A 124,639-nucleotide genomic window follows, 5' to 3' on the forward strand; every position below is an offset into this window, starting at 1 on the left:
GGAGCTATCTCAGTAACGGAAAACCGCTGGACCAGTCTAGAGAGGGATCACGACAAATAGAAGTTACGTCAGGAGCTGCACAAGGGTCCATTTTAGACCCAGACCTGTTAAACATTAGTTACAAGTATGACGGAATATTTAAACTAGAAATGCCGGACGAATCATATTTAATCGGCTACGCGGACGACATAGCAGCAGTAACTGCCTTTTTCGAGCCCGACTTGGAGGATATCGATGTGGTCGAACTGTGCTTACAACAAAGCAGCACTACATCCCATAATCAATTTAATGAAGAAAGCTGTTAGAGAGCGTATTATCTCGCGCTCTAGAGCTATGACATGGCCTCCAAGATTTATGATTTAACACCACTTAACTCTTTTTTGAGGGTTCATGTAAAGTGGCTTGTCTGCGCAGATTAACTCGATCCGATTGACGCATTGGAAGAGAATATTCAACATGTTATTGCTGACATATAGACCCGACTTTTGCAAAAAGTGGTCGAAAATTAAGACTCTTGGCTGGAATGTAGCCAACCGCGGCGGTTACTTGCCCGAAATCATTTTCAAAACACAATGGCAAATCCTTATCTTTATAATATAGCAAAATTCTTGGCCATAGCAATAAGCGTTGCCACTTGGGCATAAATTGAAATAAACAAAAACAATTTTTCAAATTCGCAATAAGCTAAGAGCACCTGCTGCATTAAAGAGCGTCTTCCAAAGAGTAAGAAAAGACAAAACTAAACACTCACAAACACAAGCAGAAAAACACAGATCTTCAAGCGTGCAGTCGACCAACAGTCGAAGGCAGCAAATCGAAATTGAAATCAAAATCGAACTGTTGAAAAATCACTTTTGCTTTCAGTATGTCGTCTCCGTCCTTATTGTTGTTGTTGTAGTCTTTTTTCAATGTTAGTATTACGTGCGCTTGGCTTTGCTATTGTTTATTTGCAGAGATTGCTTTTTTATTGTTGTTATCGCATTGTTATGCGATTGGCTTGCGGGCGAAACGAGAGCGCGCTGGTGGCGAGCGTGCCGCTACGTGAACGTGTGAGTGTCGCGCGCGCGCTTATGGAAATCGCTTTTCAGCTGAGCTGGAGCTTTGCTTGGACGCCAAAGTTGAGAGTATTAAGCGCCTTATTATTCAGCTCAGTTAAATATTTTCCTCCTCACTGTTAAGTGTTGCGTGTATATATATTTCTTACAAGTATTCTTGTTCGCTTCATTACAGTTTTCTTGCAATGCCAATTGCTGTCGCTCGTCTGCGCCTTGAAGTTTTAACGGGTTAACGCAGTGGTGTCAGTCGCTTGCGATTACTCGCCGTGAACGGTCGGTCATTCGCTCGGTGCTAAACATAAGCAGTCGCTTCCACACAAACGATTCGGCATTGATTGATTTGCGTGCAGCTTGAAAAATAAATTAACGAAAAATAAATTTCAAAACAACAAAAACACAACAGATTCAAACACAATTTTTATTTCGCTGGAGCGCGTTTGCTTGTGCATATTTTTCCGTACTTAGCATAGCTTTGCTGTTCGAGGGCGCGCGAATTTTCGAATTTTGAGCGAGCGTGTGTGTGCTTAGCATTTATGTTATGTCGCGAATTGATTGTTTGTTAAAATAATTAGAATTTCTGTGTTCATGTGCGAATTGCCGAGAATACTGACTGCTTAGTCAATTTAATTGCGTATGTGAGAGAATGCAATAAAAAAGCAAATGATCGAAGTGAGTGGTGTATAAATGGAAATTGATGCTAAGATTTGCAAAAACAATAAAAACAAATAATAATAATTAGTAAATGGAGGTATATATAATTTAATGCAAGAATGTCAACTACAAAAAAGAACGACCTTTAGAATGAAAATATAATTGATATAAAGTTGAAAGACATGTCAAACGAATTGTCAAAAAAAAAAATCAACTAATAAACCAGATAACACAATTTAATGCAAATACATACTATATAATAAACAAATAAACAAATTTTAAAATTTATTTAAATTAATTAAAAAATATAATTCAAAAGTATTTAAAATACATATTATATAAATATTATAATTTAAAAAATATTTGGAGTATATATATTTAAAAATATATCTTTTAATTATATTTTTAGTATTAACTTTCTTTGTTACTAAAACTGAATAAAATATAGTATGAAAAATTGTATTTGTTTTAATATTAACTTGCTTATTTACCTAAAATTTTTTCGGGTTTTATATTCAGAAACTAAAAAAAAAGTTATTATTAGGAAAAATAATTAAAAAATATTTGAAACGTATGTAATAATAATATTATAATATAAAAAAATATATTTTTTATATATTTTTTTAATAATATATTTAAAAAAAAAATATATATGTTTTTAATAATTTTTTTTAATTGCATTTTTTTTGCTAAAGAAAACAATATAAAACTTAATACGCTTTAATACAAACTTGTATATCTAAAACTCTTTTAGAAATTTACTTTCAATAAATAAAAAAATATTATTATTTATGAATTTTTTTTATACAAACTACACGCGCGAATTCTTATTTTTAAAAGTAAAAAAATTATATAATTATAATATAAAAAATGTTAATATTATAATTTAAAATATTTAAAAGTGCATTTTTAAAAAATATATTTTTTAATTGATATTTTTTATTTTTTAATTTAATTTTTGCTACCAAAACTGAATAAAAAGACTATAAATAAAATATGTAAAATTTGAATACTGCTTAATGTAAAATTTAATTTGTTCTAATATAAAATTGCATATCTAAAACTTTTATTGGGTTTTATTTTGAATAAATAAAAAAAATATTAATTATTTATAAAAAAATTGTTTTTTATGAAAACTATGCAAACTACAGCGCGTAGGTTGTAAAAGAAAAAAAATATGTAAAAAATAATAATTATATATAAGCATAAAAGTAAAAAAAAATTAAAATTAAAAATAAAAAGAAATATTTTTTATAAAATATAATTTTGGTATATACAAAACTACGTATCAAAGAAAATCGAAATTGAGTTTTTTATTGTTTACAATTTATTAGATCATATTACATAAATGTATAACAAAATTTTAGATTTTTCTGTCAAATATAACAACTATATAACCATTTTTTAACCAAAACTCAAATCTTTTTTTTATATAAGTGGATTCTATTAGATCTGCTTTCCTTCAATTTTGGAATTTTCTTTTGCAATTTAGGTTATGATATGTATATAGATACATTTTCCTAATTTGCCAATGTGTTTCGGCTTAAGGTACACTGTATTTCGAGTTTCTAAAAAAATATAAATGCATTTCCGTCGAAAAATTTTTTATGAGAAATTAGAAGCCTTCAATTTTTTAGTGGAAGTCTTTGAAATAAATATGAAACTGATAGTTTTTAATTTAGAAATTAAAAAATAAATATTTAATACTATAATAGAAAATATATAATAAATTAAAAGCTAAATGAATAATTCCAAGGAAGTTTATTTTCTATTTTTTATTATTCTGAAGGTTTTAGTGTGAATATTAGGGTGCTTAAGAAAATGTTTGAATTTTTTTCAACTCTTACCCCTTTAAATGTTAGTGATTGACAAACAAAAAATCCTCCCTCAAGCCAGGCGCTGTAGCTTAACTCTAAGGGGTCGCTATTTTTTTTTAGGTTCCCATACATTTTACATAGGAATTTTCGTTTTTTCATTCAAACTAAAATTTCACCAACTAATTTTCGTTTCTCAGAATTAACCATATATAGTTTATTTATTAAACATTAAAGCTAGCTTCAGAGATAAGTAAATGAAGGTTCGTTGCTTAAGTCTTTTGTACTATGGAATATTTAAAAACAAAATATTCCAATTGTTTGAACAGTTTGCATGGTGGCTTAATGCCATAATGACACGATGTGAACATTTTTTCGCACATGGCACCATATCCACACCTCAGGCAATAATGCCAAAATTCGTGAAGTTTGCTCGTTAAATAACAAAGATTTTCATATAAGCATTTTATTATACAGTTTATATGACAGCTATGTGCTATAGTGACCCGATATCGATGGCTCCGACAAATGAAAAGCTTCTTTATGAGGAAACGACATGTGAAAATTTTCAAGTCGATATCTCAAAAATTAAGGTACTAGTTAGCAAACTATTTGTTATATGTATGTATATACAGACGGACGAACAGACAGATATACCGACGGACATAACTAAATGGACTCGGCACATCATTTTGATCATTTATATTAATTTATTTTGTAGGGTCTCCCTTCCCTGTTCAGGCTATAGCAAAAGAGATAGGTAAATGCAAGTTCGTTGCTTAAGTCTTTTGTACAAGGAAAAATCATTAATGCAAGGAAATGAAAAAAAAAATGCTTTTATTTGTAAATAAATTAATTTATATTTTAACTGTAGCAAATGGTAAAAAACTAAAAATATTTTCTAATAAAATTAATTTGTGATTGTCAGTAAAATTTATTATGTATGTCTTTATTCTCATCTAAAATTAGAAACTTAAATAAATAAAATATTTTTAATACGAAAATTTATGTTTTTAAATACTTTCAAATATAAAAATTTATTTTATTAAAATATTTTTAGATATGAAAATTTTGTTCACCGAAATTTATTTCAATAAAGCAAAAATTTTTCGAAAATTTTAAGATAAGGAATGCAAGAAACTTATTGTAACAATTAACTAACATAAAAAAAAAATATTAAAATTATATAAAATAGTAAAGTGATATATACATATACCGTATTTGAATAGAATTATCATTATCGGCGATTTTAGCTAATGAAAAGCGAAAAAAATACAAATTTAAAAAAATAAAGAAATACAAAAATTTTTGCATTGGAGTAAATTAATAATTAAATGCAAATAAATAAATAAATAATTCGAAATTTAAAAAGTTTTTAATATTAAAAAAATAAATTATTTACATTATATGCATATAAAATTATAAATACATATATGTACACACATCACATTGCTTCGAAATAAAAAAAAAATAATTTTTTTTTAACATATTAGTATAATATTTTATTGTAGCAAATTAAATACTTACTATACATATTTTTTTATAAAAATATAATTTTTTTTTTTTGAAGAACAAAGAGAACTAAAACTAACAATTAAAAGTAAAGAATTACCTCAAAGTAATTCCTAAAAAATAAACCATATTTAAATTAAAAATAAAAAAGTACTTTTTAAAATTGAATTGAAAATTCAAAAATTGCTGGTTTTGCTTAAACAAAAACTGAAAAAACAAAAAAAAAATAAAAAAAATTAATAAAAAAATACAAATGAAATTCAAAATTATGAAAAATGTGTGAACATAATTAAAAAGTCCGATTGAATAAGAAATAAAAATTATTTTTATATAAAATTATAAAAAGAAAATTGAAACATATTTTTTTCATTAAAAATATAATTTTTAAAGAATGAAAATTTAGGAAATGAAGAAATTTTTTAATTCAAAGTTATTATTAAAAAAAATTATATTAATAAACACATAATTAAAAAATTGTTATCACCAACAATTCAAAAGAATAACAAAATTACAATGAAATAAAGAAAAGTCAAACGAAATTAAAATTAAAATCTGGCAAATATAGAAATAAGAAATAAAAAAAATTTTACGACTACAATTTTTTTCAGGTAATATAAAAAAAGTGAAGAAGCTAAGTGAACAAAACTAAAAATCGCAAACTAAATACCAACGCTACCAAATCCATAGCAAAGTTCGTTGCTTAAGTCTTTTATGGTAGTGAAAACCAATAATTACTAAACAAATACAGTAAAAGTGCACAAAAACGTGAATTAAATTGAAAATAATATTGATTTTGTGTGAAAATGCGCCGCCACCAGCGCTGCTGACAAAGTCGACAAAACGAAAGCGCGAAAAAATCCGAGTGACTAACAAAAGATAAAAATAAATGGCGTTAACAAATTTCTCGCTGCCCTTTGGCGCACTGACGCCACAAGTGACCACGTGGGGTGCCACCCTACCACCACTGCACCCCGCCCACCAGCTAGCTGCCAACACCAACAATTTACTATACTCGCCGGCCGATCATCAGCAGCAGCAGGGCGACGACGCCGCACCGCCGCCGGAATCAGACTTCTACAAAAACAATCCGTATGCGCCACCACAGCTGCATCAGCAGCAGCAACAACAACAGCAGCAGCCGATACGTCAATCGTATCAATACAATAGCAACAACAACAATCACAATATACAAAATAATAATCGGCTGAAAAGCGGCAACACCTACTTGCCGCCCATACCGCCGCCCGGTGCGCGCAACACACAATTCAACAACCAAAAACAACAGCCGCAACAACAACAACAACAGCAGCCACAAAAGCCGCAACAACAGCATTATAGTCATTTCAGCATAAATCAGCAACAACAACAGCAACAGCATCATCAATTGCAACAACAAATCAAGGGCAACAATGTCGCCTTCAAGGCAGCCACTTCCGTGTCCACCGTTGCTGCGGCAGGCTCTGCTGCCGCCACTTCTACCCGAACCTACGGCGAAGGTTCTTATAATAATTTTGGCGCTGCGGCAACGCAACAGCTTCGCCCTCAGCCGCAACAACAACAGCAACAAAAGCAATTTTATAATTCCTATAGTCATAGCACTTCCTCATTTGTTGCACAATCACAGCAGAAGACTCAAACACAAACAAGCCAACAAAGCTACGGCACTGCACCGGTGACTGAAGCACCGCAACCGGCAGCGGTTTATGGTGCCGCACCAGTACCAACGCTGCGCACCGTAGATGAGTTGAATGGTGGTGGCAATGATAGCGTTGGTGATATTGGTGGTGGTGATAGCGGTGCCGGTGATGAATCGTATCCACATCGCCCACCGGGTTTTACGCGTGTTCAAGCTGGCCAGGGCACACGCACACAGGTGCATGCAGTGCTCGATTACGATGTGGAGGAGGGCGAAGAGGAGGAATACTATGATGAGGGTGATAAAGGTGAGTGCTACTTAACATTACATATATATGCATATACCGTCTTAGAATTATCATTACACTACATATCTTTTCTGGACTCTTTTTTTGTCACTCTTAAATGCAATTCTTTCTTTCGTTTCAGAAATTTTTGCTATAACACAAGGTGTTAAGTGGGCTTCTGCTCTAAGGACAAGTCATTAAACTTCTCTGTAAAACATAATTATAGCCCTAAGTTCTGATAGGTTTTAGTTCGGACTAGACTCTCCAATTTGATGCCTTTTCCTTTAGCTTCTCACATGACATATATTTCCTTTAGTTCTTAGCTCATTAAATACGTGATACCAATCAAAACTTATTTTTATCTGCAGTCTAAGGAACTGAACTAAAAACTTGAACATTTTATATCACAACGCGCTAGTGATATATTCAAAAGATTCTTGTCTTATAAAATTTCGCCGTACTCTACCATACATCCCTTCAGACAGCAGTGTTTCACAAGTTCACATAAGAAATATTGGCAAGGGTGAAATCAGTACATACTCTGCCCTGAAGAATAAATATTTGCTGTCAATAAGGTTGATTTTAATGGAGATATTTTGATAAACAATACAATTTTTAAAAGAACCTATTGCACCTACTTAGACCTATAGATTGACATGTACAATATTTTTACCCTGAACAGGTTATCGCAAGTTTTTCATGAAGTTTGTTGAAATGATCAGGGTGATCAACTGAGTCGATTCCGCCATGAACGACTATCTGTGAATGTTAAGAATCGACTGCAGGCAATTGTAGGCAAAGACCACGCATTTTTCAAAGTGATTGGGGTCTCGGACGACATCCAGTTCGCACCATATATTGTGGTTTATTGATGGTCTGTGCCACTTATGGACCCGCAATATGGTGGAAAGCAACGATGATGGTCTCGGATCGCTGTAAACTCCTCTCTATGCCATATTGCATGATGATGCGATGCAAGTTTTATTACGTGCACCATCTCTTGACCTGATTCAGGATAAGAAGGGATTTGAGTGTGTCATTGCTGCAAATTTACTGGATTTGATGAAGATGTAGGGAGGAAAGGACATCTAGGGAGAAAGAGGTTTTAGATGATAAGATTAGGAGTAAGTGACAACACTGTTCAGACAATAGCATCAACTCTCGGGATTTGCCAGTCCTACGACCGAATGGATGTTAGCGGTGTGATCTCTACTAGTTGGAATGCAGAACAGTTAGGATCGTTTAGTACGTGGTGTTTAACTAAGAATTAGGGTTAGCTTCTGTGTGAATAGTGTATGCATATAATGAGATTTTGAAGTCCTAACCATCAATCCAGAGCAGTATGGTAAGTCAATGATAGAACTTTTGGCTGCGTAGTCTATCCAAAGACTTCATTCTGGTAGAACGGCAGCAGGAGCCCTTGAGGTTCAATTCAACCTGTTCATACGGCACGGCTTTTCGGGGAGAACTGGAAGAACTGATCTTTTATCGTTTTAATATGCAGTTCCATTGCAAAGTACGACAGAGTTTTTAAATGGATCTCGAACTCTATAAAGATTAACTATCTTCTGAATCCATTCCACATTAACAATTGGTAATGAAAAATGCCTGACATGATTTGATCCGATGTGCTTTTTAGCGTCCTGGGGCTAGGCTGTCTCAGCACGTACTCACCTTACACACACCGAACGTTGTCCGTCTGTTTGTAGTATATACGTGAACTAGTCCTACAGTTGAGATATCGACATAAAATTGGGCGCTTGTCTTTTTCTTTCCTAGAAACTCCGCCCTTGTTCTAACTACCGATATCGGATTACTATGCCACTATACCCACCGCTCAAACTCAAGTTCTTGTATGGAAACATTTCTGATTTAACGAGATACGAATGAAACGAACGAGATCACGATCAAAACTAAAGTTCTTATAATGTTATTTTTTTCATTTGTGAAGCATATTCTAGCTTTGGTGAATCCGAAGATACCGTATTTTCCTTTTTTTCTGAAAATACAAAATATCTAAATATTTGCCAAGGGTTTAATACAAGCAAATGTCCTGTATTTAATCGAACTCAACTATTTTCTAAACCTTTTGTTAAGAGTTATTGAACTACATAACCTCAAAACTTGTCACAAAAATCTTAGTAATTGATTCAAATCTTAAAACTCAATATATATAGAATTTTGATGTTATTTCTGGCTTCTGTTATACATTTTATTATATTTTATAATACCTGCTGAAAAATCTTAGTATTTATTCTTACGCGCTAAATGCCAATGAAGGTCAACGTTCCTTGGCTATTCAAAATCAAAGCAAAACAATATCACATTATCCATTTTTAGTATAAAGCTTGCAGATGAATCTCATATCAAATACAAATTGAAGGCGCGCGGCACATGGGAAGGCGTGATTCACGCCACAATACAAATTCACACAGCCATACATATATTAAAATAAATTAAATAAATTTGCCTAAAAACTCGGAAGTAAAGTTGTTTGACATCTAAACGAGTCGAACTTTGCATTCGCGACAAGAAAAAATATCCAACTTTTTAATGCTAAAATACTGCACAACCGATCGCAGACATCGGAATATTTATTGGCTTTGATGTTTGTTTCCTTTTTTCTGCTTTTTATTAATACTACTAAAAAAAAGGCTACAAAAATAAAGACAAATATTTGTTGAAATGCGTGCTTTTGTTGGTTTTTGTTCAATATTTACTCAGAGGCGAGTGTTGAAGTTTGCTGAGCGTATTGAGTTACGCCGCTTTTGTTGTTGTGTTTGTTATTATTATTATTATTTTTGTTTTTAATTCAATTTTGTTTTTGTTTTTACTTGTAGTGCTTTAACTTTTATTTCTTTGCTATTGCCTATGCTAATGTTATTGTTCGGCTATATACTTTAATACTTTGCCAATCGTGCGCTCTTTGTGATAAATGACAACGCGTAAACAGCTTTTGTTGTTATTTACTTGTCGAACTTAAGCGAGTTAGATGAACAGCGCTGCATGAGCTAGTGGAAGTGATACCCGTTCTACAAAAAAAAAAAAACAGAAAAAAAAAATAAAAGTGGTTTATGCTAAAGGTGGGAAAAAATATAACCCAGTAGGCAATTTGGGAAGGTAATAACGAATTATATGTGCTTATAACCATGCTCCATGCACTACCGCGAGAAAAAACAGGAGTTTTATAAAAATGTCAGACTTCAGAAAAGTGCTTCTCATAAGATACATATGCTGTTTGGAGTCGGATAACAAGTACACCACAGATGCTCGGACAAGCACCAAAGCAAAGACACAAACCGTACGTTACATAGCTATAGCGAATACAAATTAAGAAAAGTTAACTTCGCTAGTAGCTATGAAATCTTTCACAGATAGAAAAAAGTTTCCTTACAAGAAAAAGATTTTGACCGATCAGTTTTATGGCAGCGAAGGCAGCTGTGTTAACCGATGCCATTTATATGGAGAGATGAAGTTTTTTTTCGACAAATAGGAACGTGTTTTGTGTAACACTACCCCCAACCGTTATTCTCCAGATAGTCTTTGTAGATCACAGCTAAATTCATCACCAATATTTTATATAATATATGGTCAACGAGATCTTTTGAGGTGTGTACTATCTCAGCTATCTCCCGCTACTTCATTCGGCCGTCTACCAATGCGAAGGCATGAACTTCTGCTACTTTATTCTCCGTGGTAGTTGTTTTCGGATCACTTGAGAGTGGCTCATCAAAAACTGAGGTCTTCGATACACGATAGTTAATTTTTTTTTTGTGAATGCAGCGCCATTGGACAGTGCGGATAAGTGGTTATCGGAACGACATTACCCGATAGCAGACGAACAAAGTAGCGGAGACCGATAAATTACCGGCCGAGATATTCAAATACGACGGCGAAGAACTGATCAGCAATGTATCAGCTTCCTTGCGAAATAAACGCTGTTGAAAGCATGCCCGATTATTGGAACCAAAGTGTGCTCTGCTCAATCCAAAAAAGGGGGATCCCACAATCTGCGCGATTATCGTGGGGTAAGCCTCCTTAGTATCGCATATAAGGTCATACCGATCGTAGTGTGTGAAAGACTGAAGCCCATCGTCTACAATCTACCAGATTTTCACCAAGCACAAATCTTGGAAAAGGCAAGTGAAAGGAAGATCAACACACACTATCTCTTTATATTGATATCTTTGACCTCAATAACCACGTCATTATACGTAGTTGTGCTTTCCACAGACTGGATAAGGAAGCGATCAAATGGGTCTGGTTGTGAACGAGGGCAAGAGGAAATATATCCTGTTAACGACAAACAGTCGTCGCATTCGCGACTTGGCTCATCCGTCACTGTTGACAGTCATAATTTTTAATTCGTAGATAATTTCGCCTAATTTGGAACCAATATTAACACCAACAACAACCTCATCCTCGAAATCCAACGTAGAATAACTCTTGCTAACAGGTGCTACTTTGAACTGAGTAGGCAAACAAAAAGTAAACTCCACTCTCGACGAACAAAGACTAAACTCTACTAGTCCCTGATCATTTCCGTCCTGCTATATAGTGCATATGCATGGACAATGACATCATCTGATGTTTCGGCCTAAAGAGTGTTCGAGAGAATGGTTTTGCGGTAGATTTTTGGTCAATTCAAAAATTCGAAATTGTTGACGGATGGAAATATATGAAACAATTAGAAATAGTTTCTTATCTTGAAATCTAGCTAGGAAGCTTTTGTTTTATCTTTTATAGTGTTTAAAACTTATGAATGGTTCGATTAAAATCTATTGTTTAGTGTTTCCTTGGCACATTGACTTTGTTGAAAGTTATTGCCATAATGGTCTGAGTAATGAACCCTTTTATGGAGTCAATAAGCTAAAATCACATATGATTTGCTGAGTACTTTCTTATATTGACCGAATCTTTCAATGAAATTATTACAATAACAAGTTATTTTTAAATATTAGAGCTATCAATAGTATTATATACTTCTTATTTACTAATTGACACACAAACCTCCAAGACTTTTGGTTTCGTCATTTTGTCAATGAGCCGCAAGTTTCCGCAAAGGGGATATCTTAATAAATATACTACATATACTAAGCATACTCGTATGTATATATACATATATACACTTCTGTCATACAACCATTAACGGCTGAAACTGTCAAGCGACTTTATTCTTGCAGTCTCCGCAGTGCTGGAGCATCACACTTTTGGTATTTATATAATATATTATAAATATCTTCTATACATATGTATGCCGCTCACTCATACACGTGCACACATACATACATATCTACATACACACATATGTGGCTTGTTATTTAGTTTACCGCAAACGACCTTGCCATTTACTTTTATAGGCCTTTAACCTTGCACAGCTGTGTGGAAGATATCATCAACCTTTTGATTGGGAATGTTGATGTTATTGTTGTTATTGTGATCTTCTTCAGTTGCTTTTGTGAGCGATGCCGTTGGGATTTTTGTTGATGTTATTATTGTTATTGGTATCGAATTGCTTACTGCATTCTTCTGCCGTTTCGGCAGCTACGTTGGTAGCTATTGTTGTTGTTGTTTTATTACTGTCAGCCAGCTGCTTCTGACGTAATTAAATCTTCCTCCATTTATGCTATTTACACACACGCGCTTACTTTTTTTCAAGCCATTTCAGTAGTCGCTTTGACTATGAGATTTTTTGCGCTTGTTGCTGGGTTGATTAGTTGACTTTACCCCCTTTTTCGAGGTGAATTAAACAATTGGCGATATTGATTTTTTTGAGCTGTTTATATTTTCAATAATTGTTTATGTATTTTTATTGTTTTTTATTTCTTCATTTTTTACTAATTATTAATTTTTATTTTTATTATACTTTTTCTTCATTTTATGAAATTTCTTTAAGAATTTTTAAAAATTCTCTTCAAGGAAGAACCTTGTCCCTTAATTTTCGAGATATCGTTCTGAAACTTTGCACACATCTTTCCCATCCCAAGAAGCTACTTATTTGCCAGAATCGGCGTTATCGGACCACTATAGCATATTGCTGTCACACAAACTGACCGATCTATGACCTATGAAGAATATTATATCTTGGATGCCACCGAAGTTAGAAGCTACGTTTTTTTCTATTTCTTTTATAATATTTTTTAATTTTTTCTTTCAATTGTATTATATTTTTCAATATCTTGATTTTTTAAATTAATTTCTAGTTCTTTTTTTCTGCTAAACGCGCTCTACTTGTTCAACTCGTGTTATTTATTATAGTCTCTTGCAGATTTATATATTTCAGATACGTGTATATATTATATAAATATATGCCATATATAAATTATAAACATATCTACAAATATATATGTGCATAAATATATATATTCCAACTACATGTGTTTCTATTCATTATGCTCACATGCATTGCATTAACTTTTGCTTTTAACATGTTTTAATTAAACCTGTGTGACGGCGGCGGCAAGTAGCAGCTCATGGCTACAAAGCGTAGTCTATATAATCACAGAATCTGTGAACTATTTTGAATTGGTTGCTATTTAAGTTTTCATAGATTTAAAACCGGTTTTTATGCTTCCCTATATTTCTAGGTGGGGTACCACTTATAAACAAACTAAATGTTATTGTATAAAAACACCTAACATTAGTAAAAGAAGCAGCATTTGCAGTTGTGTTTGTAGTATTACTGATCAATTTAGTATTTATTAGTAGTCGCAGCTATGTATGTATGTACATTAGCATCTTATACTACTTGTGTACGCAGAAGACAGATATGTCGATTAAGGAAACATGCCAGATTAGTTGAACTTTAAAAGCGAGATAGCAAAGCGTGAATAAAAGATATAACAATACCGCTTATAACACGCTAGCGCGAGTAGTGTATGTGATATATGTATGGTTTGTTTTATAATAGTACCGAAATTTCGGGATCGGTACCGAAAATAAATATTTTAAAACACCGAAACTATAATAGAAGAACGTTTTTAATAGTGGAGCTATTTATTTAAATTTTTTAATAATGATACCGAAATTTCGATTTTGGTCCCGAAAATAAATGTTTTAATTTTACCCAAATTTAATAAAGAAACAGTTCTTAATCAGAGGAGGGGAATTCAATTTTTTTAAAATGATATTGAAATTTTCTTTAAAATTTAGCAAAAATAAAATGAGTAAAAAGTGTTTAGCATATTTAGTTTTTATAAGTGATACCGATATTTCGGGACTAAGCTCGAAATAACTCAAAAATTTACTGAAAATTAAAGAAGTTAAAATTTTTTAACATTATAAAGTTATTAAAAATGATACCGAAATTTCGGGATTGATCCCGAAAAGCTAATTTTTTTCAAATTCACCGTAATTGAGCATTTCAAAGTTATTAGATTTAAAGGGTTTTAAATAAGATACCGAAAAACAAAATTTTTATGAAATTTGAAGAAGTGAACAATTTTTGGTAAAGTTTTGTAAATTTATACCGGAAATTCGAGATTGATGCCGAAAAACTTAAATAATTTTGTTTTTAGTTAGATTTAATGGGAATTAAATAATTAAAAAGATTTTTACATTTTTAGTGTTTTATAAATGTTACCGGGATTTCGGGATTAAGCCCAACATAATTTAAAAAATCACTGAAAACTGAAAAAGTGAAAAATTTTAAGAAATTTAAAGTTTTTAAAAATGATACCGAAATTTCGGGACTGATCCCGAAAATCAGAATTGTTTAAATTAATTCTTGTACTTAAAGTTGTTTTTTTAATTGATACCAAAATTTGGGTATGGTCCCGAAAAACAAGATATGCGGATACTTCGGGATTGGAAGAAATTCAAATTTTAACTAAATGTATTGAGCTCGAAAATTTGTTTTTGGTCAATACAAGAATAGATTCCAAAATTTCATTCTTCAGAATTTGACAATAAAAGTCATTGAAAAATTTATCTAAAAAATTAGTTTAATGAATATATTTTATTTACAATCTACATACATATATTAGAAAATAATAAATAAGAATTTGCTTTGGGCAAGCAAAACAATATCGGCATTACTATACCTAACAGAAACCATTAACTGTAATACAATAAATTTGCAATTTTTCACTTAACCTTTAGATGCATTTGCTCAGCCCTCGGTGTCACCTTACATTTATTGCTTTTTTAATAAAATAAATTCCAATTAGTGAAACATACTTATAGAACTGGTAAGTTTACTGTATACGTACACCATTTTATGTTCAAATATGGCGCATTATTTTCGATTTTGAAAAATAAGCAACTTGAGTGGTTTTTACATACCAATGTGCATCTCAATTCGTTCGAAATCCAAATGAATTTTATGCAAATTTGAATTAAAATGGTATTTCGTGAGTTACTACTTTGTTATTTGTTGCTTGCCATGAAATAAAATGGACTGTTTCAAATTTAAATTACTTGAATTAGATAAAAAACACTTTAAACTTTAATGTTCAGTTCTAAATAAACCGTTGAACTTAAGATTATTTGATAAACTATTTGTGTTCAAAACGCTTAATCACCACTTAGCAATAAGAATATCAAGAGAACAAAATTGACAAAGCAAAGCTGTTCCCTTACGGCGTAAGGCTTACGCTGTCGGATATCTTTCAACGAAACCATGAAGTCATGGTAGGAGCCTCTGCCTTAAATTTCAACTTCAGAATCTTTATAAGACCGCTTGATATGTGATCTCTTCCGCGCTTTCCAATGTCCCAATTTGAAAGAGCTTAGATTGCTTGATGGAAAAAGACTAGAATATTTGAAAGAGTTTAGATTACTGGTTAGAATAAGCCTAGAATATTCATCAAATACAATAAATGGTGCTTAGCTGGGTCTCACTTGGAAGCATAATGAACCTAATGATAGTTTCGGTTTGCTTGGGGTCAGGCGATGGAAAAACTGCTTACAACCAAACAATGTGTCATTCCTTAGAAGAAACGTATGCAAAATGATCTTTATATTGCTCTTTGTATAAAAACATATGTAACAAACCAGTTGAAATGTAAGTAAGAAATTAATGACTTCTCTACCCGAAAATTGTATTTCTTTTGATGAATCGCTACGCCTAGAGACTTTAAAAGTCTTAACAGATTTCATTATATATCTTCTGACACTCCGGAACAAGTCCATGGCTAAACTTCCCACATAATAATATTCGATCGAGTTTAGAGAAATTTTTTCGATTTCAGAATATTTTAGGCACTTCTTTCTCTTAATTTCAGTCCATTTTCGACTTCATGGATAGTACTAGTAATAATGCAGTCAATGAATATTGGATCGAGCGTTCAGCTCCATTTATAAAAAATGTTCAACTATTTATATTCCTCAACAGATCCGCAAAACTTCAGCTGGCGCCGCTTAAGCTCCGCTTTTACTTACAACAAATTTAATGCGACTCTTCTACAATAAATTAATGACATGTGCGCCGCATAGCTTTGACTTCACGTCTTAGCCGGTTGTAACTATGTACAACAAAAACAAAGCAGTAATCACTCATATCGAAAGCGTTTGAAAGAAATACACCAAAAATAATGAATAAAGCAAAAACAAAAAGCCATCAACTATTTGTACGCATATATGTATGTATGTGGATTGGAAATAGACTCGTAAATCGCCGATTTGGCAATAAGTGTTAAAAAATGGTGAAGTGTAAAAAGGTTACAAATTTCATAATTACAAACCGAAAACACTTGTCGGCACGTTTCTCGGAAATACGCAGACATGATGTATTTATGGGTCCATGCGTCGATATGTATGTATATGTTTGCCTTTGTAGAAAATGGTTTATGAGGTTAATTGCTTTGAAGAGCGTAAGCGCTCCAGACCCCTTGCAACAGCTTGTACACGTTTAACACACATATACATATGTAGATGTGTACGTACTTATAAATACCGCAAACCGACGTCAAAGGAACAATCAATTTCGAGTTAAACAAAGATGAGGCTGCAACAATAACAATAGCAAAGGCGTTTGTTAAATTTTGTTGGCATTTGTTTATGGTTAGAGAGTTATGGACACGTGTGCGTAGCATTAGCTGTTACATAACTGTTATTTAAGGACTTGGCCATAGCATAAAGTTTGCAGTTGCTTACTATATATGTACATATATCTTCGGTAAATACTCAAAAAACTGTAGTTTTCCTATTTTTTGTTGTTTTTACTTATCTTTAAATACTTTTTACTCGAACGCTTGCAAACTTAGTCGCTTGTCATTAATATAAATCAGTTTTAATAGATACAAAAAATTTGAAGTTATTCAAGTATTTGGGGGAAATCCCAGCCAGCTTGACCGAAAGGCATTTGCGTGGGCGTTGACTAATGCGAATTGGAGTAATTAATTTGGCCCTCTTCAAATGCGATTTCCGCATTTCGTTTAAGTTGAAATGAAGTCAGTATTTTATGTTGCACTTATTTAGATATTTATCTAGATTGAAATATATTGCTTTAGCGATGCCAATGTCGAGCTTGGTTTTTTTTTCAAGTTTATCACAGGAAGTATTGCATAGCTTAATTTATTGCAGACTTGCTTGATAGGCTTTAAGTGGCATGATATTTCGCGCCTTATTAGATCAAGAGATATATTATTTCGACTCGCATCCATTACAAACCTGTCCCCTAAAGCCATTAAAACATTAGTTAAAAAGAACGCATACCAGACTGGTCTTTTTAAACTGCATGTCTAAGATCAATAAGCTTTTCTAAGAGTTCCAATTAGAATACACCGAATATTTAGCTCAGTTTATTTTTTATCTAGCCCTTATTTATTGAGATATTGATCTAAAATTATGCACACATCATTTTCTACACAAGAATCTATTCATAAGGTTGAGAGTTACCTTTTATATCTGAGAAAAATTAGAAAAAAAAACATTATTAATCTTTCACAAATTATTTTTCCTTAAGGTCTATAAACATTTGCAAGAGTTTGAACCAATTCTTAAAGCACTTCTGCCACTCTGTTTGAGGTATCTCCAAACAATGCGTTCTAAACGCATTAACCGCCTCTTCAGGTGTGGAAAAATACAGACTTCTTCGCTGCCAAATCAAGACTAAACGGTAGATGACTGATTACATCAATATTTTGAAAGTTCAAAAATGCAGTTGTTTCAGATGGTATAGGGATTCGCATTGTCGTGATGAAGAGAGATCCGTCTTCGGCGGTTCGTTTTCCTGATTTATTGCAAGGCAACTGGCCAAAAAATGGTTTTATACCTTTTAACATTTTTCGTTGTACCAGTGGTATGGTTGCGAAATGTTCATGTTTTCCAAAAAACACACACAACCATTGGTCTGGAAGTGTTTCGTAGTTGAACAGCTTTTGTTACATTCGGCTCATTTTGAAGCAACCATTTTTACAATAAAATTGCAATATTGAATGTATGCTTAACCCTCTAACGCCCACAGTTATCTCAATCTGACGATAGGTCACATGATGACCTTGAAATATCAATTTGCGCACAGCAAATTTTGAATGATCTTCCCGAAATTGTTCTAGTAGTGATCTACCACCTCGACTGAAAGGTACAAATATACCACATAAAAACCTACTTTATATCTTTAGACCTTTTTGCTTTGTTAACGGTAAATTCTGTAGCCACTCAATTGCATATTTAATCGATAACATATCTGCTTTGAACTTTACTTTCAAGTTGTTGCTGTTTTCAATTTGTCTAGCATTTTGTGTTATTTGCCTAGGCTTCTTAGAATAACTGTTTCCGTGGTGTAGTGGTTATCACATCCGCCTAACACGCGGAAGGCCCCCGGTTCGATCCCGGGCGGAAACAGATATTGATTTTTTGATGATAAAAATAAAAAAAGTTAGCTGAAAGAATTAAATACTAATAAAGAGTTAAAAAATATTCACTAAGAATCATTATTTGAAGGAAAAGACGAATAGTGCAGACAATCGTTAGATTGGCTCAATCTTCCATACAGCTTAACTCTTAACTGTAGGACTACGCAAAAGTTTCTTTGAGAGCGGTGAAATAGAATTGAATGCATATGCTTTATACTGAGACATAACTCTTAATAAATATAAGCAATAACGAAATGGAAACTAATACCATATTTCGACCGACACTTAATCAAGAGATTTAGGCAGTTGGTATATTATTACAAGACTTCGCCATACAAACATCACACTTGTTAATCTTGTTACTGAGGAGATTTGCGACTAATCTATTTGAAATCTCCCTGCGTGACTCTGATGTAGCGCCATCTCTTTGTCAGTAGAAAAGTTTATCATATTATCACAGCTGATTTAGACACTCTTGTCTCCTCTTACATACTTTATATTCATGTTTTATGTATATATGTATAATACACATTGTATATATAGTATATTTAGCTATTCATATGAATAATTAAGTGACAGACACGCCATTTGTCGCACGTTTTCCACAAACGATTCGTTGACTTTGTTGATAGTCGTTTTTAATTTTTTCATTACTACACACATGCTTTTGTTGTGACATTTATGCCCACAAGTCATTTGTTTTCTTTCTTGTTCGCGGTGTGCGCCTTGAAAAGTAAACAAACATAATTTCCCACAAATGTTTACAAAGTGTTAACAAAAGCGATTTGAACAAAAGGCAATGCCTTTTTTTAAGAAAATATAATTTATGTCTAAGAAACCCAAGGAATCTGCGTGTGTCAATTATGTTATATTAATGAAAAGTAAAAAAATCGTTTGCTTTTAAAATTTTTGTGGTTTCACATGGTTTAGAGGCATATTCAGCAAGTATATTTGCAAAACAATCGATTGAACTATATATATATAAATTATAAGTAAGTCAATATATAGTACATATACTAATTTAATTAAGAATTTTAAAGTACTTTAGTATGATCTCAAATGGTTTAGCTCACACCACTTCACCTAGTAAGCGGCCAGGTAGCCAAACACATATTGCTTCAAATGACAGCAGAAGGGTGTGGCAAAGGTAAGGTAATCTCATCCCAGCGGATGAAAGTGGTGTAATATCACTGGCTCTTCTCAAAAGGGACAGCATTACCAAAAGATTAAACTTGACCAAGAAGTTGAAGGTTACCCTTAGCAGCAAGGCTGATTGGAATGATTCCACTCTCGAGCTACAGCTTAGGGATAGTACTATCAAGTTTTACACAGACGACTTGAAAACGTTGGAGAGAGTTGGAGCAGGAGTCGCAGGACCACGCACCAAATTCTCCATACCTTTGAAAAGTCGAGCATTTTTCAGGCAGAAGTCTTTGTCATAAGTCGGTGTGTAGAGATAAACCTCCAACGCAACTATCGCAACGAACGTGAAACCATACTCAGCGACAATCAAGCGGCACTTAAAGCAATCTCTTGTCTATGAGATCAAATCGCTACTGGAGTGTAGATACCAGTTGAATAGTCTAGTGGAACGTTACGAAGTACACCTTATCTAGGTGCTCGGTCACAAAAATATAGCCGGGAATGGACTGGCTGATGAGCTTGCCAGCTTCGCAGCATTCACTAACATGGTAGGACCTAAAACCTTAATCATACCATTAAGGCGCTGCTTCGAAAGGAAGAAGGAGTAGGCAGATGGAGGTATTGGCCATAACTCTCAGGCAATGGCCATGCCAAGTTGCTAAAGAGGGGTTATAACCACAGCAGGTTTGTCCTTAGGGACAAATTAAGGTTACTTTTCGCATTCTACACAGGCCACTGTAGCTGAAAAGGCACTTATATAACATGGGTCTAGCTTCTTGCGCAAATTGACGGTTCTGCGTCAGGGGGCCTGAAACTCCAGAAGACCTGCTAATTGACTGCATAGCAGTCTGCAGACACAGGATAAAGGCCCTGGGATCCATGTTTCGAATTAGGGATCACATCGCCTCACTAGCACCTACCAGTTTATTGAACTTTATCAATGTGCTGGAGCTAGATCTTTGTGATTTAGGAGAGGGCACAATAGATCTTAAATCGCGGTGCAATCCTCGTCTATTTATTTTATCTTATCTTATGACTTCCAAAATGTAACTAAGAAGATTTTTCTGAAGGCTTTAGACGAATTTATGGGCAAACTAGGCATTTAGCATATTGCTCTCTCATTCACTTCTAAACTCAGTGATTCTATCTCGAGCTAAAGCAATATAAGCTGCAGAGTCTTAGCCCATCAAAAAAACTGGATTCGATTGAATTAAAAGAATTTTGTAATAGTGGCTCTTTGTTCAGGAGCTTCAAAGATCGATAACTAGTCAGCTGTCTCAAACCGACTTTTTTATGACACTGGTATGGTATGGCCTAACAGAATAAATACCCAAAAACAATATAAACTTCAAATATATCAAAAAATTTCGACAAGATAAAGTACGAATATTATTTACAAATACAATATAACTATATATAGATCACACGGTCTAAACAATTTGGTGAATTCCCAAATGAAATCATTATTCCTGACGGAACTCTTTTATGCTACTTTTTAACAAAAATTAAATAATATAAAAAGTCATCCACCCGCAACACCATGTTACTACTCGTTAGTATTGTATATATGAGCCACTATTTTTGCCTTTACACAAATCCCACGATGCTTAAAGAAATACCGGGAAATCCCCACTGAGTCATGCTGGGTCTTTTAGCACTGCTGTTGAGCAAATTAAAGCAAGAAAGAAGTAATTTTCTCATTTCTATTTTAAAAGCATTTCATTTGCACCTCAAAGCGTGCGAGTTTGAGGGGTATAAATGATGGGAAGAGGTGCGCAGCTGTCAAGAAAGAAAAAATTGCTAAGAATATTGCGAGCACGCTCAGACAGACGCTGTCAATAGTTCAATGATACAATGGACAGTTGGACGTTTGAGTGATTCGCCAGTTAATCGCTTGCGAGTGCGGGCGGTTGGGGTTGCGTGGCGTTAAAAAACTGGACGCTGACAGATGTGGCGTCGTAACACGTTGAGTGGTGCGAAGTGCTAAGTGGCGGCGCTCGCGAATGAGTTTTTGATTTTTATTTTTTACTTTTTTTTTTATTTATTTTTTTTATTTCTATTAGTATGGTCAAAAACTAGAATATACGCAGCAAAGCGGGCGCGTACTTGACGCCGTCGCTCGACGGTTTAAGTTCTAAATAAACAAGCTCATTACATATGCAGAAGAAGTGTAATTCTGACGAGTGAATTTTATATAGAAACTTGCCTGAAAGGTCTATGATTGTCTATCGGTTCGCCGGTCTGACACTTGATTCAATTGCTGGCGCTGTATTCGCAAATGTCGATTAGTGAAATAATTGAATTTCAATTGATCTGAGTTGTATAAACACAACTACAACTACACAGCATACAAGTATATTTTTGACTTTTTTTTATCCAAAATTAACATTTCGATGTTTCTAGCATTACTAATGAATCTTTTCACTTATTCCCATCTTCATTGCTTGAATTAATCATTTTTTGCAATGTTGTTGCTTTTTTGGTTTTCTTAATTTTTTGTAAAAACGTGATCTTGCGGTTGTGTTTAGTCAGCGCTGGAGAAAATTATTGATGGTTGACAGAAATGTTGGCATTAAACGAATTGGAATTGGTTACTTATTAATGATTGATATAATTTGTTTTTTTTTTTTAATTAATTAACATAATTTTTGCTTAAATTGCCGAAATAAAGTTATGTATTAAATTATAAAATTTTTTAGTAAAGTTTTCATAAAATTTTAAAGCACCATTAAATATAATTTCGGCACACTAACCTTAATTCCATTACAAACTGACAAAGTTTAAAAGTATTTCGAATATTCACACTAAGATGGAACTCCCACTATTGGCATAATGCCGCTGTTGCTATCCACATACATTAATAAATCCTCACCTTTCTATAAATGCCTGACAAACGAGGGCTACCTTTTAAACTTCGAAATTAGATAACAATCCTCAATATTAATCCAGCCAAATCAACTGCCTCTTCAGGTGCCGAAATATGATGACTTTTTAACTTATTTTTTATCCTGTCTTTTTTTGTCCTATTTTTACACATTTCTCTCGACCAATCGCCACGATGCTTTTTGCTCGACCAATTGACAAATTGTGTGGAATCCAATATGAAAGAATTTTTCTACAATCAAATATTAATTCAATATTGAATGTACGATATATTGGTCCAACTAAGGCTCATTCTCAGAATAGGTCACATGGCGATCTTGCAATACGAGTATATATTTGCGCAGAGCATCAATAGCTTCGAAACACCAACGGATTTTGACGACCTTCTTGAAATTCCTCTTAGAGTGGTCTATGACCTCGATTGAAGTCACCTTGACGGAGCTTCATTGCCAAAAATGGAATGAAGTTCGTCGATGCACTGTTGCTGAATTAATTCAAGTCGCAAGTTATAAAAAAGAGTCGCGCGAAGAGATTTAATACCATTTTTTTGGTCGAGATGAATATTTTAGGTTACAGTAAACAACACAAATAGCACTAGCATGTTAAAATATTTTGGAAATAAGCAAAATCGATTGACAACCACTTCTTATATTTAATAAACTTTAAATAATGTCCTCAAGATATTTAATCGTACGCCCAAAAATAATCGAGATCGGACTATAACTTTTTGCAAACCCAAACACCAAATCTTTGGAGACCTTTATAGCCGAACTTAGACCTTTTTTACTATTGCAGTATAGTAACTATCAGATATCTGCACATTAATGGCCTCAACCAAAAACCATTCAGCAAGAGGACGATCCTCGTAGCGTTGAACTTACTACTTGCTTTTGCAACTACACTACTTGAGAACATCGAAATGCTCCTTCTAGAGTTGAAGTGGTGGACTATGAACTACCTGAGTGGTAAAAGATCTAATTTGAGAAGAACTAAACTGGGGATTCCGAAGGACGGTGTCCTCTCCGTATTGCTATTAAACTTCTACATCTATAAACCCCCTCAACCATGAGCATTTCCCTATTTCTCGCTGAGAGGAACCTAACACTCTTTCCCCCTATATTCACAGTGGCCATATTCACTAACTGGACGAAGGAGAGTTGATCTCAATATTGCAGTCGATGGCGGTAAAATTCCGACTGTCATTAACCCATAAGATTTATGGTGTGGCATTCGAGAGCTTGGGCTCCTTTACTCCTCACGACTATGATTATTGTCAACGTACAAAGCCGCAACAAAATTCTTCAAGTCGCCAGCCAGCAGCATATGGGAAAAGACAAAAAAAACGTTGATGGCAACATACAAGGCAATCAGCCGGCCGGTCTTTAACCACGCCGCACCAATACAAGTTTGATGTCCTGGATGTAAAGAAACTCAGACAAGGAAGCTACAGACATGTTAGAACACTGTACTCCGGACTACAACAGTGAGGCCCGCATGCTTTCAGTTAAGAGCATAATGAACTCCTCTCTAAGCAGTTTCTGCTGGAGTGCTTTCATAGAAATCGTCCCCGCCTGGCACTAACCATCTCTTTGCATGCCCAGCTAACCCTACACATCTGACACCCCTCTTTGAAACCATGCCTTTCTGGACCTATCTTTGGTTGACTTCAATGATAACTTATCTGAATCTTACAATTCAAACAGGGACTAGATAACCGTTACAACAAAAACAGCAACAACAACAACTCATAACCGTTGAATATTACAGTAATAAATATTAATGGAATTGTCATTGAAGGTGCTAAAAAATATTGTAAATGCCTACTACCATTTCACGAAACGTTTTATGGCGACAGTAGTGACGAAATTTACGATCAAAAGTAATTTTATTGAATGAAAAAAAAAATGGAAACATTTAACGATTTTCACGTGCGACCCACTGCCTTTTCGGCGCCAAGCTGAAAATGGTAGTAGTTGACAATAAAAACTCGCTAAAATGTCAATGCTGGCGCGACAGCTGGCCCGACTGGACGGGCGAGAAATTTGTGTTTCCGCTGTGATTGCGGTGCACAAATGCGGGAGCCGGAGCGACTTTTTAGGGCATAACAAGTGTTGTGGGGGCGGTAAGAACCGTCAAAGCGCGAGGACCAGTGATTGTGACGACGAGAACAATTAAAATAATAATTAAAAAAAAAAATAAGATACAACTAAAAAAATTAAAAAAAAAAATGATAAATAAAACATTAACAACTACAACAACATTAATTAACACCACACCGTAGCTTATTGCGTCAGCAACAACAACCCAGCGCTGAGCCAAGCAACACTGAAGCGCGTCTGAAAACTTTTGAGCGCATTTCGACGAAACTAGACAAGCAAAGACAACAAAAACAGCAAAACGCCTACGTTGCGTGCGCGTTCGTGCTTAGTACGCCTGCCGCTGATGGCTCACTTGTACTGCGCATGCTCCGACTCTTCAACGCAGCCAAGAAGCTTCAACACTTCTAATGCCCACGGCTGCTTCTCCTGGTGGTTGTATAAGCTGGTACAAGCTTGATTGCGCTTTTGCGCGACGCGATTGATTCTGTTTGCTCACTCGTTGTCATTATTTTCGTATTTTGTACTTAATTATGCTGAGCTTCAAACCAGTATTGGCGCATACCATTTCATTTAAGTATTCTTGCTATTATTATTATTGTTTTAATTTAAGCGTTGAGTGTTTGCCGATATGCGAGTCTATTGAGCGCTTTGACAGTTTTCATTCATCAGTTGTGTGAGGCGCTCTTCAAATGTAGTCGGCGTTTAGTGGAAACGAGCGTGTGAATTTTGTTGCGAAAAACCGCGTGGCGATTTCTCGATTAAGTGATAGAGTGGACGTGTGTGGAAAGTGAGAGTGAAAAGTTGATTAATGTTAAAAAAAATAATTAATTTAATTAATTAATTTTAATTAAAAATTTTTATTAATTTTTACTTAAATTTAGTTTTAAAAAAATTTAATTAATTTTTTTTTAATTATTTTAATAAAATTATTATAATTAAATAATTAATTTTAATTAAAAACTTTAATTAAGTTTTTTAAATTTTAAATTAAAATAAAATTTAATTAATTTTTTTTGATTTCATTTAATAAAATTTTTAACAAAATATGAAAAATTGAAAAATATAAAAAGTTAAAAAATACAAAAAGTTAACCAAAAATATATAAGCTTTATTTAATCACTTAAATTTCTGCAAAAAACAAAAAATAATACTAATAAGAAAAATCTCATGTTTTCAAAAATTTAAAAAATACTCAAAAATTTAATGCATTTATTTATGCAAATATAACTCAAAGTGATTGCTGGCAATTTTTCAATGCTCCAACCAATGATTTGACGCAGATTTATCCAACAATTTTCATTGCAAAGTCTGTGTAAGTTCATTAATTCACCACTCAACTGCTAATTATTCAATTATCTAGCGCTTACATTAATTGTTTAATTGACAAACTAGCAGCGCAAACGCTTTGTCTTCAACTCAACACATATTTATTAAATGCTTGTGCTAATTTTTTTGCCTGTAAAGTGCTTGTAAAATCATTGAGAGCGATTTTATTTATCGTACAATTAAACGCCCATCGCCGATTGATTCGATATAGTTTTTAAAATATGTGCTTTTCAACAAAACTATATTGCTTAGTGAGTGAATGCTTACGCATATAAGCGCATTAGGGTGGCTCAACATTGTATTTGAGATGAATTGGTTGCATGCAGCGGACAAATTTTCACTTGTTTGGTTACTTATAAGGAAAAAAGATATTGTGAAGTCTACTTGTCTACTTCCTTATTTTGATTGCATCTCGATAATACATATAATATTGCTTTAGGTAATAGTACATATATTACAAATTAAGTTAAAAAGTTAAAAAAATTTTCCATATAAGAATTTGACCGTCGGATATGGCTATATACTACCATGAGCAAAGTATAGTTGTAAGACTAAGCTCATAATTTTAAAATTTTTAAATCATTCTTCAAACTTTAGGACATCCCTCTCAAAATAGTCCCTCTTGGTCCAAACACAGTTGTGCCAAGGTTTTTCCCAGTCTTCGAAATAGTTTTAAAGTCAACTTCCGGAGTAGCCTTCAATCACCGTAGCGATTTACGTTTAATGGCTTCAATTGACTAAAAAGGTCTCCCTGGTGCGCTCGCTTGAGTTTACTAAATAGCCAAGAGTCACAAGGAGCTTAAACAGGCGAATGCAGTGGTTGCGGCACGGTATTATTTGAAAATTTGGCGAAAAACATACGAAGAATCAATGTAGTATGCGACGGTGCATTATCATGGTGCAAAAACCAAGAGTTGTCGGCCCATGATTCCCACTCTTTTTACATATAACTTCGCGCAACGACGTATTACACTCAAATAATATTCCTTGTTGACAGTTTGGCCAGTCGGAAGGAATTCGGAATGCACTGCCCCTCGATAATCGATGAAAACTGTCAACATACTCTTAATTTGTGACCTGCTCAGACGTCTGACTTCGGCTCACCTTTGCCATGATATTCGGCCTATTGACCGTCTGTTTCGGGTCACAAAGATAGATCCAAGACTCATCACCAGTAATAATAGGTTTCAAAACATTTTGGTAGTCGGTTGATTGATTTTTGAAACAATGGTGCCTTCACGTTTCTTAGGCGCAAATTATCTTTGAAAATAGTTTTCACCAATCCTTTCGATATTCCAACGATGCCAGTAAGATCTCTGACTGTTTATCGTCGATTCTCAAGCTCCAAATCCTTTATATTATTGACGTATTGGTTATGATGTTGCAAGCCGTCCTGGACGTGGTTTATCGTCATCGAGTTCTCGACCGTCTTTGAATAATTTGTACCAATCAAAATCACTTGGTCGCGACAAAGAATTATCACTGAAGTCCTTTTCCAATATTCTGAACTTTTTGGCACCAGAAATTTGATTCCTCACACAAAATTTAATATTTCGAATTACCTCATCACGCTGATCGATTTCATCTTTTTAAAGGGTTCTGGGTACATACAATATAAATATTTGAGAATAATTTTGTTAATAGAATATTTTTGGAAAATTTAAAGTTTATCTGCCCATAAGAATTGTAAGAATTTTTAAATTTTTTGACTTTTGTAATTGGCTCCCAAAACTTTAACTTTTTCACGCAATACTATTTTCAGAGTCGGTGACTGAGATCGATATGACCATTTTAGAAACAAATGTCAGGTAATGATCTAAGGCATAAAGCTTTCGATAAATTTTTTTATTTTTTTAAACCTCTCTGAAGTAATAATTGAACAAGTAAGAAAGGGTTAACTTCGGGAGAATTCGAACATTTTATACTCTTGAAACTTGCAGCAATCAAAACCAGGGAAATACCTTGAGGTGTAGAATATCACCCAACTGTTTGCAATCGATAGAAATTAGCAGTTTCATTTCCCATCAATATATACATAATTACAATATTAACTTTCTATTGTCACACCCTGTATGCAAAAATTTACTGTTAATGAGAAAGAAGTGTGCTATTTGCACTTAACAAAAAAGGTGCATGCAATTACACAACAAGCAACACGCAATGAATTAAAATATAAAAATAAATAATAAATTAGCAAATAATACTAACTAACGACAATTATACAAATTAAATTGGCATAAAGTAAAACAACATCTTGTACTCACACTCCGCAACTACAAGTGCCCGCATTACTGAAGCCTTCATACATTGTAGACTCTCTCATTTACATATGCAAATACAAGAAAATTTATGACTGCAGATTTTGTACATATGTTTGCAAGTGCCAATGGCATTACTTCAAAGCAACAACACTGGAGTTTAAAGCAACAACAACAATGTGGGTAAGCAGATCGCGAGCCATATCGACACGGTGTCAAATGTCGGTGCTCTTCGCTGTCGCATGGAAACAGCAGGAGATTTATGATCGTGGTATTTAATAATACTGTTAGATATTTGTGGGAAAGTGCACTTCTACCAAGAAATATAATAGAAATATATATATACTTATATATAGTAAGGGTTCCGTACTGTCTAATGGTCAGTATGAAAATGTTATGCAAATTATTTGCCCATAAAACATTGAAGAAATTGTGTGGTCTTGTTTTTAATTGGTTCTTAGTCGCCTATATGGTTGATAGTCGAGTTCACATCAAGTGTGCTCTATACGAATACTGATTTTTAATTTTCTTGAATGGATTAAAATGCAATTAGATACCAATAAAGCTGCATAAATCAATTTGTGATTAAAAATTATCAACTTGTCGTTCTCAGGCTTTAGCGATAAACCATATTTATACCGTTATTAGTGGAGTAGAATGAACGTTAAGTATTTCGTTTCTCACTAGCTTACCACCAGACCCATTCTTCTTGCTTCTTTATCTGTTCTTGAGAAAGCGGATATAAAAGTTTGAAAAAAAATAAACCGAATTGTGTCTGCAGTTATATTATTGCTAAATATCGTTTCAAAAAGTTATTTGCGATCTCTTTAGCGGCATCACAGGGATTACAGGGATTATAAAAATTATAGACTATCTCCAGTTTTGAATATAATAAATAATGCTAAGCTACTACTGAAGTGTAGCAACGTATGCAGATTAAATTGTTAATAAATCCAATCAGACCCGTAACTGCAATTGCTAAATTTGAAGCAACGCGGCTTGATAGAGAACTTGAAATAGATACTGTATTCAGCTCTGTGTTATGTTCGATTGATACATTCTACGCGATGTATTCTCCAAGTTTACCAACATAGAAAAATTAGTAACTGGAAAAATAAGGAATCTGCGGGAAAAATAATGACACTCATCGCAGCCGTGTGCAAATTTCAATTTATAATTGGGATTTTTTGCCTATGTGATATTCTATCTCTAACTCATTCACTGAGCGTGATGAAATATGATAGATATGCTTCTTGTAGCGTTCCGAAATCGAAGACAAAAAGCTGAAGACAAACAAAACGCGAAAATTTTTGCGTGAGAACTTGCGAAGAATACTACAGGGTCTCAGTGTACATTCCTCTGTTGGATACAATCGCCGAACATTTGAAGACGCGCTTTTCTAGAGAAGTATTGGATGGATGGAAAAAGTATGTGCTTTGAAAACCAAAGAAATGGAAAATCTTATTGACTTCTTGATAAATAGATTAAAAGTCTTTTTGAATAATGACAACGTCGTGCGACGTTTGAAGCTCAAAGGTAAACTTGATCACAGGCTGTGCCATTGAGGGGAAATGAAAAAGTGAAAAGACAACAAGTCACCGACTACTGCATTGGAAACGTTGAAAAACTGCGATGTAGACCTATACCCTATAGTTTAGTTTTCTTCACATATTCTACATACTTCCTGTGACGAATAGTGCTCTTTTTGGACACTTTTCCACATGTAAACGTGGCTGAAGACGAACATGCATCAACCTAAATTGATAGGCCTGGCGTTAAAATCACTGCTGAAATGATTTGATTTTCGATTTGATGCACTTGGATGGACAATGGTAACAAGAGCGTCCAACTGACGTGACCTCGTGCAGAATAGAGGCAGCTGGCGAAATTTTTCGTTCTCGGCCCAGGCCGATTGATGGTTGTAGTACCATACAAGAAGAAGAAAAAGTCAACCAGAAAACTCCATTAATCACTTCACTAGATGGTTGGAGAGTTTCGATGTCATATTCATAAAACCTCATATCTTCATCAATAAGATACATTGGATGAATGTAGGGTACTCAACATCTCTTTTGCGACCTCTACTCTACATAACTTTGGCAATATATTCAGGTCTTTTGGTGCGAGTCTAGCATTGGCATACTACTTATATACCATTGGTAACCTCACAAATGTATTAACCCGTTGAATAATAGATGTTGAGATCCTCTGCTATCTCTCTGAAGCCAAGTCGTGAACTTTCATTCGTTGTTTCTTAAACTTTGTTTTGGTGTTATTGGCACAAACAGAGGTGGACGAACAAGAAACATGTTATCTATGACTTTACGACCTTCACTAAAGGCTTTGTGCTAATCAAATCATTGTGTTCGCGGTAAAGGAGACTTTCGAAAACGCTTGTACAAAATGTTTATCACAGATATTAATCAAACTTCACAAAAGTATAAAAAAGTTGTACCGATCTAGGAAATCTTTCATGGATTCCATTGAAAAATTTTGTCAGATGGTAAATTGGTCGTCTTCGATTTGCCATTTCCCTACTCGCATACTCTGCTCTCTTCCACGTGTGAATTGATTTCAGATCAAGAGAGTTTGTGGTTACCTCATTAAAGTGGTCTAACAAATAATATCTTCAATGCTACCAAATTCTTTATACAGATTTGGACAAGTTTTTTTATTAGAGCAAAGCAGACAATTTTTAAAAAACCAAAAAAATCTTAAACCAATTTGAAAGTGTATTGTTGGTATGGATTTGTAATTAATTTGAGCATTTATAGACATGTTTATGCGTGCATGTATGTATTTGTAAGACTGACTTACCCTTTGCCATGTTGGTTTTCCGATCATAATGAAGTCTTGACATTCGCCATTCACACTGCGCTCCAACAGAAATATGATATTCAAACGCGCCCAAACTTGAATTGAAATTAGCACAACACTTTATTAACAAACACTAAAGAAATTAACCAATTTTAATACAACGCACACTAGCTAAGGACTTGAAATTTCACAAAAATATCCACTAACACTTAGAAACAATTGACACAAACTTATTTTTCACCATAGAAAAATGAGCACTAATTTGCTCGTAGAAATATTTGCTCACTTCATTTGGTTGCACGTAAACTAAAGAGCTTATCCCTCACAGATGGTATTGATGCTTATTTGCGTTATTCGAGAGCGCTTATCCTGCTCACTAGCGCTTAATTATAACTAGCATTTCATGAAATAATTAAGTTGTGCTATTGTTTCTGATAAGTTATGAGTGGATAGGCGCTCGTGATATAATGTACTCGCATGCGATATTTCAGTTCATATTTCAACAAAATCGCATGTCATAAGCGCATAATCATAACTGAGGCAGGCAAAACTGTCAAGTTGGCTTTTCTTGCGACCCAATATTTAGAACCTAAAAGGATAAAAATCAATTATATTAAGTTTTTAGATAGAATTGAGTGGTTGATACTGATTAGAGTAAATTACTCTTAAGGCATATGTGTGAATACTTCTTTTGACCATTTTTCGCATGCTATATAGAGAAATCTATCATATTCTTATGCGCAATAATTTTCGAAAAATAATGTTGGATTATTATGGAAAACGTAATATGTACGTAATGTGAATTGTCTGGCGATCTTTTATATTTGAAGCCTCTCAATGCTGGACTCGTATCAAAAGATCTGGATCTTACGAATTCGTATACAGGTAAAAAAAGAGATGCTTCCCAACTTATCTGAGGACCCTACATTTATAAAACGCATCATTAACCGTGCCCGGACGTGAGCTTATGAATATGACGAAGAAACTAGCCAACAATATAGCGATTGAAGCTCCAAAAATTAGAAGAAATGGAAACACCAATATTAAGACTTATGGATAAGTGGACGAAAAGTTGGATTAAGCGCTAAGATTGAATCAAAAAGAGTATAGTTTCCAACTTTACTCCATTAAAGAAGTTCTGCAATGACCGAAACAAATGGTAGTCCGATGATGCAAGGTCAGGTCAGGCCTATATGGTGGATGCATAAAAACTTCCTAGACAAGTTCTTCCCTTTTTTGTCGAGTCATCAAAGATGTCTTTCTGTTGATCAGTTCTGGCCATTTTTTTCTATAGCTTGCTTCAATCTCATCACTTCAGTCGACCATCCTAGATCAGCTCTAGTGGATGATTACTTTTCAATCCCACCAAACACCCAGCATAACCTTTCGAGGCGTCAATCCTGGCTTTGCGCCCATTTGTTAAGCTTCACCACGCTTGGACTATGATTTTTCCGCACATTATTTTCGCATTTGATCCACTTTTCGTCTCCTTTTACCATTTGTTTCAGAAATGGTTCGATTTCATTTCGTTTAAACAAAGAATCACAGATGTTATTATAATTCGGTCCATTCAATTTATCACAGAGAATTCATGTGGTACTCGAACATTGAGCTTCTTTTGTAGCCAGCCTTTTCAAAATGGTTCAAAATCGTTTGATGATGGATGATAAGTTCCTTAGCGCTGCTATGGCTGCTTATGTGTCGATCCTGGTTAATCCTTTCCATAATTTCATCGACTTTTTCAACGATAGTTCGACCAGAGCGAGGTGCATCTTGTTGTGCTACACTTAATATGTTCGATTCGCTACTCTCTAACGAAAACCTTATATATTCAAGTGAATTCCAATTTAGTAAATATTTGAATATACTATATATGTACAGTTATTTAATCAGGCACACTCTCGCGAGTAATTGCTCTGCATATTTTTTATGGATCAGACATATTTTCGAATTTTAATCGTCTGGCAATAAATGTCACTGCAATTTGTTGAACGCCGTTGGCTTGGTATTAAATCAAAATAAAAAATTTCGAAAATAGCATAGCACCGTTATATGTATACATATATAACAACTTACAGCCACAGCATGAAAAGCACGAGTACGTGCGCCTGCGTAGCCATCATCATTTGGAAAATTTCAAATTGCTAACTCGGGCGGCTAACTCTGTGTCAAAACTGTTTGCAATGAACAACCAGCATTTGATGGTGTCAAAAGCACGCAAACAATTTGTGTGTATGTGTGTAGACATATGAAAATGATCAGCTGCAGTTAGCGATATGTATGAACCTATAGTTTATATATCTTACCTATAATATATATAAACGAGTGCTGAAAAGCCATTCAAATTGCAATTAACAACAAATGAGAACTGCAGCGAATGCGTTGCTCATAAAAATATATGTGCACATATACATATACACATATATACTTTTATATATAGTATAAATGTGCCTTTGTACCGCCTGCCCGCTGCAACAATGTCTGTCTGCGCTTTGTTGCGAGACCGTTATTGACCACCATTGCTGCTGGCGCTTTGTTACATTATTTTTCCATTTACTTACAACAACAACAACAAGGGTTCGTTTACTGCACCATAGTTGCACATGACTGCTGCTGGTGACTAAAGCTATTGATTGGTCCATTGGCAGCCGCATTAAACAGCGCCGGGCGATTTACTTGTTCTGATTGTTGCGGTTAGCTTATGGCAGCACTTTACTGCAGCGCACCACATTTCAAGGCAAGCGAGACATTTTGTATTTTTATAATTCTTATTTACTATTATTGTTGTTGTTATAGTGATTTGCCTTCATTTTAGAAAATCTATGCTTGTGGTTTTTCTTCATTAAAAGTGCATAAATTTATATTATATTTGTAGATATATTACATACTCAAGCGTTGATTGTCTTAGCCACATTTTTATGCTACTAATTTAGTGTGTTGTTATTGTAGTTTGAAAAATATTTTCCTATTATATTTTTTAAACTATTTTGTGCTCAATGCAAGTTCATTTTGCAAATTATAAGTACAAACAAATTTTATATTGCTTAAAATCTCACTTTTCCAACACTATATGGTATGACACAATGTGATTGGTAGCACTGGAGATATGCTTGTACGACTGCAATGACATCTATTGATAAAAACAACACTTTTTCGACTACTCAATATATTTTAAGGCATAAAGCGAGCAATAAAAATAATTCTGAAAATGTGTCTTAACAATATTGTGTTGCTTTAAAATGGTATATGGTATAAAAAGGGGTCCCTTTGTTGAATAAAGAGAGTTCCATTAACAAAGGGTTTTTCTTTGCTTCAATTTGCTAGATTATCAATTATAATGGGAGATTTACAAAATGTCTTTGAGTAGCCAAAAGACCCAAACTTCATCACAAAGCTCAGTATCGGTTTCAGGGAAATGAATCTCTTTACTTTTATTTTAAACTAGATACTTCAACTACTGAGCAATAAACTTCAAACACTTGCTACATACGAATGCCTCTTGAATCAATTTTTGCAAACAAATATGGTCCAGAAGCTCGTCATGTCAAATAGTTCCATTGATGGAGCCACTTTTGCTATATGATAGTGTTACCCGCCATGTTTTTCTTGAACCACTATTGAATGTTTCGACCTATAACTAATTTTATTGCAGGTGTTTTTCTCTCTGTTTGTGCTATCTTCTGACAAAGAGCTGTATTTGAAATAAAGTGTTCTGATATTTTTAGAAGTTTTGCCATACAAGATTGGAGGTACAGATCTGAGGAAAAATTCTGAAGAGGTTAGACCAGTGTGAACAACTGATAATTTTTTCTGAAAATTGATATAAGCTCATCGATGTCCTGTTGCTGAGTTAGTCCACGTCGGTGCATGGTAGCGATTTCACTCCACTTTTTAACGGAAATGAATATTTGAAGTTACTGTAAACAGCACAAATAAGATAATTGAGAATTTTTTTTTTTGAAAATTGAATTAAGTTCAATGAGTTAGTCCATGTCGATGGATAGTACCGACTTCATTAAATTTTTTAGCGGAAGTGAATATTTTAAGGTACTGTAAACAGCTAATTGTAAACAGATAATTGAGAATTTTTTTTTGAAAATTGTTTAGAGCTAATCGATGCCCTGTAGCTAAGTTAGTGTTGTAAAAAATAATCGCATGAAAATGGTTCCGATTTGATTCCACTTTTTGAACGATATGAATATTTTAAGTTACTGTATACAGCAAAAATAGCGAGTGCGTGTCCAAATGTTCTGAGTAGGTATAACATCAAAAATGTCAAACTTTACGGCAAATATGAGAGTTGCCATACTGCAACATCAAGGATTGCCGAATTCCGAAATATAAAAAGCAACCCACGTATGAACAAATTTTATTTTCATACAAAATAGTGGCTAAATTTTGGTATCAACGATTTTGAGAGGGTCTCGATGGGTGACGGTGAAAAACGAGATATTAATTTATATATTATAAGATGTACTAGATTGTAGCAGCCTGACAGACTTATAAAATAGTTAAATTTTTGACAGAAAAATTCTTTAAAAAATTTCAATAATAACAAAAAAATTTAAACAGCTGTAAGTAAGACTTCAAATTAAAATTTAAAGTTTAAAGTGTTATGGTTACGATATGAAAAATGCGTTTAAAATTTTAAGAGCTGCAGCTGAATGATCTGAACTCTTCAATATTAGAGCGGATTGGACAGGGATAATTTTTTTCTCACTTTTCCACCAACTGAATAATTTTTAGGGACCCTGCAGTGCACTTTAAGCCAAAAACACAATTAGTCGATTTTTCGAAATTCTTACATTTACTGACCTAAGACCTTAAAAACTTGCCTATGCTTTTGAGATAACGTTGATTAAGGTTTTAAAAAACTGAAAACTGTTTTAAGACGTATATAGTCTGCGTCATATTTATTAATACACCTCCTTCACATACTAATTTGTTAACAGAAACCGAATGTTTTTGTTGTCTATTTTAGCTAATCTCGCAATATTATAATTCATTATATTATTTTCGTCTTTCTAATTTTCAGAAATTTTAAATTAATAATAAATAATATTTTTACTTTATGCTCCCGTCTTTAAGTGTTTTCTAAGGTCAAAATAAAATTTGAAATATATGACAAAAATTACATATAAGATTTCTGCATCAAAAATTAATAATTATAATTTTTTCATATATTAATGTTTTGGAGATTATACAACTAAAATACATACTTCAGTAATATCTTCGAAGTATATTCTTAAAAAATTTCATATTTATATATGATTTCCATTTCATTAAACTTTAACTACCAAAAAAACAACTAAACAGTAGTCTCATTAGTCAATATTCTAGGCAGCAAGTTCGTTGCTTAAGTCTTTTGTTTACATACAAGCTACGCTAACCAATTGCACAAACAAATTTCTGTATTTCAACAGTAGGCTGTCGGCTAAACAAGTAGACGCGTTTGTTATTGTATACAAAGTAACAAAATACAAATTTCTCACGCTAATAAATAAAAGTCAAGCCAGAGCAAATAAACAAGAGTTTGACTGCCGCCGCCCGCCTTGCAGCATAAACCACCTCTTCGCTGCCTTCACGGCTGTTACAAGCGCACATTCATAATCAATGCTCTACATCTCGCTGCTCTCGAGGCACACTTGAACTGTTGTCGCATGTGTATGTATGTATGTACATATGTGTGTAAGTGCAGCAGCCTACCTGTTGGGGCTTTTGTGGCAAAATTAGTATGCAAGTTGATATGTATGTATGTTTGTGTGGTATTTGGAGCGTGTTTGTGTAAAAACTTTACACGCATTGCATATTTCCGACATTATGCAAGTTTTCATGATCAAGTCATGTTGTAAAGGAACCATGTTTTTGGGAGCACATGCAGACATTAGCATATATAGTTTGTAGTGGTGGGCCTGAGGTGGTGACTACCGCGTCTTTGTCTACTTCAGAATAATAACAAATGTGCTTTTTGAAATTAATATATATGTAAAATAGTAATGTTACAACAACAATAACAATGCTTTGTCGTGTTGAGATTTTTTCACTGGGCTTTGGATGGTCTGAATGGTTTATTAGGAAAAACAGAGGTTTCAAGAGAAGAAAAATTAAATAGGTAATAAAATAAAAAAAAAAATTGTACGAAAAAAAAATTAAAAAAAAAACTAAAAACAAAGTTATTAATAAAATAAAAAAACGTACGAAAAAAACAAAAATAATTAACACGTAAATTATTTTTAATTATTTTATTTTATTTTTTTAAGAGTAAAAAAATAAAGAAAATATTAATAAAATAAAAAAAATTGTACAAAAAATTAAAAAGAAAAATTTAATTATTTTTTTTTAATTATTTTATAATTATTTTTTTAAATTTTTTTAAAAAGACATTTGCGAGATTTCAAGATTAAAAAAACGAAATTATTAATAAATTAAATACATAATTGTGGGAAAAAAATTAAGAGGTTTCTAGATTAAAAAAAAACTAAATTATTAATAAAATAAAAATAAATTTGTACAAAAAAATTAAAAACAAAAATTAATAAAATTAAATTTTTTATATTTTTTTTCTTTCAAGAAAGCAGCACAATTATAATAATAAAAATAAAAGAAATTTAATTTTTTTTAATTATTTTTTTCTTTCTTAATTTTTTTAAATATTTTTTTTTTTTAATATTTGTTTATTTTTTTTAAATTTTTTTTTACCCAAAATACTACAATATTTTTTTTGCTTCCATAATGAAAACCCTCTTGCTCCACTTTTGAGTGTTGCCACACTTTATGCAGCATGAATTTGAAATTTGCTGGCGATTTCGTAACAGTTGCAATTAAAAAATAAAAACAATAAAAACAACAACATTTGCTGTCTGCACTCAAGCGCCGTTCGTGTTGGTTGAAGAAGCACTTGGATTAAAATGCAACCGAAATTCAAGTGCATTTTTGAAGTCACTGATAGGCTTAAGCAAGAAAAAAAGGCAAAAAAATATTTAAAATAAAACCAAATCCACAACGGGTCTCATAAATATACATAAGAGCGAGCGCATGAAAATGTTAAAAGTGCACGCCACTTGAAGAGAAAGTCGTTTTGAAAGTCCATCTTGACATGTAATGCACGAAATTGCAACCAAAAACTGCACCAGGCTGCATTTCAATTCATTTAACCCAATATCAGCGACAAGAACAACAACAACAAGAGGGCAAATCAGAGCAACAACGCTATTGAGTAATCTATATTTGCCAGCAGCGCTGTCCGCGGTCGCGATAACTCACTTGTCGGTCGGCTGATTTCTGCACGAATTATGACCGGATTTTCTGCTTCACATGCTAGTTGTTGTTTTACGTACCGTAGGGATTTTTGAAACTAAAGGAAATTAAAGAGTAAAAATAAAATTCGTGGACATTTGCTGCATTCGCGTAGCTTTAATTGACCCACAAAACGTTGCACCGTCCTTAAAACATTATTGTGCACATCACAGATATTCATACATATGTATGTACTACACATGTATTAACACGCCGACGAGGCATACAATTACAGGTATGTATGTATATATTTGCAATCAGCGATTACACTTGTGCAGGCAAGTCGCATTCGTGCACTTTTACCGAGTGACACAATTAACGAAATGCAGATAAATATCGTGGCATTGCGAAATGGTGCAAAAATTAAGGCAGAAAATTAAAAATAAAATAATACAAAGAAATAAAATGAAATGAAAAGAAATAAAGTAAATAAAATAAAATAATAAATGGAAAACGAAATAAAGTTAAATGGAACAAATATAGTAAAACCAAAAAATGTAAATTAAATAATACAAACTAAAATTAAATAAAAAAAATAGAATAAAATTAATTAACTTAAGTTAAATTAAACTAAATTAAATAAAATAAAACAAAATTAAATAAATTAAGTTAAATTAAATAGAGTAATATAAAATAAAATAAAATTAAAATCTTTTTAAAATAAATCAAAATTAAAATAAATTAAACTAAATTAAATTAACTTAAATTAACTAATTATATTAAAATAAAATAAAATTAAAAAAATTAAATGAAAAAAACATAAATTAAAAAAATTAAATGAAAAAAAAACATAAATTAAAATTAATTAAATTAAGCTAAATTAAATTAAATAAATTAATTAAATTGAGTTAAGTTAAATAGAGTAGTATGAAATTAAAATTAATTAAATTAAATTAAAAAATAAAACACTAAAAATTAAAATTAATTTAAACTGAAATAAATTAAATTAAAATTAAATAAATTACGTAATAGAAGATTAAAAAAATTAAATTATTTAATTAAAAAAATAAAATGACTTAAATAAATATTTAAAACAACGTTAACTTCAGTTCCACAGAAACTACAATATCCTCTACAAATACGAAAGATTCCTTACAAGAACTTAATTCCCATTTTTGATTTGTAGGGCAGCCATATGCTATAGTGACCCGATCTGAACAATTTCTACGTCAAATTAAAAAATGTATACAAGCACTTGACCCCGATCGTTCACTTTATGAATGTAATTTTTTTTATCTACAGACGGATGAAAGAACAGACAGATGGACATGGCTAAATCAAATCATTCCAGGTTGTCAAATATCTCTCTTCCGCTTTTTTGCTCTTTATTCAATAAGTTATAAAAAGTGTTACAATGATCGGAGTTGGTTCACATATGTGTATCGTTTCGTTCGATAAACTGTTTCCATCTAGACGGCAACTTCAGAATACCCCCCTCGTAGAAGCCCCAATACTTATTTGCGAAGATCTGGGACAGCCACTTTTCACAAGCCTCTTTTGTGTCCAACTTTACACCAACAAGAGCGTTCGCCATGGACAGAAACAGGTGGTAATCACTTGGCGCTATGTCCGGTCTATATGGTGGATGCGATAGAACCTCCCACCCGAGTTCCCGTAGTTTCTAACGAGTCATCAACGAAGTGTGTGGTCTGGCGTTCTCCTGGTGGAACACTGCACCTTTCTTGTTGGCCAATTCTGGACGCTTTTGGTCGATCGCCTGACACAAGCGGTCCAGTTATTCACAGTAGATGGTAGAATTAAGCGTCTGGCCATATGGGCACAGCTCATAGCGAATGATTCCCTTCCAATCCCACCAAACACACAGCAAAACCTTCCTGGCCATCAATCCCGGCTTAGCCACTGTTTGAAACGATTCACCGGCCTTCGATCTTGACTGTTTTCGCTTGATATTGTCGTATGTGATCCATTTTTCGTCGCCAGTCACCATCCGCTTCAAAAATGGGTCGAGTTCGTTCAGTTTCAGTAGCATCAGCAGCAGGCGTTGATTCGGTACAGAAGGTTTTTTTTGCGTCAAATCTTGTGGCACCCAAACATCAAGCTTTTTTTGTGTATCTCGCCTTCTGCAGATGGTTTAAAATGGTTTGGTCACTTACTCCCATCTTCTGGGCGATGTCACTAGGTGCCACATGCCGGTCTAACACATTTTTTTTCATGATTTGATCGGTATTCGTCGTCACAGGTCCTCCTCCGGCTGTCTTATCCATGGTGTCGTTTTCACCCACTCTGAATCGTTGAAACCATTCCTCCGCAGTTCAAAGTGATAGAGTACCATCCCCCCAAACACCATTAATCTCACGGAACGTTTCTCTAGCGAATTTGCCTTAAACGAAGGAAAACTTTAAAATAGCGCGAATTTCGGCATTAGTGAACTCCATATTTACACGTCTATAACTGTTGGACGCTATATCCTAACTAATCATGCATAGTGTCGTTTTATAGGTTATGTCAAGACCTTTCAAAGATGTATAGCATTGCCAGCTACGAGCTCTGTAGCGATTTATACATAGCCGCAAAATTCAAAAGACAAAATGCGAAGGGAGATATTTTCCAACCAATATTATAACTGTTTTTTTAACAATCAAAACCACAAGCTACACAAAGCAAACTCACTAATAAATAACAAAAAAGCAAAGATGTTTATTTACATATTATTATTACGTCCTGCAGTTTAATATATTTGCAGATTGTAGAAACACTTCCACTAGTTTTGTGAAACCGCATTCCGCTGTTACATTCTCACAGTTTGATTTTGTGGCGAAATTACGAGCATTTAACGGTGAACGCTTTTCGCAAATAATTTGCATTTGTTTTGCACAATTATTATCGTTCATTACAAAGATATCATTATGTAGCACGACTTGTACACAATCTTCCGCATCGCCCGCATTGTTGGGTTCGTTGTGCATCCAGAATGTATAAAGCATTGAACGTCCACTATTCAGCGACATATATGTGCCTTCCACCGACAAATCGTTGCTACTTGTCCAAACATGCAAATCACTAAACATCGACTTTAAGTACGAAAATAAAGCATTCTTTTCGGCCAACGATTCAATCGTTAGCAAATCACTGTCGTAAGAACGACAAAAATGAGCAGCTCCGAACCAATCCAGCTACAATTGGAAGACAATGTGTTTTATGCAAATAGAATTGTTTATGTTTGACTACCTTTAAACCCTGAGTCACTAAATAATACTTGCTGCCAACTTTAATGAAGGGCTGTAAATCCACATCTTCAACTGTGTATTAAAAAAAAATTAATATGAGAATAAATTAATTAATAATATTTGTATTACCTTCTTGAATCGATGTGCTACTAGCAGCAAATAATGAAGCGTTAATAAAAAGTAAAATAAACGGAATATATTGCACGTCTGCCATAATTCAAGTATATTTTTTAAGCTCAAGCCTCTGTGCGTCCAATTTGCGATGTTGCGAAACATCAAATGAATTTTTTGCAAGTTTTATAGATCATGATTTTAATAACAACAAGCTTTAAATATTATATGTATACGTATAAGAGTGTTTACCAAGCAGTGAATTCAACCAAGAATTGCTTTACTCTCACTCACAAATCATATGAACCGTAAGCGCACAAGTCGTATTTTGCTCTCGAGCGATAAGAATTTTGAAAGGCGGTGTCAATTTCGTAATTTATATGTACATAAATATTTCATACTGACTCAAAATAGTCAAAATAATTTGGTTCAAACCACACATATTTTTTTTAAGTTTTTCCTAAAGTTCTAAAATTGGGTATAAAAGCTAATTGAGTTATAATCTAAAGTGAAAACAATGTTCTTGTTTTGAGTGCATTTAAAAAAAAATTCTCGTTGCCAACTAGTATTTTACTAACCAGTGTGATTTTACTCAAAGATATCATACTATGGACTAGTGTTTTGGCTCACTCACATAATGCTTCACTGAGTACTTGTGCTATACTCGTATTCTGGTAAGCCACACTGATAAGAGTTCATCGCTTATCGCAGTTCGTGTCAGGATGAAACAAAAAATTAATTTAATGTAAATTATGGTTTTTAAATTATCATTATTTATATAAATACATACACTTATAGTGTATGTTCGCAATGCTCTACAATATATGGTACATAGGGTTTTCCCACTGTTTATAAGCTATCGCTTCATACTTATTAACGTACATATGTTTTTTTTTATACTCTCGCAACAAAGTTGCTAAGGAGAGTATTATAGTTTTGTTCACATAACGTTTGTTTGTAAGTCCTAAAACTAAAAGAGTCAGATATAGGGTTATATATACCAAAGTGATCAGGGTGACGAGTAGAGTTGAAATCCGGATGTCTGTCTGTCCGTCCGTCCGTCCGTGCAAGCTGTAACTTGAGTAAAAATTGAGATATCATGATGAAACTTGGTACACGTATTTCTTGGCTCCATAAGAAGGTTAAGTTCGAAGATGGGCAAAATCGGCCCACTGCCACGCCCACAAAATGGCGGAAACCGAAAACCTATAAAGTGTCATAACTAAGCCATAAATAAAGATATTAAAGTGAAATTTGGCACAAAGGATCGCATTAGGGAGGGGCATATTTGGACGTAATTTTTTTGGAAAAGTGGGCGTGGCCCCGCCCCCTACTAAGTTTTTTGTACATATCTCGGAAACTACTATAGCTATGTCAACCAAACTCTATAGAGTCGTTTCCTTCAGGCATTTCCATATACAGTTCAAAAATGGAAGAAATCGGATAATAACCACGCCCACCTCCCATACAAAGGTTATGTTGAAAATCACTAAAAGTGCGTTAACCGACTAACAAAAAACGTCAGAAACACTAAATTTTACGGAAGAAATGGCAGAAGGAAGCTGCACCCAGGCTTTTTTTAAAAATTGAAAATGGGCGTGGCGTCGCCCACTTATGGAGCAAAAACCATATCGCAGGAACTACTAATCTAATTAATTTTACAGCAAAATAAAAAAATATGTAAATGACGGATAATGAAATCTCGATTATCACTTTATCATGCGAGAGTATAAAATGTTCGGTGACACCCGAACTTAGCCCTTCCTTACTTGTTTTTAATTTGTGTATATATTATAATACGATTTATTTAAGAAAAGTAGTAGACATGCTTATACGAGTAGAATGTTATTATATTATGTTGTCAAATATCCCCCTTCGCCTTTTTGTCTTTTGAACTTCGCGGCTATATATGTACATATAAAGCGCTACAGAGCTCGTATCTGGCAATACTATACATCTTTGAAAGGTCTTGACATAACCTACAAAACGACACTATGGATGATTAGTTTGGATATTGCGTTCAACAGTTATAAACATGGAGTTCACTAACGCCGAAATTCGTGCTATTTTAAATTTTTCCTTCATTAAAGGCAAATCCGTCGAACTGCGGAGATATGGTTTAACCTGTTCAGAGTGGGTGAAAACGACACCATGGATAAGCCAGCCGGCGGAAGACCTGTGACGACGAATACCGATCAAATCATGGAAAACATCGAGTTAGATCGGCATGTGGCATCTCGTGACATCGCCCAGAAGATGAGAGTTAGTCACCAAACCATTTTAAGCCATACGCAGAATGCTGGATACACAAAAAAGCTTGATGTTTGGGTGCCGCATGATTTGACGCAAACAAACCTGCTGGACCGAATCAACGCTTGCGATGTGCTGCTGAAACGAAACGAACTCGACCCATTTTTGAAACGGATGGTGACTGGCGACGAAAAATGGATCACAAACGACAATATCAAGCGAAAACGGTCGTAATCGATGCCGGGATTGACGGTCAAGAAGGTGTTGTTGTGTATTTGGTGGGATTGGAAGGGAATCATCGACTATGAGCTGCTCCCATATGACCAGACGCTTAGTTCTACCATCTACTGCGAACAACTCGACCGCTTGTAGTAGGCGATCGACCAGAAGCGTCCAGAATTGGCCAATAGGAAGGGTGCAGTGTTCCACCAGGACAACGCCAGACCACACACTTCTTTGATGACTCGTCAGAAGCTACGAGAGCTCGGATGGGAGGTTTTATTGCGTCCACCATATAGCCCGTACATAGCGCAAAGAGATTACCACCTGTTCCTGTCCATGGCGAACGCCCTTGTTGGTGTAAAGTTGAACTCAAAAGAGGCTTGTGAAAAGTGGCTGTCCGAGTTCTTCGCAAATAAGGAGGGGGGCTTCTACGAGGGGGGTATTATGAAGTTGCCGTCTAGATGGAAACAGATTATCGAACGAAACGACGCATATTTGAACTAAATCCGATCACTGTAACACTTTTTACAGGTATAAATTGAATAAAGAGCAAAAAAGTGGAAGGGAGATATTTGACAATTTAATATATCCTTCAACAGTTCGTAACAATTTCGTAATTTTACTGCAAAAACCCCCAAAAGGTCTTACGACATTGCAATTCACTTGATTAACATACCCCAAAAACTACACAGATAAACACATACATACATATGTCATTATGAAATTTTCAAAAAACATATATATATGTCTTTATATACATGTATATATATATATATATATATATACATGTATATATGTATATAAATAAATGCAAAACGCTATAAAAGCAATGTCAAATTAAAATTGCAATTGCACTTCTCGCTGCACTCGTTCTGCGTTTTTGATGAGAAAAACACCATTTCTGTGCGCTTGCAACACACTGCGGCAACTATTGTACTGAGCTGTGCTCTGCATAATTTAACTGTGGCGAAGCGCAAAAATGCAGTAAATCGTATGACTCGATGATGAGGGAAATATGTCAGTGGCGGGCAAGCCCGAGAAGCGTCAAAATGAAATGCAATGAGCCAATCAACAGGCGACTCATAAGGCGCCGATTGACAGTTTGAGAAATCAAACGAACGGTGCAACAGCAATGTGCAACGCAATAAAAATGACAATAATAATAAAAGCAGTAGCTAGCAAAGCTGTCAATTAAGCTGCGACAATGTTGCTTTTTTGTATGGCATTCATAATTATTGTTGTTGTTATTGTTGCACTTATTATTATTGCTGTTGTTGATGACTCCGATTGCTGTGATTGCCACTGTGCGTGGAATGTTTGCCAAGTAGCCACAAAGCGGCAATTAAAACATTGCAAAAACAGAAAACAAACAACACAGACTAAGAACAGCAACAACAATAACTGCCGGCGGCAACAATACGCAGCGTCACGTATGCAAAACAACTTCCAGGCAGATTATGGCCGCTGATGATGTTGTTCAGATTGATGATGTTTGACTGATCGTAGGTGAGTTTGCGCCAAACAGGTTGCTGGTTGCTGTTGGCTGCCAGCTGTCTATTGTTGTTGTAAATATTGTTGTTGTTGCTGACGCGCTGTCAGCGTTAGCCGAATGTGGGCGTGCTGTGTCAGCGTGGCAACACACTTGATTCAAGATAACAAAAAACAAAATAACCACAAACAAAGCGAAAAAAGAAATAATAAAAAGTCACTAAAAATATTAAAGAGCCATAAACACCTAGCAATTGTGGTGATTTAAAAATATTATTATAATATTTATTGCTACTTGCAAATATCACGACTTCCAAGCAGAGAGGAAGTATGGCGTCTTCGCATTTTTAACTCACAATTGAAGTATTTTTATATTTACTTATATAACTATGTCTTCCTCAAACGGGGAGCAGACATTGGTAGCTGAGATATATTAGTACAGAGATTCCAAACAAGAACTAACGGTTGGTTAGTGAAAGCAAATTTTTGAAAATTTTTACTTTTTAAAAAGTTATGTTTTCCCACACATCGAAGTGTTTTTTGCTGAAACTGGGCAACGAATCGGACCAAAAACTCGGCGTATTACAGCCCTGTAACTATATGATGTCCAATTAGTCTATCATCACCTCCTGTCATCAAACAAATAGTCGCCGCACCCTCAACTTGACTCATCAGTGTTGGCAGTCATAACTACGAAGTCGTAGATAATTTCGTCCATCTTGGAACCAGAATAGCTCTTGCCAACTGGTGCTACTTTGGACTGAGTAGACAATTGAAAAGTAAAGTCCTCTCTCAACGAACAAAGATAAAACTCTACAAGTCCATCATCATTCACTTCCTGCTATACGGTACGAAGGCATGGACAATGTCTATCTGATAAGTCCACTTTATAGGTTTTCGAGAGAAAGGTTCTGCGGAAGATTTATGATCCTTTGCACATTGGCAACGGCGAATATCGCAGTCGATGAAATGATGAGATGACGACATTGACATAGTTCAGCGAAACAAGGGACAGCGGCTACGCAGGTTCGCTGATGAAGTTCACTATTTCGATTTTTTCTGGGTCTAAGATGTCTACCTCGGAGGTCCGTGTTTAATTGACGATAACAAAGCTAAAAAGAAACTTTTTCACATTGCGTTCAAACACTCTTCAAAAAAATTATCTGCATCAGCTATGTCGTAAGCGAAGTGAGGGAATCTGTTTTATTAGTCTTTGTAATAAGGCGATTCTAAGAAGCGTAGTAAGTTCACGTTTCAACCCAATACCAGGGATTTTGGAAATCGTATACTGCCCTTCCTTCTACAGTTCAGTAGGAAAGGTATGAGGTAGATAGGGATCCAGAGATAGATATCTATACGAATGGCTCTAGGCTAAATTATCGAGTTGGAGGTGTTGTCTTTTTAGCAAAATTATATTCCAAAATCGCGCTCTGACTACTAGAGCACTGCAGTGTTTTCCAAGCGGAGATCAAAGCAATTAAAGAAAGCATTTTTATTCGGACAAAGAGTGTGTTCAAAACATGAAATATTTCTATATATACAGCTAGTCAAACGACTTTGAGATCACTAAATTCTCTTAGAGCTTCATCCAAGATGGTGAAAGTATGTCACGATCTCTTAGTGCATCTAACATCCTATCTCACGACAAACCTGCAATGGTTTTCAGGAAATAGTGATATCCCAGGTAACAGTGTCGCAAATGAACAAGACAGAGCAGGCCCCACCCTTCAACTCGAATCCGAAAAAGTGAGAATTTATATGCCTCTGGCTGCTTGTAGATATTTAATCGACGAACGTGTTATAGTTATAGCCTTGGTGGAGTCAATCCCATATCCACTGAACAAGCACGCAAACGTGACATAAATGGTATACTAACTATTAAAAATGCAAAGAAATTATATACGAACTCTAGTAAGTGTGCTTACACGTCACTATCTAATAGCGATTGTAGAAGCTGTCAAAAGGCTTCGAATAGGAAACGAATCCCAACTATTTGCAAGGGTTTCTAGCAGATATGACGCAGGTTGTACAAATAAAACTTTTTCTACAGATGAACCTAAGCCCAAACAAGGGGTGGTTCAGAGATGGCATAATGGAATGATTCGAAACAGAGGAAGGGGAAGACCTCGACTCCGTTGGAAAGACCAGATGGAAAAGAACGACAGGCACGCTGTTGTAAACTCTGCTATAACCGCGTAAGCGTGGTCTACGCCAATAAAGAAGAAGAAGTTTCATAATAGGTCTCCTAAAGACTTGTATTCGAAATCAGACATCCACTCTACCTACCCTACCAAATAACTCGTGGGTTCATCTAATACGAGATCATGAACTATTGTCACGTTAACTACGTGACCGTTCTATTATGTATACAGGTTATACCGAAAGCTATGTATAATATAATAATATAAGTTTATTCTGAATGGGCGCTTGAGAAATACTACGCATATTTTGTATACAGTCAAGTAACTGCAGCCAACTTCATTGAAACTTCTAAAATCACACTCATTTACAAGACATAATGCCTAATGATATCTGACTAAGATCTTCAACTGTATCTAGATATATTTTTTTGAATTTAAAAGTACCACTTTCACAGCCGTTATGTTATTATTCGGCTTAGATATCTTGGAGCTTCGGTGTTCAATGGACTGGATGGAATTAGTTATCAAGTCTCTATTAAACTCCTCCAGAAGAGTTGACGTTCTATGGACATAACTTAAACTTCAGCTTGTATTAAACTGAACCTGCATCTGCCTTTACAATGGATCTGCGAGTCATAACAGCCAGCCATTATACTAACCTATAACATAACCTGTAATCTAACCTATAAACTAACCAAATATTTTGAATTTTATACCTACAATTTTAAAATATTTTATATTTCCAACAAACAACTTACGATTTTTCTTTATCAATTTCCAGATGCCAATAAAAAATCACCAATGCCCACAGTGACGCCAATACAGGGGCCAATATTCCTGAAAAATGGCACGGCGCCAGTGGTGCCGTTGTTTTCTTATCCCACACTCAACAACGGATCTTTCGTACAAATACCGGTAAGTGAAGAAATTTTATAGAAGATAGATTATATAATGTATGTAGGTTTAAAAACCTTAGTTGTGAAGTAAAGAAATTTCACAAAAATATATAAATGTTAAATAAATGCATAACTGTCTAAATAACTACAAATTAAATTGAAAATAAATTTTGATGATATGAAAATACCTTCTTCACAAAACGCACGAGCGTAAGCACTCGTTTTCAACATAACGAGACTCGTTTGTCCGGTACATGTGTATGCATGTATGTATATATGTGTGTCTTTTTTTAATAAATGATATTTAAAAGGCGTTAGAGCAGTTCAATAGTCGCTATTCCGCATAATTTGCATAGATGATAAATGTGCAGATAATTGTCATTAGTTAATGGACAATGAGGTGATCTATTTATACATATATGGTTCATAAAATACACTAGTCAACAAAAATTTGCAGTATGTACTTGAAAATACATTGATAAGACATTGCGAGAAAATTTTTGATTATCATTATAATATTTTTAAATTTATTTTAGAAAATAAAAAAAAATAAAAATTATCGATTTCTTCAACAATAAATATAAATATAGTAAAGCGCAAATATTGAACTTATCGTCGGATTTAATTTTGTATATTTTTTAAATTTTTAAAATGTTTCTATGATCTCGAAGACTTATTCAAAAAAATAATGCTTTGCCATTATTTAATTTTTTATTTTATTATAGCAGCACTTATATTGGCGGACTTATATCAATAGTTATACATATTCAGCAAAGTGTCGTAAATAATCTAGTTTGACAGTTTTGAAGGCCGAAAATATTTACGTCTCTTCTCCAAATTAGTTTCGCTTGCATTTTAAATTATTTGGATTTATTATTATTGATCAATATGCAGAATAACTTTTTATAACGTGTTAGAAAAACAATATATCTGAATTATATTATTTAAATGTTGATAAAATGGAATTTTTGTAGCAAAAGAAAAAATCTTTGATTATAGCTAAGTATTTCAGATATTTCGCAAAAATATTTTTAGGCAAAAAAAATTTTTATTTTTTTATTTCGACAAATTTTAATAATACTCAACAATTACCCTCCTCCCTAACCGACGAGAGGGGCGCAATCCGCAAATGAGCGGAATTAGCCAAGTCTTCAAAGGTAAGAGAGTTTTTAAGCTGCTCTATTCTAGAAATAAAATTGCTTTGTTTTAAGTTCAGTGCGATTCAATTGATTAAAAATTGAAACATGTCTCTTTGCAACAAAGAACTCTCGAATATCTTTCATTTGATACCAATATTGCAATATTGAATTTATTTGGACTAATTTGTTTCAAACAGGTGGCAACATTTTGCGATAATAGTTTGATAAAAACTAACTCAGCGCTATATAGTATGTTAGGCTTATTGCAATAACTTTAAATTCATTTTTAAAATTTTCATTCAAGTGGCAACCCTTCTTAAAAATATTTTTCACGTAAGCCTGTATTAATGTCGTTAGCTTAATACATATATTTTAATATATGTATATAATCAATTATTTTGTTAACTGAATTGAATAAAAAGTTTAACCAGGTGGCAATACGCCAAAAAAACTTTCCTTGTTTTGAACTTTCCCGAACTACTACATTTTAATATACACATATTTGACTTTTTTTCAACTTTTATCAATGTTTTTATTTCTAAAACAGGTGGCAACCTTGTAAAATGCAATTGATTTTAAACCGGCTGCAAATTAAAACAAAAAATCGAAATTAAACTTTTCAAATCTTTTTTTTTCAACTTTAACAATTTTTTATTTTTAAAACAGGTGGCTACCTCGTAACTTTGATTTGATTTTAAACCGCCTGATAATTAAACCAAACAATCGAAATTAAATTTTTTAAATTTTTATATTAAATTTATAAAAAAATTTTAATTTTAAAAAAGGTGGTAACCTTGTAATTTTAATTTTATTAAGCATTCTGAAAACTAAGCCAAACAATCGAAACTAAAGTATTCAAACTTTTAACAAATCAATAAGAACCTTAAAGAAGCAAAATTAGCTTTCCTTGATATTACTCGGTAAGCGCCGATAAAACGGACATGGTACTCTTCACAATCAGGTATTCTGTACGGACGTCACGGAAATCCCAGACGCTCAACGGGGTAGAGCAAACAACCAAGGACTTACCAAGTGGGGGTAATTTTCTACAACAAAGTATCGTAGAAACTCAAGGTGGAAGAGAGAGTAAAAAAGACCAGAGGTGCTTAACCTACCACTAAACGAGATTGTAATGGAAAACTTGGAAAGCCGAATCAGTAGCAAGATTGGCAGAATTAGGTGAATTTTCCAATAACCTTAGCGCATAGCGATCACACATGCTCACGTTTTATCTGAGACAGAATGTTTCAAGCTACCTTAAAAGAGGATAGCTGACGCAAGGCCTCACGAACCACCATCGGAACTTTGAACCTCTACACGGACGGATCAACAATGGCTGATGGGGTGGGCTCCGGGATGTATTGCCCCGAGCTAAATCTCAGGCGACCCTTCAAGAGAATGAAATATAGCATTATCTTCTAGGATTTTTTGTATTCAGTAAAGCTGAGATGTACCTCATAAAGCAAGAAAATACATAAAGAATATCAATATATTCAATATTTTCATATTGCCACAGTCCTTATAAGCAGGAAGGTGGTAGATATAGTAGCTGCCGGAAAGCGGCTGTGTTGCTTGTGTTCCAGGCCAATGATGAGATTGCCAAATGGGAAGTAGGCATGAGAGATACGCTATAATACCTACTCTGCTTTTGTCCATCCTTATCTAGTGGTCGTCTTAAATATCTAGGAGCTTCGAAGTTCAATGGACTGGTTTAAATTAGTTATCAAGTCTCTAATAAACTAATAAACTGAATTTAAGTTTAAATAATTTGGTTTGTCCCACTCCTTTTTCTGAAAAGTGGAGTTCATTGTGAGACCATAGCCTCTCAGTCGTTCCAGCTAGTGTGCGAGGAAAGGAGTTGCTAGAGAAATGTATAATGAGCCCTCCGCAGGATTGTGGGCTTGGTTTGGGACCGCCACGTAAAAAACGCTCTCAATGAATAGTCAAAAACAACCATGGATGAGAGACCCTCTTTGTGATGACGACCATGGAAACATTTGAAAAAGTTAAGAAGTTTGTACATCTCAGAAGCAGCAAGAATTCCACAAAGCGCAGAAATATTCTTGCTAGCAGATAATACTTTGAGAATGAGATTTAGATCCATCTCTCGACGGACAAAAATTATCTAAAAAACCTTCATTGTTCCCATTCTACATATTACACGGCGCAGAAGCATGGAAGATGAATGAGCTGAGAGCTTACTAGAGAACTGATAAAATCTAGAGAAGAAGATAAAATCATGAACTCTACGGCGAAATGAATCGATGTAGAAGATAAGCTCTAGCAAAAAGTTCTTTCGATTTTAGACTAATGGTTGGATAAGGAAAGCAAAGTCGCCATCGCATCGAATGCAAGGATAGAATGGACTCCTGTCTCTATCTGGGTTCTACAACTAACGTGACTCCGCAAAGGATAGCGGTAACGGGCGAAGTGTTGTGTTCTCGTCACAAACCGGCAAATGTTTGTAGTGCCAAAGAAGAAGAGAAATAAGCGAAGGTTAAAATCTATATATATATATCGATGGAAGTTTATAATGAGTATGATGACAAAATAGGAATGACATTGACTAACCACACAGATCTTTCTTTGACGTAAACTAAATCAAACATTTTTTTCTTCAAAGTTATTGAAGACTTTTTATCAATATGAAAGATTACTCACACTGTAACATATAGTATAAGCAAATAGTGTTTTTTGACTCGCTTTGCGACTGACTTCTTTGGACTTGAATCATGATGTGCTGAACACAATACGACGACAGACGACAAACGACAGTACGAAAGTGAAATGAAAACTTCGTTGTGCATCCTACTCCATGCACGGCATGTAAACAAAACAACACAGCTGTCCATTTTGCATGTACACAATTTCGTTGTGGCCATACTAATACCTTGCACTTCAATGAAATTTTAATATTTTGTTCAAAGTGAAATTTTTTATGCAAAAAATAAGTAAATAGGTATATATTTTTGTTTTAAATTATCAATTGTTATTACAAATGATATAATAGAGCTATTTTATGCTTTTATTTGTAAAATAACGTCAAGTTTGTAAGAGCTGTGAATAATTTTACATTTTACATATTAGCGGCATCACCACTCTTCCTCATCTCTCTATCTTCCATTCCACTGTTGTCCTACTGTCGTTGGCAAATAGGAGAATTTCTAAGTTAGCGAGAACGACAACTGTCGGCCTACAGTCGTGTATTCGTGTCGTCGTCAAAATAAGTGTCCATAAGAACGTGTGTAATATTTGACAGATGTCGTTTGTCGTCTGTCGTCGTATTGTGTTCAGCACATGATATAATGAGTCTTTACATAAACAAAAATCTGCACACGTGCAGCAATTGATGTATTGCTTTGCAATTAAAACAAAACAGCCAAAAGGAGGAGAAACAATAATTTGTTTATAAATATTTTAACAGAGAAACCAAAGACTGTCGCTTGGTCAACGACCACGCTTACGATGGCAGACATGTCTGGGGCAGAATAAGATGCAAACAGAATGCGAAAAGTGTGTGTATTTTTAACCCAGAAAGTGTGAAAGCAAAAGTGGAAGATAAGAGGAAAGTAATTAAAAAAAAACAAGAAACATTTTTACTTGAAGAGATTTATGGGATTACAAAAATAAATATAATTTATGACAAAATTATTTCAAAAATTAATTTATGTGCAAAAAAAAAAATTTTTTTTGTAAACGAAAAAACAACAACAATAAATATTTTCGAATATCTTTGCTGGCATATGGCGCATAAATCAAACGATGGAGCGTCAACAGGTGTTGAGCGGTAATCAATTCAAAAAGGGTATAAAACAATAAATCAAGGGAAGTTGCGAAAATAAGTAATTCGTCATGAGAAGGATTAATTTACGCATGCTGCCTTTCAACGCCACGCGCACAACAACAAAACTAACAAGCTTGTAGTGCTGCGCATGCGCACGTCACACTGCTGAAAAGAGAGCATAAACGTATATATGTACATATATCAATAAACACGCCAAGCAGCCACAATAAAAGCGCGTTTTGTGACGAAATTCGTTTCAAGAATTTTAAAATGAATACCAAAAGCATTGCACGAAGGTCAATAGCCAAATCACAATGCGAATATTCTTAAACTCAAATCGAGCGCTAAGTAGCAACACCACTTTTGCATTGTTGTTCTTGCTGTTTTTGTTATTTTTACGACGCCGACGCTTTTAAATTGCTCTCATTTTCATTTTAAATTTCTAACAAATTTTATTGTTTTTTAATGAATTCTTCTGCGCCGCGCTTGTGACACTGCTCTAACGCGCCATGCTCCTCTTAACGCACTTCTTATCTATTTTATTAATTTTTAAATTTTTTTGTTGCGAATTTCAACAAACACGCTTCTTCAGCACATTGCTGCGTCTATGGACGACCTTCATTTATCAAAAAGGCGAAATCATTTCCGCAAACGTTGAAATGTGTTCGACAAAAACAGTGGCTTGTTGTGTTGAGTGAGGAAGAGAAGGAATGTGTTGGCAGTAGGGGAAGCCCCATTCGATATTAACTTCAGCTTTTGCAAAACATGCGTGTTTTTGATAAAAAACGTGCGTGTTGAAAGTTGAAGTAGGCTGATTTTAATAATGTTTAAATGGCATTCGAATGGTTTTATAAATATGCGTGAAGACTGGCAGATGATATTGAGAAAAACCAAAACAAGATTAAGCAAAAACGTTTGGTGTATTGAAACTATAATACCCTTCACAGGTGTATTTATGTCATAAAAGGGTATAAAAAGTTCTATTATCTTGTCTTTGGTGGGCCAGTTTGTATGAAGGCTATATACAATAGAGATACGATCTCAACAATTTCTTCAGAGATTCCACCGTTGCATTGGACATGCCAAATTTCTTGAAGATATATTGACATATAAAAGAACTTTCCATACAAGAACTTTATTTAGATCGGTCATTTTGTATTGCAGCTATATGCTATAGTGGTCCGATCTCATCCGTTTTTTCAAAGATTGCACCATTGCTTTAGATAATAGACCAATCCAAATATCGGCAAGATATCTCGTCAATTAAACAAATTTTCCATACAAGGATTTGACATTGAAGGTTCAGTTTGTATGACAGCTATTTCCTAAAGTTATCCGATATCGGTGATTTTAATTAAGAAGTAGCTCCTTGAATAGAAAAGAACGTATTCAAAATTTCGGATCGATATCTCAAAAACGGATGGACTAAATCGACTTGTTACGTACATACATATGTACATATATACTTTATAGGATCCCCAACGTTTCTTTCTGGGTATTACAAAATTTTTATCAAACCATTTTAAGGGTAATAAGCTTACTTAAATGAGAGCTTAAGATACCAGTCGAAAGGTAGGTTAGGTTGGGTTACAATGGCCGGTTGTCACGCCAGACATAGACCTCCTGGTTTTTTATTAATTAACTAGTCCCTTGAAGCGAAGCTTCTAGATATGTGATACGGGTTCTAGATAATGCTGAGCAGAAGCCTTGAAGGTGTTCCAGCGTTTCTCGTATGCCTACTTTCCAGAACTTTCTGTATGTATCGTCGTTACTTAAGTCTACCCATCCGGCACCGTCCTTATAGAAGTAACCAGTTATTATTATCAACAGTTTAAGTTTTATAAATAAGATGCTCAGAGAAAATGATGATTCTCTAGTACAAGGACCTAATGAACGGGAGACTTTACTAAAGAGAAGATTGAGTAGCTGTAGCTCATCTGAAACGTAACATAAAGACAATTCGACTTGCCCAAATGTAGGTAAAGACATTTAAAAGCTATTCTAGCATATTTAATATTTATTTCTGGTAACTCCAATGAAAAGCGCACCAAAACTTCTAAATAACAATTTCTAAGACATTTCATCCATAACTTTAGAATTAGTTCATTACAAATTGGATTTTTATCGAAATAAAATTGTAAGCGTCCGGATTCAAAATGTAAAATATTATTACAATGGTAACTCGACAAGACTTTAAAAGCTAGAATAATCCATTACAAAGAAGGGTTCCTCAAAGAACACATGTCTGAACACTCGGAAATCCTCAAACACTTTGACTTCATACTGAATCATAGGTCAAAGCTTGGCGCAAGGGTTGGTGGAAGGGTTTACTGTCAGGAGTTCTTTATCAACTCCAGCTTCAGACTTCCTGACTATACAGTGTTTTCCACCCCGAGATTGCAGCCATTAAGGTAGCAGAAGATTTGCTGTTCCGGAGTGTAGCCGCTTTTAGAGAAGTGACCATCCACTCAGACAGAAAAGCGGCGAATTTGAAGCCTTGAACTGATTTACAGTGCGTTTAGGAGTGCCTAGCTTCGCTATCAATATCATCGGGTGGCTTTGTGATAAGGCTAGTATGGGTACCAGGCCACAGCAGCATCGCAGAAAATTGTATAGCCAGGTGAGCTAGCAAGAAAAGACACCCTAGAACCGTTTTCGATAGAATGAAAGCGGATCGGTTTTCCCGTATCCTCTTGTGTTGTACTACTGAAAAGCTGGTCCTCGCGGAAGATTGGTCAACGCTGGGCCACCATTGGTACATGCGCTGTCGCAAAAGCTTTTGGCCCAAGATCGAGATCTAGGGATCTTTTTGTCCTCAATAAGACACCATCTGCTGAAGCTGTATGGAAGAATATGAGGTGAAAACAACTCAACACTTCCTCCTCTGTTGTCCCGCGTTTGAGAGGTCAAGACTTAAACACTTGGGAGCGAGTATTTTCAGACATGCCACCGAACGCGTGAATGGAAACTAAACGCTTGTACTAATTTGTATTGGCTACTAAGTTTTTTTTTCTAATTTATAAGTTAGAACACAGAAGTTCTTCTTCAAAGGAGCACATATAGAAGTTCATGTGCGATCTTTGAACAGCCATTCAATTTAACCTAACTTATTATAATGACAATTTAATTCTAAAATATCATAATATTGTTTTCAGGGTGCTCCCCGCTTAACTCAAAGTTCATATACCTTTTTCATATAATTATTTTGAAGTCAAGGGTTTTTTTTGCAACTTTTCCACTCAATGCCTTGGCTTTTAGCAACTAAATACTAATTAAATTAGTTTAAGCAATTTGTTATAGACTTTCGAGACAACAAAAGAAAAAAACACTGGCACATGCAACAACTAGTTGTCTCGGCCGACTTAACTACATAACAGTATTAAACAAAGCAAAGAAGTAAAACTATTGATTTGTTTTACTTTGTTAACATCGTAAATTAATTTGACTTCATCACAGCTAAATAACTAAAAACAAAGAGTGCTTTTAGTTCACTAATTCAAGGTCCTTAACTAGTAACTATGGAAAGTGCTACGCTTTGTGGGGTTTACTTGTTTTATTTTATAGTATATATATTGTATGTATATATACATGGATATATATTTATATATCTATGAGTATATTATATTTTTTTGCTGCTTTGAGTCATATGACAATATTAGTAAAAATGAGTTAACTGCTGGTTAATTAGTAAATTCCTGCAAAATTAGGTGAAGTGATTAGGTGGTCTTGCAAAAAGTTGACTAGGTGTGGTTGAAATATGGAAAGTTTGATCACTTCGTTTAATTGACTAATGGAGGGAGCAGTAATTTTAGTTTTTATAAAAAATCCACATTTAAATATAATTGGATTGTGGCTTTAAAGTGTATCGTTTTGTTGTTTAATGGTCAATTAAAATTTTATACACAATTTAACTGGTTCAACTTTTAACTAAACTACCTGCTTAACTACTTCGGACGTACTTGTGATTGGAGGGATTTCGTTTTTTGTTTAATTGGTAAAATTACCAAATTATTTTCCATTTAAAACAATAATATTTGTTAATAACAGGTAATCAAATTTATAAAAAAAAATACTCCCTCTGAGTAAATGCGCTTTTCAAACCATTTTTCGGGTGGAAAACTGTAATAAAAAATATTTTATTATTTAAAAATATTGATAAACATAAAAAACGAAAAAAGTTTTTTGTTTTTTTTTTTTTTTTCTTTAAGAGGTTTTCTATTTTATGAAAAAGTTAAAAAAAAAAGTTATAGCAAGGCTGAAAACTGCGCAGCAAAATTGGCGTGACGACTGCTGAGTGGGTAATGCTGGTTCAGCTTGGCAAATATCGACTATACGATCCCACTTTTCAACTGGGAAAGAAGACTCAGAGTAAACATAGAAAAAGATGGTTGGCGTTAAGACATGTAAGCTAAGCGCAACACTGTAAACATTTATACTTATGACTCGAAAATGAACAATGGAGTTGGTGCGGGAATATACCCTCCAGAGTTAGGCGAAAGGCAGCCTTTTACGTTACGGGTCGACTGCAGTATATTTCAAGCTGAGGCCTTTGCTATTGCGAAGGCCGTGGAGCTGCCCTTTAATGCACCTGCAGGCAATTCCAGAGCCAACATCTTCGTAGACAGCCAAGCAGCAATCAAGGCCACAAAGGCAACGAGCTCACAGAAATAGTGGACGAGATTGCTGAGAATGGTGCACGGCTAACATCCAGCAACGTGATCAACATTGGGAAATCCATCCGACGATCTGGACAGAAGCATGGTAAAAAAAATCGAAACCCGATGGAACAAGCTACCTGGGTGCAAAGCTGCAAAAGTCATTTGAATCATTATACATGGTTTGTGCGGAAAGTAATACGACTGATTTTCTTCCGACTCGACTGTACTTCGGTAAAGGACATTCCTACCTAACTAACAAGCGGCTGGTCAGTTGTCTCCGAGTACGGGACAGGACAAACATCTTCGCGCGACGTGTTTCTGTGAGTGGTGCAAGCTGAAAGCAAGTCGTTTAAGCAGAGGTTGCAGTGAGTGGAAGTGTGCCAAGAAAATTTGAACATGTGTGAAAGTGATCCCGAATTTTTAAATAACGCAATTACAGGTGAAGAGTCATGGATCTTTGAATATGATCCCAAGACAAAAAGGCAATATTCCGAGTGGCGCCTCCTCGCCCAAAAAAGAGAGGAATGAGCAAATACAAAGTGAAAACGTCATTTTATGACATCAAAGGCATCGTCCATCATGAATTTGTTCCTCCTGGACAAACCGTCAAGTTTTACGTGGAAGTCCTCAAGAGACTCAAACTAAAGGTCAATCGGGTGCGACAAGACATTGCAGCCGATTGAAAGTTGCACCACAATAACGCCTTGGCTCACACCACCTTTCTTCTGAACAACTACCTAACCAAGGCCAGCATCCCAACGCTTCCACAGCCGCCCTACAGCCCTCCCGAACTTTCTTTTCTTTCTTGCCTGAAAAGGCCGATGAAAGGCAAGAATTTTGAGACGACTAAGGGAATCCAAACAGCTTGCACCTCGGCTCTAAAGGCTTTTACAGAGAATGCATTCAGTAACGCCTTCGATGCAAGGAAATGGTGCTGGCAGTGCTGCATCGACACAGAAGGAGTTTTTTTTTGAATTTTTTTAAAGAATTATAACGATTGGTTCAATAAATTTTTTTAAATCAACCGGACAAACCCTGTCATCTCATGGCGATTCTTGAGGTGTCATCAATGGAGAAGACCGCACATAATGCAGGATTGGGTATAGCTCAAAAGATATTTAATTGTTTTCTTCAAAAAATATGGTCTAAATTGTCTCTATAACGGCGCACAGTGGGGCCGCTTCATACAAGCCGCGGCAAAAAATAGAAGGAATCGAGGTAGGGCTTTGAAATTTGGCACACATCTCTCATATTGCCAAATTAGATGAAAAAAAAATTGTGTTAAAATCCGCCCACAACCACGCCCACCTCCCATATAACACAAAAATCAAAAATCATCCTACAGTGACAAAATTTTCCACAGTGTAATATTTTGTAAATATAAGATTGTCCAGAAAAAATAAAGCATATCCGCTCACAATTACGCCCATCTCCCATATAATATAATCACAAAAGTTGCAATATTTTCGCTGTTATCACAGCTAGACTGTTAAAAATTGTCAAACGGATTTGAATCAATAAAAATTATTATTTCTCTAAAACTGAAACAAGTCCGTCCACAACTACGCCCACCTCCCATATAACATAACCAATAAATATTCAAAAATGATCATATATTATTAATTATTTATTCAACAAGTAATTTTTTAACATCATCATCCAATTCTAAAGTTTCTTGTTTTCTTCTTTAAGTGGCTTGGTTTCCTCATTAGTAGACCACCTTTTAAAAGTTAAATTATACCCAATATGTAAAATAAATTCCATTGTTTTAAGGGAGAAATTTCCAACTTAACTGCTTCCTGATTGCATGATTTTTTGACAACGGATTCTAGGTTGTTCATTTCTTTAGGGCTTGCATTACATATGTAACAGACAGATGATGCTTTACAACCAGTTGCTGCTTGAGCTATTTTTGTGTCCATCATGGTAAATAAAAGATAGTGACGTATTTCAATAATCTTGTCCTTTATAGTCACAAATGTTGGCAATATGTTGATTATGGTTTCCTGTATCCTTTCGACAATTTCTTTAGTATGGTTTGCGGTTTCCTTGGCATATTCAAATTGAATCGGCCGACAAAATTTGTGGAAGAAGGCCTAGAGTTCTTTGATTTGACGAACCGTCACAACCCCATTTCGATGTTAGAGTCATTATTTCTGGAACATGAGCTAGATTTGTGAAGTTCTCGGCGGCCAAAATAATTCTTTTAGCTGTGTGATCAAGTAAACTTTGCAAATCAACTTGTGTAGATATTGGTGTAATAGTAATATTTTCAGGGTAACAATGCCTTTTTTCCTCCCGAACTCTATAATACGGTGGCAACACATCACATCCGAAGTCTTTAAGCACATTTCGAACAACTTCATACTGATGCTTTGATAACTGTGCATCAATTAACATCGCCAACGCTTTTTGAGAATCTAAGTATGTCTTCTTAATAGCAGCTGATCCAGCTGCGGCCTTTAATTCTTGTTCAGAGTACTTATCTCGAAGTTGTTGGACCTTGTAACGTTTAGCCCGTTGACTACATTCTTCAAATTTCTTTACCGGTCGTCCAGCAATTAAACTACGTTTATTTGAAGTCCCGGGTAATAATTTATCAACCATCTCTACAGTAAAATTCTTATCCAGGCATACAGAATGATTTTTAAATAGTATGTTTTTTTCCTGTGGCACTGGTTTCATTTTAAATTGAGTGAACTTATGTACCTTTTTTTAATTTGTTCTAAAATTAACTTCACCTTATCTTCACTTAATGAAGGGAATTTATCCCTCAAAAACTGCGTCAACATATCACTTTTTTGGCCGCACCGAATAAATTCTTCAGTAAGCTGTCGATTACTTATGGAAACGGATGACATTTTGCAAATATTATTTGCAATATATATTTATACAATCACACCTGTTAAGAACTGTTAGGTTTTTATTACACAACGAATTTCGAAATTACACAAACGCTACTTTAAATTATCAATATGTGAACAACACAACAACCGTTCATAGCTATCTTTGATCCTTATCCGCACGTATCCGCAGTTCATTTTTTCGTTATCATATTCCTTAAAGTGTACATAAAATATTAGGACTAACTAGACAATGTAGGTACACGTAGCTAATAGTCAAAACTATAATTTTTATGTAAAAGTGTTTAAAAATGATTTTATTTTAAAACTTTGTCAAAATTGACATGAATTAGGCCTATGAAATGATAATAATTTTTTTATAATATATTATAATATATATTAGGATGGACTTTGAAGTCACTTCTTATTGCATAAAACGTCGAAACCCCATAAGTCTGTTCTCATATGTTTCTCAATATTTTTCACAATTTTCAAGAGTTCTATTTTTATTTGACTTTAAAAATACATTGTTATGTCAGTGAAATGGCAATTTGCAAATACGTGATAAATTAAACTATATTCATTGTCTAGAAACACTACTGGAATGAAATTTTGTTAAAATTAGATAGTTAAAAATTACATATTTTTGCCGCCTATTACCCACTGTGCGGCGTGAACATTTGCGAAGGTCTCTAGTCCCGTTCTCATGACGGAGGAAAACTTTGTATGTGTTTCGATATTTGAAAAATATTATATAGGGTATTGCTAATATAGTGTTAGTATACTTATTTAATTCGATAAGGAATAATTGGACCATATTTTCTCAGACAACGGCATTTAAAAAAGGCAAGAAATGCAAATTTCGAAAATCATTTTTGGAATAAATACTGAATGATGCCTAAAACAAATCCCTAAAAATATATAACTAAATACATTTCATATAAATAATAACGCAAAAATATGCCTACAGAAATTTGCAATAATTTCGAACTATTCCTAATCCTCAACCAAGTTGGATTGACCGTATTTAACCTCTGTGAACAAGTGCTTACCGGATGCCATCCAACCAACTGCAAATGTTGGCAAGAAATCGTGCCGGAGCATTTACTTATGTAAGAACATTAAAGCGCATCACATGTTATGCTTTAGTTACATTAAAAATTATTGCAAATTGTTAGCGTTCTAATTCAGAAATCGTGCAGCAGATAAACAAATTATACAAAATAAAACAAACGAAGCGCTAAAGACTTCATATTGCATATAAGCTTTGCGTTTTGGCTAAGAAATTGCCGGGAAGCTAAGAAGACGTCTTCAAATTAAAATGTTAGATGGCATTGCAAGGTCTTAGCGACATAGCGGTAAACTGTAAGCCACATGGTGAATAAGTAATATATGCTTATGGTTGTATACCCCACATGAAATAATAAAGTAAAGATCTTTGTGTTGTTGTTATAGTTCATTATCCTGACAACCAATTATTCCGTTTCGGAAAAGCTGTACAGTCGGGTTCGACGATTTTCATTTCTTTATCGATATTTTCGTCGATTGGTTCTTCAGAGGCCGAATTGACCGATTGTGTTTGGTGGGATAGGCATAGAATTCTGTACTATGAGATACTCCTATTTGGTTAAACTATCAAATTGGACCTATACTGTCAATAATTGGATCGTCTGAAGGAAGTAATCGCGCAGAAATGGCCAGCTTTGGCCAGTAAGAGAGAAGTTGTGTCACGACAGCTTTAGGCCACACTTATCGATATTAACTCGACAAAAGTTTCGGAAGCTTGGTTGGGAGATTCTTATGTATCAATCTTATAGTCCTTGCATCAAGTGAATGCTATCTGATACGGTCTATGGCGAATGAATGAACAATTCAAAGACTTTCAAAAGCTTGCTCTTACCTTGGCATCACTATATGTATACCTAGCATTAATCATATAAAATAAAATAAAGATATAAGATAAATATCATAGACGGTATAAAACCATCCAAAACAATTTTCAAAACAAACCCACAAAACGAAAAATCCATAGACAAATTCTTTATGACACCGCTTTTTATCACCGTCAAATCGTATTAGCACGATTTTAGCAATTAAACGGCATACACCCCGCCAACAGCTTGTGCTGCTTCTTCCTTCTACTTCATCAACTGTCAAAGGTTGTGCTGCGACAGTGCAAAATTTTGGAATTCGGCACTTTGAAATTATGTTTTTGTTGTTTTTTTTTGTATTTTTTTTTTTCTAATTTTTTTTTTTTTGGTTTCATTCAAACTCTATGAATGCTTACAGCAGGTGCATTCAACTTTTTTGGCATATCGGTTGCCTGCTGTTTAATGGTCGGCAGTTGTTAGTTGACTTCTTCTTGTTGTTGCCTTTCTAAAAATCCAACAAAAGCATGTTTGCCGCAATCGTTTGCCGACACGGTTTTTTGACAGCCACGCAATGAGGTCGAGCAATTGTACGACTGACAGTTTTGATGCGACATTAAAAACTGTGGCAACCGCAAACACCAAATGTAGCAACAACACACAAGAGGAATAATAAGGAAAACATAGCAATGGAATTTAGGTGCATCCTCCACAATATCATTATTGGGTCATTAAGAGATAGTTATCTTTATTTATATTGATAAAATGAAATGTCAACGAATTGTTAAAGGCGAATACCAAAAATAAAGAGGTAGGGTGGCCTCTTAAATATAGGCATAATAATACTTATAGAAAGGCAAACCAGAAAAAATGTTGACTTTAGATGCACCGAAGCTAAAATATTCGTCACTGGTGCATTCCCTATAGCAATATATAGGAAAACGGCATAAAAAAATATTTGTCTTGATTTTTATCGGACAATTTGTACTATAGTTGTTCCATCTTAAAATTTTTTTCGAAGATTGTTGCCTTGAACAACAATTAATGCCAAAATTTGTGAAGATATCTTGCCAAATAAAAAAGTTTTCTATACAAGACATATTTTGACTCATCAGTTTGTAATATATGTCAACTACATATATCCTATAATGGCATCCGCTTGTCACTATATACAACTTGTATATACAAGTCATCAACTATAGTGGTTCTTTATCGGCTCTTTCGACAGCAGCTTATTGTGGAGAAAAGAACAAAGAAAAAAGAAAAAATTTATGTAGAATGGATATCTCAAAACAGCTGAGACTAGTTCGCGTATATATACAGACGGACAGATGAGCAGAGAGACATTGCTACATCGACTCAGCTCATTACGGTTCTTTCTGGATGTTTCAAATTTCATGGTAAACTTAATATATGTATATACCTTCTTCAGGGTATAAAGGTAAATCGAAGGTGTTCATGAAATTATGTTATAGTGGGTATAGGGGTAGTAATTATGCTGAAAAATTCCTCATCCATAGATTCCGAACTCAACAAAAGACCCTCCATCACCCAACAGCTTGAAGCAGTACTCGCCAATGAAAGCATTATCCCTTTCCAAGCGAACGATATGATATGGTGAGAACAAAAAACTCATCTTGTCTCTCCTTTGTCAGTATAAGAGGTTCACCCTCTTAACAATAAACTTATCTGTCGAATATTACGTTATTTATGTATTCACAATATGTATACAGTGCGAAAATTCTACCATTATAATCAATAGCAGTTGAAGGCGAGTATGGAACGTCACTGGCTACAAGTGCCTGGGCTTTGACAGCAAGACTGTTAGGGGTTTAAGAAACTAATAAAAACAGATTGGTTGGATTTTATGTAGGCCTACTGTAGGCTACCGAGCCAAATACACAGATTAGTGACTCTTCTGTTCCACCGATCTCTGACTCTTCTGTTACAAAAGAGGAGAGATATCAAAGGACTTACTTCTGGTTTGTCCCACATCGGTAAGTGGGAATCACTCAATCGTGCAATTAAATACATTAATAATGTGTTCTACAGCCATTAACACACGGTCTTTACTAAGCCTCTTTGATTTGATTGAGTCAAACAAAGTATTGTGATATCAGGATAATGGACCACAGGTCAAGGTGCATTTCTCAAATTTCAATCAATCTATCTATCTATTACGTCACTTTAGTAGTTGAAAACTTTATCTATTTATCAGCTCGTTCGCCTGAATAGTTAAAGGTGCTTTAACCTTACTGTCACAGAGGAAAGACATTTCATAGGTAGGTAGGTAGAGTCTGACGAAGCACTTAGGCATTTAGGAGGACCTTTGTGATATCAACGGAACTAATATTACCACACTCCATTGTCTTCTCTCTGAACCACCCCGTTCTTCTGATGAAATTCATCAGTACATGTAATTTTATATTTATATACTTTTTTTTCTACCTTCGCCAACGTTACAACTTCTTCCATAGTCGTTGTATGGTGCAACTGGTCTGTTGGCATACGAGTATCTGCCAATTAGATAGTGTTCTGTTCGCAAGACTACTGATTATTCCTCAACCCTTATCTTATCCGGTTAAAACCAACAACTCGAATGGGGATAAGCTAACTCTGTTGATAAAGAGAATTCACAGATCTTTTTTGCTGTACCATAGTCTAGAGGTACCTTTAGATCAGCGTTGTCCACGGCCTATGCGCACAATAGCGCACGGACAGTGCCAGACACCTCACACCAACATGTCGCGACAAGTGTCTGTGAAAGCACGATTGTGCTTCTGTATTCAACTTCGTAGGCAATCAAAGCAGAATTTTGCGATCAGTTGACGCTAGAATAACCAACACAAGCATAACGTGCACACAGTCACGTTGGACAACACTGCTTTAGATCGATCAAATACGAACACTTGACCAATTCTCATCAAGCTCACTCGAGACCCCTTTGTCCAATAGTAAACCTGAAGTTTTACTTTGCAGCACTACTCGTATGTCAAAAAAGTGGTACGGAGGAATGCAAAATCTCATCTCTTATGTGTAGGGCATCTATGCTTCGCAGCAACCGCAAATTTTCGTTTTCGGTCACACTTAACAAATAATTTTGGTCAACTGACAGTTTGATTAATTATTGTTTGGTGGCTTTCGCAAGTCATAACTATTTACTTAATGCATACAAGCATAATCAAATATATATTTACTTTATCAGTGATAAGAAGTGGTTTGTCCATAATATAATATATTATATTATACTTTTATAAAGTGGTAGCACGGAGTAGCACTGACGAGTACAATATGCTAGCTTTTATATACATACATACATACATATATATAAGTATCTATGCAACATCTTCAGCGGCATCATTGTATGTATATTTGTGGAGCCGGCAGCAGTCAAATCCAGTTTTTCAAGCTCATCTTAAGCGCAGCTGATAATGTTATTAACGAAGATGCGCTTAGAAATGCTGCACCGACTAAAGTAGATAGGGAATATAGATATTAAGCATCGGTGGTTCAGTGGTAGAATGCTCGCCTGCCACGCGGGCGGCCCGGGTTCGATTCCCGGCCGATGCATAAGAACATTTTTTGTCTTTTTTAGTAAACTACGAGTATACTAGTGATGAGCGATATTTCACCACCGGTGATTTTATCACTGTGATTGAAAAATCGCTTATAGTCACTGCTATTGCTAGCTCAAAATATCAGTGATTGGTGATTTTTCTTCATGCCAATATTTCACTGTGAATGAAATTTACAATTGGCACTAGCTTATGAACAATAATTGCATTTGGTGATTTTTTTGGTGTCAGAAGTAGAAATTGTGATTTTGAATACTTCTTTATTCACTGTGAATATATGTGGTAATTGTTTGTGGTTAGACGCAGAAATTTTGATTTCGAATACTTTTTCACTGTGAAAATATATGTGTGTTGCATTTTATTTAATTCCGTTGAAGCATTGCTTAAAATAAATATTTTGAATTCGAATTTTTGTAAATTTATTAAATATTGTGAAAATGTCTTTTAAAATAAATAAAAGACGAAGTGAAATGTGGCAATTTTCCGAAGTAATAAGTGAAACTCATGCAAAAGGCAAAATTTGTAAAAAAGATATATCATATAAAACGTCGAACGTTATTAAGAAAAGTAGCGATCGCAATAGCTATATAAAATCACAGTGATTTAAAAATCGCAATCACTCTTTTCACTGAAACTAAAAAATCGCTACTTCGCTCATCACTAGAGTATACATACGTATAGTTAGTATGGGGTGATAAATTTCTCGAGGTTCCCTACTTTTTAGAAGAAAGAACACATAAATATCGAACTTAATAGAGAATGTTTATTGTTGTTAGTAAGAATATTATTTGTCATTTATTTTTTAAAGATTATCTGTTACAAATTTTGACTGCGGCTACGTCTCAGATGGTCTGTTCCCATAGGAAAAAGTCTATCGGTTATCACACGAAATTATATGTTTACCGAAGTGTTCTCTCATGAAATCCATTGATTGGCACCGTTTTGTTGTAACCAAATGTTCCCGAAATCACGATCCTCAATTTCAAGCACCAAATAATCGGTTATCATGGCGCGATGCATTCTCACCGGCATCATTTTTGAAAAAATATGGACCGATCATTCCACCGGCCCATAAACCACACCAAATCGTTGTTTTTTCTGGATGAAATGGTAGGTCTTGAATCTCTTCTATTGCTCTTCGTCCCAAATATGGCAAGTTTGGTTGTTTACATACCCATTAGCCAGAAATGGGCTCGAACACGTCGGATTTTCTTGAAACTTTTCAAGAACCCATAGAGTAAAGCGATGACGCTTGGGAAGGTCGAGTGGCTTCAGTTCTTGTACAAACTGTATTTTGTACGCCGCAGCTGCTATATCTTCTTCACTGCGTGCTGGACGTGATCTATTCGATTATATATTATCCAATAATGAATGCTGGGTCTCAATATAGGTGATGGTATTGGTTGATAGTACGCTCAGTAGACCGATTATATTGACCATAAGAGGAGAAAAGCGTGCGAAAAACATTCTTTATAGAACGTGAATTTTCGTAATAAAGTTGAACGATTTGTAAACATTGTTCAGGCGTTAATCTTTCCTTTATGAAATGCCAAACAATACTGAACAAATATAACCTGACAGCTTGAGACGACTCAGGCATGATCTGTCAAAAAAAGGGTAAAGAAAAAGGTCTCCCTAATTGGATCACCTGTTATTATATTATCAAAAAAGTAACTTGCATCGGCCGGGAATCGAACCCGGGCCGCCCGCGTGGCAGGCGAGCATTCTACCACTGAACCACCGATGCTCACGCTCGAATTGTGGCCAGAAACTCTCACGTATGTTAGTGCGGTGTGAAAAGAAGTCATAAAAATTAAAATATACTTAATTAACAAAAAATAACAAAATATATGGCAAAACATATTTATAAATATTTATTTTTAAACAAACGTATGAAGTCTAAACAAATGCGCATAAAGCATATTAATATGCTTAAATATATATTAGGTATATAATTATGTATGTATGAATGTTTAAAAATATATGATGATTTATAACATGTCGTATTATCAATACATAAGCAACGATACTCGACTATTTTGGTGTATAAAAATAATCCGAATTTAAATTTAGAAACTAAAATTTTATTTTTATATGTATATATGTATGTATGAATGTACCATACAAGTGATCAAGAAGACGAGATGAGTCGAATTCCGGGTGATTGTCTGTCCGTCCATTTGTTTGTCTGCAATAACTTGATTAAAAAGTAAGATATCTCCATAGAAATTCCTTGGCGCCCAAGGAAATTAGTAAACTAGTAGTAGTATTAAGGTGATCCATTTCGAGGATCTCTACTTTTATAAAGAAAAAACACAGAAACTTCAAATTTATTGGAGAATGTTTACTATCGTTCCAAAGAACACTCTTTAGAACTTATTTTTTGAAGATTATCTCTGTCAACTGTTGGACGTGGCTACATTTCAGATGGTCCATCCGTACTGCAGAGGGCATACAGATATTTCTAGTCCTTCAGGATGACCGCTAATAGGGCATGGGCTATTATTATTATTAAAAGCCCTACAACTAGAGAGAGGCTAGCCTTACTGTGGGCAAAAAGATGACTAGATCTCTTGCGATCGTTCTTGGGCAACCTCGGCTTGGAAAACACTTCAATAGAGCCTGAAGCTGGAGTTCATAGAGATCTTGTGACAGTAAATCCCACCACCAACCTTCCGACTAAGCTTTGACCCATCTCTAAAGAAGCCTACTGCCCCTCTCCTCTAAGGCCTTTTTCCCATCCATAACTCCCTCGCCGGTATATGGGCAGAGAATGAGCCGCCAGAGTTCGATTTGCCGACTCTATGATCCAAGTGGCTCGGTATGAAGTAAAAGTGTGTGAGGATATCCGAGTGTTTAGACAAGTGTTCTTTTAGGAACCTAGATTTTCTGAGTCTGACAGCAAATTTCGCAGCCATATACCATCCGACGATGTCTACGGGCACTATGTACAAGATGGCGTTAAGTGCCATTGTTGAAGTGAGACCACACATGCTGATGAGCGCCGGCCGTTGAACGCTCTCGAGTTTCTTTCAAGTATGGTCTTTTCTAGAGCCCTCCTATCACATAAGGACTCTATAAAACATAATGGGCTTGACTGTGGTGTCGTAGCGCCAGCGGACTCCAGCCTTTGCCAATGGCTCCTCTACAATAGTATCAATGCCTTTTTTGATCTCTCTTTGATATACGGCTTCCCTGAAAGCTTCTAATCTATCCAAGATGAGCCATAGATATTACACTGTATCCGCCGGTTGCAGTCGAATGTCTTTCTTTTGTGGCAGCTTGTTATTTTTATTACATCTTTAGATTTTTTAATTTTTTATTTCTATTTTGAAATTTCAAAATTTTATTATTATGATATACTACATATTGTTAAATTAATTTTTAGACTTTCCAAAAAATTGACACATTTATATAATATCATTCTTTTACGCTCCGCTTTATTTTCAGATCTGGTGGACTGCATTGTCTGTTGCCTTGGGTCTAGATGTGCGCGGTGATATAATCAAAGGTGTGCCATGCATCAAACGTTACCATCAATTATTCTGTCCGACGGCGGGCAACAGCTATCCAATGTAAGTACCAAAAGACTTTTAAATGCGTGTGTGTATAAGAGTGATTGTATGCGTTTGTAAGCCGTTTACGCTTATCGCCATTTAAGGCGGCAAACAACTAATCACTTGGCGTTTGAGCTCATTTGCGTTGATTATCGCAAATTAGCGCGCCGGCAGATTTTTCAACAGTATTTTTCGTTTTCATACATACAGACATTTTTGATTTTTTCTATTTGCTCTTTAATTTTTACCTTAACCCTAACCTTAAAATTTTATCATTAACCTGTTGGCGGTAATTATGAGAAAATTAAAATTTCGTATTTGATAGTGGACAATTAAAAATTTGCATGCAAGACAAAATTGATTATTTTTCTTAATTTTGTTTCTATGTGTGTATGTAAGGTCTATGTGTATTTTGTTATGTCTTGTTAAAAACTCATTTGCTCCAAGTTAAGCAAAAGCATGGTTCAAAATTTTCATTCAAAAAAAAAATAAAAAAACCTGAAGAAAACAATTAGCCACACTCAATTTAAGCCAACGATGTGCAAACAAAAATGTAACCTACTTCTCTCCAAATTTTCTGAAACTAAATTCATTAACCGTAATTAATGTTTAATAAGGAGTCATTAACACCGCAATAAATTATTTTTATTTGCTTGTGTTTTATAATTTATTTATAAATTGATTATATGTATTATACTTATTTGATTGACCAAATAACGGCTGATTCGTGAAGAGGTACTTTTTTCAATAGCTTCTTTTTGACAGATCACGCGTGAGTCGTGTCAAGATGTCATATTATTTTTGTTCAGTATTATTTGACATTTGATCGAGAAAAGACTTAGGCCTGAACAACGTTTACTAATCGTTTAACTTTTTTATGAAAATTCACGTTCTGTAAAGAATGGGTTTCGCGCGCTTCACTCAACTTATGGCCAACATAATCGACCCTCGAAGCGTACTATTCGCAACACCATCACCCATCTTGGAACCATTCATTATTGGATAATATTCAACCGAATAGACCACGTCCATCCAGTCCAGAAGACCGCGGAGAGTCGTTTCGGCGCAGTTCGCAGCAACTAGGACTGGCGTTTGGCTACAAAAAGCTTACAAAATCCAGCTTGTGCAAGAATTGTAGACGGTCGACCTTCCAAAGCGACATCGCTTCGCTCTATGGGCTCTTGAAAAGTTGCAAGAAAATTCGAGCCACATTTTGTTCAGCGATGATGCCTATTTGTGGCTCAATAGGTATGTAAACAACCAAAAGTCTCGTATTTGGAACAAAGAGCAACGTGAAAAGATTCGAGAGCTACCATTTCATCCCGAAAAGACAACGGATTGGAGTGATTTGTGGGCCAGTGAAATCATCAGTCCATATTTCTTCAAAAATGATGCCGGTGAGAATGTAACCGTCAATGGAGACCCTCATCGCGCCGTGATAACTGACTATTTTATGCCTGAATATGAAGCTCGCGATCTCGGGGACATTTGTTTCCAACCACACGGTGCCACATCCCACACATCGCATCAATCAAAGGGTTTATTGACAGAACACTTCTGTGAGCAGATAATTTCACATTATGGGCCAATCGATTGGCCACCAAAATCGTATGATATCACACTATTAGACATTTCCTTGTGGGGATATGTAAAGTTTAAAGTCTATGCGGACGATCGCGCTTCGATTCAGGTCTTGGATCAAAACATCCCACATTTCATTCTGCAGTTATGAGTCGAAATGCTCGAAAGAGTCAACGAAAATTTGGCTCAATGGATGGATCATCTAAGACATACCAGCAGCCAACATTTGAAATAGATAATCTTCAAAAAATTACTGCCAAAGAATTTTCTTTCGAGTGATAATAAACATTCCTCATTAAATCTGAACTTAAAGTAGGGTACCTCGAAAGCGATCAGCTTTTATAACAAAATTTCTCAAGGTTGACTCCAAACCATAACGGAGACAGTTTCCTAAAAATATTAGAGTTCTGACCAAAAAACACTACCCGAAACTACCCAGTGCTAACAAAGCAGTTGTAAGGTTTGATATAGAAAGAATTCTTGCCACACTGTTTGTCTCATCGGTGAATACCTCTCGTACTGACGATCTTCGATTAATTTTCTTTTTAGAATGGCCAACTTCTCAGAAGTCTCAGTTTTCGGTATCATTACCAAACTAGGTCGAATTTTGTAACAAGATCTGGTATGAATCGTGTATTATCTAACACTTCGGGTTCAACTTTAATTGATTTTTTATTAAGAGGATGCAAAAAATTACTTTCTGTCTCTGTAAAAAGCTTGCTGAGGAATTCTACTTCTTCACTTACTAGTTACGGCTCAGTTAACAACAGCGTCCCAGTCGAGGTACCAAGTGCAGCCAGGTACTTCTTCACCTGATCTCTCCAACGGAATTGAGGTCTTCCTCTGCTTCCATAGCGGTTGTTATGGCCAATGATATCAATATCATTGGCGTACTGCAGTAGCTGTACTTCTCTATTTAGCTCTGCAGCTCATAGCTAGAGGGATTAATCGAACACTATTCGTTAGAAAACTAGCGAGTTTATGACTGGGTGCAAGGTCGCACGCGAATGCTCATAAATCCGTTATTTGACAATAAAAAATGATAAAGCAAATAGGTGAGCTTTTAGCGAATTTACCATATAAATAAGTTATGCAATTATTGGCTTAATTTATGAGCTGTTTATGGGTAAATTGGTATAAATAATAAAAAACCAGAAATTCAAATTCATTTCTTTCACGTTAAAATTTATTTGCTAATGCAGTTCCAAAAAGGAGATTCTACAGTTATTTTAATTTTATTAGTTTTTCGTGATTAGTATATATATATATCAACAGTACCAATAAATTTAAAAAAAAAATGAATTCCCATCACTGCTCTCGCTCATAACTCGTTTTGAGGCTGCTTGAAATCTTTTTCGCAAGCCACAACAAATCGAAAGACATATAAGAATTATAAATAAATATAAAATACATCTGTAATATTTAAGTGCGACAGATTAGCATTTTGTTTTTGTTTTGAGTTTTATTTTCGCTTCCGCTGAAATTCCGTTAAATGAGTGCTACGACCTTAACAGGCACAAGCGCCACCCAGAATGATTCAGTGGAACCAGAATTTTTTTTAATATAACATAATCTTAATTAATGTAGCTCAGCCTATGAAGAAGCTTATCTATATAGAGAAGAACACGGAGATCTACCTAAACCAGTGTTATGGTTTTAGCACCCGAATTTATTAGACAAACCTACTCTTGTAGTTCCCAAAGTGGTGATCTAATGGCTGAGTTCAGTGCGTACTGAAGTTATGAAAGGAATAGTTCTCCAGTCTGCTGAACGGCAGTGAAAGTGTAAAAACTGGAGATGGCGAACACGATTCCCTCACCGATAACGATGGAACATCTACATTTCCCCGACTATGATGAGGTTCGAATAGCAATAGTCGATAGCCGATGGATTGTCTACCGAGCTATTCAAATACGGCGGCCAAGAACTGACAAGGTCGGATGAAAGCCTGCCCGATGATTGGAACCTAAGTGTGCTCTGCTCAAACCATAAAAAGAGGGACTCACATAAGGTTTTATCCAGCGTGGTGTGTGAAATATTGGAGCTCCCGTCAACAAACTGATTGGACCTTATCAGTGTGGCTTTAGACATGGAAAATCTTCTATCTATCATATTTTCACCATGCGCTAAATCTTGGAAAAGACCTGTGAAAGGAAGACCGACAGCCGAAAACGAACTGCTTCTTTGCCGCTATAGCGGATCTTGATATCTCCGCAATGCTAATACGGCTGTGTAAACTGACATTGAGCAACTCCAAAAGCTCCGTCAGAATTGGGAAGGACCTCACCGAGCCGTTTGAAACCTTATATATACATAACACTAAAGACTTTCAAATTCATAAGAGTCAAAGAGCTATCGTCTTTAAAATCTATTAGTCGGTATTTTTTGGAAGGTATCTCCCAGGTTCTCTCGATTTTCACCCGCCCCAGGTGCACAAAACCAGATTAAATTCTAATAATATTCCAACTTAGAGTAACTCCATTAATTTGTCATAACAAAATTTACGGTATAAAATATTTGATCACACCCATCTATCACTTAATGGTTTTCGGAAGTGTCTGAGAAGTGAAAAGCTATGTATGTCTACATACGTATGTAAATCGCTGACGCCTTCGTCTTGGAAAAGAACATTTGTATGAAACATGATATAAAAACATACCAATAGCAGTCAAGTTCACTGCGGGGGCACAAACGTCGAAAAAGATAATTAGAAAAAATGTTCTTTGCATTTACTACTTGAGACGAGTAGATTTACAACTTGTAAACCCGCGCAAATGATTTGCAATGTAAACTATTAATGAATGAATGAGTAATCGCATATTTATAATATATGCATCAATCGTAAGAAATGTGTTTCGTCAATGAGATTCCATTGCGATTGAGGTAGATACATGCATTTACGAGATTATTATGACAGATGAGTGAATCGAAAGGTGTGAGCACACGCCCACTCAAGCTGTTGTTACTGTGATGCATAGTCGTAGTATTTGACAGTTGTAACTGTAGTTTTGGTTACTACTATTACTAGAAGATAGCGGAAAAAAATAAATACGTATTTTCATTAGTTCAATTGATATTTTACAATTGATACTTTATATATTCATAAAGTTTTCAGGGTTTTTACGGCTGACTAAAATTATCACTTAGGACTTACTTACATAGATGGAGATCCACTCCGTAGTATCCTTTCTGCTTTGATGCTATGACTACCTAGGTTAGGTTAGAAAGATGATGGAACGAAGGTTCCAAGGAACCCATCCACTGAGAATCTGCCCTCGATAATCTTCAAGAAGGTGGCACAATATTCTTAGATCTTCTAAACGAGCGTCACATCAGATAGGGTTAAATTCGTTCAAGCCATCCACTGAAGAGACTAATAGACCTATACATCAGGGGCAATATACAAAAAGACATGATATTAGGCTCTCAGTATGCCTACAGCCAAGGTAGGTGGAAAGACACTACTCTACACGTCGTTGTGTCACGGATGGAGGTAGCTTTTATGCCTAAAGAATATGTGTAGGAAAAATTCTCAGCATTAAGGGACCAATTAATAATGTGTAGTCGGAAGAGGTTATCGGTGGCCTGGAAAGGTTTGAGGTCGAATTGAACCCCATACAACTCATATATTGTTTTCTCAGTCACAGAATTGTCAGTGGGGCAGAGAGCGAGTACTATGAAAGATAAATAGGGACACCCTGCAAGGTTACTACATGACCCATTGGAGAGAACTCGAGGCACAAAGCTGTCAGGTGATAGTCATGTTTAAGGAAAGTTCTAGATAACGAGTTAACCAAAGGAGACCTCAGTGCGATAACTACCAAGCCCGAAAGAAACGGTCAATCCAAAAAACACTGAATAAGTTTTATTTGCCAGAAGGTATAAAATCATGAATGTATGCATGGAATCTCAATGTTGAAGAGATGGTGAGAAAGGTATTGGTTGTGTTATTGTTGTTGTAGCGGCAAAATTCTAAGTTGAGAGTCCTTGGCTGGATAAAAATCCGGGTCCGTTCCGGTTACGTAGACCGTACATGACCTTACAGAAGTATCACCAAGTCGCTTTCATATTAAACTTCACGGGATGCCAGGCCACAGTGGAATCGTCGGAAATAGCAAATTCGATAAGATTGCAAGAAAGGGCACCCTTACCCAAATCCCGTCAGGATGGGAACGAGTAGGGGTTGCTCTCTTCTTGCATTAGATCTCGACACTTTCTTCTTCACTGTTTAGCTTTCGCCAGAATAAGTTAGAAGCATCTGGGTTGCCATACTTTCTACGAACGAGGCGAATTCGGTGGAATTGATATTGGCTGCCTCAATAAATTTGTGTGTTTCATAGAGTTTTGAACATCACAATAAACAGGAACCTCTAACTGCCCGAAAGGGAATTATTTCTTCCTCACAAAAAATCAGCCTATCTACCTAACCTAACCTAACCTAAGATGATCAAACACTCTGTGAAATCAAATTTTAATATCCCATTATGTAATCACTTCTGTGTTAATCACTTTTCCCCGACATTATTCCCATTTCAGTGACAAAATAGAACGCTTCATCGACGACAACAAGGCACTGATGCGACGAATGTATGGCGACTTTGAGATGAATCTCGAGCCTGGCGGACCACAATCACAAACAAAGAAACGCAAGCGAAGATTCATTGATGATCCCGACATCTTCATACCACCAGGCGCATTTCCGGCCGTGGTACCAGATGACGAGGGCAGCACAGAACCACATGCGGAGGAAGCTGGCGAAAGTTACTTCGGCAAGTTGCGTAACAAGCGACAGGCGAATCGGAATGCGAATAAAGCGAGCACGAACACGTTTGCGAATGCTGGACAGAATACGGGAAGGTAAGCTGGGCAATGAATATATCTTGAAAAAAATTTTAACAAATATGAACAATAACTTTCAACTACTTTTAAAGAGTGGACGCTTGCGAGTCGAAGGTGGAGATCGTCACGCCATATTGGGCCTCCAATTCGGCGGGTAAAATACGCGCCATTGTCAATACACAGCACTTCGAGCAGGCCATACATCAGGAGGTTTGCACGTAAGTTACCGATTCTTCTAACTCTAACTTTTTTCTTAACTCTTTGTTAGTTAGAGAGCTAATTTCGATTTTTCATTTAGCACGCCAGCAACATCGCGCTGTGATCGCGACTGCGGTTGTGAGCAAAAGTATAAATGGCATCGCCTTCTAGCCTATGATCCGGACAATGATTGCAAGGGCATCTTCATGGACTGGTTCCTCTTTCCATCGTGCTGCGTCTGCAGGTGTAAGCCATAAGCATTTTAGGATGTTTGAGGAGCTCATGTGACAACGAACTTAACAGTAGCCCTTAATCTTTCATTAGACTTAAGTCAAATAAGTAATCTACTTAGACTCGTAAGTGGCTTAGTTAAGCAAAACTTCTACACTTTTTTTAAATCGAATTAGTTAATCATTTTCAAATTTTAATTCTACTCAATTCGCGCACATTTTTAGGTTAGGTTTATGTGTATAAGTGTACTTTAGTTTTAACCGAAAAGTGTTGCAAATTAAAATTTCATTATTAAGACATGGCAACTCTGCTAGCATGTTTAAGTACCAACTACATATAGTTCTGTACTCATAAGTTACTTGCTTAAATTAGTAGCTAAAAATGTTAATTGTTTTGAAAATTACTGTACCATCAATATTATTAACTAACTCTTAAGTATGGATAATTAAATAATTTGTTTCCAAATATTTCGAGGTGTTCATTTTGCTATTAGAACTTAAATTTTCAAAATATTATGATTCTTCTTGAATTGCAAATTTTGTTTTTTATAAACTCTTTAGTTGTAGCAATCATTTACATAGATTTTACTTAAAAATAATAATTGTTTGAAAATTTTTAATAAAATATGTAGGAATGCTAATATTAAATAAGAGTATTCTTCATACTAGATATGTATTTGTATTTGTGGCATCAAATTATATCAAGAATTTTTCGAGCGTAAAATCAATGAATTTCTAATAAAGTTAACAATTAGTAAAAATACATTATTATCTGTTTTTACATACCAGATATTCGGGTGAGTATAGACTTTAAGCAGATAATGTTTACTATACGGCCTGAAAAGTCTTTTACCTAATATGGTACCATAAACTATGAACTATGAATCTCTGTCCGGCTAAACGAAATAAGCCTCCCCCTAAACCCACCACATCCATGCTGCTGTACACAAAGTAACAACACTGTCACATTTCAATATACCACACCAACAGAACAGAACACATTCGTACCACCTCAATACAACCGTCACGCGAGAGCACCTCACATCCACATATGCAAACATCTTTCACAGACTCAAAAAGTGGTTAACTGGAAGTAGTTCTCCCTTATATGTATGAGGAGACCACGTTAGAAAGATAGACAAATTTTGATGGCCTCAAATTTTGACGGACGCTCTGAAGAGGTTGTTACTGACGAAAAAAAAAGTCCACAAAATAGTTTTGGATGACAGTAAAACAAAGTTGATCGAAATAGCGGGCGTTTTAAAGATATCAACTGAACGTGTACATCATATCACTCACGAACATTTGGGCATAAGAAAGCTCTGGGGAAAATGGGTGCTCGGCGAGCTCACTTTCCACCAAAAACAACGACGAGTTCATGATTCGGGCCAGTTATTGGAGATGTTAAAACGTAATTAACCCGAATATTTGCATCGATATGTGTCAATGGATAAAACATGGCTCCATCATTACACTTCGAAGCCTAATCGACAGTGATCCGAGTGTACTACATACGATTAACCTACTTCAACGAAACAATCGGCTGTCAAGGTTCAGCTGTCTATATTTTGGCATGAGCATGGGATAATTTTTATTGGCAACCTTGAAAAGGAAAGGACTAACAACAGCGACCATTACATAGGATTATTGACTTTGAAATACAAAATCGCTGAGAAACGGCCATATTTAAAAAAAAAAAAAAAAGTGCAGTTTCACCAATCCAATGCGCCGTATCACAAGTTAATGGAAAGGATGACAAAAAACCCTGAATTGGGCTTCGAATTGCTTCCGCATCCATCGTGTTCTCCAGATCTCACCCCCAGCGATTGCTTCCTTTTTTCAAATCTCAAAAGAATGTTCGCTGGGAAAAAGTTTTCGTGGCATGAAGTGGTGATCGTCGAAATTGTGGGCTACTTCGAAGCCGTACTATAAAAATGGTATCGAAAAGTTGGAGGATCGCAATAATCTGTGTATGACCTCTGAAGGGAACTACTATATAATGAATAAAGAAACAAATTTAGCCAAAAAAGTGTGTTTACTATGATATACATATATTCAAAAAAACGTCCTTTCATAGTTATGTTAACCTCTTTTTTCTGGAGGCAGAGAAATTCTCTGAGCTGACTTTAATTTATTGACGATTCTAAACAGAGCAACAGTAAAGAGCAACAGGTCTAATGAACAGCAAAAGATTGATTAAAAGTCAATACAGGCGAAAGTCAAGATAAATGTTCAAATTTTTAAACGTATTAACAGACTTTAGCAGCAACTATGAAGTACATCTATAATTAGCAATAATATTCATCGATATGAAGGCATTTACAATTAATTAATCAGCTGAGACAGCTTCCTAAACCTCCCCCAACTGGATCCTCAAATCGTTTGATTTCCTGGTAAATACACTGATCATTCACAAAAAAAAAACTAATTTAAGGGAATATCATTGATGAAGAGAACAAATAACCAAGAGGCTACGACATTAACCTAGAGAACAGTTGCGGAGATTTCCAAGGGATAAGACGTCACAATATCAACCCGATTTCAATTTTGCTTGAGATTGTTCCGCATTGGAAGCTAATACATTAGTCACCATTCCTCTATATGGGTGAAACTCGTTTTCAAATGGACAAAACAGTCTCATAACTTTTACTCTTTCATTCTGAACAATCTTTTCATATATTTTCGGCGCCGTGGCGAGCTTTGAAATCAACACAGAGTGGAAAATTGATGAATCGGGGTAATCCCTTTCCAAAAAGTGTAGAAATAACTTAAATTTATTTTAGCTAAGTTAATTCGAAAATACTTCGGTATTTCGAAAATTTCAGTTGAGCACCTCGGAAAATATATTCGTTCATGACGTCATCAACGAAAGAGGTTAAGACTTTCTGTATGAAAACTTGAGACTACATAGCATTGCGCGTCACAATCATGCCTCTATGAAGCTTGTTGATCTCGACTTTAATTAATGTTCGAATATGTTAGTAGAACAGATAATAACTAAATATTTGAGCAAGTTTAATATAATATACTCAAAATGGTTATATACAAAAACAAATATATAAACCTTAGTAGTGCAAATAGTAACAAATATAAAAATATGGAGTGACAAGTAAGTGACGTTTTTACTTACCAGAGATCTTGTAGTTTACCGTTTCGACGACACTGAAATAAAAATAATAATATTATTTGAGTATGTGAAAAAAAATAAACATTATTTGAATAAATTATATGAATTATAAATATATCAATAAGTCCATAAAACAATAGTAGACTTTTTACAATAATATTACAATTATATCAGTATGTTACATGATATATGGATGTATATTTAATGAAAATATATTTCGAGTAAATTTTTATTTCTCCGTATATTGAGGTCGTTCAACGGTTATTCATCCTCTAAAAAAGATAATGTTTTCTTTCTTGAAGTTGAGTTGAAATGAAAAAAGTCTCAAAAAAATACAAAAAGCTAAATTGCATCGGCCGGGAATCGAACCCGGGCCGCCCGCGTGGCAGGCGAGCATTCTACCACTGAACCACCGATGCTTATACTAGGATAAGCTAGTAAGGGGCGGTAGTATTTCAACACAGAGTGCACAAAATATCTAAAAATAAACAAATTTTACTTATAAATCTAGTTTTGTAATTTAGACGCAGCTAAATTAATTATAGTGTGGTGAATTAAAGCAAGCAGAGGTGCATGCCTGTGCTAAATACATACAGTGGCGCTGTAACTGTACAGTAAATTTATGACATGTGGAGCTGCTATTCAGATACTGTTTTATGTACTAATTACGGAAAATTATTATATCATTTAAATTGTTAAATAAATTAATTAAAATTTAAATTTTACAAGTATAAAAAATATTCATTCAACGATTTAGCAACAAATTATCTGACTGTAAATTCCAACTATGGATAAGAAAAGTTGATCTGCCAAGGAGCTTAATGCCTTCTGCAGATGTTTACTACACTGGAATTAAGCGGTGGCGTCGACAAGGCCAGCAATACTCTCTATGCTTTTATGTTCTCTGACCTGGCTATTTGTTTATATAGATGCTTTCTGCATCCTCCTGTAGTTATTCAATAAAGCCTCAAAGTTTAATAAAGTAGTGTGTTCTAATAATGCAGTTCATATATTGTATTATTATTTTTTGTTTTAAATCCATTTTGGATTCGGTTTTTAAAAATTTTTATTCTCATTTTAACCTTGCGTTCTAAACCAAATTTTAATGAGTTCGTTAATTCAAAATAAAAAGAGTGAGGCAACCCTCCATTCATTAATTCATTCATTGGAAAATTTCTTTACCCTTTTCTGTGAAAAACCTCGTTCATAAGTTATTTAGCATTAAAATAAATACTTTTTTAAGCTAAAAATGTTTTAAAAATGGAGAAAAGAAGCACTTTTCTGTATTAATTTTCGCCCTAATGAGTACCATTTAGATGTTTAGCGGAAATAATTGCAAATAGGACACATGCCCATGAGGAACATACGCACACATATGTATGTAAATGTCTAAGCATTCATAATTCTTGCGACTTATTTCCTTTGGCAGTTTTAATGAGATTAAATTGAAAAAGAAAGTTATAAAACTGGAGCGGGAATGCAAAGTGTCGAAGTAATACCAACATATGTACATACAATGTACACACCTATTTCTGCGCTCAATTTACCTTGTTGAAGTAAGGTTTGAAAAGGAGCAACATGTATCATATAATCATATAAGAAAAAGTTTTCCTTTTCATTTTCTTTACATTTTTTTTCTAAAACTTAGGAAAAGTACACAAATTAATCGCAACAATACCAACCAAATCAGTCTCTTCTGATTTTCTGGGTCCTTAAGTAACCAATATTAGTTTAAGTACGTTAAATTATTTATTTGAATGATAAACAGAGTTTTTATTATTATTTCTTATTATAAATAAAGTTAATAATTTATTTTTCATAATTATTAATCATGACAATTTAGTTTAATAGTGTTTAGTAGAGATTATTCAGTACATACTGTACAGAAAAACACTTTTATCTGCTAAAAAATATATAAAAAATGTTGCATACTTTTAGGCTTTCATATAATGCTTGGGTGCAATAATGATTTGCATTGCAAACTAAATAATGTTAAAAACAAATGAGCTAAAATCACTATTTAAAAGGAAAAAAAAGAAAATATAGATAAAAAGTTTCACTTAAAGAATTTTCGCAATATACTTAATATACGAATAAAATTTATTATTAAATCATAAATAATAAAAAAAAAAATAATAATTGTTATAAAACAAAAAAATTTATAACTGTTTCCGCCCGGGATCGAACCGGGGGCCTTCCGCGTGTTAGGCGGATGTGATAACCACTACACCACGGAAACAGACAATACCAGCACGCGACTAATAAAGGTTTTCTCAGAAGTGTGGGCAATGTGGTGAATATTATTTTAAGCAATTATACTCGTAAATGTATGTATATATATATATATAAATTCAGTGAACAAAATGACCATTAAATCTTATAAATATTTACATTAGAGTGTGCTGATTTTCAGGGAACCCAAAAACGGAAAAATCTCGTAAGCGTGATATGTTCTACGAAACATTGTAAACAAGTTTTACTAAGAGTCTGTGGGACTTAAGCCGGTTTAGAGCGATTTTTTAGGACGGGTTAATGGTTTTTTAGGGACCAAAAATATTTGTCCGTTATACGTTTGTATAAATTGTATATCAAATCATTGAATACATATGATGAAAACTGAAATCCTGTTTCGGAAACGTTCGTCCGAGCTTCAATCTCTGATATATTGTAGATAAGTATCTAAGGAATTTGGTTAAACTTTCAAACTCTATACAAGTATATGAAGTTATTGCTAGATCTCTCCCCTTGTTACTTATTCTTTCACAATGAAAACTTTGTTCTTACTTAAAATGAGTCGAAATAAATGGACTCAGTTTTGAAACGAACTGATCCCACATAAGCCTGCAGAGAGTAATTCTCTTATCAAAACGAAACTTCGAATTCATCACCTTTTTCGAAACTACATACATATATTCGAGAAATTTTTGGGAAAATTCGAAACCCATAGGCTTCCTATTAGAAAAGCTGTTTGAAGGATCCCTTAGCACAAAATTTTAGCCACACATTTGGGGTTTAATAGTATTTAAAGTACGTTAATTGTATTTGCATCACTTTCAGTGTCAGGCTGGAAACATGAGCCAGAACAATTTTCAAAATTCAAGAAAGCTACAAAGAAATGCCTGATAGACAATATCAAACCTTAAATACTATTTGTAGACTAGGAGAGTTCTCTCGAATAAATTCGTTAGCCAAACACGACGTCTACCAACAGGGATGACGTCATTTTGACAAGTCTTGGCGGTCATGCTTGCTTACGAATTTGTGTCAAATTTTGTAAATGTGATCCGTTATGTTCGTCTTGACACGTTTCATTGTGGTACAACGCTTGAAAATTGTCCACGTTGCGTGGACTTATTAATTTCGAGAAATGCCCCAATCCAATGAATGTCTAGATCACGCGAGTTAAGTAAATGGTTTACTCCAATCAACCAGCAACGCTCAAGGAGCCCGAAGACAATATTCAGTGCACTATACCCAAAATTCCAGCAGAAATGGCACACCGGCACATCGAAAATTTGGCGTAAACGGGTGGAGATATGCAAATGAAGCCGTGGTGGTAGTTTTAACCAAACTTGATGTTTTATCACGTCGTTCTGGGTCAAACTTATTAGTAAATTACTAAGACTGACTGCCTCTTAATTAACTCAATTAGCTAATTGTCTACATTAAAAGCTTGCCTGAAAGTTCTGTCAGTAGTCAGAGTTGAATTATATTTGTTAAATCTCAAGATGTCATGCAAGAGGCAACAGACGCTTTTTAAATTATATTTATTTACCAACATCTCCAAAAGAAAGTGCATTGTCTTCTGGCAACCAAGCTCTACTACTTCTAAACCACTACCAAAAACTGTAAATTTACGCATATTGAGATGTTTATCGTGCGATCATCGCTTTAATTGACCTCAGTCACCAGTTTGTGGCACTAAGTACTTGTTGTGGCGAGATTGTGGCAGTACCCTCTCCTACTGCCATTGCCACACAAACAATAATCATTAAATTTTACGACTATCCATTCTGTAAAATAACTCAATTCAATAGACGGCGCAGATATAAATGAGAACACTTCAAAGTTGTTCAAGGAGCCAGCGCCAAACCCACATAACCGGCTTCTTATGCAATTTATCCCCCAATTGCATTGTATATACTTATGTATATGTATGCAACGGCCTATCATCATATTGTCACGACTTTTTGCAACTGCATTTAATCGCCTTTCAGTTGGTCTGGGTTTAGCTGGAAATGGTCGCGGTTAGGGTGCAAGATTGTCACCACAACGTGGGGGAGGGTGCGAAACTCGAACATCATCAGCTTTGAATTATGAATAGATTGCATTGGGTGATGGCATTAATGGATAATTGCGTACTCCTCGCAATGAATGGTCATTTGAGGGTGTATTGGTGCAGTTGTTGTAAACATTGGAAACGTGATAAAGCGGTTTTGTCGAGCATTCTCGACCCAGTAGGAAAGTTATGAAATCGCTAGATTGGCCTTCAAGTAGAGGCACATAGGATCTTGATTAAAAATAAATCGCATTCTGACGGAAACATAGTAGAAAACCATAATTTATGGATCTAGAAAGTGTAAAATTGGTAGTACACTTGGATCTTGTAAAACGTTTCTTGAAACATGAAAATAAAAATATTATTCAAAAGCAATCCTGATATTTAGAAATTACTCTCAGCTCCAGTCAGTTCATTTAAAATTTCCTACAGGGGAGTGAGATCATTGTCTTTCACTTTATAAGTGTGAGTATTGATGCCTGGTTTACTTGAGACGAAGGACGGGCGATTTTTTTCAGTTTTATACTACTTTATAGTGCATATTTTAATTGTTTTCAAGGATAACCAGTAAAGCTGCTTTAGTCTACAATAACAGGGGTCAAACTGTTGAGTTCTTAACAGCTACACGTGGGTACTAAACCTTTAACGACAGTACGAGTTGATATGCGATTATTCGGAAACAAAGTTTAGGCTTTTCATACTTCCGCAAATATGCTGATGAATTTTTTAATTTAATTAAAATAATGGATGCATTTGACGAGTGGGAAGGTAAAGTTTACTTCTATGTTAACCAAAGAAAGACCTTATAGATATTATAAGATCACATCATGTCACATCGCCTCAATATCACCTAGCAGTATATTGGAATTTAACAGTTTGCTGGGGATAGGTCAGTCGTTGTGATTTAGGAGAGGGCACAATAAAACCTTAGGTCGCGGTGCAATCCTCATTATTTAATCTAATAACATCATAGTGGGACTCCAAATTTTCAAAGTACCAGTACATCACTACATATTCCGATTGATTATATCACCTAAATTTATCCAAATCCAAAGCCATTTTTTTTTTGCTCTGGATCACCCTTTTTTCTACAGTTTCAAACCCCCTCATAATTATTTTCCGATAAGTTATGAACTAAAAAGCGGTTTTACCTGTTTCCGCCCGGGATCGAACCGGGGGCCTTCCGCGTGTTAGGCGGATGTGATAACCACTACACCACGGAAACAGTTACTATATTTTCCAAATAGATTGCAATAAAAACTGTTAATATTAATTTAACATATAAAAAACATAGTGACAAAAAAGAACCCGGAAACTGTAATTAGTAGGACTGTGCTTAAATAATATGCAAAATATGAGGTGATCCGTTAACCAGTTTGTTTACTGCAGCTGCTTTAGTCGGTGCACCTCAGTAGTGTGTTGCGATTTTTACAATGGCTGAAAATATCGCACAAAGAATTTGTCTCAAATTTGATATTCCTAACCAAATTTCGTGTCCGGAATCGTGGTTGAATGTTGAAAGAGGCTTGCGGTAATTCAGTTTTATCAAAAACAAAAGCACACAAGTCGTACAAAGCCTTCAAAGACGGTCGGAAGATCGTTGAAGACATCGTTCTGAACAAAAAAAAAATTCCTTAAAAAACATCAGGCAAGTGTTAGACTGTTGGATTTTGGTGGATATTTTGGTTATAAAGCGCGCTCGATAACATTGAATTTCTTTCAAAAAGACATGGACAGATCTCCTGGACATGCTTGTTGCTGAGACATAGGTTTATGATTATCACATGCAACCAAGCCTACAATCATCGGAATGGAGGGGAAAAAACGAGCCCCAACCAAAAAAAGCTACGCCAAAACCGCTCAAAACTCAAGGTGAAAGGACGAAAACGGTCGGAAACGGTCAATGATTGTGTCCGAATTTAATGCCAGAATTGTAATGAATACCATCGATAAACCACCATTCGACCAGATTTGATTCCTTGTGATTTTTTCTAATTCCCCAAACTAAAATTCCCACCCCGTGGAACCCGTTTTCAGTCAATCGAAGAGATAAAACAAAATTCGCTGAAGGCCATCAAAAAAAGTGTTTCGAGGACTGTAAAACTCGTTGGCATAAGTGTCTGGTGGGGACTACTTTGAAGCCGAAAAAATAAATATCAATGAATAATCAGTAAAATTGTCGGGTACTTTTTGTCAGAATGTAGCTTAACGAAGTTTAACTTTTAGCTAAAATAGTAAATCTGTTTCCGCCCGGGATCGAACCGGGGGCCTTCCGCGTGTTAGGCGGATGTGATAACCACTACACCACGGAAACAGTTATTTTTAGTTCGAACTGTTAGATAACGGTTATTGAATTCTTAGTAAGAGTATTATGTATGTACATATATCCCTTCCAGATATCATCAAGTTTACCCACGATTTCGTATTTGTGAGAACTATCTTGCGTCGCCAAAAATGATACTATATGAGGCGAACCACCTCAATTATTGGAAAAAGTGCAGATCAAACACTTGATTACAACGCCTTAACTATTACCATATTTAGTGCTGTTTGAAGCTTTGAGTGTAAACCTAAAAGTAGGCTACGACAAATAGCTTTTAAATGTTTATATAAAATCATAAAAGTATAATACGATTCTCATTGATCGACGAAGTGTTTTGGTTTGACCGCAAATTTATTAAGCCGATTAATATCAATTGCAGCCATTTTGCTGGTTTTCCAAAAAATTTTCTGCTGAGATATTGCAAAGAAACATTTACATATGTATATAAGAGTGAAAGCTTCTGGGATACCGTAATTTTTGCAGATGGATGTAAATTCAACGTATCTACATACTTCTTTAGATCGGATGGAATGAGCTGTGCTGAGCTGCAACCGAAAAATTTACCTAGCACCTTAAAACAGGGTGGAGGGCATGGGCAAGTAATGGTGTGTGGATGCATGTCGTCTTCTGGAGTCGAAAAAATTGTGTAGTTTTTTCAAGCGTCATTCACCAGACAACGAGCCCATGAAATATTAACGGTGTTTAGAAATTTTCCTTTTACCTAAGGAGCTATAATTCTGCGTAGGCAACCACCTGGCGGCCTCGTTCCTTCGAATGGTGGTTTGTCACTAATATCCTGAGCAAAGAAAAAATACGCCACCTTGCGGGTTACCTACATACATATATTTACTTTCCGAAGTGCCCGTGCACTTTTCCACTACGCCACAATCTTTGATGACCGCCCGGCTGATTCAGTATAAAAGAAATGAACATCGGCATATTCCACTAGTATGTCATCATCGGCCGTAGGCATCACGTCTGCATTTTGTTGATTTCTTTTTTAATCACATCCTTCGCTGTAGTTCGATGAGATAACGTATTTGTTTATACTTCGGCCATAAAAAGGCCGATATCTTGAAAATTTTGTGTGGACATTGTCCAAACAGTTTGCAATTGTGGCGCGAATTACTTGATTGCTTTCTTCATTACACATGCAATGTAAGAGAACCAGGTATATAATCGTCAATTTCTCACACTATTATTACATTGTTAAATGGTTTCAAAAGATCTAGCTCTATCGAAGAGCTGTCTTTCAATGCCAACCAACCGTTGTGTTTGTAATATTTGCTTCTGACTGGCTTTAATGGCGCTGTAATTGTCGTGAATGGCGTACAACATTTCACATTCGGTGTTCCAGTTCCTTGGGCACGCCGCTTGTTCAATACTTTTTTTCAAGCGCACTGCCAAAAATTTTCTACGAGATATTTGCACATTCCTCATAAAATCCAAGACGTGTGAACGTGTCACAATTACACGTCCTTACCTTGATCCCTGGCAACGGAAATTGTTTAAGCAAATTTCTTCCTAAATTTAATTCGTCAAATTTAGATTTAATGACAACGCCGCAGTCTTCATTATGTTCTAATTTACAATGGCTTCTTTTAATGTTAAAGTTGACAATTCCAAGTTTGATATCAACTTTAACCAAGCAACGTGCCAACTCTTTAAATCCGTTACAATTAACAGCATCGGGCCTTGAAGATCTCTGCAAATGAATCGCACACAATGCTGTATAACCTCATCTCGCAATTGATCGCTCACACTAAACGGCAACAGTTTCTTCAACGGCGCGGTATCGCGTTCTTCATATAAGCGGTATTTATAGTATATTCTTCTTTAGATTTGAAGAGCTCCATCCAATCCATTTTCCTGCACCCACAAGATGCTCCGCATCCTGTTTTGCATGTGCAAAAAATAATTTTCTTTGCATTTTTTTTTTAAACCGTCGCAGCAAAATTTTTTGCAAACACGTTTTTGCCACGTTGGAAAAAAGCTGACGTCGTGTCACAGCTAGTGAATGCATGTATGGGGCCATCCATAAAGTACGTCACACGAATTTAAGGACTTTTTAACCCCTCCCCCGTCCTGGTCATAAGTTGTCACATTTTGAACTAAATGTTAACCTCCCTTCAAGGTGTGACGTAATTTATGGATGGCCCCTAAGAACAGAATATGCTCTTTACACTTTGGTAATATTTTTTCTAAGGTCTTAGAAGAGTGCGCTCTTTGCGGTATTTTGCCTTTCGATGGTTTTCGAAAATAAATTTCACGGTCTGGTGGTGAGAGTGCAGTCAATAAAACTAAGATGTCGATGTTATCTTCGGACACTGCAGCAATATTTTCAGATTGCAGCTTAACTGCAGTTTCAATTATTAGTCTATGATTATCAGCTTCTGCTTGACAAGAAAATATTTTATTTTCTGTGAGTGTTTCTCGTAGCATATCTATGAGCCTACTCTTATTTTTGACATTTGATAAAAATTTCTCCTACGCTATTTTTAGAGGCATGGTTTTATCAAATATTATAACATTACATGCATATTTTTTTAGAGCGACGCGTTCGATCGATTTTGTGCAGCTCTTCTGTTAGGGCCCGCATTAACAACACTCAACAGCTGCTGTTGGCTCCTCTATTCCCCTCCCCGACCTTCATTTTTATACCTTCAGTCCCTTAAGAACAAAGATCAAGTTTGTACCAGCTCTTCTTTTTAAAATATAATTTTAAACTATTATAAACCAAAAAAAACTCCAAGAAATTAATTATTATTTATAACAATATTTGAGATCGCACAAAATATTTTTTTAACATTTTTCTAGATACTATTAAAAACATATTTCCAAAGTTTTGTAATGATTCATTGACTGGCCCTGGATTCCCAGGTATAAATCTTACGGCGCTCCTCTATAATGCCATCGACCGTGATACAGTCTGAACTCCTTAGTCAAATTTGTGAATGTGGTCGTTGTGGTTTTAGTTGGGGCGAGTGTCAGGCTCCTTGCAGAGAAGAAGCGAGGAAGATCGGTTACATAGATGTTTAATTTCGAACACATTTCTTTCTTTTTTTTTTAACATTTTTCTATATGCTATTAAGAACATATTTCCAAAGTTTTGCAAAGATTCATTGACTGGCCCTGGATTCCCAGGTTTAAACCTTACGGCGCTCCGCTATAATGCCATCGACCGTGATATAGTGAACTCCTTAGTCAAATTTGTGAATGTGGTCGTTGTGGTTTTAGTTGGAGCGAGTGTCAGGCTCCTTGCAGAGAAGAAACGAGGAAGATCGGTTACATAGATGTTTAATTTCGAACACATTTCTCTGATTAAATAGTCTGACGTCAATATCCTACAAGCATCTGCATATGAGATGCCGGAAATTCCCTACGATGGTTAAAGGATTTCGAAATATACTACATAAAACTGTTTAATAATTTGGATACATTTATCTATAAAAGGTTTATTAACAGCACGGAGTCTTATATTATGTCGAACCCTCTTTTTGGAAGTTTGCAAAACCTAGAAATCTAGGCATATTTCGGTCATTCCTTCTGCTTTAAGGTGGGGTGAAAAGGCGGCACTCTTGGTGAAATTTTTAACTTGTTTGCTTAATTCTTCAAATCATATTATGTACACGACGAGCCTGGAGCTACTTCTACTTTTTCTGCTAATAATTTTCTATCCATAAATTTTAGCACACTGTGTCTTTCGCAGGGTGATATTGCCAAGGTTATTGTGATATTAAGTCTTCTTTCAAATGGGATCTGGATGGGCTGCCACCTGTACTTATGAAAAATTTCCTGCCTTGGTATATTCCCTCGTGTTTATCTTCAATAAGTCTCTGTCTTCTAGTAATTTTATTTCAGACTGGAAATTGACATTCATTACCACTATCCTTAAAGATGGTAGAAAGAATGTAGTCTCCAATTACAGGCCTATTTCTAAATTTTATCGACCTCGAAACAGTGCGAATAATTGACGTCCGCTCAGAAAGTTCTTGACAACTTGACAATCTTATATAGGGATGAGTGATGAATGCTCGCCTAACCATCAAAGCGAAAATTTCGTAGAGAGTGGTAAAAAAATAATCGATTGGCTTGAAGAAAAGGAAGAGTATGCGGGTTAAGCTAAATTTAATTGACCTGTAAAGTTTATTTGTATTTGAATATTTTCTAAATGGAAAACCCAATATGGAGTGCTGATCTAAAGGAGAAATAAATATCGATAAAGTGATATAAATTTGTTAAAAACTACAGACTGAAGACTTCCTTCCAACTTATAATTTTGGTGAGCATGTACACGGCTCTAGTAGTCGCCTAGAGTCGACCAATCAGTGCTGCGATGCACTGCTTACTAAATGATCCATAAATAAGGCTGAACATTCAAACTCTATTGTGTTGATATAAAAATAAAAAAGAAATTAAGAAGAAAAAAATAATAATATAATCACAAAACATTTTGAGGAACTTGGCTAGTATACATTTAGGGTTATATAAATATGTAAGTAGAATAAATTCTAATATATAAATAATTAAATTATAAAAATCGAAATAATACATTCCATACATGTGTATATGAACAAAAAAAAATGTTGTTTTTTAATTCAATATTATGAAAAAGTGCCAGAAAAAATATTTAAAGACCCAAGTCATAACTTAAGCCAGCATTTTCGAATTTGAATTGTATAAAATATGAATGTCCCTCCGCTGCCCATAAATTAGGTATAAATTGAGCCATGCATTGCAAGCTGTGGTCAGTTCTCTCCTCATCATTCAGAAGTATGTAAGTGTGATTACATAAATTTGCAAAAATATTTTTGATTGGAAATGAAGAGATTTCGTGACCATTTCGATGATTTAACTAATCAAATGTTATCATAAAAAATTATGCAATAAATGTGTATAAAATCTAGTCATTCCTGGCACTAATGGAATGAAAAAATAAACAGTGAGTTCGAATATGCTTTCATACACATGTTACGTATACGGACGACGCAAACAAGAACAAATATTGAAAAATAACAGTTTACCATTTTACTTAAGTGACAACAAAATTCCTCTACCTTAGTAGGTAACACCCGAAAAGGTCTTGAATTCCCCGACGGCAACCTGTGAAACGAAATTTTGTTTACACCCTTTTGTCTTTTTAAATCACCTCCTCATAAAGCAGTTATGCATTCCGCTCTTTTATATACTAGTGGTACCATTATGGCATTGTTGGCAGTTCCTCCAACAATTTTAACGAAGTAAGCACTGTTTTCTGTTGTTGTTCTTGTTCTTATAACAGCAGAATTCTGCCTTGTTGACAGTCCTTGACCGGGTAACATGTTTTATGTTCTCTGCACATTCGCAGTTTCTCTCATGCCGACCACTGATAGACTTAAATAGGTATATAGAGAGAGATAGATGGGTGTCAGTCAATGTTGACTGCTACAAGTAGTCGTAACATGTCTTTGCGGACACTAATAACTCCTTGATACTTCCAAACGTCATCCTCCCAAAAATAGTTTCTTTTGACGAAGTCCAAACACGTGATCTCTTCTTTGACACCATGTAAGACATAGCGATAACTGTTTCAAATCTATTGTTTTCTAGCTAATTTCAATGATTTAGCTACGAAATGTTTTCTTACCTTAAGTGAGGCATTGCTCTGATTGGGTGTATGTGGAAAAATTATCGTATTCTGATGTTTTTTTTTTTCATAATTATTTTGCAGAATTCGATACTCTTGATATTCGTATTTTCTCCTACCTTAGCTTTTCTTTGACATGAGGTCAATGAATGAGGAATAATGAGCCTATTGCAATGGTGTTATTCTGAAATTGTCGAAACTATGCTTTTAATTTTCACCCTTCATTCATAGCTTTTTCATTTGAACTTTTATGAGCTTATTGCGATAATGGGTTTGCTCTTTATCCTAACTAAATGTTTTCCAGATTCTATCCTCACTTGAATGTCCGCTGTTGGCGAATTTCATACGATTCCAGGTCTTTTTTCATTGCTAGCAACGAGGCTTTCGTAGCTCTTTTTTTAAGGTAGTTTGATATTACTGCTCGGGGAGTGTTCTCACCTTTTTCAGTTTGCATTCTTTCAGGAATGTCCTCAATAGGTGAATTTCAGACCTTTAGAGACCTTTTCTGCTTCTCTGCTTTTCGCAGCGAGACTTTCGTTGCTCTAAAGCAATTCAATAATACTACTTCTATGGAGTGTTGCCAGAAAAATTTCGTGAAAAATCTGTCATCTGAAGATTAAATCATCAATTTTTTTTAATTTAAAATAATAGCCTAAAACTTCTCCATTTGTGAGCTAAGGCAACATTTTTTAAAGTCAATTTGACGTAATTACTTTCCAAAAATAAATCAATCACTTCAATATTTTCATATCTAAGAGTAGGAAAACATTTAAAATTTTTAGCAATGTATGCTTTTCTTTTTTTTTCATTTTTTTAATGACATTTTTTGCTGCTTTAAAAAAGCTTACAGTGTTCCAATAAAGTCTTCGTACAGCACCTAATAAAAAGATTATTGATAAAAATCGGTAACACATTTAAAATTTTTAAAAAATTTTTTAGTGCGTATTTGTTTATGACATATTTCATTACATAGTAAACGAAAAATAAATATAATTTATTACATTGTTTCAAAACTATACATAATATTTGAAAAAATTGCATTATTTAAACTCCACTAAAGTCTTCGTACATTATATTTAAAGTAAAATAAATTATAAATATATCCATTTTTTTGATTGATTTTAATATTTTGTGGGATAGCCCTTGTTTTTAATAACGGCTTTAAGGCGGTCTGGCATTGATTCCACAAGCTTTTGTGTATAACGTACATCAATTTTCATCCATTCCTCTTGAAGGACTTCTTTTAGACGAGCTTTTGAACTTATATGATGAGTCCTGATCCGTTTTTCGAGCAAGTTCCAAACATGCTCTATTGGGTTAAGATCAGGACTCTGTGGTGGTGTCTCTAGTAAATGGGGGACATTGTACGCCAAGTACATCCTTGTATTATGAGCCATGTGCTTGGGGTCGTTGTCTTGCTGGAAATAAAATGCTTCAGATACGCCCAATTTTTCTACGCTTGGCTTCAAATTTCGTTTCAAAATGTCAATATAAGCACGGTGGTCCATAATTTCTTCAATTATTTCGAGTTTGCCAACGCCATTAGCAGCCATACAACCCCACACCATCACTCCACCACCTCCGTGCTTTACTGTTTTAATTGTATTTTTGGGGTTGTATGCTTCTCCTGGCTTCCTCCATACTTTAATCCTGCCGTCAGATCCAAAAAATGTTGTATTTCGATTCATCAGAGAATATAACATTCCGCCAAAACACAGGAGATGCATTTTGGTACTTCTGAGCGAAGGCAATGCGCTTCCTACGGTTTATCACGTTTACGAGTGGCTTTCGACGAGGCGTGCGTGACTTAAACCCAGCCTTAATTATAGCTTTTCGTACAGTTTCGGGATTAACTTTTTTTTGGTTGAATTGGTGAAGCTCTGTAGCGATTTTTTGAGCACTAATGAATGGATCTGCAGTAACCATTCGCTTAATTTTTAGGCGATCTCCATCCGCGAGAATTGAAGGTCGACCAGATTTGTCTTTGTTTTCTACGCGGCCTTCATATTTAAAGCGGCCAATAACGGATTGCACTGTCGAACGGCTACGGGAACACTATTTTGGCTATTTCTGCATATGATTTTTTTTGCTTTACATGCAAATTTATGATAAGCTCACGTTCTTTAATTGATAAATATTTTCCAGGCATTTTTTTTATAATCACCAAAGTTTTTGTCAAATTCACACCGTTTACGATTCAAATGAGTCACTGAAATATCCCGCTAGCTTACTTCGTTCACTTTAACAAAGTACCGTTATAAGGAAGGTTGCCTATTATTATTTAGAAAAAGTAGTTGCCAACAAAAGCGAAGTGTACGAAGACTTTATTGGAGTTTAAATAGTGCAATTTTTTCAAATATTATGTATAGTTTTGAAACGATGTAATAAATTATATTTTATTTTCGTTAAATATATGATGAAATATGTCATAAACAAAAACGCACTAAAAAATTTAAAAAAAATTTTAAATGTGTTACCGATTTTTATCAATAATCTTTTTTATTAGGTGCTGTACGAAGACTTTATTGGAACACTGTATAGAGCAATATTGAAACCATCGAAACTTTTGGTTATCAGGGAAACCAAGTGCTCTATTGTAGTATCCCTATGAAGAAACGTTGTGCTCTGCACCAGAAAAGGCTAAACGTAGTTCAGCGAAAGTCTCACCTTTCGCAATGCCTTTTATAATTATGTTCTTGCTGCCTCTGTGGGTTTGAATTGTCCTAGAATGCTTTTTGGTGTTTACTAAATGTTCCAATATTTTCCCCTCTAAAATATACTATATGTATGCACATATTTTCCACTGGCAACACTGCTTCGAGGGACTGTCCTCATCTTTTCTAGTTTGTATTTTCCCAGAAATTACTTCTATTGGCGAATGCCACACACTGGAAGACCTATTCCGTTTCAGCAATGATGCATTTGTAGCCTTTCTTTAAATGGAATTTAATATTACAATTCCGAGGGGCTGCCCTTATCTTTTTCAGCTCATATCCTTCCATAAATGACTTATTTTGGCGAATTTCAGCAAATTGAAGACCTTTTCAAGAACGAGATTTATGTGGCTCTTCTTTTAAAGCAATTTAATGTTGTCACTTTGAGGGACTGCTCTTGGTTTTCCTAGTGTGTGTTGCCCAAGGCCGCTATTGGTGAATGCCAGACATTTGAAGACCTTTTGCCACTTTTGGTGATGAGGCTTTCGTAGCTCTTCTTTTAAGGCAATTTAATGTTGTCATTTTGAGGGACTGCTCTTGTTTTTTCAAGTGTGTGTTTCCCTTGCCTATTGGAGAATTTCAGATAGTTGAAGACCTTTTCAAGAACGAGATTTATGTGGCTCTTCTTTTAAAGCAATTTAATGTTGTCACTTTGAGCGACTGCTCTTGTTTTTTCAAGTGTGTTTGTCTTGGTGCCTATTGGCGAATGCCAGACAGTTGAAGACCTTTCCATTTTTAAGAACGACATTTTTGTGGCTCTTCTTTTAAGGCATTTTAATGTTGCCACTTTGAGGGACTGCTCTTGTTTTTTCAAGTGTATTTGTCTTGGTGCCTATTGGTGAATGCCAGATAGTTGTAGATCCTTTACCGCTTTTAACAACGAGGCTTTCGTAACTCTTCTTTTCGAGCAGAAAATGTATTTTAGAAAATAAATATTGCAGAAATATTTAAAAAGTTATTATCTGTTTCCGCCCGGGATCGAACCGGGGGCCTTCCGCGTGTTAGGCGGATGTGATAACCACTACACCACGGAAACAGTTATTTTTACAGATAAATAAATATTATGAGAATTTAAAAATCAAAGTAGACTACAAAAAAAAAAATTGAAAAAATTCACCGTTATATGTACACTTTAAAATTTTTATTTTTAAATCCAATTTCCACTTTTTCTTTTGTTAAATCACAGTCAAAAATAATACTATAAAACTCATTTCTATTAAAAAACGCAATTTTTAAATTTTTATTTACGCAATTTCTGTAGACCCCAATGAGCCAGCAAAAAGTGTCTACACAATAACCAATTGCAACAATGACCAAGTAAAAATGAAATAAATTTGTTTTGGAAAATAAAATAAAGCGAGGTACAAAAGCTGTGCACAGAGCGCAGAGATCAACGAAGGTAGGAAAAAAAATATTGGCGAATTCTGCGAAAATGTTAATGACCTTCAACGTGACGGTGGCTTTTGTTGCTGTTCGCCGACACTTTTTTGTGGAGTTGCCATTGCACATAACCTAAAAAAAAAAAACATTTTCATTGTTGCAATTTAGTTGTTTGTATGTAACTTTGTTGTATTTACAGTTGGATATTTTTTTCCACTTAGTTCACTCATTTTTGCTTCAACACTGTTGTTTTTTACTCCGTTTTTTTGTTAGCCTCCCGGCAACTTTAGCAACAACAATAACAAAGGGTCCAGCTATTCGAAGTGACAGTTTGTAAGCGCCCGGGTTTGTTGCTTTTTGTTGTTGCATTGCAGTGAAATTGTATGGTTTGCTGAAGTTGACGTTGCTAATGATCGCGTTGGAGTTGGTGTCAATGGGCCGCACCTACGCGAAGAAAGAACGAAGCTTTGCCATGAAAGTGTGGGAAGGAAAAATTGAAAAGAAACTGTCTATACTTCACCGCTAGACTAAATGGACTGCTTTTGTTTCATTCATTTACCTTTACGGCTCGTGTCTAGTAGTATGTGCTGACTGTGCTGGGTAGGAATCCTTTCAGTGAGTTTTGAGTGGTTTTGTAAGTGCACTTAGCTTACATACGACCTTCTTCCACTGTCAACTAGATTTTAATTAGAGTTGACACCTTGAATTGTAGACAATTATTCGAGAGCAAATGAAATACTTAACCAAACACTAAGTAAACTTCCAGAACCAGCGATTATTCTTCTTCTTTACTGGCGTAGATACCGCTGCTGTGGTTATAGACAACATGAGCTAGCTAGCACAGCCGCTGCCTCTTAATTCGCTGAACTATGTAAATTTCGCGATATATAATACATACATATCTCGTACAACCTATCGTTCCATTGACTGCGGTATTCGTTTTTGTCAATGTGCAAAATACTATCAATCTCCGCAAAACCTTTGTTGTTTAAACACTCATATGCGGAAATAATGAGGGACTTATAGAGTTTGGTCTTTGTTCGTCGAGAGAGGGCTTTACTTTTCAATTGCTTACTCAGTCCAAAGTAGCACCGGTTGGCAACTCAAGGTCCTGCCCGTTCCTTGCGGAGCTTTTAGTGTTGCTAGTGATACTTTCCAGAATTTAGCACATTATGAAAATCTGGTCCATAGTTGATTTCGATGTCAAAAGCCACAGTGATAAAGTCCAACCAGTTTGCTGGCGGTGCGCTTCAGTCCTCTTTTTGTTGATTGGGCAGCGAAAATTTGGGTTCCAATCGTCGTGAATGCTATCATTCGACCATATCTTGACCACCTTGACAGTTCTTCGCTTGTTCCTTCCGTAACTACGGTATGCTCTGAACATCAGCAATCTAGCTTAACATTACTCTTAAAAATATTTTTCTATCGACTAAAAGACTTGTGCAAATCTATCTCGCTCTCATGCCCTCACTTTATTTGCAGCCATATAGTTTTGTCCCTTTCTGCCTACAGTGAAAAGTTTCAGCTTCCCTTCACCCAAGAACATTACAACCACTTTGAGTGCAATTTGCGAAAATTAACACACCAAATGCGCCACGTGACCACAATGCAGTTCGCCAGTATTGTCAGCTTAAGCCGATGGTCTTTTATTGTTGTTAAATAAATAATTTGTAAGCAATGTCACTGCAGAGAGAGTCCTTTTTCCTTTATGAAATGCTGCTACAAACAATAGCTGCACATTTTTTAACGGTTTCGGTGATTTGGGTTGTTCGCTTGCTGTTCTTAGCACTCGAATCTGTTATGGTTACTGTCAGATGCGCGACACGTGCGGGTAGAAAAAATATTTACTTAAGAAATTGCATTTAAGAAAGTTCTATTGTATTGTGGGCTCAATGAAAAAATGTTTACTCCTTCAATGATTGATTAAATATAACATTATATTTTTTTATTTAAAGAAAAATTGCAGATCTTTTGTCAGTCTTTAGAGAGTCCTTATTGTGCTGCATTTTTGTAATCTTCAAAAGCTTTTACAAAAGCATTTCAAAAGGTATTTTCCTCACTTGAAAATTAATGGCTATGGTGAATGCTTCCGCTAAGTTTAGAAACGGTCCGGCCTGATTATATTGCATTTTAACTACATTGCCGAAGATAAATATTAGAATTCCTATATGTAGAATAAATTTATGAGCATCTTAGCGTAACGTAATATGCACTTATCTCTTACGAAGAGCGAGCTCCATAAATGTCATGCCCTAATAAGAGTTTTTAATTCTATTAATATTCGGTTTGGCTTATCGCAATATTAGATTCTTTTGTATAGATACAAAATAGAATATCTTTTCGGTTCGGAGTTTATACTACTTAGACAGGTTAGGTTAGGTTATGAGGTTGATACTAACAGGGGTCTCACTTGGACAGCTTGCAACGACGGTCCTTTTTGTTACCTAAAACTCTTATATAATAGACTTCTATAATATATCAAAAAAAAGTGCCGTAAAATGATTGCCTATTGAATAATGTCCAATGAGAACGCCTACGAATAAAGCAATATGAACTTAATGCGGTGTGTGGTGGGTATCGGTGGCAATCTTTCGAGTGGCACACGCCGGCGTCTCCTCGACGAAAAAAGGTAAGCATGAGTAAATCCAAAGTGAAAATGATGCTAATTGTCTTTTTTGACATCAAACGCTTCGTCCACTATTAGTTTTTTCCTCCTTGACAAACCGTCAATACCCAAGTTTTACGTGGAAGTCCTCAAAAGACTCAAATGGAGGGGTAATCGGGTCTGATAAGACATCGCAGCCGATTGGAAGTTGCACCACGTCAAAGCCCCGACGCATACCTCCTTTCTTGTGAACAGCTACCTAACCAATGCGTTTTGAAAGAGGGGATCCAAGTAGCATACACCTCGGCTCTCAAGGCTATTCCGAAGAATGCCTTCCGTGACGTCTTCAATGCTTGGAAATCGCGCTGGCAGCGCTGCATCGACGCAGAATGAGCCTATTTTGAAAGTTTTCAAAATAATTGTAACGATTGGTTCAATACATTTTTTTTTAATTGACTCAATCCCATTACTTTCCGGAAAAACCCTGTATGGCCACTCTCTTCATTGGAAACACCCTACAGAGCTTACGTGTGATAAAGGGAACGGCACACACACGACCTTAGGTCGCGGTGCAAATCTCAAATAGATTATATTTTTTCTATAGGTAGTCTAAAACTACCTGGTTTTCATGATTACGATATCTCTTTGCGATCCACGAGAAGGAGTCCAAGCGCGTCAACTCCAGAAATCATAGCCAAAATACAGAATATGGTTTTGGAAGATCGTCGATTGACTGATAGAGATTTAGTAGAGGCCTCTATACATCTCATTAAGCAGTGTGGGCCATATTTTTGTTTTGAGTTTTAGAAAGCTATGTGCACGGGGGCCGCATTCGCTAACAATGGAACAAACACCCATTCGAATGCGATTTTCTCAGCAACATTTGGAGCGTTTTAAAAAAGATAAAGTGGATTTTATACGTCGATTCATCACTATGGATAAGATTTGGATCTAACACCATAATCCTGAATCAAAACGTGAAGCTAAAGAGTGGTGTGAAGCTGGTTGTTTGACTTCGAAACGAATTCGCGTCCGGAAATCGGCCAAGTAGGTTTTGGCATCAGTTTTTTGGAATGCGAGAGGATTTTTGTTTGTGGATCATTTGCAAATTGGTGAAACAATTAATTCTGAATATTATTGCAACCTCTTGAACCAGTTGAAAGAAAAAATTCGTGAAAAAGACCGACAAGAGCATTTTGACAATGGCTAAAATTGATGAATTAAAGATCGAATTGTTAGAGCATCCACTGTATTCACCAGATTTGGATTTGTTTCTAAAACTCAAAAAATGTATGCATGGCAAGAGTTTTTCATCAAATGAAGAGATTAAACGGCTGTTGTCGTGTATTTTGCAGACCTTCCACATTCTCACTTAAGGGACGGGATCCACAGATTGGAGGATCGTTGGAGCAAGTGTTTTATTATTCAGGGAGATTATATTGAATATTAAAGTGTATTTTGAATCATAAAATTGTGTATTTCTTATCGAACGACAAAACTTATTAAACACCCTGGTATATACCAGTCTACATGCGATCATGATCAGCTATCTAACCTTGCTCTGGGGTCTTAACGAGTTTCCAGTGGTAGTTAAAAAAGGTGTACGATCCTTAAGAAAAAAGTTGATGATTGAAAGATTCTATATTTCTTTTTTTGTTTTTTAGTTGTAGCAACCGTAACCCAGATTTGGTGAGTAAAAAGTTGGTATCGGGCGAATAGGAATAGCTTAATTTTTCATTGATCGTTTTACTTGAATCTCTTTAGTATAATTGGATTACTTCGTTAATTTGGTATATCTCTCTCAAAAAAATGATATTTGTGGAATTCAAAGGGACCAGGTGTAACTTTTTTTTGTAGTTGCCACCATAAAGTAATGAGCAACAAGGTAAAAATAATGACATTTTTTTTAGGTTCCCCCAAAGGAATGATTTCAAGGTGGCAAAGTTTAAATTTTGATTAGGTCTTACCTCAAAGCTTTGATTACTACATTGAAGATTTCTAGATGATCAGGTTTAAATTTGTTTGAACCCCGTAAGGGAATAAGTGTGTAAATTTCAAGGTGACCAGAATTTATTTTTTTTTAATAAGTTTGGAATCACTTCTATGGAATTGCAAGGTAACCAGGTTGAAAATTTTTTAGGTTCACCCTGAAAGGAATGAATGTTATGAACTTTGAAGGTGAGCTTGTATATCTTCTTTCAGGTGCTGCCTCAAATGGTCGAGTGTTATGGAATTTTAAGGTAACCGGGTTGAAATATTTTTTGTAATTTATTTTTTTTTGTCATTCGATTACCAAACGGTAACTTAATCTAGCAAAACATTAAATTTAAATATAACTTTCATTTCAAAATCCATAACCCTTTTCTTTAAAAAACTTGAAGTCTCCAAAATCTCCCCCAATAAATGCAAGACTAGTAAATTGTGTAAATATTTCTGCAGGAGACAAATAAAGTTGAAAATTTTAATTAAGCGCAGCTGCAGTTCACAATTGCCATTGGCAAATAGTAACCGTGAAGGAGCAGGGGAAGATAATAAGAGCGAGTGGAGTGAAATTAAAGATATGAAATGTATATGTGTGCGTTAACAACTCGAACTGCTGTCAAAATGTTGAAATAACTATTTATATGAGTGCAATAACAAAAGCGCTGAAGACATTTGAAAGAACACCTCCCCTAGACATACATATGTATATCTCATTTGCACTGTCAATGTGTGCGTATTTAAATATTATTTCAAGCATTTTACAACATGCGTGCTTCAGCCGTGAGGTGGATTACGCCAATTTGGTGCAGTGACTTCAATGTCAAAGGGTGTTTTATGTCAATGTGCTAGTGTGTGTATGCAGCAAGAATGTTTGTAAGTCAGGCCAGCTCACCGGCATTTCATACTCGTCATCAGCTGTTTTATGAAGTATTTTGTTTGTGATAGTAAGGGTGTTAACTGCTTCACCGCGGAAGTAATACCCACACAGAGACATACACATACATGGTCATTTTTGTACCGCGTGTTTACTTGCTTAGTATAGTATACCCTTAACGTGGCTTATTAGTTTTTGAATTATCGAGAATTCTTGGCGAGAAAAGGATGTGGTAAAAAATTCAATTCGATACAAAGTGACCGATCATAATCAGGTTTTTGTATGGAAAACTTTTTTATTTGACAAGATATTTTTATGAAATTAGATATAGAAAATTGACCAAGATAAGGCTACAATCTCCGTAAAAATTGTTCAGATCGGACCACTATAGCATATAGCTGTCATACAAACTGGACTATCAAAATCAAGTTCTTGTATGGAAAACTTTTTTGTTTGACGAATTATCTTCATGAAATTTTGCATAGATTATGACCTAAGCCAGTCGTACAATCTCGAAACAAATTGTTCAGATCGGACCACTATAGCATATAGCTGTCATATAAACCGGCCGCTCAAAATCAAGTTCTGTATGGAAAACCTTCTTATTTGACATGAAATCTTCACGAAATTTTCCATAGAATAGTGACCAAGGCAAAGCTACAATTTTCGAAAAAATTGTTAAGATCGGATTACTATAGCATATAGCTACCATATAAACTGACCGATCAAAATCAAGTTCTTGTAAAGAAAACTTTTTCATTTGACGAATTATCCTCATGAAATTTAGCATAGATTCTGACCTAAGCTAGTGGTATAATCTCGGAACAAATTGTTCAGATCGGATGACTATAGCATATAGCTGTCATATAAACCGACTGCCCAAAATCAAGTTGTGTATGGAAAACCTTTTTATTTGACATGAAATCTTCACGAAATTTTCCATGGAATATTGACCAAGGCAAGACTACAATCTCCTCAAAAATTGTTCAGATCGGACCACTATATTATGTACTTTTATACTATAAGAAATTAACCTCTTAAGGGTATTCTAGCTTTGATGCAGCCAAAGCTAACTTTCCTTCCTGTTTGCCACTTCAAACGCGGGGCATGTTTACCTTTGGCTTGTTACGCAAATCCTGCTACAAGTAGCGCCGGGTTGCAACTCACCCACAATACACCAACACACACATACTTGCACTGGCGTTAAGTCACTTTGTTTACTTCGAAATTTAAATAGTCATGACAAAGTTGGCTTTGAAGTTTTTATTATGCAGCGAAATTTTCCACTCACTTACGCGCACACACACTTAAACACATGCATACAAACTTATGCACACACACAAACGCACTTTCATACACAAAGACACACACATCTACAAATCTAACAATTTATTTGCTCATATGTCTTCAGCTCATTGTATTTGTCTTTCAGCGCTCGCGTCAACAAGTTTAAGTACATTCCTTGAATTAAACTCTCCTTTTCGGCTGCATCAGCTTGTTTTTCCGTCCAATTTATTAAGCTTTCGATTTTTCATTTTATTCATTTCGAATGGATTAGCGCAAATTAGAAAAGCATAGCATATGGTGCTGACAGAGTCGCCCTTGTGACATCACACGCAGCGTCGCCTCAAGTCATAGCTACCAGTCAATAATGCACCGCTGTGAGGGTGACTTAACGGTAAATTCACGCACGTTCGCAATTTTGAGCGAGAAAGTGGAGATCGACGCTCAGCTGCAAGCGTTTTAAAGTTTAATTATAATTGTTGTTAAGTAATTTTTACGTGCGTGAATTGACAATGACGATGATGGGCGGGAGGGAGAACATTGGGGGGCTGAGTACGTATAAAGAGCGCCGGAGGCTTCAGAGTCTTTAGCAAACTGATTTTGGGGACTCGGCGTAAATTTCCAAAGAAAGTGATATGCACTCATAAAGACAGACACTCTCGGGAAACGTGATTTTTAAGGCCTAAAATAGACCGTTTGTCGGTGGAAATTAATATCAAAACATTCGAACTGATTTGGTCTGCCTCTAAATTGCGGTAAACTTGTTTTTAATGATAACTGCTTTCGAAAAGACCGAGCACCCAGTTACATTGCGAGTCTTCCTATATCAAAAATTGGTTGACTATATGTTGCTATAGACAAAAAATCCCCAGTCTTGACTCCCCTTGTGTTCGATTTTGAGAGTTATTTCGAAGCCAGATCTACGATGGCGATCTACAAATCACTGATGAACTCAAGACAAATATTCGTCAACCTCATACTATCGGTCGGAATGCTCGAAAAAGTCTCTCTCGAATAGGAGGAGGTTTTCTGAAAGGTGGTTGTTGTTTTTGAAGTATAATGACGAATTTATTAATGATAAGTAGAAGGAATTTCTTGCTTTTAAGACTGACTCTCGAGAGCGATTCACTTAATGTTTTGGTTCTACATACCTCGTACTATTGTCAAATATTGCATATAATTTAAATTTTTTCTTCGTCGAAAATCCTCCACTGCGGTTGCTTGGTTGGTTCTGAAGTGATCCAAGGAGAATTTAGACATTATTTAAAGAAAAAAAGCAATCGAAAGTTCTTAGTCTTGGCCCTCAATTAATTTATCCTGTAGAGGCCATAAACCAATTAAGTTCAAAAGCCACATAACATGGTTCTTAAACAGTTCAACTACATGTCTTGGATAAGGAGTTCAGATCAAAAAGTTTTTCATTTAAATGAAAATATTTTGTTACTAAATAAAAAAATTATAAAAAATGGGGGAAACATATTTTTTTTTAATTTCAAATATACATACATAAAAATCACAAAAATACTATTTTAATTAAAAACTCACCTAAGTAGTTTTTTCCTTACACCGAAAAATCTGTATTAATTTTGCTTATAAATTTTTATAAAACTTAAAATATTTTATGTATAATGCGGCATCAGGCACCTTTGGTCACATTTCAATAATGCTCACTCTTGAGTTTTCGAAAATAAACATATATTCCACCACGTGGTGAAATAATTTTACTCATTCTTCCTTACTACACATATCATCACCCACTCAAATAGGCACTTTGGCAAAGCATTCCCAGCTGTTTCCGTGGTGTAGTGGTTATCACATCCGCCTAACACGCGGAAGGCCCCCGGTTCGATCCCGGGCGGAAACAGATACGATTTTTTTTTATTTCTACACAATTTTTTAATTAATTTTTCAAAAATTATCTTTGAGAATTTGTTGTAAATGTTTAGGTAGTAAGAAAACATATATTTGTGTATAATAATATATAAGTAAATATGGATTGTATACTTGAATAGTGGATTTCTGAGTATAATATTTTCTTTACATCTACAATATTTAATACGTTGATTGGCAGTTTATTAAAATAGGCCAAAGCGCAACATGCATTTTTTGGTTGGTACCTGGAAGAAGATTTTTATTGTGATCGCCGGTGATACACTGGCAGCCAACGTGCTAAAAATGGTAATGGTAACAGTGGAACTTCAATGACTCGAACTTCTATAACTCGAAGTTCTCCATAACTCCCACCCTTGAATTCGCAATAGATATCAAATTTCATACAAATTTCTTTCTATAGCTCGAAGTCTCTCAAAGTCCAAATTTTTTTTAGGATTATGATAATTCGAGTAAAGAAAATCAACTTTACATATATTGTATATATTGGTTAAAATAAAAATAAACTATGATTGATGTATAGTATCCAAGGCAGAGTTGCCAACTGTTTCCGTGGTGTAGTGGTTATCACATCCGCCTAACACGCGGAAGGCCCCCGGTTCGATCCCGGGCGGAAACAGATGTTAATTTTTTGGTGGTAGTATTAAAAATATATTCTGACAGAATTAAATTTGAATAAAGAATAATAATTTGTTATATATTGTTAGGAATTGTTATATATCCTACACAAAAAATCATTATTTCATTAAATACACAAATGCCGAAATCGTTAATGCGCTCTTAAATCTTCCACAAAGCCAAACTACTTGCTGCTATAAAAATCCCCAAATGTGTATACAGTATGCCTGTACTTAAAGTTAGCTTTAAACACTATTATATTCATTACTATACTGAATTTCCACCAACGGCCAAACTTTCAAAACTCCAACTTCCGTAAAAGAAATTATAATAACAGTGGAGATACCATTAAACATTTTCATGTCATATTAACTGAATAATTTATTTGTTTATTTTATGTTTTTGTATTGAAAAGATATTATATCTCATGTATCACGCTTTTAATCTTTGAACTGGAAGCAAATTTAACGGCGCATTCTTCACGGTTGATTGGTTTGGAAGATATGCAGCTGCAGTAAGTGGTTTCCTTTTCTGACATACTGTTTGCATATTGGTTCATATGAGGTATTGAAGAGATGAAGTGGGACATATGAAGAGGTTGTTCTTCTTCAAAATACTAGTTACTATGGGAAAAAATAGTAAAATTTAATTAGTTCAAACTTCACGCGAAAACCCATTCGGCTAAATATTTTTTTTAGGTTGGTATGACTGTCAGTGACATTTGGCGAAATATGTTTTCTAGATTGGTATGACTGACAGTGATTTCTGTGCCTAATGTCACATATTTCTGGTGCCGAAACGTTTAGAATATTAGAAAAGGCTTTCGGTGATAATTGTTTGTCGCGAGCAAGTGTTTTCGATTGGTACAAATTATTCAAAGAGGGTCGTGAACACGTTAACGGCGAATCAGGGTGGCCATATCAACATCAACTGATGATCAGAGTCGAGGATTAACAGTCAGAGATCTTACTGGCATCGTTGGAATTTCGCAAGGATCAGTGAACAAATTTTGAAAGATCTTTTGGGCCTTAGAATAGTGAAAGCACGACTGGTTCCAAAATCACTTTTTTTTAAAAAAACAGAGTCGCGTTAACGTCTGTGAAACAATGCTTTCTGAATAGGAAACATAATACAAGCGATGAGTCTTGGATTTATGCTTACGACCCGAATACAATAGGCTGAATATCATGGTAAAGGCCGAAGCCGAAAAAATCACGTAAATGGTTAAAAATCAAAGTTTTGTTGACAGTTTTCATCGATTGTCGATGTGTGGTGCCCTCCTAATTCCGTTCAACTGGAAAAACCGTCAATAAAGAATATTAATTGAGTATTATGCGTCGTTTGCGTGAAGCTATGTGTAAAATGTGGCCGGAATTATGGGCCGACAACTCTTGGTTTTTACTCAAACAACTGCTCCCGAGAAACCGGTTTGAATCAATTGAAGACATTAAACGTGAATCGCTACGAGCATTGAAGGCCATTCCAGAAATTGACTTTAACAACTGTTTCGAGGATTGGAAAAACCGTTGGCACAAGTGTACTGTGGCCGATGGGGATTACTTTGAGGGGGACTCCATGTAGTTTGAAGAATAAATTGAGAATTTTAAAATTATGAAAAAAGTCTATTATTTTTTGCTCATACTAGTATGAATTTTTCGAATGAAAAACAGACGACATTATGAAATTTTTTTTTAAGGAAACACCATTTTACTTATTGTTAATATCATATACGTAGATTTGATTCTTGATGGGATTAAGACTAAAGATTTTGGGTTAATAATTAAACTAATGAAGGTATATTGTGAAACTTCCAGTTATCTGCGTAACCTAAAGTGGTAGTCTGCCGAGGCTGATTTCTGTCATTTATCGCTACATCGATTATCTACAGCTCTTTCTCAAACGAAATTTAACCATTTTTTTACACCGATTAAAGGAAAATATAAAAAAAATATTTTTGTGTCTGAAAAACTTCTCAAAATGCAGCGATATTCGAGTTAAAGCTCAATAATTTTTTAATTATACCACTTGTTTAAAAACTTTTTAGAATCAAAACTTCAGATCTGTTTAATCCCGATTACTGTCCCCATTTCTTCTTTGAAGCAATTTGCCATTTATATTAGTTCAAACTAATTCTGTTTTTGCCATTTTATTGTTATCTCTTTTGATTTATACGAGTTATTTGCATTTGTTTATTCCAAACTTTTGCCTCAAAACTATTTACATACACACATATTACAGAATTCATTCACAGTATTGATTACTAATGACTTTTATGTGAACTCATTGGATTGAAAGGAGCAAGCATGCAAAACTATTGAAACAAACAAATATACTCGTATGTATAATACTCCAAAGAGAAGTTGTGCAACTCGTGCAAAGTGGCGAAAGTTTCGTATGAATAGATGGACCAGATTGAAAATGTTTTTATACAAACTTCTCGAGTGTATTAATAGGCAGTACAAATTGAGAAAGAGATAAAATGTACAAATAAATGAGAAAATATATAAATAAAATAAAGTATGACAAAAAGAGAATAGAAGAGAAGACACATGGTAGTCTTAATAACATTCAGGTCATCTGGAACTTGGACGAGGTAACTAAAGTAGGTACTGAGGGTAGGGCATATAGCCCAAATTTTTAGTCTAATGAACAAGATAATGAACGCCTTTGCAAAGAATGATATGCTAAGTTATCAAATTTTTAAGATCCCAGACATTTATGGTAAATATAGCTTGACAAAACTTCTTCTAATTAAGGCTGGTAATATTTTGTACCTTGTAACTAACCATTTTCTTAATATTGATAACTTATATTTTGTTCGAATCGCCACTTTCGAATGTTTGTCGAATTGAAGGCTGCAATTTACTTTAGTTCTTTTATATAAAGATTAATTTAGAATCTATATATTGAACTACTTTGTCTTTTTAGATCTGATCTCACAGAACGGTCGTATGCCTAAGAAAATGGGGATTTTTGATGTATTGTGACTTTCCATATACTCTATGGTATTATAATGTTCAAGTTCATTGCCCTTTCGCTTAAGATATTTCTTTACCAATTTCAAGGTTATTCAGAGAACCCATGCATATTTTATTATTTGAAATCTACGAAAGCTTATCACACTCAATTCAATCATTACCAACAGCTGTCGATTTATTACATTTACATTTACGATTACAATTTAGGGTGCGGCGTTCAACACTGTAGTATAGTATAGTAGTGATCTTCACACTGATCAATTTATTTACGTATAGAGTGTGAGAGTAAGTACTCCCAAAAATATGTATGTATGTCACATAAGTAAATATCTATCCTATATGAGAATTCAAACATAATAAAATTTGTATGCTTATTTTCGATGGTAATTTGTAAGGAATTCGTAATAGCAGAGCAGTAGTTTGGAATTGAGAATATCCATAATAAAGAAATTGAGCGATTAGGTACAGTTGATTGATTTATGAGAGTGAGAAATGAATAAATGTGTGAAATCTGAATACGGAAAGAAGAAGATCAAAAGAGTCAAAAATGTAAAGGCGGGTTCTGCTTTGAACAAAGTTTTCATTGTAGGGTCGACCTCGATTGAGTTAAGAAAAATTGGTTAGGATTTTATTTATGAAAAATAGAAAAGCAGAAAAATATATTATTAGTTTAAAGTATAATCTTTATAATTACTATTAAAAGGTTTTCGAGCTTCATAGTTCTACATGCCAATGTTTTAAAGTCCCTTAGATTTAACTTAGGTGATTGTCGTGTTATTTTTAAGCTAAAATATCCAAAATGCTATCGGTTTCTATAATGCCTATTATCAGAATCTACAGACAAGATTTCTGAATTGTTAAGAAATATTTTTATTTGGGATTCTATACCATTGATTTGTTTGGGCCTGATTGGTAAATGTGCTCTTTCAACAATGTTAAGGGTTATTCAAATTTCTTTCGTTTTCTTGAGATGGTTTTTCTATGACGCTGCTGAGGAAGCTACCGGTCTTTAACTTATATATTTTTACCTAGTTTTCTTGACGAATACATATAGATAATACTACCTGAAAACTTCGCAGAGCTGTTTTTCAATGAGGAATATTTCGTACCAGTTCTGGTTAGGCGCACCAAAAAACGACGTCATAGTAAGATTTATCTTGTGGATTGAACTCGAGTTCTTAGCTGAATTCTGCGGGTTATTTCCTGTTCGTATATAAATCAGGTTCCTTGTGTTATACAAACCGTCACCATTATAGTATATGAAACTCGATTTCGTTTGCATGACCACCATGGGCACGTTTGTAGAAGTCCAGACGCTGAAACCAATTTTCGACGGTTTTTAAGCATAAATCGGCCGATACTGTTGCAATTTCACGTTCGATATCCGTAGGAAGTTCATCAATATTCGTTGACATCTTGGCATAGACCACAGACTTGACATAGCCTCACAGGAAATAGTATAACGGCGTCGAATCGCACGACCGAGGCGGCCAATTGACTCACCCATTTCGTGAGATAACACGTTCACCAAACTTAGTTTTCAATGGAAGAAATAAGGAAGTAGGCCAAGATCTTGTCGCAAAATTCGCCACAGAGATGCTCAATGCTTGAGAACGGACGTGTGAGATACTGATTTGGGTCTTCCTCAATTGCTGCGCTAGCGGCAGCAATATTATCGACACTACGGGCACTTCTTTACATAACTGTCACGGGATATGGCAAGACGATTATGACGACCATAAGTTGGACATAGCGCTCTTAAAGTTGAGGCCACTAACTCCGAATTTTGGTAGTAAATTTTAATAATTTCGGCTCGTTATTGGATTGTTTATCTTTCCATGATGAATATGACCGTTAAATTGTGGACTCCATACTTCGTATGTATTAAGCATAATGTATGTATGTTAAGTCATAAAAATATGTTCACAAATGACTTGAATAAAGCGTGCTTGCTGGCATTATGACAGATTAAAATCTTCAAGAGGGTCAACAAAGATATCACTTGAGTAATATTGAGCCAGCACTAGTAATTTAGGTGGCGTGGAACAAGTAGTTGGTAAAACAAGAAGCAGTTTTAGTACGAAATAGAAATAGTATAGTAATACTAAACAATTCAGGACACGTGCAAAATCACAACAATTTGCAACGAATAAGAAATAGCGGCGAGTAAATAGCCAACGAACTTTTCCGGCATACCAATGCAACGAAGCAAATAAAAACAAATAAAAAAGGGCAGTCATGCTAAAAACAAGTGAGTCACAGATAATAAATATAAACATTTACAAGTACAATAAAAACTTATAAGAAAGTGGAGGCAAAATGTAAGAAAAACATGGAAAAATATTTTTAAAGTATGTATGTGGACATATGAGACTAAAAGTTTCTGTTTAGAGACAGTGAGTATTGTTTTTTAATTCCAAGCAAATATAACTTTACGTCGCTGGCACTCGACAAATTCCTAAGCGATTTACAATAATTTTAAAAAACTTGAGTAATTCAGTGAGAATTCCTTATAGCAGATAAAAAAAGTGCTGCGGTGCTTTGTAGAAACTGCAAATTGGTATAGTGGCTGCAAATTGGCACAGTGGCACTGCTATAAACACTATCCACATGATTTTCGCCGTTGTCACGTATTTGGCGTATATAATGATGGTCATTCATATGCAGAGAGTGCACAGAACAAACCAACGGATTATAAAATAAATGTAATGAAGTAGCGTAATAAAATTCAATTTCATGCAACATTGTACGCAGACATGCCACAAACATGCATTATGCTAGAGAAGAGTAGAGTAGAGTTTAGTGGAAACATTGAATGTGAGCCAACTATGAACCATATAAAACATACAGACAGAGGGAGCGAGCATGTACTACATAGTTCTTATATAAATATATATGTATATGGAAGCTCGCAATATGTTGGCACCAATAAAAGTGACAGTTTCAAAGATTGCGTACGCACTTAGCAGAGTGCGGATGGAGTGAGGGGAATTGGCGAGTGAGCGCATGAGTGCCATAAGCGCGTGTAGCTAAAATGCTTTGATATAGCTAATTCAATGATAAAATGTTGAAAGACGGAAATTAAATAAAAGGACAGCAATATATTAGATTAGGTGGGACATTTACTTCCACAAAGCACCAAAAATACTCTCAGAAAAAATTTTTTATATAAATGCTTAATTTAAATATGTATTTTAATATAATTGCACGTTTGTACAAAAAATGTTTTCGAGAATGGGATTTCGGGATCGGGATTTTTAGTTCGGAAGTAAAATTACTTTACTCTTTATATGAAAATAGAAAATTTTTGTAGTAAAATAAATACTAAACAAATTTCGGGATTACCACTTCGGGACTGGAGCTTTCATTTCGGGATTTAAAATATATATATATATACACGATTTGCGATAAAATATATTATAAAGAAATTTCGGGATTTCGGGATAAACACTGCGGGGTTAGAATTTTCAGTTCGGGATTTAATATACTTTCTCTTTTAGAAGAAAATGTAGAAATTATTTGTGGCAAAGAACAATTGTATATATGTTTTTACAAAAATCGGGATTTCGGGATCGAGATTTTTAGTTCGGGATCAAAACAATTTTGCTTTTTATGTGAAAATAGAAAATATTTGTAGTAAAATAATTACTAAAGAAATTTCGGGTTTAACACTTCGGGATTGGAACTTCCAGTTCTAGATTTATAATACTATGCCCTTTTGAATAAAAAGTATAAACAATTTGTGATAAAATATATAATAAATTTCGGGATTTCGGGATTAGCACTTCGGGACTTAATCCATTTTCTTTTTTATATAAAAATATAGAAATTATTTCTGGCAAAATAAATATCCGAGACATTTTGGGATTTTGGGACTTCGGGATCAGAACTTCGGTATCGGTAAACCAGTTCGAGTTTTAAAATACTATGCTTTTAGATAAAAATGTAATAATACGGACGTTTCGGGATTTCAGGATCAATATGGCGGGATTGTGTTCCAGTAGGTGTTTTAAAAAAATGTTTTTTTCACCGTCTTCCCATAAATTACTGTGTCAAGATGTTAAGAGGTACATAGTACCATTACCGAAGTATTTGGGTTTGACATCCATTCGGACATCCATTCGTGGACAGATAAACAGCTTGGGGACCTGGACTTCCATCTAACCCAAATACTGAGTGGACATGGATGCTTTAGAACCTATCTGTTCCGATTCTCTCACGACATTAGTCCGTACTGTCCGAGGTGTACAGAGTGCATAGAAGACTCGGAGTAAGAATTTTTTCAATACCCTCGTTTTTCAAATGTAAGAGACAAGTTAAAAACTTCCCTTGGTGGTAGTTTGACAGCCTGTTCACCTGTCAGCCAGTTCCTATATCAATGATATTTATTCCATGAGTGAGAAAACTCTAGGTATAACAGCTCATTACCTTATCTAGCAACTGAGGACATTTTTAGCAAAAGTAAACCCAGATTTCGATAAAAACTCTTTTGTTATTGGAGTAAGAGAAAAAAGGAAGTCTTAATGAGGAAAACTTTTTGCATAATAATAAGTAAAATACTTCGAAAACTTTCAAGGGCCTTACTACCAATTTATTTCTTATTAATTTCTATTGAGAACATTGATTGATTATTTTTTTCGAACTGTCACAAATTCGGTTGTTCTTTTCGTCGCAGCCTTTACACATTTTATAAGTTCTCTGATACTCTTCCTCAACAATAATAGAGCCAACTTGTCACCATGGAAATTTATGCTCGTAACTTCTTGTCGTACCCGTTTCACTTGTTCAGCTAATTTCTAAACAGGAAACAATGACCGATAACATTTACGAAAATAAATAAATAACGAGAAAAAACTATTCTTTTATGTTCAGCCGCTTATAAATTGGGCGAATATTCAATTTCACTGCACTTATGGCTTTGGTGACAAAGAGACCTGGTGCGCAGAGTGTGAGAGTTACAAACTAGTTGATGTTTGGTGCTTTGATCTATGTCTCGTCTGTCTGCTGCTGTCCGTTAGGCGCCACGTGTCCTTCAAACTCCAACTTAAGCGTTAAGAAAGATGAATATAATGGGAATAGTTTTTATGGATGCTCTCAGATGAGTGGGGAGGTTAAAAGAGTATGCAAAAGTATGTGTGTAGCTAGAAGGTGGGTTGTGGGTAGGGTGGTAGTTATCTGGTAACTGATATGGACATGTTTTGCATGTTTGTGCGTAAAAGATGTGGAGTCTCTTAGCACACTCTTTTTGATTGTGCTAATTTGACATGTATGATAATATTGTTATACAGTTATTTTTTGTATAAAGATTTTGACGTGAGTTTGGTTTGTGCTTAGCTTTAATTGAATTTTTGTGTTAATGTGAGCTCAGAAACTATATAGGAATGGACAGGATTATTCTGAGTTAGCGAGCTAACGCAATTAGGAGGCAAATACCTCAGGTACTGTTAGCGTTGACGAAGTTTGAATCTCTTTTTTGATAAAAAAAAAACCTAGATGTACCCTGTCTTAAACACTGATGTTATATCTTAAAGGGAAGTTATCAGTTTCAGCTCGATTTAATCTACCTGTAAAACGTTTTCGAGGGTAACGAGATGGTTCCATGGTTTTGCCATGAGAGCAAAGGTGTTCCCAATAATAATTATTTATAAATTAAACTATTTTGTTCGGTCAGTCTAAGATACGTATAATTATTACTCTTATTCAAACACCCTTTTAATAGTTCTAATAGGCGTTGAACTTTCCTTATACTTCTCGTATGCGTTCGTGATATGCTATCTAAAATAACGCAATAACTATTTCGAAAGCTCGGCTGTCCACTAGTTCCTACCTTTCTGTTTATTATGGTCTTCCAAACAAAAAAACAAACACCAAGCAACATTTTTAGACCTAACCTAACCTTGGACTATAACTTTATGTTATCAGAAAATGCCTAATGTCTTTTGCCATAGCAATGGTTATCAGTACGAGTATAGAATTTTTAACAAAAATATTGGTAATCAGGTAGTTGGGGCCTTTACGAGTATTATTCAAAAGCAATGACACCACTCTACTAGATTCACTCTAGATACTCCAGATTCTTTTGAATCTAAAGGTTTGTTAACTGTCCACTAATACTTAAGCGGCTGAAAAGTGAAAAAGGTGCGAGTATTTATGAACCTGGTGCAAACCAGTTATTATATTTGATGACTGATTTGGGACCGACATAATACAGAGATCTTAGACAGTTTGGGATAGGACAGGATCAATATAAATAAAGGAGCAACATCTTTACCTTTCGACAGTCAAGATTGTCGATTTATTTCATTATCATCATCTGCAGAATAAGTAGCTTCTGGTATATAGTAAAGATTCTAAGATAGTTGCATGGAGAACTTTTGTATTTGACGAGATATCTTCGCGAAATTCAGCATGGATTGTTTTCCATGGCAACAAAGCAATCTCCGAAGAAATTGTTTAGATCGAATCACTGTAGTATTAAGCTGCCATACAGACTGTCTTGAAAAAATTAAATCATTTAAGGAACCTTATGTATTTGTGAAGGATATTATAGCTTCGGGTCTATGGGCGTCAACGATTTTTCTTGTTATATTTTCAAGAAAATCGGCATATTGGTTGTTTAAAGTTTAGTTATCCCTGCTCTCTTAAAAGAAGCAGACCTCAGGGTACTTGTAACCTAAACACATGAGCGGCTAAGTGCTACCATCCTATAAGTATGTAGGATCCCTTATACTTATACTTGTAAATATGTATGAATATTTTAATCTACTTACTTTAAACTATTTCCATAAGCCAAAAGGGTGAAAAAACAAAGAAGCCATATCAAATGAACCCTTTTATTTAAATTGTATATCCTAAATATATGTATGTATGTACAAGTATAGATATGGATAATGAGATATGTGTGAAAGGGTGCTGTTCATAGGGCATCACACAGTTCGAATTGGGGAATTACTTGGACACATTTTTATATACATATGTATGTGTATATGTTTGTAGTTGAGATTTCCATTTGATAGACAGTTGATTGTTGAAGTATAGCTGTCTGTTGAAAACATGCTTGTACCCACACAGTCAATCAGATATCACAAATGTGATTGAGGAGATATATATGTATAAGTACATAAGTATTATAAGCAATGAATACGAGTACATAAAAAATTGACTCGAAGTTTTAATAAGATAAGCCGTTGAAGTAGTCCATTGTAGCGTTATTGAAAACACGGCAGCTGAGATATTTAAAATTATATTAAATTAATCCCCAAATTGTTCGTTGTAGGTGTATATATGGATGTACATATGTATTTTCATACATTTGGCCTAACAATAAAAGAAACTAGTGTAATGTATTTGTTGTAATGGTCCTCCAATATTTCAATTTGATATTGTAAGGCTTCGAGGACTTTAAAACAGGCGTTTCCATCTTGTCCTCATTTGATTGCCATATTTTCTTCAGTAAGGAAAGGAGGAAATATTCAATTTGCCCTAAATATGATAGGTTCCTAGCGTAATCCGTTCAGTTTATAGATTTATGGTGAGTGAGTGAGTGACGATGTTCCAAAATTATTCGGGTGCCAAGCCTTTTCTTAAATATTAGAGATTACGGCACTTTGAGACCAATAACTTGAGAACGGTTTGATGAAATATCATGTGTAGAACTTAATTAGTATTCGAGTTAAGGTTACTGCTAAAAGCCTAGGATAGATATTTTTTGTTTATGGGGAGATCCCCCATAAAAATCAACGAATTTTTTGACCGTGTATAATAGTGTAACAACCACTTAAATATTCATCGTATATGCATATGTGTCATGTTTCCGGTGTTTTCAGACCACAGTCTCAGCAATTACTACTTCATTGTCGTTAAATTTTTCATCCAGGAAGAATTGACTTGAATTGTGAGTACAGAAAAAAGTATCCGAATGCTAGATTAGGCATAATATTACAGAAAATGGGATCTGAATGCTAGATTAGGCATAATATTATGGTATTATTAGATATGAATTGAAGGTTAGGCCTGACTATAAAACATATGTATGTATTCAATTCTAATGACTATCCCTCAAAAAAAAGCTTTTCAGCCTGCCTGGTATAAGTATATTATATGTATAAACTTTTGGAGATCTCTACGGTAAACCGTAGTCAGCTGATTTTTATGCTCTGTGAAGGATTTTTAAGAAGTACTTACGATATCTACAGTACTACATTCGTCTGTTCAATCAAATACTGATTTTTAGTGTAGGATATGTAACAATTTATAACAATATATAATATATTATCATTTTTTAGTCAATGTAAGACACTTTCAGATTACCTTTTTTAATTTTTATCACCAAAAAATTAACATCTGTTTCCGCCCGGGATCGAACCGGGGGCCTTCCGCGTGTTAGGCGGATGTGATAACCACTACACCACGGAAACAGTTATTCCAAGAAGCCTGGGCAAATAACAAAAAATACCAGACATATTGAAAATAACAACAAATTTAAAAGAAAATCCAAGAAAGACATGCTATCGATTAAATATTCAATTGAACGGCTACAAAAACTACTCTTAACAAAGCAAAAGGTTTAAAATATAAGACAAGTTTGTGTATGTACATATGCATAATCATTCATGACACTTTTACTATTGTTTTGCTCTATCAACACATACTCAACCCAGTAGTGACCGAGTCAGTGGTCTTAAGCTGATTAGAAATGTGGGCTCGGCTAAAAATAAACTTGTCAAACAGCCAGTTGGGTGATCTACATACACACCAATCAATAAGAGCATAAAGACCTAGCAACAATCAAAGCTTTACATATGTGTGTACGAGTATACATATGTAGTGCTGATAATGTACGCTTGTGGCTATTGAAGTGGCTTACCAACGCAAAGAGCCATACATTTAAAAGTATTATAATGGATTCTTAACTTCTTCTAACGAATTTAGTTCGAACAGTTAGCAAACGAATGTAGTTTCTCAAGAGAGAGATGGTGGCTTTTGAGGATCGAGTGAAAAGAGTTTTAGTTTAGTACTAATGCCAATTAAACGAAAACTCGCAGGAACGATTACAGTACGAATAGGAAGCGAAGAATTAGTCTTGACTCTAGATATGCTACATATGTATGTACATACGTTGGATATATCTTAACTTCGGCTGTCCAAATGCTAATATACCCTTCAAAGGTCCATGACCACATATTGATTTTGATCGGTCAGTTTATATGGCAGATAAATGCTAAAGTGGTCCAATCTAAACAATTTCTTCGAAGTTTGCAATAAAACGCGGCTTAATTGTGTCAGCTCTTCATACTGATCAATTATATAATATAAGGTATTTTATATAGTCTCCGACGTTTCCTTTTGGTAGTGAGTCTACAGAATTCGATGTCAGTGTCCAGTATATCATTATAGCTTTCACATTTCAAAGGCTCACTATCTGGCCCTAACAGAATATGGTCTTAGCTGCAACGAAAAATCCTAGGTCGTCAGCTACCATTACAACCAACTTGCATTTACGAGATAACAATTGCCAATCTTTACTTTATATCTCTGAGAAGTATAAACCAAAATCTATAAATAGTACAAGTACTAAAATATCCGAGCAAGCACCTGCCTGAAATCAGTAGACCACCATCTATTCTAACCCTTAGCGCACTCTAACGCTTTTATAAGGTATATGAAAGAAAAATGCTGTATTGACCTCACCAAACCTAACCTAACTCATTTTACATTAGAATACTCCCAGAAAAAAGACCGTTCTGTGTGTACTGAAATAATGTATGAGTAAAATATTTTCCCCCAACCGGCTAGTGGCTTTTCATTTCAAATTTCTTAAGAAATAATAAATAAATATTTACAGTTATAAATTGTAACGTACGAAAAACTCATCGCTCATCTTAATGACATGTGTGCCTGAATGGAAATTCTCTAAATGCGTACATACAGGGTGTTATATAGAGTGGCTTCTTTTAAGAAATTTTTATTAAAAATATATTGACATGACTTATTTGTTTATTAGCCCCTGGGAAGCAGGGTTGCAGTGGAGAATGTCAGTAGGAGCAAGCAAATTCAAAAGACTTTCGATAGATCGAAATAACTGCAGGAGCTATCAAGAGCAAGGTACCAGGGAAACAATAGAGGATCTCTTGTGCACTAGAAAGGCAAAGGCTTAAAGCATTTGGGGCATCATGATATGAGACATTAGAAGAGGAGTCGATAGAGACCGCAGAACCTGTTGAAAGACGTGTCAAGCGCTCCATTGTGCTTCGCTATGGACCAAAACTGGTCTATGCGTGGCAAACGAGCCTACTAGAATGACCTAACCCATTATACCTATAATTATTATTTGTACATTATTGAGATAATGGTGAGATTTTTGATTATTCATATATGAAAGTTGATTTAGTTTGAGAATTATATTATTTTAAATTTACTCCCTTAAAAAAGGAATGATCGAAACGGAGACGATTACATAGCAAAATCGGCCAAAAATGGCCGCATTTGAAGAAAAAGAAAGCGATGTTTCATCAAGACATTGCTCAGTATAACAAGTCAATATTCTCTATATTTGGTCCTCAGCGACTACTTCCCATTTTTAGATCTCAAAGTATTTCATGCTCGTTCACTAAAGAGGTGGTCGGTGGTGTTGAATAAAATTTAAAAAAAAGTTGTTTTGCTATGGTAAGCTGAGGACTTTTCAATTGACATGTTCTATATATGGAAGACAATTTCATTTAGGCTTTGGTACATTTTCATTGTTTTATTTTCGAGTGATTTGATCGGTATTCAGTTGATTTTACTTCCTCCAAAGCTTCCATGGATGACCTAAACATTGGTCTCATGTCTTGGTTCAGATTTACCTCCCTTTAATCCCTCTCACTCTATAACTGACTTCATGCCAATAAAGTTTTGTTATCCCGCTTTGCTTTTAAAATAAATATTCCGGTATAAATTCTGCAATATTTTCTAAATTTATGCCTTTCGAGATATACTCGTATGTATATATTTTCACGACCATAAAATAGTGCCTTTAAAAGAAATTTTTTGTGACAAAGAGTTCAGAAAAGCAGTCGCCATTTTGACCACCCTATATGCATACAAGTATGTATAAGAGACTTTCTCCTCTCTGTTATCTAGATAAGTTACCACCGTCGACTATTACTCTACCCGGACCACAGCTTCATCACTTACCAGCTTAGTACAAATATTTGTATAAATTTGCTATTTTAAGAGCATAAAGAAAGCAAACATTTTTAAATACATAAATTATAAATCAGTGAAATAAATTGACCATTAAATGCGTCCTTGCAAGCGAAATAAAAAGGAACAGTTTGTAGCTGCGATGAGCAATCGACACGTGACACAGTTACTGCAAGGATTCCTATACGTATGGAGGAAGTGGAGGGGAAAGTGCTTGGAAAATGGCAAGAAAATTCAATTTTCACAAAAATTTGCAGACCATCAAATGTGAAACTATTATAAATGCTCCACGCATATTAGAGTAGCAGAATATAGATAGCGTGAGGACGAGAAGAGAGGAGAAAGAGAGCATGCGGAGATGATGGTTAAACAGCGAAGGACGAAGGCGTAAGACAAATTGGAGGCGAAACGTCTGGCAGCGTCTGACGCCAAGAGATAGTCCAAATATGTACATACATATACCAAATTTCTCAATGAAAATATGAAAATCGAAAATGGAAAAAGAAAAACATTTAAGGCGCTAAACCGAGGAGGGAACTAAGGGTTGCGTGGTGTGGCGCATGAATGAAAATTGTTTGGCAAATTAAAAAATGCGTAGTAAAATCGAAGTCATTGAATAACATAATAAAGAATAATTTACATATAGTATATTCTGCGCGTAAGTGTGAGTGTCGGAAAGCAAAATTTCGGTTTTCTTCCACTTCGCAATTGCAACTGGAATTTATCGCCTACTCGCGACAATTTCATACAATTCAATGAGGCGTTGGCGACATTGACATTGTCATTTGGGCGATTGCGTGGAAAGTTTAGTCGCTTTGGCTCGTTGTCAACATTGTGCTTTAAAGGAAATTCGATGCTACGACAAAAAAAAAATATAATAAAATCTTACATATACGTATATATAGCCAGAAACAATGACGTCAAATGTTAAGCAATGCCCTGGTGCTCAATGCTGAAAATATTTAATATTTCAGAAGAAAGTTTAATCGCAACGAATGAGAAAGGAGCACATTTTTTAAAACTATTCACTGAGGACTGTTGTTGTTGTTGGTGCGGTGTTGACAGTACTTGACCGGGAAAAAATTCGGGTTCGTTCCGGTTATGCAGACTCGACTGTCGTGGGAACGAATTCCCTGAGGACTCTATAGTTCCGGTTGTATTATTGCTGTTGTAAGAGTACTTGACTCGAAGTAAGGTTAGACTGGAATAGAAACCGAGAGACCGCGTCACACACGAACGATCTCTATCTTAGAGTATTGACCTGCACTAGAATAACGTACTGAATTTTTAGTTAATCGATCTCAAGTTATTGGTTTTTAAGTGAAGCAACTTCTGACGCTAAGAAGACAGAACTAAAAAACACAGAAATATATAGCAATAGAAGAAAAAGCAAGTTACTTGGAACTAATTTATGCAGGAAAAAAGAGGCAGCTACAAGGCTTAACTACCATAAAAGGTTGGTGGGCCCTAAATGGGGACTAACATGAGGACTAACATCTCAACTCTGTCCCCAATATTGTCTTCCTTCCAGAGAAGAGTGAGAAAGAGTTGAGGAGAACCGAGACATAGTTTAAAAATAAGTCTCTATACGAATGGGTTCTAACTATATAATCGAGTGGACAGTGGTACCTTTTTAGCAAAATTAGTTACCGGAATCGCCTTCCGACTACCAGATCACTGCAGTGTCTTCCAAGCGGAGATCACAGCAATTAAAAATAGCCTTCTTGTTCTGACAAAGAGTGTGCTCTCAAGAAGAATTACATATACAGATAGCCAAGCGGCTGTGAAATCACTGAGTCTCTCAGGGTTTCATAAAAGATAGGGAAAGTATGTATCGATGTTGTGGCGGATCTAGCATCTTATTTGACGATAAACCTACAATGGATTCCAGGAGATGGTATATTCCTGGTCACTTTATAGCAGGTGGACCAGACAGAGCAATCATCACCCAGCATTTAGACTCCGGAGAAGAGGGAATTTATGTGCCTCTAGTTACATGTCGATATTGAATCGACTTATATGTGACAGATATAGCTGAGCCTCGGTGGACTCGAGGCTTTGCACTGCGTCTATTGGCAGATATCCTATATCTCATATGGTCACAAAGGTCTAGTACTCTGAATAATTTCAGGAGCTTGCTAGGCGCGACTGAGGGGATGTGACCTCTATCTACGTAGATGGAACCTCGGAGCTTAAACCTGCTTCTATAAATTGCTAAGAAGTCTAGAATCAGGTGTTCTTGAGTTTCCTCTTGCATGTCGCGAAACCGGCAGTTTGTATTAGAGACTCTGTCCATGTTGGACAAGTGCTTCCTGAGCCTGCAGTTCCCTGTATAGAGCGCGACAAGGAGACGGAATTTGTCTCGGGGGAGGTTGATCATATCGCTCAATATAGAGCATCTTCTATGTGAATGCAAGGCTTCGCATAGGGAAATAATCACAACTATTGGCCGAGGGTTTCTTGACAATGTGTTTAAAGTTGCAGAAGAAACTTTTGTATTGATGACCTTTATCAATATTATAGCGTCTTGTAGTGAGAAAATAATAGAGTGAAGGGAATTATATCCCGTTGGCTTCACTATGGGTCCCTAAAGACTTCCTCAGGACTTGCGTCTCCAGATATCTACTCTACTTTCCTCGTTATCTCTGATTCATTCAGCTAGTGGTATGACTTATATATTATATTGAAGGAATTTTAGTCTAAACCCACCAAATTTGCCAGATTTGTTCTCCAGCGTATATTTCCTTTTTTCAGACTCAAAACGTGACCCTCAGGAAAAAGATGTTACTAAAAGGACGTAGAAAAGTAGAGGTTAGAAAAATTTAAATATCCCAAAGCTTTGGGTTTAACTCTACAGCTCTTTGGCTATCTTCACATTTTAACGAAACTTAACGAGCTCAGAAGCACCGCATCGAAGACGCTGACTACTAATATTCATACACACATACATACATACACGACTCATTAACAGTTCAGCAAGTTTATTAATAATTTTTGCGTGGAACGTGACATTTGACAGTAAAGACTTATAGCAAATTGTTTTCTTCTAAGAATTAAGACAATAAATAAAGAAAGTATTGGGAAAACACAAAGAAATGTTCACACACACTCGAATGTATGTACTATATTCGTAGACAAATATATAAAGTTTTGTCTATTTTTGGAAGTCCTTTCCCTCGATTTCGATTACTCATATCCTTGCAAAGGAGATTATTATATGTGTGCAAGCATACGAGCACAATAATAAAGAGTCATCAATAAGTACAGCGATTTTTATCGAGGTCACATTTAAGCGCCAATGAAACGCAAAAATAACAGTGAATTTCGCTTGGGAGAAGACGCAGAAAATATTAAAAGTGTTGAGTATGTATTGAAAAAAAAGAACGTAGCGATGGAAACGATTTAAGGCAACTTTGGGGAAAATATGGATGTTGCTATAAATATGGATGTACTTAGGGACAGATTCCATATGGACAGTTTGAATATTGATCGCTCATAAGGTGAAAAGCTGCACGTTAGGGATCTAGAGACCTCCGGTGAGGATAATATATCCTCAACTCGTATCTTGATGATAATGGAAAGAGAAATGATGTATGAATTTGCGAACCAAAGAATGTTGTAGTCGGTTGATCTAAACGCTGAGCTACTTGTCGGTGGGCCAAAAACTCAGTAATGGCATTGGGAAAACCAATAATTACGGGAAAACTTTTTTTGGAAGTAATTTCTGGAGGAAATGTTGAGATTGATTATCGAATCTACTTCAAGAAGTATGGTTTCATAAAACTGTAGTGTTCGATCTAACAACTACATTCTGATTCGGGTATATGCAGTCGGAATGTATCTGAATGCATGTCTGGGGTACTTTTAGAAAGTTTTGAGTTTAAATCTTTTTGGTTTTAGTAGCCATATCCGACCCAGAATAGAAATTTGCCAACTCTTAGTCCGCAATAGTCTTCAATAAGTTCTCTGGCTCTATCAGATACATCTTCCGTCCACAATAATCCGAATCTATCCATAATGAGATTTCTTAAACTTTAGGGATCTAGTACTTTTCTTAACATTTCTCTATTATTGCCATTTATGACACTGAGCTCTTTGAGTGCTCCACTTGAAATATACGAGCATATCTTTTCATTTATGTCACATCATGTCGTCATTTCCATCATATTTGTCACATTTTACCAATAAGCAGCTAAAAGTCATCAACTACAAAAACAAAAAATGTGTATATTGTGAGTAAAAGAAAATTTGCGAAAATATCAGCATCAAAATTCGTGTAGACAACAGATTTAAGGGCATAAAGGGCCCTTAAAATTACCATAAGAAAGAGCATATCAGGCGATGCGGCATACAACAAGAACGGCAGCGGAAATGTTGGAAGAATTTAAGGACGAAAGAAAGGGTAAAATAAGCAAATAGTCGCACAGCCATAAGCGTATGTCTTATATAGACGATATTTTATAAAAAGCGTGCAATAAACTATGTGTTGAAAATGAAATCGGTACAGTGAAACCTTGATAAGTAATCCTCTTTTTGATTGTGATATTTTCTTAGTAGCACTATCGAGATATAAATGAATAATATAAAAGCAGAGATCTTGAGATTTCTTTAAATGAACACCATTGTTTTTGG

The 124,639-nt window shown here is 35.0% G+C and overlaps 2 protein-coding genes and 11 non-coding genes across 13 annotated transcripts; 5 read left to right on the top strand and 8 right to left on the bottom strand.

Moving 5' to 3' along the window:
- The first annotated feature begins 1,230 nt into the window (after window positions 1-1,230).
- On the top strand, window positions 1,231-77,892 carry LOC105228782 (protein spaetzle 3). Its single transcript, XM_029551328.2, has 7 exons — window positions 1,231-1,724; window positions 5,641-6,975; window positions 48,756-48,889; window positions 70,188-70,312; window positions 76,412-76,732; window positions 76,807-76,932; window positions 77,013-77,892. Exons 2-7 carry the CDS (start codon window positions 5,919-5,921, stop codon window positions 77,167-77,169), a joined length of 1,920 nt encoding a protein of 639 aa, XP_029407188.2. The 5' UTR covers window positions 1,231-1,724; window positions 5,641-5,918; the 3' UTR covers window positions 77,170-77,892.
- Trnav-aac (transfer RNA valine (anticodon AAC)) lies at window positions 18,669-18,741 on the top strand. The gene has a single exon. It is a non-coding gene; the product is annotated as a tRNA-Val (tRNA).
- Window positions 41,137-42,254, bottom strand: LOC105228781 (C-type lectin 37Da). The gene is made up of 3 exons (XM_011208750.4): window positions 41,892-42,254; window positions 41,764-41,834; window positions 41,137-41,708 (listed from the first exon to the last, which is right to left on the bottom strand). The coding sequence occupies exons 1-3, from the start codon at window positions 41,974-41,976 to the stop codon at window positions 41,250-41,252; spliced, it is 615 nt and encodes a 204-aa protein (XP_011207052.2). The 5' UTR covers window positions 41,977-42,254; the 3' UTR covers window positions 41,137-41,249.
- On the top strand, window positions 66,662-66,732 carry Trnag-gcc (transfer RNA glycine (anticodon GCC)). Its single transcript has one exon. It is a non-coding gene; the product is annotated as a tRNA-Gly (tRNA).
- Window positions 68,414-68,484, bottom strand: Trnag-gcc (transfer RNA glycine (anticodon GCC)). The gene has a single exon. It is a non-coding gene; the product is annotated as a tRNA-Gly (tRNA).
- A 2,725-nt stretch (window positions 77,893-80,617) lies between the features above and the next one.
- On the bottom strand, window positions 80,618-80,688 carry Trnag-gcc (transfer RNA glycine (anticodon GCC)). Its single transcript has one exon. It is a non-coding gene; the product is annotated as a tRNA-Gly (tRNA).
- Window positions 80,689-82,435: 1,747 nt separating this feature from the next.
- On the bottom strand, window positions 82,436-82,508 carry Trnav-aac (transfer RNA valine (anticodon AAC)). Its single transcript has one exon. It is a non-coding gene; the product is annotated as a tRNA-Val (tRNA).
- A 3,192-nt stretch (window positions 82,509-85,700) lies between these two features.
- Window positions 85,701-85,773, bottom strand: Trnav-aac (transfer RNA valine (anticodon AAC)). Its single transcript has one exon. It is a non-coding gene; the product is annotated as a tRNA-Val (tRNA).
- A 1,016-nt stretch (window positions 85,774-86,789) lies between these two features.
- On the bottom strand, window positions 86,790-86,862 carry Trnav-aac (transfer RNA valine (anticodon AAC)). The gene has a single exon. It is a non-coding gene; the product is annotated as a tRNA-Val (tRNA).
- Window positions 86,863-96,174: 9,312 nt separating this feature from the next.
- On the bottom strand, window positions 96,175-96,247 carry Trnav-aac (transfer RNA valine (anticodon AAC)). The gene has a single exon. It is a non-coding gene; the product is annotated as a tRNA-Val (tRNA).
- Window positions 96,248-105,128: 8,881 nt separating this feature from the next.
- On the top strand, window positions 105,129-105,201 carry Trnav-aac (transfer RNA valine (anticodon AAC)). The gene has a single exon. It is a non-coding gene; the product is annotated as a tRNA-Val (tRNA).
- Window positions 105,202-105,773: 572 nt separating this feature from the next.
- Trnav-aac (transfer RNA valine (anticodon AAC)) lies at window positions 105,774-105,846 on the top strand. Its single transcript has one exon. It is a non-coding gene; the product is annotated as a tRNA-Val (tRNA).
- An 11,321-nt stretch (window positions 105,847-117,167) lies between these two features.
- On the bottom strand, window positions 117,168-117,240 carry Trnav-aac (transfer RNA valine (anticodon AAC)). Its single transcript has one exon. It is a non-coding gene; the product is annotated as a tRNA-Val (tRNA).
- Window positions 117,241-124,639: the final 7,399 nt, after the last annotated feature.

The sequence above is a fragment of the Bactrocera dorsalis genome, chromosome 1, assembly GCF_023373825.1.
Source record: "Bactrocera dorsalis isolate Fly_Bdor chromosome 1, ASM2337382v1, whole genome shotgun sequence".
Taxonomy (NCBI): Eukaryota; Metazoa; Arthropoda; class Insecta; order Diptera; family Tephritidae; genus Bactrocera; species Bactrocera dorsalis.

Excerpts from the sequence above, each read along its gene's own strand:
- LOC105228782 (XM_029551328.2), top strand. The coding sequence starts at position 5,919 with ATGGCGTTAACAAATTTCTCGCTGCCCTTTGGCGCACTGACGCCACAA. Across the intron at positions 48,890-70,187 it reads GATCTTTCGTACAAATACCG|ATCTGGTGGACTGCATTGTC; the intron begins GTAAGTGAAGAA and ends CTTTATTTTCAG. Across the intron at positions 76,933-77,012 it reads ATACATCAGGAGGTTTGCAC|CACGCCAGCAACATCGCGCT; the intron begins GTAAGTTACCGA and ends TTTTTCATTTAG.
- LOC105228781 (XM_011208750.4), bottom strand. The coding sequence starts at position 41,976 with ATGGCAGACGTGCAATATATTCCGTTTATTTTACTTTTTATTAACGCT. Across the intron at positions 41,835-41,891 it reads TAGCACATCGATTCAAGAAG|TTGAAGATGTGGATTTACAG; the intron begins GTAATACAAATA and ends TTTAATACACAG. Across the intron at positions 41,709-41,763 it reads TAGTGACTCAGGGTTTAAAG|CTGGATTGGTTCGGAGCTGC; the intron begins GTAGTCAAACAT and ends TTCCAATTGTAG.